The sequence below is a fragment of the Marmota monax genome, unplaced genomic scaffold (assembly GCF_021218885.2).
Source record: "Marmota monax isolate L192 unplaced genomic scaffold, Marmota_monax_Labrador192_F-V1.1 WCK01_AAM20220418_F8-fsc00127, whole genome shotgun sequence".
Lineage (NCBI taxonomy): Eukaryota > Metazoa > Chordata > Mammalia > Rodentia > Sciuridae > Marmota > Marmota monax.
Genome location: NW_026692894.1, coordinates 4,616,169 through 4,745,877, shown reverse-complemented (window position 1 = coordinate 4,745,877; position 129,709 = coordinate 4,616,169). Strand labels below are relative to the sequence as shown.

Genomic DNA, 129,709 nt, shown 5'->3' with positions numbered 1-129,709 from the left:
GGTCAGGTTTCAGGGGTCTGAGTATCTTCATGATGTCCACTGTCAGCAGGTTGATTGACACCTGGGTAGGCCACACCCAAGGGCACAGTAAGAGAAGGGGACACACACAAGGCACTTCCATGGAACATTCTATCCCAAACAGGGCAAGGGGTAATATCACAAAGGAACAGGTGAGCGTAGCTCGACCCACGGGGCTGCAGGAAGGCACGCCTGCGCGTGAAGACACACTCGCCTCAAGATCGGGGCTACAGTGTTCAGCAATTTAAGAGTAGCCGATCAGGAGAGGAAAATGGTGGTCACATGATGTGATGGCCTCCCACAAGTCTGTCCTGTTAAGTTGGAAAGGGATCTTCTGATGACTGAAGGGAAGGGGATGTGTTGGGCTGGGGGTTGGGACGAGGGGGAGAGGATGTGGGAGAGCTCCTGCAGAGACAGGGGAGATCTCTCTAGGGAAACCAAAGGTTTGGGCTGCGTTGTGTGGGGACACAGCAGTGAGGGGACACCGGCTTCTCTGGCAACGTAGGCACTGTAGTGGGGCTGCCCCTGCTAGCCCCTCAGTCTGGAGAAGACGAAGCTGGTTTGATCTAGGAACGGGATTTTGATAAAGAGATGCTGTGGTTTTGATGAGAGTTTGAAGGGGTAGAACTTGGATTCCAGACTTGTTATGGGAAATGAAGACAAGAGGAAGCTAAAAAGTAGAGAGGCTTGGGGATTAGAGGAGGAGATGGCTGCAGGGTCAAAATGCTGTGTGTGTGTGTGTGTGTGTGTGTGTGTGTGTGTGTGTGTGTGTGTGAATATACTTGCCCTTGTTAGCCTGCTTTCTGTTACTATAACAAATACCTGAGATAAATCAACTTACAAAGAGAAAAGTTTTGTTTTGGCTCACAGTCCTGGAGGTTGTCGTCTGTGACTGAGTGAACATACTGCTTGTAGGCCTCTGCTGGGGGAGCAGCGCATTATAGTGGGAGCACTTGGTGGAGCCAAGCCATTTACCTCGAAGTTAGGACATGTCCCCTTCAAGGACATGTTCCCAATGACCTAAAACCTTCTAGGCCTCACCTCTGAAAGGCTCCACTACCTCCCAATAGCACCCCACTAGGGACTAAGCACCACACACGGACCTTTAGGGGACATTCCAGATCCAAATTAGGACACTGCTGTTACAACTATATACATATATTTAATAAATATATTTATTAAAAGTATTATTAAGGAATATGTTCACAGGAAGGCTCCAACTACATTCTTATTATACCCCTTAATCTCCTGCCCTCCCCTTAATCTTCAGCTGCAACAGCAGGAACAAATTAATCATTCTTACAAAATACTGTTACAGAAATCTTTGGTTCCTGCTCTTTTCCTGCAACCGAATCACCCAGTCCTTCTGTTTGGCCCTCTAGCACCCATACTACTTTCTCACATTGAACTACTACCTTTCCATATGAAGCCTAGCCTCCCTCCCTCCCCCACAAAGAAGCCTGACACTTTCCCAGAATCCCTTGCAACTAGAGTTGTATACATGACAAGGATCCGTTAATTAGACACACTGAAGCTGCGAATTGGAAGCTTGTGGTGCAAAGAAACTGGGATCAGCAGAATTGTGGTTCTGTGGGGATGGTGGCTGATAAGCACAATTTCCAGAGGCTTTCATGGCTGTGGTCCCCACAGCATCGCCCAAGGTCAGGGCTCTTTGCCATGGAGCTTTGATGTGTGTGCTGAGGTGCCAGAGGCAGTGACTGCACCACACTGGTTTCTGTGAGTGATCTGAGACATTATTCCTGGTCACACAGCTGCCAAGCCTCTTTCACTCTCTCAAAGATATCTCCTTTTAATCCTTTCAATAGATTCCTTTTCTAATTAATGTGCTCAGAATCCATTGCCGTTGCTGACATGGCTTGGCCTCAATCCTGCAAGCTAGGCTTCATCCTTCCAAATCATTTTCTTTTGCTTCGAAGGAGCAGCTTCCAGGCTGCCTTGCTTGTGTAGGTGGCAAGTGTAGTGGTAAAAAAGAATACGAGCTTCAGGTCTACATTTTACTCACTCTGTGACCTTCAGCCAGTTACCCAACCTCTCTGAACCTCAGTTACCCAACCTCTCTGAACCTCAGTTACCTCCCCTAACAGATAAGAGGTCACTATCCAGTCTGATCCATCCTGGTTATGGAATTTGGGTGGCCCCTCATGGGTCGGTGCTGAGTGATAAGGGCCAGTTGGCCCTGCTTACTGATGGTCCTGTAACACTGGTCCACTTTATGCTTTGAACACAACCCTTGCTGCTCTGCCACTGCAACTGATTTTTAAAACTACACATTTCTTTCTCTTCCTCTCTCCCTGCTCCTTCCTAATCTCTCTCCCTTCCTAATCTCTTTGTTCCCCATCCTGGGCAGAATTATCTGTCCTTGAGTACACACCCACCATAGGAATGAAGTAATCCAGATTTTGGAGATGGCACCAGAAGATCTTAGAGATGACAATCCTTCAAATTACCAAGTGAATTACAACTCCAGAGAACCTGGAATATAGGCTTTGAGTCACCTCCTTAAAAGCCCCCTGTGCCAGGAAGCAGTTACACACGCCTGTAATTCCAGCAGCTCAGGAGGCTGAGACAGGAGGACTGGGGGTTCAAAGCCAGCCTCAAGAACAGCAAGGCGTTAAGCAACTCAGTGAGACCCTGTCTCTGAATACAATACAAAATAGGGCTGGGATGTGGCTCAGTGGCTGAGTGCCCCAGAGTTCAATCCACAATAACTCCCCCAGCCCTGCCAAAAAAAAAGCCCCCTGTTCCTGCTGATGGGCAGAATCACAGCCTCTGGGACAGGAGTCCCCTGTGTTTTTCGTTTGCTATCAAAGGAATAAAACTTCTTTTTCCTTTTTCTTAAAACTATGTCCTCATTATTGTACAAGGACAAGGAGACAAGGACTGAGCTTCTGATAACAGTGCCACCTCATTCCCCCGTCTACCTCTGCTGTCCCCTCCAACTCCATGGAACTTTCTTTTTTAAGTTTATGACATTTTAAAGCAAATGGTTTATCCGCTCTGCTCTTTCACCCATCTCCTCCCTTTACAAACTTTGGTGAGATCCCAGAGGCTAAAGATGCGAGAGAGGAGAGAAGGAGGGGAGTTTCTAAAAGCTCAGGGGGTGGGGAACAGGGGGTCAAACACGTCCTCCACCTCGGCCTCTGATGGAGGCCTGACTTGTGAGGAGCTTTTCAGAGCACACACATCGCATCCCAAAGTCAGCTCCTGGGTCAGAGAGTGCCAGGGCCTGGGCCTTCCTCCTCTGTTTGCAAGATCTTTCAACAGCCCTTTAAGAAAGCCCCTGGTCTTCGCTCTTTCCCTCTCCATTCCATTTTCCACACCTTATTCAGAGGCCACTTTCTAAAGTATATGTGAGATCGTATCTCGGTCACCTACGTCTCTGCTTGAGTTGTTTCCAAGCCTCAGTTTCCCCATCTGTAAAATGGGGATAATTACCTCAACCTCATGGGTTGTTGTAGAGATTAAATGAAATGGTGAGCGTATAGTGCCCGGTACATCACAAGAGTTCACGGATAGCAACTGCTATTTACCATTTTTGCTATTGCCCATTCTGAAAAACAACCATGTAGTCTAGTGGTCATGAGCACAGCTGGGGGCCAGACACACCTGGACTTGAACTCCTGATGCACCTTTACTATTCATAGAGTATTAACTAATCTATCTTTTGATTTCCTTTTCTATAAAATAAAGATAATCTTGTTCCTCCCAGGGATTTTGTGAGGGCCAGCCAATTTTAGTGTATGCATATTAGAATTAGGTCAGGCTTAAATATGGGGCCTTAAGAAAGCTGTCCCCCCAACACACCCACACACCAAGGAAGCTGGAGGGAAAGGCTACTTTTTACTAGAGACTCAGGCTCTCTGTCTTTCTCCATCACCGCCCTTAGTGATTGCCTAACAGCCTAGGACAACAACTATCTGTCTTTTTCTTTTCTTTCGGCAGAGCTGGGAATTGAACCCAGGGCCTCGCGCATGCAAGGCAAGCACTGTACCAACTGAGCTTTATCCCCAGCCCCCAAGTATCTGTCTTTTAAGAAGACTTCCCAGAAGTTCTACCCAACATCTTCTACATATAACTCCTTGGCTGAAACGTAGTAACATGGTCACGCTTAGCAGCAAGGGAGGCCGGGATTGGAGCTCTCAGCCAGACAAGCCAGAATGAGTAGGTTCAGTGAGGAAGGGAGGCATCTGCTAATAGATACCTGAATGAGCTTGGAAATGGGTCCCCCAGCCCAGCCAACACTTTAGATGGTAATAGTCCTAACATACAGTTTGATTTCAATGTCATGAGAGCCCCTGAGCCAGTGCTACCTGCTCCGTATTCCTTACTCTAAGAAACCATGTGAGAAAATAAGTGTTGTTTTAAGCTGCTAAATTCTTGGGCAATTTGTTATGCATCAATAAATAGCTACTATAGTACGCAATAAATACCAGTAATAGTAATAGTACTTGTGACTTTGTGTGCAATAGAAATAATCGCTATTTTTGTATATTAAAGTTGTAAGTACTTCAAAATATTATTTCTATCATTACTCCAGGACTACAGTATTATAGCTCTACCACAAGAAAACACATGGTTATAATATGTAAAAAAAACTTTCATCTATTTACATTTGTGTGATAAAGCCATTAGGCTACTCTGAATCTAGTAATGATATCACCACCAATGGTGAAGGGGTATTTCTCAAGTTGGAAAATCCAGACATCTTTGTTGCTTTTCAGCAATTTCTATCAATAATTGTTTATTAATCAAACAAGGGAGATGTGTTTTCATTGCTGATTTAAGTTTTATAAACCAGACAGTTCAAATGAGAATTTTTTTGGGGGGGTACCAGGGATTGAAACTCAGGGGCACTTGGCCACTGAGCCACATCCCCAGCCCTATTTTGTATTTTATTTAGAGACAGGGTCTCACTGAGTTGCTTAGTTCCTCACTTTTGCTGAGGCTGGCTTTGAACTCACAATCCTCCTACCTCAGCCTCCTGACTCGCTGGGATTACAGGCATGGGCCACCATGCCCGGCTCAAATGAGAATTCTTAAAACTATATGGCTGCTTGGCCTTTTGAATCATGGACAAGCGTACAGTCCATAAATGTGGGCCAGGCAATGTTAAACATATCTTATGATTGAAGTCACCGTTACGAGGTGTTATTTAAGGTAACCATTGCTAGCACATGAAATAGAGCTACAAGTTCTGCAATAGTAGGGATTATTTCTTTAACTTTTCCCTTTAGATTTCCTTTTGTACATTCTCTATTGTGTTAGTCAGCTGTTACTGTAACAAATATCCAAGATAAATCCACTTAAGATGAGGCAAGGTTTACTGGGCTCACAGGTTTGAGGTATCAGGCCATGATGATTGACCTTGCTTTGGGCCCGAGACAGCAGGATGATTTCTGGTAGGAGCACATGGCAGAGGAGGACTGCTCACCTGGTGACTAGGGATCAAAAGAGAAAAAATGGAACAGGCCAGGGTCCCACAGTTCCCTTTGAGGGCGTGCCCCAGTGACCTGAAACCCCCCATTAGGCCCAACACTTAGATTTCCACCACTTTTTAATAGCACCAGGAGCTAGACAAAGCCTTCAACACATGTGCTTTCGGGAACATTCCAGATTCAAACTGTAGCACCTTTGATTTGAAGTAAAGGCAGCAACAAATAGTATAGTCTGAGGAAGTATTTATATACTATTTTTCCTTGAAAAAATATTGAATATTAAAAAAAAAAACTGGTGTTGGATTTCTGGGTCTAGTCAAGTCGGACTTACTGTCTTGTGGGTTGTTAAGCATTCATCTAAACAGACATGGAGTAACCGAGAGAAAATCAGAAATAAAAATATGAATTAGGGGCTGGGATTGTGGCTCAGCGGTACAGCGTTCGCCTAGCACATGTGAGGCCCTGGGTTCCATCCTCAGCACCACATAAAAATAAATAAATAAAAGGTATTATGTCCAACTACAACTAAAAAATAAATATTAAAAAAATATATATGAAAAAAATATATATATATATGAATTAGAGGCTGGAGGCATAGCTCAGTGATAGAGCACTTGAACCTGTATATTAAAGTTGTATAAAGTTCAATCCTCTGCACACACACCCACTTGCACCTGCACATGTGCGCACGTACGTGTGCGCGCACGCTCGCACACACACACACACACACACACACAGATGCACAAGGAATTAAAAAGAACAGAATAGAGACATCAACAGCTACATACTACAGGAGAGAGAAATGGCTTTAGCCTGGACAAGTTACTAAGAAGAAGAACTACAAACAAACAAAAATAGGCAAACCCAACAATTTACAGGGGAAAAATTAGAATCCAGAGTTGCTATGAGGATCTAAAATGTTCAACTTTCAACAACAACAAAAATTAGAAGACAAATGGGGGCTCAGGCGTGGTGGTACAGGCCTATCATCCCAGTGGATTGGGAGGCTGAGGCAGGAGGATTGTGAGTTCAAAGCCAGCCTCAGCAATTTACTGAGGCTCTAAGCAACTTAGTGAGGCCCTGTATCAAAATAAAAAAAATTTTAAAAAAAGCAGGCTGAGGATGAGGCTCAATGTTTGATTGCCCCTGGATTCATTCCCTGGTACCAAAATATAATAAACAAATGAACAAAAAAACATCAAAACCAGTCAACTAATTTAAAACTGAGCAAAGGGCTGGGGGAATAGCTCAGCGGTAGAGCACGGTTTTGGCATGTGTGAAGCCATGTATTTAATAACCACTTACACACACACACACACAAAGGCAGAAAAATAAAAATGAAGAAAGGATTTGAATAGACATTTCTCCAAGGAAAATATTCTAATGGCTAATAAGCACATTAAAAAAAGTGCTCTACATCACTAATCATTAAGGGAATGCAAATGGAAACCATACTGAGGGGCTGGGCACCTGGCTCTTTGGTAGGGCACTTGCCTAGCAAGCACAATGCCCCAGATGCTGACTCCAGCACCATAAAAAGAAAAAAAAAATCCTACAGATGAGATGCCAGCTTCACACCCATTAAAATGGCTATTGATAAAACAAAAGCAAGCTGAGTAGGGTGTGCACACCTGTAATCCTAGCTACCTGGGAAGTTGAGGCAGGAGGATCAGAAGTTTCAGGCCATCCTGGGAAATTTAGCAACACCCTGTTACACATACACAACACACACACACACACACACACATACACAGTTATGGTTTGAATGTGAGGTGTCCCCCAAAGCTCACGTGTGAGACAATGCAAGAAGGTTTGGAAGAGAAATCATTATAAGGTTATAGCCTTAACCTAATCAGTGAGTTAATCCCTGATTAACTGAGTGGGGGTGGAGGCAGGTGGGTGTGGCTGGAGGAAGTGGTTCATGGGGGGCGTGGCTATGGGGTATATATTTTGTATCTGGAGAATGGAGTCTCTTTGGGTTTTCTAATCATCACGTGAGCTGATTGCTTACGCCCCACTCTGCCACCATGTTGTTCCGCTTTAGCTAAGACCTGAGGAATGGAGCCAGCTGATAATGGACTGAGACCTCTGAAACTACAAGCCCTCAATTAGAGTTTTCCTCTTCTAAAATTATTCTGGTCTAGTTCTTTTAGTCACAGAGCAAAAACAAGATGACTAAAACACACACACACACACACACACAAAGGCTGTGCATATAGCTCAATGGTAGAATACTTGTGTAGTATGTGGGAGGCCCTGGGTTCAATCCCCAGTACTGAAAAATCAAACAAGAAAATTAAAAAAAAAAATGTTGGTGAGGACATGTAGAGAGATTGGGACTGTTGTGTGTAGAAGCAATGTAAAATGGTATAGTCACTGTGGAAAACATTATGGTAGTTTCTCAAAGAATTAACATAGCTGGTCCACGCCTGTAATCCCAGTGACTCAGGAGGCTGAGGCAGGAGGATCAAAAGTTCAAAGCCAGCCTCAGCAATTTAGTGAGGCCCTAAGCAACTCAGCGAGACCCTGTCTCTAAGTAAAATTATAAAAAGGACTGGAGATGTGGCTCAGTGGTTAAGTGCCCTGGATTCACTCTCTGGTGCAAAACAAAACAAACAAACAAAAGGCATACATCCTCTGAATCTCTTTATATAAGTTTCCCAGAATATGCAAATTCACAGAGACAAAAAGGGCAATGGTGGTTGCCAGGGACTGAGGCTCCGCGGGGAGTTATTGTTTACTGCATACAGTTTCAGGATGGGAAGATAAAAAAATTCTGAAGATTGATGACAGCAACGATTGCACAGCTTCGGGCGTGCTTAACACCACTGAATTGTACAGTTAAAAATCATTAAAATGGTAAATTTTGGACTGGGAATATAGCTCAGTGGTAGAGTGCTTGCCTAGCATATGCAAGGCCCTGAGTTCAATCCCCAAACACACACACACACACACACACACACACGGTAAATTTTGTATGTTTTGTCACAAAAATTCCTATAACTTGCTGGGGGAGTAGTTCAGTGGTAGAGTGCGTGCTTATCATGTTCAAGAACCCTAGATCCCCAGTATGCGCGCACACACACACACACACACACACTACTATCGCTAAATGAGAAATTCATTAGAGGGACTTAGTAGCAGATTCTAGAATGCAGGAAAAACATTAGTGACCTTGAATATAGATCAATAGAAATTACTCAATACAAAGAACATAAAAGGAAAAAAATAAAATAAAACCTTGAAGAAAAACAATGCTCAGAGACCTGTAAGAAAGTATCAGGCTTACCAACTTATGTCCAATGGGAGTACCCAAAGGAGAGGAGAGAGAGAGAAAAGGGCAGTTTTGTTTTTTTAAAGGAAACAATGGTCAAAACCTTCCTAAGTGTGATGAAAACCTCAATCTATATATCCATAATGGTGAAAAACTTCAAGTAGGATTAATACAAAGAAATCCACACGTAGACACATCATAGTCCGTTAAAAGACAAAGATAAAAAAGAAAAAATTGTGGTGCTGGTGATGAAACCCAGGGCCTCGCACATGCTGGGCAAGTCCTCCCACCACTGAGCTACATCACCAGCCCTGCAGAGGGAAAGTCTTGAAAATAGCAGGAGTGAAATGACTCATCCCAAAGCACAGTACAAGCAGGATGTGCTGGACATCTCCCCAGAAACAACGGGGGCTGGAAAACAGTTGAACAACACACTTAATATGCTGAAGGAAAAATTCTATATCCGCCAAACTACTCTTCAAAAATAAAGGCAAAGACATTCCTAAATAAGGGTTGGCAGAATAGTTGCGAGATATGCTAAAGTAAGTCATTTAGACTGAAAGGAAATGACATCAGAAAATGACTTGAATCCACACACAAAAAATGAGGTGTGCTAGCAATGTTATCAGGGCAATATAAAAGACTTTGATTTTCTAATTTACCAACTACCTTAAGAACATAAATTGTAGCCAGGTGTGGTGGTGCACCTCTGTAATCCCAGGAACTCAGGAGGCTGAGGTAGGAGGATCACAAATTCAAGACCAGCCTCAGCAACTTAACAAGACCTTCAGAAATTCAGTGAGACCCTGTTTCAAAATGAACAAATAAGCTGGGTTCAGTGACTTACACCTGTAATCCCAGCTGAGGCAGGAGGATCATGAGTTCAAAGCCAGACTTAGCAATGGCGAGGCACTAAGCAACTCAGTGAAACCCTATCTCTAAATAACAAAATAGGGCTGGGGATATGGCTCAGTGGTCGGGCGTCCCTGAGTTCAATCCCTGGTACCCCCCCACCAAAAAAAAAGAAAAAAAGAAAAAAGGCTGGGGACGTAGCTCAGTGGTAAAGCACTCCTGGGTTCAATCTCTAATACCAGCCCCAAAAGAGATTGAATAAACTAATAATTAGAGCACTGATATTATGTGATATAATACATATGAAAATAAAACTCTCTGAATAATGTAACAAAACAAGAACTCTCATCTCTAGGAGGCAGCTTAACATCAGGGGCTACAATAGTCAGTTCTTAGACACAATTTTTTTTGACACAGTTTTTGTTGTTGTCATCTCTTTTAAGATATACATACGTGAGAGGCCTGGATTGTGGCTCAGTGGTAGAGCGCTGCCTAGCACGGGCGGGACCCGAGTTCGATCCTCAGCACCATATAAAAATAAAGCCATTGGGCTGGGGATGTGGCTCAAGTGGTAGCGCGCTCGCCTGGCATGCGTGTGGCCCGGGTTCGATCCTCAGCACCACATACAAACAAAGATGTTGTGTCCGCCAAAAAACTAAAAAATATTAAAATTCTCTCTCTCTAAAATAAATAAAGGCGTTGTGTCCATCTACACCTAATAAATAAATAAAATTAAAAAAATAAAAACATACATGAGAGTAGAGTATATTTTGACATAAATATATGGAGTATAACTTATTCTAATTAGGAAGGGACACGATTTTTTTTTTCTTTTTTCTTTTGGTACCAGGGGATTGAACCCAGAGGTGCTTAACCACTGAGCCACATCCCCAACCCTTCTTTGTATTTTATTTATAGACAGGGTCTCACTGAGTTGCTAAGTGCCTCACTAAGTTGTTGAGCTGACTTGAAACTCAAGATCCTCCTGCCTCAGCCTCCCAAATCGCTGGGATTACAGGTATGTGCCCTGCAACACCCGGCTAGGGACACAAGTCTTGAGCTTCTGCTGCTGTACAGTTCTCATAACCACATGTCATTAAAGGTAATAGTATCTCAGATAAAATATAAAACTTGCCTTGTTTTATAGCTCATTATACACGCTCCTTGTGTACCATTTTACCTCACATACGATGACAGTTGGCTCTGTGTCTACTGAGTTGGTATCACAGATTCAACCATCCACAGATGGAAAATAGTATTTTAAAATATTGTGTCTGTATTGCATGTGTAAAGACTTTTTCTTGCCATTATTCCTTAAACAATACAGTTTAACAATTATTTACATAGTATTTGCATTGTATTGTGTATCATAAGTAACATACAGATGACTTAAAGTATGTGCAGTAGGGGAGATGTGTGCAAATCATACGCAAATACGATGCCATTTTTTAAAATGAGGGATTTAAGCATTCTCAGATTTTGGTATCCTTGGGGTCTCTGGAGCCAATCCTCAATGGATACCAATGGACATCTATACTTATTTCTCATTAAGCCACGACAACAATTTACTTAAAAACCATATGAGGCATTGGGGTTGTAGCTCAGTGATAGAGACTTGCCTAGCATGTATGAGACAATGGGTTCAATTCTCAGCACCACATATAAATAAATAAAATAAAAGTCTATCAACAACTAAAAAAGTATTTAAAAAATGTAAAAGTTGTATTTCAAAATATCACCTAAAGCATTAAAATAAATAATAGTAGTAATTGATAATAACCTAGGACTATGCTAAGTGCATGCATTCATTAGGTAGAAAAAAATATTCTATTTACAATAGAATGCCAACCAATAAAGGTAGAAGGAATGATGGGGGTAGAAAGCTACCCTTCAGCAGATAGCACAATAAAAATAGTTTTAGTCAAGAGGATGCTAAAACTAGGTGGTGAAGATTTGACAGAAAAACTGTATAGTTTCAAAATATATATTTTTATTTTTTTTAGTTGTTGATGGACCTTATTTTATGTATTTTATGTATTTATTTATATGTGGTGCTGTGAATCAAACCCAGTGCCTCACATGCTAGGCAAGTAATCTACCACTGAGCTACAACCCCAGCCCTCAAAATATATTTTAATTGCAAAGAAGGAAATGGTAGCTTTAAGGTAGAGAAACTTGACAGACACCATTAGGTGTTTGACATTAACATTATATATATGTCATGCCCTTCCTGTTGGGGACACAGTGTCATTTCTAAGGTATTTTTTCCAAGAGCACAGGAGTACAATTTAATCATCAGGAAACATTAAACAAATTCAATTGAGTATTTGTTGTCAACAAAAACTTTTAAATAAAGTTTTTTTTTTCAGAGTCAAGTTTGTGAAACATTAAAAATAGACTCAGAAACTGTTCAGGATTGACTGATACTAAAGACTTTGCATACAATTTGGTATATGTTTCTGGATTGGTCCCTGGATCAGAAAAAAATTCTTTTCTTTTTTTTTTCATTTTTTAGTTCTCGGCGGACACAACATCTTTGTTTGTATGTGGTGCTGAGGATCGAACCTGGGCCGCACGCATGCCAGGCGAGCGCGCTACCGCTTGAGCCACATCCCCAGCCCCAGAAAAAATTATTTTCTACAAGGGAAATTATGAGACAAAACTGGTAAAATATAAATAAGATCTATAGGTTAGAGTATCAGATTAATGTTAACTTCCTCATTTTGATAACTATACTGTGGTTAAGTAAGAGAATATTATTGTTTTTATGACATAAACACTTTAGTATTTTGGGATAAAAGGCATTATGTCTGCAATTTACTTTCTTTTTAAAAAAAATTTTTAGTCGTAGATGGACCTAATACCTTTATTTTATTTATTTATTTTTATGCTGTGCTGAAGATCGAACCCAGTGCCTCACACATGCTAGGCAAGTGCTCTACCACTAAGCCACAACCCCAGCCCCTGAAATTTACTTTCAAATGGTTCATAAAATAATACAGAAATGAAAATATGTGTATATAAAAAGATAATAGAGAAAACTGTATATAAAGAGATGAATTTAACTTTATATATATACAAATGATAAAGTAAATGTGGCAAAATATTAGCGGTTGAGAAATCTAGGTCAAGGGTATATGAAAATTCTTTGTATTAGTCTTGCAACTTTTCTCTAAATGTGAAATTATTTCAAAATAAAAAAGTTAATATAAGCCAGGCATGGTGCTGCACGACTGTAACCCTAGCACCTCAGGAGGCTGAGGCAGGAGGATGGCAAGTTCAAAGCCAGTCTCAGCAACTTAGTGAGACCCTGTCTCAAAATAAAAAATAGGAAGGGATGGGCTGGGGTTGTAGCTCAGAGGGAGAGCACTTGCCTTGCAAGCGTGAGGCCCTGGGTTCAATCCTCAGCACCACATTCAAAAATAAATAAGTAAACAAAAATATGTGTCCATCTACAACGAAAAGAAAAGAGAAAGAAAAAAAGGGCTGAGAATTTGGCTGAGTGGTTAAGCATCTCTGAGTTCAAGTCCCAGTACAAAAAAATAATAATAATAATTAAATTAATTTAATGTCTTATTTAGCTTCATTTTGTATGTTTTTTTTACAAACTCTATTTAAAATGAAATGTCAAAGAAAAGGACGAATAATATAAATCTTGTATTGTATTGTTTCACTTCTATTATTAAATGTTATAGGACATAAAAGCCCATGTGGTGTGTGCCTATAAAAATTCATGGGAACTGAAGTATGATAACAAAACTGAATGGATATCTCACATCTGCCCAGCCTGAAAGAGCATCCTAATAAGTGTCTCCCAACAGGCATCTCTTCTTGTAGCCAATTGTGTTAGTCATCTTTTCATTGCTGTGACCAAAATACCCAATATAAATGACTTAGAGGGGGAAAAGTTTATTTTGGCTCATGGTTTCAGAGGTCTCAGTCCATGGTCAGCTGATTCCTTTGCTTTGGGTTTGAAGCGAGGAAGAACATCATGGTGGAAGGAAGCTGCTCAGCTCATGGCAGCTGGAAAATAGGGAAAAAAGAGAGAGAGAGAGAGAGAGAGAGAGAGAGAGAGAGAGAGAGATGTCTACAGTTACCACCCAGTAGTTAATCCATCAAGTGGATTAATCCACTGATGAGGTTTCAGCTCTCATAATCCAGTGTTTTCCCCTCTGAACATTGCAGCATTGCCTAACACATATGAACTTTTTTTTTTTGGTGGGGGTGCATTTCTATGACTAAACCATAATACCAACTCCCTCTTTTTGTTTCCTAAATATATGCTGATGCCATCAAAGAAGAATTCTTATTTTGTGAGTTCTTTTTTAAATGAACAAGACTCTGAACATTTTGGAAATGGTAAAAGGATTTTTTGCCAAATAAAACTTTGGAAAGGAAACTTCCTACTCTGCACAGATGGAGTTCCTGCAAGGCTTGGTGATGCATCTAGTTTTGCTACTTTAATGAGAAAGCAAACTTTTCACACAGGCTTCATTATTTGTTTTTAACACAGACATGTACTGACAACAAAGATTCTTCTAAGAAACCTGAAAAAGACATTTTGCCATAAATGTCATCAACAAGGCAGATCACTGAGTCAGATATTTAAATTTTTTTCATCAAGGTACGAGAACGAAATATGAATTGTTTTTCTACCACACAGAAGTTTGCTGGCCTTCATGAAGATATAGGCCTTGAAGCACTTTTTCACACTAAGGGCAGAAATGTTACTTTAACTGAAATCAAACAAAAACAAAAGAAAAGAAAATTCACTCCTGGGACGTTATGAGAAAAGGAATTTTATTGATGTGTTGGCTTAGCTGTCAGATATTTTAACCATGTGAATGAGTCTAACCTTTCAATCCGATGTTATAAAGTCAATATTATGGATGCTACTGAAAAAGTTTTAAAAATATTCCTGGCTTACGTGGTCGATAAGGAAGAAGCTGGAGGATATGCTTTTATAACAGGGAGTTAGAATATAAAATTCTGTTTCTTTCTTTGAAAAGAGAATTCTATAAATTTCTGGAACATCTCAGAAATCTTCCAAAAGCTGTTGTCATCTTGATGGCTTCTAAGTTGAATCCCAGATACGCAATCATTTCTTTTTTTATAAACTGAATCAAAGTTGTTAAGATGTTCACCTAACTGAAGATGAGTTCTTGATCTTAGGACAACAGAAAATACAATAGAGCCACACATGGAGGTGCATGTTTGTAATCGAAGCTACTCAGGGGGATCACAAGTTCACGGCCAATCTTGGTAACTTTCTGAGCTCCTGTCTCAGAATCAAAAATAAAAAGGCCTGGGATGTAGCTCAGAGGTAAAGTGCTACAGGTTCAATCTCCAGTACCACAAAAACAAACAAAAAATTAAGTTTAACTCCAAGACACTTGGGGAATTATTCCATGCCTTCATAAAGGATTATTCTTGTCTCCATTTAAAAAAAAATAGAGCTTTACCCAGCACCACACATATAAATAATAAACCAATAAATTAAATAAAATAAAACTCTAGAGACTTTCTTTTGCAATAGTAGCTATTTCAAAATGTATAAGTGGAGATTTGCAACACTTATGACCATTGAAACAAAAAATTTAAATGGATAGAATATCAGCAACACATCCATGGCGAAGACTATCTTACAATTTAATTTCTTAAATATGATACCAAAAATCATGATCCATAAAAGAATACATTGGTCAGTTGAAGTGCAACAAAATTGAAAACTATTGCTCTGTGGAAGACAGATAAGAAAGGAAGAGAAGCTACACACTGAGAGAAAAATATCTGCAAATCATTTATCCCAGAATATACAAAGAACTCTCAATATTTAACAGTGAGAAAAGAACCTGTCAAGACACACGACTAAACCAGTCAGGGTCACTTCAAGTGAATTTGGGGAATAAATAAAGGCACAGACACAGAATGTACCTTTTCTTTGGGTTTAGTGACTGCTCCTCAGCTGCAGCTCCCTCAAGGGGGGCAAGGCAGGCAAGAACCAGAGTGAGGAACACGTGCTGAACCCTTTTATTGGGGAGAAGTCATTCAAATGAGGCAAGGGGTCAGGTTTGAGGGGGTTGAGTCTAGCTTCCTGATGTCTTGCTGTCAGCAGGTTGACTGACATCTAGGAAGGCCACACCCATCTCATGTGCTGTGTGGGGATCAAGGCAGAGCAAGTGAAAAGACACAACATATGTCGCCTGCCCAAACAGAGGGGCAACGTGGGTTCAGTGCACCCTGTGCGCTCAATGCTCATAGTTCACACACACAGCCCATGGCTGGCTTGCCACATCTCCACACTCTCATCGCTCAAAGCTATGGCACTGGATTCCCATGTGGCAGCTCTCGACAACAACCCAATCCAGTTTCCCCTCCTTTACTGAGGATTGAACCCAGAGGTGTGCTCTACCTCTGAGCTATATCCCCAGCCCCCTTTTTTGTTTGAGGAGGGAGTACTGAGGACTGAACTCAGGGGCACTCCAGCACTGAGTCACATCCCCAGCCCTATTTTGCATTTTATTTATAGACAGGGTCTCACTGAGTTGCTTAGCATCTCTTCATTGCTGAGGCTGGCTTTGAACTTGAGATTCTCCTGTCTCAGCCTCCAGAGCTGCTGGGATTACAGGAATCCCACGCCCAGAATCCCCAGGCCTTTTAATTTTTTATTTTGAGACAGGGTTTTGCTAAGTTGATGAGGGTGGCTTCAATCTTTAAGATCCTCCTACCTCAGCCTCTGGAAGAAGCTGGGATTATAGGAGGGTGGCACCATGGTTGGCCTAAATTGTCTAAACAGACAAAGATTTGAACAGATCGTTCACCAAAGAAAATACATGGATGGCAAATAAACCCTTGAAAAGGTGTTCTACATCATTAGCCATTACAGGGTCATGAAGATTTTCTCTTGTTTTCTTCTAAAAGTTTATAGTTTTACAATTCAAGTTTATGTCTGTGTTCTGTTTTGGTTTAATTTTTGTGGAGTGTTTCAGTTTAGTTCAAGGTTTGTGTGTGTGTTCGAATTCATATGGATATTCAATTGGTGTTCCAACACCATTTGTTCAAAAGACAATTTCTCTTCACCAACATGCCTTTGAACTTTTGTCAAAAAGCAATTAGCAGTGTTTGTGTGGTCTATTTCTGGGTTTTATATTGTGTTGCACTGATTATGTCTATTATGTTACCAGTGCTACACTGCCTTGATTACTGCAGCTTTATAATAAGTTTTTTTGGTGTTGTTGTTATTTTGTTCTGGTACCAAGGAATGAACCCAGGGGCACTTAACCACTGAGCCACATCCCTAGCCTTTTTTCTTTTATATCTTGAGACAGGGTCTTGCAAAGTTGCTGAGGGTGGCTTTGAGTTTTCGATGCTCCTTCCTCAGCCTCCCAAGCCACTGGGATTACAGCTATGTACCATCATGTCTGGCCCAGATCTTTTAAAATTTATAATAGAAATGTTTGTAGCCATGATTTACCCTTTTAGCACTGTGTCACATAAATTTGGGTGTGTTGTAGTTTTGTTTTCATTTGTCTCTAAGTATTTTCTAATTTCCTTTCTAATGTATTTTTTGATCCATTGAATATTTTTAAGTATGTTGTATAATTGTTTGCAAATTTGTGGAATTTCTGATTTTACTTCTGTTATTGAGTTTTTTTTTTTGTTTGTTTTGTTTTGTTTTGTTTTGTGTGTGTATGCGTGTGTAGTGGTGGTTCTAGGGATTGAACCCAGGGCCTTGGGTATGTGAGGCAAGCACTGTATTAACTGAGCTATATCCCCAGCCCTGTTATTGAGTTTTTAAAATTTTTTTAGTTGTAAATGGACACAATACCTTTATTTTATTCATTTATTTTTATGCGGTGCTGGGGATCAAACCCAGTGCTTCACATGTGCAAGTCGAGTGCTCTACCACAAACCCAGCCTCTTGTTATTGAGTTTTAACTGTATCCTATAGTGGTTAGAGAAGATAATTTTGATTCCCTGATCTCTACCTTTTTATAGCTATTGGGACATTATTTGTGGCCTAAAATATGGTTTATCCTGGAAGATATCCCATTTGCACTTCAGAAAAACATGTATGCTGCTGTTGTTTGTGTTCTTTGTCTGACTGTTAGATCTAGTTGGCTTATTTTGATGTTGAAGTTCTGTTGTATTCTGTTCTCTGTTCTATTCTCTCTCTCTCCGTGTGTGTGTATGTGTGTGTGTTGCTGGGAATTGAACCTCTGGGCTCTACCACTGAACTACATCCCTAGTCCTTTTTTATTTTTATTTTTGAATTTGAGACAGGGTCTCTCTAAGTTGCTGAGGCTAGCCTTGAGTTGTGTCTCATCCTCTCCGGGAGCTGGGATTATAGGTGGATGACACCATGCCCAACTCGGTCTGTATTGAGGGTGGGGTACTGAGGTCTACATTACAGTCTATAGCTATTATTGTAGAACTGTCACCCCTATTCTCTTTGGGTTACTGTTTGATAGTATATCTTTTCTCATTCTTCCCCTTTCAATCTATTTGTGTTTTTGGGCCCAAAATGCATCTCTTATAGAAGCAGCTAGTTGGATCACATATTTTAATCCATTCTGCTAATCTTTATCTTTTGATTGGAGAGTTTAATTCATTTACATTTAAAATAATTACTGGGCTGAGGATGTGGCTCAAGCGGTAGCGCGCTTGCCTGGCATGCGCAGGGGCTGGGTTCCATCATCAGCACCACATAAAAATAAAACAAAGATGTTGTGACCACCGAAAACTAAAAAATAAATATTAATGAATTCTCTCTCTCAAAAAAAAATTACTCATAAGGAGAGATTTTGTCATTTTTGTATATGATTTATATATTCCTCATGGCTATTTCATACTTCACTTGCTGTACTAATATATTCTTTTTTGTTTTATTATTATTATTATTATTATTTGTATTGAAACTCCTTTCTCATTTGCTTTTGTGTATATTCTTTAACTATTTTTTGTGGTTACCATGTATATTATATTTAACATCCTAAAGTTAACACTCTAATTTGAATTTATACCAGCTTTACATCAATAACATACAAAAGGCTTTGTTCCCACACCTTCTGATTGTTCACCTCATAAAATTGCATTTTTGTACATTGTGTGCCCCAAAACATAAATTAATAATTCTTTCAATTGCATTAGTCTCTTAAATCATATTAAAAACAAAATGTAGAATTTTAAATAAAAAAATAGCAGCTTGTAGGCTAATTGTTTTTTTAAAAGCATTCTTTTTTAAGAATCTTAATTTTATTTATTTATTTATTTTTATGTGGTGATGAGGATCAAACCCAGGGCCGCACACATGCTAAGCAAGCACTCTACCACTGAGTCACAACCCCAGCCCAATAATGATTTATCTAAGGTATTTGTCTCTTAGATCATGTAGAAAACAAAAAGTGAAGTTACAAACTATTGTTGGAATTATACTAGCTTTTATAATTGTCCGTGTATTTGTCTTTTTTGGACACTGGTGATTTAACCTAGGGACAGTCTACCACTAAGCTACATTCCCAGTCCTTTTTCTTTTGAGACAGAGTCTTGCTGTGTTGCCCAGGCTGGTCGTGAACTTGAAATCCTCTTGCATCAGCTCCCAGAGTAGCTGGGATTACAGGTGCGTGCCACCATGCCTGGCTTCATGTATTCATCTTTATCAAGATCTTTCTTCTTCACATGGCTTCAAGTCACTCTCTAGTGTCCTTTGATTTTACCTTGCAGGACTCCCTTGAGCATGTCTTGAAGGGCGGATTTCCTCAGCTTTTACTCCTCTGGAAAGGTCTTCATTTATCTCTTACTGTTGCCCGGCAGTTTTCCCAGCTGAAAGATTCTTGATTGACACTATTTTTTTTTTCTTTTAGCATTTTAAATGTATTGGCCCACTGCTTTCTGGCATCCAAAGGTTCTGATGAGAAATCGGTCTTACTTATTGAGGTTCCTTTGTATGAGATGTGTCACTTCTTTCTTGCTGCTTTCAAGATCCTTTTGGGGGGGAAGGGGTTGTAGCTCCGTGGTAGAGTGCTTTCCTCGAATGCAGAAGGTCCTGGATTCAGCGCTTGGCACTGAAAACAAAAAGAGACAAGCATGGGAATGTAACCTGTCTTCCTGGCTTCTGGGGAGAATGAGCAGAGGATTACTTGAGGTGTAAGTAGTGAGACCCACCCCACCTTGTCTCAAAGATATTCTCTTTTTTGTCTTTTTAAAGTTTGATTGTAATGTGTCTCAGCATGCATCTTTTTGAGTTCGTGTTACTTGGGGTTTTCTTAAGTTTCTTGGATGTTTCTATTCATCAAATTAGGGAAGTTTCCAGCCACTGTTCCTTTTAATAGTCTCTCGCCCTCCTGGCACTCCTGCAGGTGCATAGCTCTGCTTAATGGTGTCCCATGGATCCCTTGGGCTCTATTCACTTTTCTTCAGTCTTTTTCTTTTTTGTTCCTAGGACTCAATAATTTCCATGGTCCTATCTTCAAGTTTATTGATTCTTCTTTCTGCCTGTTTAAATCTGTGCATGAACCCCTCTAGTAAATTTTTCATTTCAGTCACTATATTTTTAGCTCCAGAATTTCTTTCTTTCTTTTTTTTTTAAGATTTTCTATCTCATTATTGATATTTCCATTTCATTCATACATCATTTTCTTGATATTGTCTTCATCTTTCTTTAGTTCTTTTACTGTCTGTAAGGCAGTTGTTTAAAGTCTTTATCTAGAACATTGGTTATCAGATCTTTTTCAGGGACGATTTGTATTGATTTTTTTTTCCTTTGGATATTTTCCTGTTCCTTTGTTTGAATTTTTGTTGAAAATTTGACATTTGAACTCTGGAAAGCAGATCCTCCTTCTACCCCAGGGTCTGCTGTCATTTGGCAACTGTTCTTATTTGTTCTATTGTAGGCTCTCTCTGTGCTAATAATCATCCTGTGGTGTTATCAGTTTTTTTCTGAACCTTTCCCTGGGCATGCTTGGTTATGTTTAAATTTTTTCCATGTAAGCAATTGTTTGTTTTTAATTTCTTAGTCTTTATTTTTCTTATTTTTTGGTATGGGGAATCAAACTGAGGGACTCATACATGCCAGGCAAGAGTTCTACCACTGAGGTACATCCCCAACCTTTTTTATTTTATTTTGAGACAGGGTCTACAGTTGCTCAACTGGCCTTGAACTTGTGATCCTCCTGCCTCAGCCTCTGCAATAGCTGAGGATTATAGGCTTTTACTACCACTCCTATAGAATTCTGTAGTCTTTTTAAGTAGCTGGGGGTGCTTAACCACTGAGCTAAATCCCCAGTCCTTTTTTTATATTTTGTTAGAGACAGGGTCTTGCTGAGTTACTAAGTGCCTTGCTAAGTTGCTGAGGCTGACTTTGAACTCGTGATCCTCCTCCATCAGCCTCTTGAGCTGCTGGTATGACAGGCATGTACCACCACACCCAGCTAGAATTCCCTAGCCTTTAACGTTTGGTTCCCACACTAGGCAAAAATGGGAAAATAAAAAAGGCACTAGCCTTTTAAGTTCCCTGGAGGTCACTTCAGGCTGAGCGGAAGAGGCTTGGAACAAACAATAGCTGCTCCCCTCCTTGTCTGTCCCTTTGTTATCAGAAGTAGCAATCAGTGATGTTGGAAATATCAAGGTGCTTCAAGAAATCCTGTTCTCAAAAGCCATTTATCAAGGCAAACTGCTGCAGAAGGGTGTGTTACAAAAAAATCTGGCAAGCAAGCACACTGGGTGGGAAATCTGCCCACGTTTTTATCCCTAATACGGCACTGCCCCTTGCTTTGAAAAGAGGAGTTTGGGGTTACAATCTGCATAACTAATTTAAAATAGGGCATAAGGGAGAGCTGTAGTTACATTGATCAACTACCACTCTATAGGCATTATGATGGGAAGGCTGAGGACCAGGGGAGATAATGTTGGGGGGCTCAAAATGGCGACCACTTGGTTTTGTAAATTAAAAATAGCTCCACTTACTTACACACTATGAAATTTAGGTTCTAGATGACAGCAAACACATTTTTGTTACATATTAGGAAACTCAAAAAACTAAAGGTTTAACTTTTAAAAAAAATTTTACTTTATTTTACATTTTATTCTGTAAGAATACGAACCCGAGACCTACCCTCAACAGCTTTTAAGTGTTATACAGCAAATCTTTAGAGCGTATTCATCTTGCTCGACTGAAACTTCATCCCCATTGATTAGTGACTCCCTCTTGCCCTCTCTCCCCTGCCCTGTTCACCATTCCAGTCTTTGAGTCAGTGAACTTCACTTTTTTACATATCTCATGTAAGAGAAATTATACAATATTTTTCTTTCTGTGACTGACTTATTTAATTTAGTGTAATGTCCTGAAGATTCATTCGTGTTGTCACATACAGCATAGGTTTCTTATTTTTCAAAATTGTATAGTATTCCTTGAGTGTATTTACCATATTTTTTTAAAAAATTTTATTCAAATATGACAGCAGAATGCATTATAATTCTTATTACACATATAGAGCACAATTTTTCATCTCTCTGGTTGTATACAAAGTATATTCACACCAATTTGTGTCTTCATACCTGTACTTTGGATATTCATGTCCATCACTTTCCACCATCATTTCTAACCCCATGCCCCTCCCTTCCCCTCCAACCCCTCTGCCCTATCTAGAGTTCCTCTATTCCTCCCATGGTCCCTCTTCCTATCCCACTATGAATCAGCCTCCTTATATCAGAGAAAACATTTGGCATAAAAATATGGAATGCTTCATGAATTTGCATGTCATAGTTGTGCAGGGGCCATGATAATCTTCTCTGTATTGGTCCAATTTTAGTATATGTGCTGCCAAAGCGAGCACTAAAGGTTTAACTTTTGACAGAAAAGAGAACATTGATCTCACAATGATCAGAGTACAGATGCTCTGTATGTGGAGGATGGGTCCTTTTGGGCTACCCTGGGTCCTGCAAGCTGTTTGCAAGCTGCGCAGGAACATGTGCACAGCCGTCTGCCACTTGGCTGAGTGGTGGGGGATGGGTGGTTGCTAATGTGCTAAAGGGCCTACTCCTAGTTGTTGCAAGCCCTTGGTGGACTCCAGACTCCCATAATAGTTCCATCAGTAAGATCCTGGCAGTTCAATCGTTGTCCAGGTGGGGAGCTTCTACTGGGCTATCTTCCCAGAATCCTCTCCTCTGTTTTGATAGCTTTGCTAAGTATTTGCATTGCTTTTATGGAGGATTATATTTTCAGAGGTCCTAACTCTGCCATTCCCCAAATTGTTTTTGCTTTATTTGTTTCTTTTGCAATACTGAGGATGCAACCCAGGGCCAGTGCGCTAAGACTGAGGTGCATCCCCAGCCCCACCTCCCCACTTTTTAAACAATTTGAGGCAGGGCCTAGTTAAGTTGTCCAGACTGGCCTTGAATTTGCTATCGTCCTGCCTTAGACTCTTTAGTAACCGGGATTACAGGCACGTGCCACAATGCCCGGCTCCTAGATAGTGTTTTTAGTTGTAGTTGGACACAATACCTCTATTTTATTAATTTGTATTTATGTGGTGCTGAGGATCGAACCCAGCGACTCCCACATGCTAGGCCATCGCTCTACCACTGAGCCACAATCTTATCCCCTCCTGAATAGTTTTTAAGAGATTGTTCGGGAAATAATAATGTACATACTTAACTTTCCATATTGCATTTGGAATTAATAATTTTCACTTTCAGTGGAATGTAGCAACCTGACCACTTGGTGCATTTGCCTTTCCCCATCTCAGTTATGGTTGTCTTGTATATTATATTTGTATATTACTGAAAACCCCCTCGGACCATGTTTTGTTTTGCTTTCAACTCTCATGTGTGTTTTTAAGAACTTAAAAGAAAAATTCATTATATCTATACTTAGGTATATATATATATATATATATATATATATATATATATATATATATATATATATTTACTGTTTGTTCACTTTTCTTTCATTTGTGACATTTCTAGTTTTCTCTGTTATTGTTGCTTTTCAGCCTGGATAAATTTCTTTAGTCTTTATTTCACAAAATGTGTGCAAATGATGAATTCTCCTAGTTTTCCTTCCTCGGAGGATGTCTTTAGTTTTTCTCTCATTTCTGAAGGATATTTCCCCTGGATATAGAATTCCAGATTCAGTGTTCTTTTCTTTCGTGACTTTAAATTTTTGTTCCACTATCTTTTTGGCCTCCATGGTTTCTGATGTGAAATCCACAGTTCCTCCAACTGTTCTTTCTATATGTGATGCAGAGCTTTTCACTGGCTATTTCTCAGAATTTTTTCCCTTTAATTTTCAGCAGTTTGATTTTCATGCATTGGGGGTAGGTTTCTTTGTGTTTGCCATTTGGGGATCGGTGAGCTTCTTGAGTCTATACATTTATGTCTTTTGTTATTTGGGGGGATGTTTTCAGCCATTATTTTATCAGGTTTTTTGTTGTTGTTGTTTGTTTGTTTGGTTTACCTACACCAAATATTCATTTTTTCTTTCTCCCTGTCTTGTGGGGCTCTGATGACACGAGTGTTAGATCTTTTGGTATTATTCCCTGGGTTTCTGAGGTTCTATTTTTTTTCTCTCATATTTTTCTGTTTTTCAGGTGGTATAATGTAAATTTGACAAGTTTCACCTAACCTTGTGTCTGTACTGGGTCATAAAGTTTGGTGTAAGGCTGTTCCATACATAGAAAAGGAGAGAACTGTAGCCCATCCTTCCTATCCTGAGGTGTAAAGCACCTAACCAAACCCAAGAGTATGTTGTGGTAACTAAGCAACAGAATCTCAGCCAATCACAGGATGAAGGCTACCAACATGCCTGTAAGAGAAATTTGAAACTTTAACAGTTGTGTAACTTTGTAATGTCATTTTCTGTTTTTCATGTTAGTGGAAGCATTCTGAACCATCTTATGTCTGGAATACTCCCTCTTCGAGAAACTTTTATTGCTTACTTAAAACTTTGTTAAATGTAACTAATTTCAGTTTTTTTCAACAATACTTTTTTTTTAATTTTTAAAATGTTTTTTTAAAAAAATTTTTGATAGACCTTTATTTACTTATTTATATGTAGTGTTGAGAATCAAACCCAGTGCCTCACACATGCCAGGCAAGTGCACTACCACTGAGCCACAACCCCAGCCTGAGAATTGAACCCAGTGCCTTACCAGCTAGGCAAGTGCTCTAACACTGAGCCACAACCTCATGTCTCCTCCTTTCTTTCTTGTACTGGGGATTGAACCTGGGGGCATTCTATTACTGAGCCACATTCTCAGCCCTCATTATTTTCTCTCTCTTTTTTTAAAAAAAATTTTATTTGTTCTCTTTAGTTTTTTGGGATTGGCTTACTTCACTTAGTATGATATTCTCCAGCTACAACCACTTACCTGCAAATGCCATAATTTTATTCTCTTTTAATGCTGAGTAATATTCCATTGTATATGTACTACAATTTCTTTATCCATTCATCTATTTTTTAATAATATATTATGCTTACATCTTTTTAAATACCTTCATTTTATTTATTTTTTATGTGGTGCTGAGGATAGACCCAGGACCTCACACTTGCTAGGTGAGTGCTCTACAGCTGAGCCACAACTCCAACTTCCATTCATCTATTTTTTTTTAAGAGAGAGAGAGAATTTTTTAATATTTATTTTTTAGTTTTCGGTGGACACAACATCTTTATTTTATTTTTATGTGGTGTTGAGGATCGAACCCAGCGCCCTGCACATGCCAGGTGAGCGCGCTACCGCTTGAGCCACATCCCCAGCCCTCCATTCATCTATTGATGGGCACCTAGATTGGTTCCACAGTTTAGCTATTGTGAATTCAGCTGCGATAAGCATTGGTGTGGCTATGTTACTATAGTATGCTGAATTATTTTTTATCTTGAGCAAGGAAGGGTCTTGCTAAGTTGCTGAAGCTGTGCTTGCACTTGTGATCCTCCTTCCTGGACTTCCCAAATCGCTGGGATTACAGGCCGTGTACACTTTGCCTGGAGGCTGCTGCTGCTGCTACTCCTCCTCCTCCTCCCCCTCTTTTTTTTTTTTTTTGTGTGTGTGTGGTGCTGAGGATTGAAGCCATGGCCTTGTGCATGTGAGGCAAGCACTCTACCCAACTGAGCTATGTCCCCAGCCCTGGGTCATCCTCCTTTTTGGCTGAATAATACTCCATTGTTTATATGTACCGTATTTCCTTTATCTATTATCTCTTGATGGGCACCTGGCTGATTCTAAATCTTAGTTATTGTGACTAGTGCTGCAACAATCATGAGCATGCAATTATCTCTTTTGTATGCTGACTTCATTTCCTTTAGAAAAATACCCAGGTATTGGTGTAGCTGGATCACATGGTACTTCTATTTTTAGTTTTTTTTGAGGAAAACTTCATCCTATGTTATCATAGAAGCTGTATTAATTTACATTACTATGAATGTTGTATAAGGATTCTTTTTTCTCCACATCCTCACCAGTATTTATTTATTTTTTATTTTAATTTTTTTGATAATATCCATCTGACTGAGGTGAGAAAGAATATCAATGTAACTTTGATTTACATTTCTCTGATGGCTGATGATATTGAGCATTTCTCATATATTTATTGACCATCTATGTTTCTTTCTTTCTTTCTTTTTCTTTTTCTTTTCTTTCTTTTTTTTTTTTTTGAGAAATAATTGTCATATAATTTGCCCATTTTTTCTTTTCTTTTCTTTTTTGGTGGTGGTGAGGCTACCAAGGATTGAACCAAGGGATGCTTAACCACTGAGCCACAACCCTAGTCCTTTTAATTTTTTTATTTTGAGACAGAGCCTCACTAAGTTGCTGAATCTAGCTTTGAACATGTGATCCTCCTGTCTCAGCCTCCTGAGTTGCTGGGATTACAGGCGTGAGTCACCACAGCCAGATCATTTGCCAATTTTTGATTGAATGACTTATTCTTTTTTTTTTTTTGAGTTCTTTATGTATTCTGGATATCAATCCTCTGTCAGATGAATCGATTGCAAAGATTTTCTCCCATTCTGTGGGTTGTCTCTTCACCCTGTTGATTGTTTCCTTTGGTGTAGAGAGACTTTTTAATTTCATGTAATCCATTTGCCAATTCTAGCTTTTGTTTCCTATTCAGGAAATTGTTGCCTGTGCCAACGTCTTGGAGTGTTTCCCCCCAACTAGTTTGAAAGTGTCAAGTCTTAAGTAGGTCTTTGATCCACTTTGAGTTGATGTTTGCACAGGACGTGAAGAATCTAGTTTCAGTCTTCTCCATGTAGATTTCCAGTTTGCCCAGCACCATTTGTGGAAGAGGTGTCTTTTCTCCAGTGTACGTTTTTGTACCTTTGTTGAGAATCAGTGGGCTGTAAACCCTGTGAATTTCTTTCTTTTTTAAAATTTTTATTTTTAGTTTATTTTTTATTATTTATTTTTATGTGGTGCTGAGAATTGAACCCAGTACCTCACACATGCTAGGCAAGCGCTCTACCATGGAGCTATGACCCCACCCAGCCCCCTGTGAATTTATTTCTATTCTTTTGGTCTATGTGTCTCTTTTTATGCCAATGCCATGCTACTTTTGTTGTGATGGCTCTGTAGTACGTTTTGAAATCAGGTATTGTGATGCCCCTAGCATTTTATTTTTTGCTCAGGATTGATTTGGCTATTCAGGGTCTTTTGTTTTTCATAAGAATTTATAATCCCTGTCCCCCAGTTCTGTGAAGAAAGTCATTGGTATTTTGATAGGGACTGCACCAAATCTGTGCATTTCTTTGGGTAGTAGGGCCATTTTAGCAATATTATACTCCCAATCCATGAACATGGGAGGTCTTTCCACCTTATTTTTCATTTTCTTTCTTCAGTGGTTTGTAATTTTCGTTGTAGAGGTCCTGATAACCCCACTAATTAGGTTATTCCTAGGGGTGGTTGTTGTTGTTGAGGCTATTGTGAATGGAATTGCTTCTCTGTTATTAGTTTATAGCAGATCTGATGCTCATATGTTGATTTTACATGCTGATGCTTTATTGTTTTCTAGTTCTATGTTCAAAAGAACGACTTTTCATCTCTTCTGTAATTGTTTTTAGGGTTTTCTACATATAGAATCATATAAGTAAGCAGGGATAATTTGACTTCCTCCTTTCCTATTTGAATTCCTTTTATTTGTTTCTTTTGCCTAATTGCTCTGGGTAAAATTCCTAGTATTATTATTATTGGTACCAGGCTATGAATCCAATGATGCTTAACCACTGAGCCACATCTCTTTTTATTTTTTATTTATTTTTATTTTATTTTTTTGTTGTGCTGGTGATGGAACCCAGAGTCTTATGCATGCAAAGCAAGCACTTTACCAACTGAGACATATCCCCAGCCCCTTAATTTTTGAGACAGGGTCTTGCTAAGTTGCTTAGGACCTTGATAAGTTACTGAGACTGGCTTTGAACTTGTGATCCTCCTGTCTCAGGCTCCCAAGCTGCTGGGATTACAGGCATGCACCACTGCACAAGGCTCTATTATTATATTTAATAAGAATAGTAGGTATGGTCACCCTTGTCTTGTTTCTGATCTTAGAGGAAATGCTTTCAGTTTTTTCCTATTCACTATGATGTTGGCTATGGGTTTGCCATATGTTCATATGTAGCCTTTATTATGTTGAGGTATGATCCTTCTGTATTTAATTTATTCAGGTTTTTTTTGAGGGCCTGACAAATTGAATTATATCCCAGCCCTTTTAATTTTATTTCGACGTGGGGTCTCACTAAGTTGCTTGAACTACCCTCAAACTTGAGATCCTACTGTGTCCACCTCCTTCCTGAGTAGCTGGGATTATAGATGTGCACACCATCCCTGGTTTTATTCAGGGTTTTTATCTTGAAGGGATGTTGGATTTTATCAAAGGTTTTCTTTCTTTATCTTTCAAGATGATCATGTGATTTTTCCCTTGATTCTATTTATGTGCTATATTACATTTATTGATTTGTGTATGCTGAATCATCCTTGCCTCCCTTGAATTAAACCAACCTGATTATGGTGTGTTATTTTTTTAATGTGCTGTTGAATTCAATTTGCAAGTACTTTATTGAGGATTTTTGCATCTATGTTCTTCTGGAATATTGGCCTATGGTATTCTTTTTTTGTTGAGTCCTTATCTGGTTTGGTAAGGACTAATACTGGCTTCCTAAAATGAGTTTGAAAGGGCTACTTCCCATTCTATTTTTTTTTTTTGGAATAATTTGAGGGTTTTGTTTATTTGTTGTTTTGTTTTGGCACTGGGGATTCAACTCAGAGGCACTGAGCACTGAGTCACATCCTCAGCCCTATTTTGTATTTTATTTAGAGACAGGGTCTCACTGAGTTGCTTAACGCCTCTTTTTGCTGAGGCTGGCTTTGAACTCGTGATCCTCCTGCCTCAGCCTCCTGAGCTGCTGGGATGACAGGTGTGCACTATTGTGCCTGGCTTAGTTTGAGGTCTTTTGATGTTAGTTTTTTAAATATCTGGTAAAGTTCAGCATAAGTTCATCAACTCCTGTGCTTTTCTTTGTTGGGAGAGTTTTTATTTCTTCTTCAGTCTCATCACCTGTTATTGATCTATTTTGGTTTTAAAAAATATCTTGTTGGCTCAATTTAGATTAGTCATATCCATCCAGAAATTCATCTATTACTTCTCTAGATTTTCTATAGTTGTTCTTTTAATTGTTATAAAATGTATAAAATTTACCATTTTAAACTTTTTCCCCACTGGGTACTGGGGATCAAACCCAGGACTTTGCACATAGTGGGCAAAAGCTACACTCCAGCATAGTTTTAAATATACAGTTTAATGGTATGAATTATATTCACTTTGTTGTACAAAATATACACATCTTCAGCTGCCTTTCAGTACAGGATGAGAGAGAAACAGAATGGGGAACATTGGGAAATTCATCCTTGATTTGGTGATTTTCAACTTCTGATTTCCTTCCCCATACTCTTTCTGCCATTTACTTTTTAGAATCCTCAGATATTCCTTTCATTCTGTTTGAGGTTTTAAATTACATTCAGTGGGAGAAACAGGAGAGGATGTGCCTTCTTCATTTTGACAGGAATTGGAAACTTCTATAGAAGTTTCTTTTTATTTTTGGGTATTACATATATTTTTGGAAATAAGTTATTTGTCATATGTGACAAGTATTTGTTATATATGAATGCTTTTCTCTGTGGTTTGCTGTTTCAATTTCTTAACAATGCCTTTTGATGAGTAGAAGACTTTTATTTTATCAAAACCCATTTTATCATTTTTTCCCTTCTGATTTACACTCTCTAAGACCCATGTAAAAACAAAAACATAAAACAAACAAACAAACAAACAAACTTTGTCCTAGGCCTGCAAAGATACTTTCCTATGTTTTCTTTTATAAACTTTATTATTTTGAGTTTTTTTTTTTTTTTGTGTGTGTGTGTGTGTGTGATGCTAGGGATCAAACTCAGGGCTTTATGCATGCTTGGCAAGTTCTTTACCACTGAGATACATGCCCAGTCCCATTTTGGATTTTATGTTTTGGTCTATGATCCATCTTGATTTAATTTTGCATATGGAATAAGGTAAGAATAAAGGATCATGTTTCCCTATATGTTCATCTGGTTGTTCCAACACTATTTGGTTATAGTCATATATATTAAAAAATAAAGTGTCACTTACCTTGCCTATATTTTGATTGCATTCAATGCTATACAACCACATTCAAATAAATTACTAAATTTGTTAGGTATGTTAACTTTTTCAGTACAATTTTTCATTTCCTTTGTAATCCCTTTTACCTTATGCCCTTTGGATTAGTATTTTGAAGATGGGTCCATAGCAAGATTACCAGAGACATCCTTGCCATTAAATAGGTATTAAGAATTTTAGAGTGAGATGCAAAGACATTCAGCTTTAGAACCACAGAGACCTGTGTTAAACGATCACTTGTTTCCTATTTCCTAGCTCTATGACCTTGGGTACATCATTCATTTTCCAAACTCAGATTCAATAAATGTCTATTACACAGGCCACTGTGTTAACCCTTGAGGATTTATTATAGAAGGACATAACCTTTCCCTTGCAGTTTACAACAGAGTGGGAAAGGCAGAGGAGTCAACACTCTACTATATAACACTGTGATAAGTGCTTTGATGATGGAAGACAGAGCTCTATGGAAGCTGAAAGGTGGTGCTCCTGAAGTAGACTTGGGTCAGGAAAAGTTTCCAGAAATTAGGACACTAAGCTGAAACCTGAGGGATAAGTGGACATTAGCCTGTATCTGGATCACTACTTTAGGGGAAAAGTAGTGATCCAGACAGGGAAATGGACTCATAAGAAACATGACCTATTGAGACACTGAGAAAAGATCAGGATGGGACCAGGATGGAACAAAAAGACCAGAAGTACAACGTACAACTAACTGCAGACCCTTCTATTAAACCAGAGGTTCTTATAGGCCGTCTTCAGGATATCAGCTTCATCTTAATAAAAGTGGGGAGTCGTTGACAAGATTTAATCACTGTCATACATATTTGTGTATATGCATGTGTGTACAACTTTAGTTTTGTGGAGATTGCATTAAGAGGATCACAACTGGCATCAGACATGATGAACTGGAGTTTACTGTAAAAATTCTGCTGAGAGTGAACACATGAATTGTGGTGATAGAGGAGAGGGCAGATAAATGTGGGAGACAATTAGGAGGTAAACTCAATTAAATGTATTGTAGGCTCTAGGGAATGAGCAAGAGGGAGACTTTCTCAGATTTGTGGTTGAATGAACAGGATCGTAATGCCATTCACTGGGGGAAAAAAGCGGACATATGGGAAAAGAACATACGGTGAAATTTAAATTTACAAGATTTAGGATGATTGAGGTGACTGAGAATGTCCAACAGACTTTGGGTTACGTTAGTCTAAATGTGGGAAAAGTGGTTTTGGGATGAGAGCCATCTGTGTCCACATAGTAAGATGCTATAGACAGCATTCCTTCACTCCTCCTCCACCCCCACTTCGGTGCTGGGGATCAGACCAGGGCCTCACGAATGCTATGCAAGTACCCAAGTGGCCTACACCCCAGCCCACTGCCCTTCCTTCAACATCTGTTGAATGTGTCTCATACTCTGTTGGGGACACAGCAGAGAACAGGAACACTGGGTTCTTGCCCTCAACCACTCTACAGCTTCTGACTTTGCTCTTAATCTGTGAAGATGATAATGAGATTAGGGAAGATTAAGAAACGTGCAGGCCCCTCGGACACTCATTGGTTTCTCTCCCGGCCCTCCCCGGGCTGTTCTCCTGCGCAGGCGCCCTGCAACCAGGCTGGGGGCGGGGCGGGGCGGGCCAGAACCCGAGCGGCCTTTCGCAAGGCCAAGAAGGGACCTGTTGGGGGGCGGGGCCGGTTGTCCCGTGACGTCATTAAGCTGCGCGGCTCGCAGGGCGGGACCCGAGCGCGACCGCGCGGCCGGCGGACCAGGGCTGGCTTGTGGGGAAACGAAACTGAGGGAGGAGGTGGAGGCTCTGGCTGTGGCAGGTCCAGGCCCGGCGGCGGCGGCGATACGTCGGCCTGATCCCCGCTCTCCGCTCCCTGGCAGCTCGCCCTCTCCCCTCTGCGTGAGTGCGGACGCGCGGCCCGGGGGGAGCGAGCGGGCGGGCGCGCGGGCTCAGCATCCTTCTCCCTCCACTGCCGCCTCGGCCCCCACCCGCGCTTGTGACTCTCAGCCTTCTGGCCGCTTCTCTCTCCTCCCCCTTCCCCTCCTCCCCAGCAACCTCCTGGAGCCCGAGCTGCCACTGACACAAGTCTCTGCGCACATATTTACACACTCAACGTTATCTTCAAATGGAAGGACTGGCCTGGGGAGACGGGAGCTCAGCTCTTCCTCTGTGAATAGGGGTGGCAGTGCGAGACCGAGGCCCAGGGAGACAAGACCACAGCGGGGATTTGAAGCCCTAAGGTGGGGGAGGCCGCAGGTAGAAGCAAGTCTCCTGCATCCAGTTGGAAGTTCCTGTCCAGAGCACATTTTTCAAGTGTAGGTCACTTGAACTGGGCACTGGTTAGATATGTGGCCTTCTCCTTTTGGGCCTCAGTCTTTAACAGTGGAAAACCAAAGGGTTGGATTAGGTGACTTGGAAGGCCCAAATATAAGGTGGTGTGATTTGAGGAGTACCATCAGCCTCTGCCACCTTTCACACAGTTTCCTCTCTTTCCTGCACCTACCCCAACACAGCACACCCAGTTTCCCGTGCTTCCGAGTCTTTTTACCTTTGCTGCAGCTAGTAGCAGGCCCTGTGATGGGCTTTCCTGTAGCTCACCTTGTGGGCCTTTGTAGAAGGCTGAAAGAGTGGTTTAAAATGAAACGTGTCACAGCCTGGGCTTGCTTTCTGTTTGCTCGGGCTGCTGTTCTTGTTTCCCCAGGCTAGGCTCTTTCTATGCCAGTTAAAAGGCTGCCTCCTTAGGAAAGATGTGATTATGCATTGGGTTGATTGGCTTATCCTTGAGCTGAAGAGAAGGGAAACATATTATCCAGGGTTTAGTGAGGTTGCTGGGTGAAGTTGCTGGGTTCAGTGGCATTTGTGGCATTTCATTGCTTTCTTGCTGTGGTCTCTGTGACCCATGCTGTAAGTCCAGTCTTGTACCCCTGCAGCTTCCCTTTCCCAAAGATTGCAGCCCCACTGGTCATCTATCCGGTTTGTTTCTGTTTTGAGTTCTTTCTCATTTCCAAGTTCAACCAGTTAATTGTTTGTAACCCAGACTGTATCCGCTACTTTTCCTTAAGATATCGGGGGTTTCACAAGCACTTCATTCAATCCCATTTTCCCCCTCATGCTTACCTCTCATGTACCCATGGGCATGGAAGATGGTGACATGGAGCTTGCTTCTTTCCATACTTTTTTTTTTTTTTTTGTGGAGATGGGTTCCTATTTTTAAAGTTACAATTTTTGTATCTCACTCCAATGATATAGCTACCTCCAGTCTCATTATCTTTCCCACTCTTGTGTTTCCTCCATTGTAAGACAATCATTGTTCCCACTCCTTACTTTGGTTAAAATTTTTCCCAGTTTTTGCTGGGCACGTTGGCGCACGCTTGTAATCCCAGCAGCTTGGGAGGCTGAGACAGGAGGATCAAGAGTTTGAAGACAGCCTCAGCAACAGTGAGGCACCAAGCAACTCAAGTGAAACCTTGTCTCTAAATAAAATACAAAATAGGGCTGGGGATTGGCTTAGTGGTTGAGTGCCTCTGAGTTCAATCCCTGGTACCAAATAAATAAATAAATAAATAAAAAATAATAAAATAATAAAAAAATTTCCTAGTTCTTTCATTTTTTTTAAACATTATGAAATAAACCAAAACCCAGTATTTGTATCATGCTATATAATCATAATTATTTTGGTGAAATAATAATTATTATGAAATAATCATTCTGGGATGGTCCCTTCATCTTGGAATTTTGGTTAATATTTAGTTATAATTCATTTCCAGTGTACATAGCCAATGTTGTATCAGAAGTATAGAATAACAATTGCCCAAGGCCTTTTCCCCCCTGTGTCTTATGGAGTTTATTCATTTCTTTTTGGTATCTGACACCAGTGGTCCAGGGACCTATGCATCTGTGAGCACCACATTTTTCAGTAAAACTAATAGCTATTATTGAAAACCAGAGCTTGGCTAGCATCCTTCCTAGACTGCATTCTGAGGAAGAAGCTATTCAAGTGCTGGCACTGAAGGATATTTGAAGTTGCCAAATCTCATCTCATTGATGATTTATACTTTGGAATCCTTGCTCTGATCCCACTGGCTCTAACCCAAGGGCAGCTGACTGTCTGTATTTATGGTTGCAGTAACAATGAAGAGAACTCTCCCAGAATGCAATGCCCCCATCAAGAAACAGAAAAAAAGAGTTGCAGAGCTTGCCCTGAACCTCAGCTCTACATCAGACGATGAACCTCCCTCCTCTGTCAATCATGCAGCAAAAGGTATGCTTGCCTGTATGGTCTGAGGCCACTGGCCATCTGGTTATTTGAATCTCTGGTGCTTGGATTCAGCAGAATATAGTCCAACATCCTTTGGGGAAAAATAAGCAAATTCTACAGAAAGATGTTGGCCATGGAGACTTTTCCATTCTGCCATTCTTCTACTAAAAGAAGTTAAACTTGTTTTAAATTAAAAATTGGATTTTTTTCCCCAGAAGTTCCTTAGTTTTGATGCTGGTCCTTCAGTAGGTGGCACTCTTTTGCTTCTTTAAACCAGTTAGAAGTGGTGAGCAGATCCTGGGGTTCTTGTAGAGGAGGAGGGCTCTTTGGTGCTGTCGTCTGGTCTAATTCTCAGGCTTTTGCACATAGTTCTCAATTCCTTCAGCAGTTGCAGGCAGAGGCACCCAGTGATAGTGGAACATCAGCGTATTTGACATTAAGCTCAAAGGATTTCACAGGTCTGGTTGAAATTATCATTTTTTTTTTTTTTTTTGCCTGCTTTTAAGGGTTGTAGACATTAACAGTTTCCACAGATGCTGTCTGAGAAATTATAAAGTGTCTAGGAGTTTGCTTCAAATACTAGGCAATTAGAAGCAGCTAATTCACATTAATTTTGACTTGCCAGCTGTATTTGTTTTTTAAGACTGCTGTGACAAAGCATCACACACTAGGGTTGCTTAAAGAAACAAATTTATATTTTTCCCACATTTCTGGAAACTAGACATCAAATCAAACTAGGTGTCAACAGGGCCACAAGATCCCTTGGAAGGGTCTTGGGAAGACTCTTTTTCCATCTTGTTTTTGATGGTCGTTGGCAACCCTTGGTGTTTCTTAGCTTGGGTTGGGCAGCTTAATTCCAGTGTCTGCCTTTACCTTCCTTCTGTATCTGTGTACAAATTTCCCTCCTCCTCCTTCCTTTTTTTTTTTTTTTAAGGTACTAGGGATTGAACTCAAGGACACTCTTATCACTGAGCTATCTCCCCAACCCTTTTTTATTTTTTTGAGACAGGGTGTAAGTTGCTGAGTCTGGCCTCAAACTTTGACATAAAGCTCAAAGGATTTCACAGGTCTGGTTGAAATTATCATTTTCCTTTGCCTGCTTTTCAGGGTTGTAGACATTAACAGTGTCCACAGATGCTGTCTGAGAAATCATAAAGTGTCTAGGAATTTGCTTCAAATACCAGGTGTCCTGCCTTAGTCTCCTGGGTAGAGGGGAATATAGGTGTATGCTGTGCAGGCAAATTTCCCTCTTCTTCTTCTTCTCCTTCTCCTTTTCCTCCTCCTCCTCCTCCTTCTTTTTTTTTTTTTTTTTTAAATTTCCCTCTTCTTATAAATCAGTTATTGGATTAGGACCCACCCTCATCTAGAATTATTTCATCTTAACTTATTGCATCTGCAGAGGCCCTGTTTCCAAATAAGTCACATTCACAGGCTCCAGGTGACACAATTTTGGGGAAGGATACTCTGTTCAACCCAGTACACCAGCAGGCTTGCGTTTTTTATCCTTTGTTGGATCACTGACAAACTGGAATGAAACTTGGTAACAGACTGATGACTGAGAGGGTGGGAAATAGTTTATTCACAAGTGGTAAGCTCATTGAAGGGCAGTTACTTATCAGCTGTTACTGGGGAGCTAGTTCAGAGAAAGGCTTGACAGGTGGTACTGCTCATGGAACATTTGGTGCAGCTATGGTTCAGGTTGGATAAGAGACTCTTACAGGCCTTGAGTGTGGAGGTGCGTGTGCCTGTCCGAGGTTTTATTCACAGTGGAGCTGGATATTGTAGTGCATGTCTACTACATGGCTACTTTCAGAGGCTGAGGCAGAAGGATCACTTGAGCTTGTGATCTCAAAACCTATTTTAAAAAAAGAGGTAATGGTGGATTCCAAGCTGGGTGAGAAAATCTGTATGTAATTGGGGCTCCTAAGTGGGAAGACAAAAGCATATTGAGGACATTATTTTTAGGAACTATTAAGGAAAGGGGATTTTGCTTCCTATCTGGGATTTGAGCAGTTTCGTGAAGATAGGGCTCTGTGGAATTGGGAGAGAGCCCACAAGGGAAAAAGGGATAGCATGTCTGGGGAATAAGTGATATTCAGGTAGAGTAGGTGTCTAGTTCTAAGTGACTCTTGGGAGACATTTGCTCTCAAGTAACATCCTTGAATTAAGGAAAGAACTTTCAGGTAAAGTAAGGTGAGAATGTAATGTTAAAAATCCTTTAAGGCAACTTGTCTACAAGTCTGATTTAAATTTTAAGCCTGTAAGAAATGTGACTGTGAATTAAGAACTGCCCACCCTCACACCCCAGCCCCACCGTACACATACATATTCCCTTTAATTTTATCAAATAGCTTTAACCTTTTCTGGAATTAGCATCATGTGACTCAGTCAGGATTGCCTATTGCTTTTATGTGTTCAGAATGGAAATTCAGAGGTGGCCAGTTCATTGTATGTATCTGACCAAAGGCCACTTGGTCTTTTTCATTTGCAGAAAGTGAGACAGGAGGCAGAGGCAGATTTCCCCAGGTTAACTTTCATTAAGTAAGAGGAGCTCCACATTGACACAAAAACTTAGGACTAGGAAGGGAGGGAAAAAGGAGGTACTGGAGAATGAATTTAATCAAGTTATTGTATGTAAGAATCTGTCACAATGAATCCCACTATTCTGCACCAACAAGATGTGTGTGTGTATGTGTGTGTGTGTGTGTGTGTGTTTAGCACTAGAGTTAGCAAAATTGCTGTCTCTATGCCCTTCTCTGCCATGCCTGGCATAAAGTGAATGCTAAGTAAATATTTACTGAATATAATTGATAAAAGGTAAAAAGATTGGTTATTTTAAGCTTTTTCAAGAAGCTTAAAATTCTTCACATCTTTGATTTTGCCTATCTCTCCTCCAGTTTGCAGATCATTTCTCTAAGCGCTTTGCATTTATATCATCTGTGTTCTATATCAGCTCCTTCTAGGAGTCCTTGGGGAGTGTGCTGTCTCACCAGAAATTACCTATATGCTGAGATGCAGGTGTGGCTTTTCTATTCAAGTCATTGATTAAAGCAGGGGCATTTCCATTTCCTCCATCCAATTCTGCCTGCACACACTATTCAAATAGATGATCAAAAAATGTTCCTTAGGGAGGACAATTAGAAAAACAAAAAAACTAGTATTTACTATTTCTGTCCATCTGGGCCTTGTTTTTCCTTCCTTTGCTAGATCACTGTGATCATTAATCATTAATGATGAGTAGGTCTATTAGTTTAATCAATGTGTTTGTTTTTCATTATTCACAAGTTAGTTGTGTTACCAACTCAGGAACTTGACATTTGGCTAGTGTAAAGAAAAAGAAGGTTGATGTTGTCATGGGCACGGTGGCATAGAGTTCTTTTGAGTATTCTAAGAGGAGTTTGAAGGCATTTTCAAGTGTAAATAAATTGGAAATTTGCAGTCAAATAACCTTTGAAGTAAGGGGAGGCCAATGAGGCCATTGTGTTCTTTTTGTTTGTTTCTCACAAACTGGAGAAACTGTGGTCTTGAGTCCAAGAAAATTTCCTTCTGTCCTTAGCTGTGCATCTAGTGTGGGCTCCTAGTTCTTGTTTTTTTTAAAAAAAATAATTTTAGAGACAGCATCTCACTAAGTTGCTGAAGGTCTTGCTAAGTTGTTGAGGCTGGCTTTGAACTCTCAATCCTCCTGCCTCAGCTTCCCAAGCTGCTGGGCTCCCAGCGGGCTCCTGGTTCTCTTGCAGCAAGTTCTTATGGAAGTTGCAAATCTCCTTCACCAACACCACATTAAAAGTACCTTCCCCTCTGCCAGGTTTAATTCTTTCCTAAATAGGCTGTTTGCCCTGAGACACCATTCCTTTCCTGTCAGACCAGATTCATGACCTTAATCAAAAACTTCCTTTATTGGTATCTGTTTAAATTGCTCTAACGAGTTACCATTTATTTGGAATGAAGGAGAAATTGAGTCTTTAAACAGGAATGACGTAGGTATTCTTCAGCAATTGTTAGGCAGGGTGTTTATTAAAATTCATAATTTATTCTTCTATATCTGTATGCTGCTCACCTTGGCCACTAGTGGTTGGAGCTACATTGTCATTTTTAATCGTGGCATGTTTGCCCTACTCCTCTATCACCATGTGAACAATTGTGCCAACAGCTGGGAAACCTCTGGTTCCTCTGTAAAGTGAACATTTCTTCTCTAAAATGACTTAATGATTTCTATCAGGTAGAGAAGAAATCTTAAATGAAAACGCTAAATAATGTTTTGGGCTCTGGTAGGTTTTAGAAAGGGAACTCCTAGGGAGGTAAATGGAAATGTCACCCAGCTTTGGCAAGTTCTTAATGAAACTAATGATTTTAATAGACTGACCTTATTATTCCTTTTAATTTATGTCCTCATTACAAAATTGTCAGCTCAGTGCTGCTAAATTCTTTCCAATCTTGGGAAGGCAAACCTCTTGAATTCCTACTCCAGCTATGATAGTTGTTTCCTTTTCATCTGAAGAGAGTGGTCCCAAAAGCCCAGGGGTAAAAATAAATAGTGACTCTGGCAGTCTGTGGAAATTAGGGCTAATCTACAGACTTTCTCTTAAATCATGTCAACCTACTAACTGGATTTGTTGTTGTCACTTGTTTTGGTTTGCGGTACTGTAGATTGAACCCAGGGCCAACGTACGTGTTAGGTATACGCTCACCCACTGAGCTACATCCCCAGCCCTAAATGCTGGTTTTTATATGTCACGTGAATAAAAGAGAAATAAGGTTTATTTTCTTTTCCAGCACACTTCTTGATCTCACAGGGAATTACCTAGTAGGGGATGTTTTAGCTGTCTTCATCCTCACTCTGAGAACCTGGAAAGGACAGTGTACAATAACTAGCACCTTGGGAGGGGGAATGGTGTAGAAAGATCTTGTGCCAGAGTCTGATGCTGGAATTTTCCAACCAGAGTCACCACTGATTTGCCTAGTGAGCCTGTCATTCAAATTTGGTTCTGTGTTTTTTTTTTGCTCAAAGATTTATGAAGATAAAAGAAAATGAGATCTCTTTCAGAGATTCAAAAGTGGCAGAAATCTTTCGTACCCAGGGATGGAATTAAAACCGTTCCATTGTTCATTGTTGGCTCCTCAAGCAAATTTTAACAGCCTGGTGACTTCCTTGAGCTAGACCAAGGCATGCTGTCCATAGAGAAGGATACCAAGTTTTTCAGCCTTTTCATAGTTAGGTGTATGAATGTCTATATAGTTGGTGAAACGATAAGAACTGATTTAACATTGTAGCTTCTGATGAGTCAGGACCTTGGATCCCTGGGCTGCCCCAAAGCAACTTCAGGGCTGTACTCAGGGAGCTGTCCACATTGCTGGTACCATCTCTTTCTGTACTAAGCAGTGTAGGTTGAAGCCACAGAAGCAACTGAGAGAATTGAATCTGAACCTTTGGAAGCACAGTTCTTTAGCATGTGGGCACATTTTGCAGACTGCATCTCTCTCCTCACATGGGAGATAATGGATGACTGGAATAGGGATAGTCTTGAGCCCCTGATAGTCTCTGGCTTGAGCCTCCCCACCCCCACCCCACTGTCTGCTGCTCTCTGAAGATTTCTCTTGAGGGAAACTAATCTTTTCCTATAACTTGGAATAGTAATTCTTTGTAGGTTTATTTTTTTCCCTAATTTTTAAACTAACACACACACACAAACACACACACACACACACACACACACACACACACACACACACATATATATATATATAATATTTATATTTTTGGTTGTAACTGGACACAATATCTTTATTTTATTTATTTATTATTTTTATGTGGTGCTGAGGATCGAACCCAGGGCCTCCCATGTGCTAGGCGAGCACTCTACTGCTGAGCCACAATCCCAGCCCCAAACTAACATATTCTTGTTTCTCACAAATGCAGAAAAGTGCAAAACAGAAAATAAAAATCACCTCACCTCTCAGTTTCCATGGTTACTCATTGTTAATTTTCTGGGTCTTTCCTTCTGAGTGGCACTCTCTGACATATGCTACATTGGTCCATGTAAGCAAGACAGCTCCTTATTAAGAGAATTGGATCTAACTTAACAGGAAGGGGCAGATTTTGTGCCTCTTACGTAGGAACATTCTCAACCAAAATTCCAACTTGCTAACCAATTAGAAGCCAGAAGTTTGGTTTTGGATTTATTCTGATTCCCTTTCCCACATTCACCTGCCTTTTCTTTCTTTTGCAAAATGTTGTATTCTTTTTTTTTTTTTTTTTGGTGGGAAGTACTGGGGATTAAACCCAGGGGTGCTTAATCACTGGGCTTCATCTCTAGACCATAAAATGTTGTATTCTTTAAAAAAAAATGCATATTTATATTAGCTATTTGATTTTTTTAGGTTGTCTGATAGTTGTTACTTTTGCATAGTACTCTGTTGTGTATAGCATGGACATTTTATAGAATAGGTCTTAAACCAAAGTAATTGTTGGTGTATTAAACAGTATCAGTATTCTGAGCTCTGACATATTTCAGCCTTCTGGGACCTAAATCATTGCTCAAGAAGGGCTCTGTTTGCTGGTAGGATATAGATCCTCCATCCTCATTCTTAAACTTTTGAAGCCTGAACATTTGCACTAGTACAATGTACAATAAAATATCTTAAGGAATCATACACTCTGTAGGTCCTCAGGAAGGGTGACACCTGGCTGATAAGCCTTTAAATCCACTATGATAGACTTCTTATTAATTTCTATCAAATGAAAAGCCTCAGTCCAGATGTTGGGGTTATAAAGTTGATTTTGACAAAATTCCTGCTCTCTAGGAGTGACCCTGTTCAGTGGGGGTGGCATGTGGCAAATGATAACTGTCTCTAAGACAACATGTTGAGTGCTTTGATGATGGTGGGAGTATCAGTGTCACTGGGGCATAGTAGAAGGGAAAATCATTTAGGCTTGGGGCCCTGGGGAAGGCTTGTCATCCCTCAGCAAGTTTGTGTTCTAGCTGGGAAATAAATGGATCAGTACAAGTAGGCTTTAGAATCATGAAGTATTGATTAGGTGAGGAATACCTGAATAGTGACTATTTCAGTTCTATACAGAATTGTTTTAACCAATTAAAAAAACAGTTGTTTTACATGGCTTCCCTCTGCACCGTCCCTCAGAATCTTCCACAAGCAGCCAAGCTTTGAATCAGAATCTTTTCTCAGCAACTTCCCTTCTCCCTCAAAGGAATTGTGCCTCATTGCTCAGTTTTTTCTTATTCATTTTAAATTTTAATAGGTAATATATTCACATGGTTCATAATTCAAAAATATAAAAATATACCCAGTATAAACTCTTGGTGATATGATTGTAAATCAAATTTATTTTCTTTGCTTTCACTTGTTCTAAGTAATATTTTTTTTTATTCTGCCTCCGTGCCCTAACCCCTGCATGTGTGCATAATCACACTTTTATTGGTATTGTATCTCTTTCCTTCCAAAGCTCAATTATAATACAATTACAAGAAATATAAATATATAGTTGTATTTTCCCTCTGTATTACGCAAAAGTTCAGGAGGCCGTACTTGTGCATGTGGCTTTGCTCTTCTGTTATTTCTATAGCAGTGTGTCTTGGTGATCTGTTTCCCTGCATCAGCAGGTGTTCTCAGGCTTTCTTGTTTCTTGGCACTCTTAGTGTTGCACTTTTGTTTTTACCATGTCCCTAGGTCAAAATAAATACCTGTGAGGCATGGTGGCAAATGCCTGTAATCCTAGCAGCTCTGGAGGCTGAGGGAGGAGGATTGTGAGTTCAAGGCCAACCTCAGGAACCTAGCAAGGCACTTAGTAACTCAGGGAGACCCTTCCTCTAAATAAAATATGAAAAAGGACTGGGGATGTGCTTCAGTGGTTAAGTGCCCTGGATTCAATCTCTGGTACAAAAACAAAAACAAAAACAAACAAAAAAACAGCCTAACAATTCAGGTTATTAAATATTTATTGAACTCTAAGTAACAAGCCTTTATCTTATATTATATTTTGTTACTTGGGGATTGAACCCCAGGGTGTGCTACCACTGAGCTACATCCCAAACCCTTTTTATTTTTCACTTTGAGCCAGAATCTCCTTAGGTTGCTTAGGGCCTCAACTAAGTTGCTGAGGATGGCCTCAAATTTGTGATGCTCCTGCCTCAGCCTCTGGAGTTGATGGAATTCCAGGCATATGGCACCAAGCTTGGCTAGTAAAAAGACTTTATTTTCTAACAACAATAAAAACACTTGAAATTCACATAAATTGAAAAATATTTTCATTTTATCTTTAAATAACCACAATTACTTATTAATGAGATATAGGCATTGTACGACTTCTCTATCCCTGGATTCTGGTTGAATGTCACCACTTTCATTTCCTGTTCTGCGTTATCCCCTGGTTTGTAATTTATATCATTTTCAGTGGGGGGTTATATAGAAATTGTTGACCAAACTTTTAAGAAATAGTCTATTTCCAAATTCAGGCAGATTTGAGAGACTCCTTGAATAAAATTACATTGGGTTAATAGATTCATAGGTCTGCATAAGGGAGGGAAAGAGATAGTGGAGTTATTGTCCATATGGAGGTAGCTCAGCACTTCTTATAGCTGCAAAGGTGCTCCTTCCTTGAGGTTCTTTAACAAAGTTGTTGATGGTGAAGATGATGGTTTGACTCCCTCGGGCTGCTGGCTCCCTCCTGGAGCTGTGCCTCTGCTACTCTCTATCTAAGTTGGTGGTTCCACCAGAGCTTCTTTTCCTGTTTTTCTTTCCTTTCTCTTTTTCCTTCCTTCCTTTCCTCTTTTTCCCCTCACTTGTTGCTTCTGTTCTTGTTCTTCCCCGATTTCTCTCCCTGTGAGCCAGCTTTTCTCCAGAGCTGCAGTGTGGGCACCCCCTTTTTGAGATATATATATATATATATATATATATCTCATGTATATGTGTGTGTATATATATATGTATTTATTATCTGTAGGCAGACACAATACCTTTATTTTATTTATTTTTGTGTGGTGCTGAGGATGGAACCCAGTGCCTTACATGTGCTAGGTAAGCACTCTGCCACTGAGCAACAACCGCAGCCCGTGAACCCTCTCTCCTACCAATAAGTTTGAAGGACTGTGCAAGCAAGGAGAACTAGCAAGAAGATTAAACAATTAGAAACTGGTAGTCTGCTGATGGAATCTTTGGAAATGGAACCAGGCATCAGTCTTTGTAGAAATTGATGTTTAAATAAACAGTAGCAGTAGAAATAAAGTATCTTCAGCCAATATACTTTGTATTTGACAGTATGCTTTCACATGTTTTTTCATTTAATCTTTAAACAACCAGTGAGTTAGATGTTACCATCCCAGTTTTATAGTGGGGGAAATTTAAAGGGTGGGGAACTATTATTTTTGAGCTCCTATTGTGTCAAGTACCCTAGAAACTTTCAGTGACTTTCCCATGATTATAGAACTAGTGAGAGGTAGAAAACACATTGTCATTAAATGAACCTCTTGTATGCAGTGCATGTATGGAATACTTCTTGAATGAATGAAGTTTGGACTTGTAGAGGCTATTTTGTGACATAAACTTACCTCAACATTTCTCTTTTTCTTTTCCAGCATCTTCTACAAGCCTAAGTGAGTCTGACAGTGAGACAGAGGGGAAGCCGCGTAGCTCTGACTGTTTTGATGATGCATTCAAAGCAGACTCTCTGGTGGAGGGAACATCTTCTCGTTACTCCATGTATAACAGTGTCTCCCAGAAGCTTATGGTATGTCACTGCTTGGGTTGAAATTCTAAAGCTGCCCCAACAGAGTGAGAGAAGGGCAGTTTGTATTTGTATGACAAAAAGAAAAGCTAGGGCATGGATTTTTTTCCTCTCTTTTCCAGCTACTGAAATTTGACAAGAGTGTGGCCTCCTTTTCTATAGAAGTATCTGTCACATTGGGATAATCTATGGAAAGTGACTGCATAGGCCTATTTCCTCCTATTCTATCCAGAACTGGTTCACCTTTTGGTATCCTTACTAATGAATTCTTACTATAAGCATGTGTGAATATACTTGCCTAAAAATGATGTGTGTCAGTGGATAAAGACTTCATGCTAGGAATTTTTGTTCTATCGAGTAATCTCAGAAGAAATGACTAAACTCTTTTTTAGTCCCAAAATAAATGGGAGTAGTATGGTGTTTTTTTCCAAAGAAGGCCCAATTCCTTTTCCCAATTTTTATACCCATTGATATATCACAAGAAGAAAGGTGAATAGGGAGAGTGCTTACTTTCCTCACCAAAATTTAGTATATATGTTTAAAGGTTATAGAGTTCAAGTTTCCCATCTGACTAACTTCAGGAATATCACAGTTGACTCCTCCATTTCCTGTTGGATTCCCTTAAGAATGAGAAATGCCCCTGCCGAAGTCATAGGTCAGGATATTCGTTTGGGGGCCTTAAGCTTTGGGAGAGGGAAGATTAGGGAGACTTGTGACAGCCAGCTCTCTGAGGGGCGGGGGCGGGGAAGATTTGTGTCTACTGTAGGGATTCCATCCAGATCTTGAGCAGGTGCTTTCAACAAGAATGTAGATCTCCAGGGGGAATTTCTCTGGACCAGAGTTCTTTTATCAGGTAAGGGATTTGAGATTTGGGTTTTTTATCTTTGGGATGTGTTCCTAGACCCAGGAACTGTAGAGTATAGGGTAAACTTACAGACAGTTGTGACATTTGAAAAAGCATTTCTGTCCCAGGACCTTCCATACCAGAATTTCACCTGAAGTGAGTTTAATCTCTTGATTAAATGGGCTCCTACAAGAGCTCATTATTCTTGCAGAGTAAGACTGTTTGACTGGCTAAGGGTCAGGCAGAAGTTACTGCTCAGAGCTGTCCCATTTTAAATTATGTTCTCTTTATCAACTCTACTCTGGATCTTTTCACTTAATCAGACAAATTAGCTGGAAGGATAAGTTGTGCAAATGTCCAGTGAGATTCATTATGTACTCTTAGTGCTTTTAATTATAGCTATGTGGTCCCTTCTCATTTATCCAACTTCTAGTTGCCACAGACCTTTACCTTCAGAATAGACAGTCACTGGACCCATGGTTACTGCAGTTATTTATTTATGCTTCTTTTCTTCATTAGGCTAGAAGGCAGAATTTAGGCCTTAATCATCTGTATTTCTCAGGGCTTAACACAGTATCTGGCATATGATAGGGGCTAAATAAATGTCTGTTGTATTGAATTAATTGTGCTCTCTTTTCTTTTTCAGGCCAAAATGGGCTTCAAGGAAGGTGAAGGATTGGGAAAATACAGCCAAGGTCGGAAGGACATTGTTGAGGCTTCTAATCAGAAAGGTCGAAGAGGCTTGGGTCTGACCCTGAGGGGCTTTGATCAGGAGCTGAATGTGGACTGGCGAGACGAACCAGAGGTAACTAGTGAGAGATGGAGGAAACCTTGTGGTTTTGGATGTGTGGCTTTGTGAGACCATATTAACAAACAGAAATCTATAGTGGCAGTGTAAGCAGGGTGGTTAGAGGGGGTTAGTTTCTTACATGGGAGGGACTGGGGATGTCCAGAATGGAAAGTAGAAGACTGGGCAAGGATATTGATTTGTGTCTCGTTGTTTTCTAGGACTTCTAAGACTAGTAGGTAAAAGATGCTGGAAGGCAGTGTTTGGCTTCATAAAAACCTTTAGTGAATAGGTACAGCTCACCACTAGTGGAATAAGAAAGGCTGTGGACACCCTCTGTTGAAGGGATTCAAGTGGGCCAAATGAGCCTTTACTGTCCATTGTGTGACTGACTGGATTAGGTATCCTCTAAGATCCTTCCATCTCCACAAGTTAACAGGTGTTTGTTGGTGCCATATTGCTTTTCTACTGTGAGCTTAATCTGTTGTCTTAAGTACCAGTTTGTTGTGAGACAAAAAGAGACTCTTTTTTTTTTTTTAAATATTTATTTTTTAGTATTTGGCGGACACAACATCTTTGTCTGTACGTGGTGCTGAGGATCGAACCCGGGCCGCACGCATGCCAGGCGAGCGCGCTACCGCTTGAGCCACATCCCCAGCCCCCAAAAAAAGAGACTCTTATTATCTCTTTTCATGGTACAGATAACGTTGAGATTTTTTTATTTTCATTTATTGATGTCCTATTTTATTCCACAGAATACAAATGTCTAGCATTTCTACATAGTTGGTGTGATTGAGCTTTAGATGGGGCTCTGAACTAGCTGGATATTGCTATATCGTTTTGTCTCCCTGGATTTTTTTTTTTTTTTTTTTTTACATTTTAATTTTTAGTTGTAGTTGGCCATAATACCTTTATTTTATTTATTTACATGTAGTGCTGAGGATTGAACCCAGGGCCCCCACATGTACTAGGCAAGCGCTCTACCACTGAGCCACAACCCCAACCCTGTCTCTCTGATTTTTGTCTCCAGTTCAGGAAAGGATGTGAACCTGCTCATGATGAAAGCCTAATAAAGCTTCAGAGTGAAATTTTGACAAGCCAGGAACTAATAGGTTCTGGGGTGGTCTTTCTATGTTTCCTTGTAGTTATGATGCTGTGTAGCAGAATAGCAGAGGAGACAGTGCAGAATAGGTGGGAGGCGAGAATTCTACCACTGAATCACCAGTGCCTCCTTGAAAAAGTGCCTCCTTGAAAAAGACTATGATGGGTAGGTTACTAGATAGAGGCTTTTGCATGAGAAATACCTAGTGCTTTCCAAGTTTTTATTTGTGTGTAAACAAGTACACAGTTTTGATCCTTTCAGTGGCACAGAATTTAAGTGAACTTTGTTAAACTAGAAATCTGAAATTTGCTTGTAAGATCTCTGTTTTTAATTGAAATAAGCTATTGAAATTCCTTTTTGGGGTGAGACTTTCCCAGTTCTCATTTGCCATTATTCAGTTTTTGTCTTAGAAAACATGCCTGATAAATAAGTCAGAGTTTGGCTCAACCATCAGTTGCTATCCACTTCTTTTTTTTTTTTTAAAGAGAGAGAGAGAGAATTTTAATATTTATTTTTTAGTTTTCGGCGGACACTACGTCTTTGTTTGTATGTGGTGCTGAGGATCGAACCTGAGCTGCACGCATGCCAAGCGAGCGTGCTACCTCTTGAGCCACATCCCCAGCCCGCTATCCACTTCTTTAAGACAGATGAATTTGGGGGGCCTGAGGAAATGTCCAGACCTGGGATCACTATAAGGAGAATGCTCAGTGGCTACTACAGTCCAGGAGTGTAAACTCAAGGTTTGAGCCATTGGATAAAGTCCACTTTTCAGGTAACCTTAATGTATAGACTTTCATGGAGAGATTGAGTCTGCATTTGCTTGATAAAGGAGCATCCAAAATATATATGAACTTTTTTCCCTAAAGTTTATAATTTAAATTTATGCCTAAAGGTGATGGATTTGACCAGGAGGAGAAACCATGTTACACTGCCAGATTCATGGACAAAAGGTTTCAGTAATTTTTCTTTTCTACTTTTTCTGTTGATGGCAGTTTGCTTGCCCTCAAGACCTTGCATTGTGATACAATTTTATGGCTTTCAGAGCATGTAATATTACCTTTAATCACATTGCTTCAATTTGCAATGGTGAATCTTTTTTCCACACTTGCTTGGGAGGCAATCTGTGAAGCTGCCATGCAGGTTAGCCACCTGGTTAGGTTTTATAATCCATGTTTCTCGAGCCCAGTGGTACTTAGTTTTGGATGCACAGTAGAATCATCTGGGGACTTTTAAAAACATATATCCAGTCCCCATCTCAGATCAACAGAATCATGTAGTCTGAAGCTAGGGCCTGTACATCAGAAATTTTATTGAAAAGCCTTGCAGGAGATCCTAATGTACAGTTAGAGTGAGAACCACTGTCTTTGGCTGTTAGGGAAAGTCATTGAAAATTAAGAGGAAGCAGCCATCAGAGATGCCAGCTTCTGCTGTATTGGAATCATTGAGAGAGGAATAAATAACCAATTTCTGGGTATAATAAGCAGTTTTGGGGTTATTTTGTGAATAACACTGTGAAAGCATCAGGAGGTGAGACTCATTGCCACTGTCTTCTTGATGAAATTAACTCCATAAATATGTATGTGTGTGTGTGTGTGTGTATATAAATAAGTAAAGGCTGAGGCCTTTTCATAAATGTTTGTGTATGTGTATGTGTGTGTATGAAGGCTGAGGCAGGAGGATGACAAGTTCGAGAATAGTCTCAGCAATTTAGTGAGATCCTGTCTCAAAAAAAAAAAAAATGGATTATGGATGTGACTGAGTGGTTAAATGCTCCTGGGTTCAATCCTCAGTACAAAAAAAAAAAATGTATCTATGTCTATATATCACATATGTTACAAACACCTGTTGACTTCTCTGTCCTCACCACTCTAATTTTAAACTTCTTTGGTCAAGGGCCTGTCTTATTTAAGTCTGTATTCTGAGGAATACATAGTAGGTACTCATCAAATAATATTGGAACAAATTAAAGAAACCTTGAAGATTTGGGAAGTTTCTAGAGATTCAAAACAGAACCAGAGATGGCCTTCAGAAGTTGAACTTCAAAATTTTGGTTTTCCCTTCTCATGTCTGACCACTGCATTTGGCTTCAGCAACTTGGAGCCTTCTCAGTCTGAGTCCCTCTGGATTGTTTTGGGGAAGTCCTGGAGACTTGGGGTGGAGCCCCAAGGATCTGTCTTACCCGACTTATTTGCCTCTCTTTTGTTCATAGCCCAGTGCCTGTGAGCAGGTGTCATGGTTCCCAGAGTGCACCACTGAAATTCCTGATACTCAAGAAATGAGTGATTGGATGGTTGTGGGAAAGGTAGGATGTCAGTAAAATGTACCCTAATATCTTAGCCTCTCCTAACTTTTCTCCTTCTTGAGTCCTGTTATATGGATACTTATAGTTTTAAGAAAAATTTGACCATTATGGAAGGAATAAAACTGTTAAGAGGGTTTATCGAGGGCTTTATAAATCTGCACCTTGGAGATGTAGCAGACAGATTTTTTTTTTTTTTTTTTCTCCTAGTCATTGAACTTAACAGGCAGACAAAATGAGTAACCTCTATCTCTTCCTTACGGATGCCTTATGGAGTGATTTATTGTGTATTTGTATATTCTGGTCACTGCTGGGCACCATCCAGGTAAATGAAAAGATATTGTCCCTATCTTCAGAAAGTAATCATGGAATTGGTACAGGAGGAATTTGTTTAATCCTGTTCTAGAAAATCTTAAGAATAAAGTTGGCTACCAAATCAGTGTGCTTAGAGAGTAGTTCTTTAAGTGTGGAGGCCCCTGGGGATCTCTGAGACCCTTTCAGGGAGTTCACAAGGTCAAAATTATCTTCGTAATGATTTGAAAAGTTATTTGCCCCTTTACTCTCATAGATTCACAGGTGATCAGTGGAATTTTTCAGAAACTTTGACATGTGATGTTACAATTTATTGGTGAAAAAAATGATCAAAATACAAAATCAAGGAAGAGAACTTAGCCTTCTTCTAGTAAGCCAGATGTTGAAGAGATTTACAAAACTGAAAAATAAAACTATCCTCCTTGCTAAATTTTTTTGAAATATGGTTATTTTTCATAAAATAATTTCTGTTAACATAGTTTTCTTTTACATTGAATTAAGAAGCATCAAAAATCTTAGTTTTAATTTCTATTACTAAACATTGATATCTGCCTAATTCATATAAACAAAACTCTTTGGAATCCTCAATGAATTTTTTGTTTGTTTGTTTGTTTGTTTTGGTACTGGGGATTGAACTCAGGGGCACTCAACTACTGAGCCACATCCCCAGCCCTATTTTGTATTTTATTTAGAGATAGGGTCTCTCTGAGTTGCTTTGCGCCTCGCTTTTGCTGAGGCTGGCTTTGAACTTGGGGTCCTCCTTCCTCAGCCTCCCAAGCCACTGGGATTACAGGCGTGTGCCACCATGCCCAGCTTGGAGTCCTCAATTATTTTTTAAAAATGATTTTGGGATGCTGGGGATTGAACCCAGGACCTTGCACATGCTAGTAAGCACTGTACCCCTGAACTCCATCTGTAGCCCTGAGCCTTTATTTTCTCTAATGCTACTGGGCCAGGGGCCTGGGATCAAGCAGTTGTACTCATCTGAGAGCGAGAGGCTTCCTGGTTGAAGGACAGGCCTCTATCACTTGGGGCACTCCCCATCCTTTTACCTATGTGCTCCAGGGACAGGCAGCTTGCCTGTCTCCTTCCTGTTTGCTTTTCCTGGCCTCAGCATTCGTGAGTCTGGTGTCCATATGGTGCTCCACTCAGAGCTCCCAGGGGACTGCTTCATCTCACAGCCATCTGGAGGACAGCCAGAGGGATTTAGGATTGTGTCATTCTCACTCCTCAGGGATTGATATTTCTTGGCAGGGACTCAAGCCCCTTCTTGCTCTGCTCACTTGGAACCCTAATTTCTCCATTCACCCATCCCTCCCCCCTCAGTCACACTTGGTCATTATTTATTGTTTCTTCTCCCTGTAGAGAAAGATGATTATTGAAGACGAAACAGAGTTTTGTGGAGAAGAGCTGCTTCACAGTATGTTGCAGTGTAAGGTAAGACTTGTGGCTAGAGCCAAACATGAAAACCTTCTGTGAAGTGATTGGCCAGACTTGTCCAGTTTTCTTTTTGGTCATTTGTAGGGGGATTGAATTTAAGATTTTTCCTATAGATCAGATACGTAGCCTGGTATATATCTCCAAAATGTCTTTTTTTTTTTTTTTTTTTTTTCCTAGTGACTATCTTGCTGTCTCTGTGCTGTCTCTGTGGTCAGTAGTTAGGAAAGAATTCACTTGACCTTAATGGATCAGTTCATTGTAATCCTGAGGAGGCCTGGTATAGCAAAAAGCTTGGGATCATTTTTAGCATCAAATAAACCTGGATTCAAAGTTAATTGTACAACTCTTTTGCTTTGTGATATTGGGCCAGTTGCCTCAGCATCTTTTTTATTTCCTCATCTATAAACTGGGTAGAAAATACCTCTGTGGGTGCTTATGAGAGCTGGAGTTATGAAAACAGTGGATGTGAAGCACCCAGCTCAATGCTGGCCTCCTCTGGATGCTTTTTTGTCCTGATTGGGAATCAGGAAGCACATGTCTGGGGCAGAATGAGGCAGGGAAACTCCAGGGAGGAAATGGGTTGAAGAGGGACAGAGGCCACACAGAGCTTGTTTTTTGGCAGACATATAGTTGGGAATATCCCCATGAGGTGACTGAGCTGCAAGTGAAATAAGGATGTCAGTTTCCAGAGAGGAGACTGCAGAGGGGAACTAAAAGGGAGAAGGGATCTCTAGTTTTGAGGGTTTTTGCCCTCAAAAAACCCTGCTCTTGGTTTGTTTCCCTTCTAAGTGACCTCTAGTCACGTGAGCCTGAATATCAGCTCTTTTGGATTTGCCGTGGGGATTAGCAGTACCAAGAGGTGGTTCTACGTGTAGCCACACATACTATTTAACATGTGTCAGATGCCAGCTTCAATTTGTTTTTTTGCCCTTTACAGGTGAGGTAGTTGAGGGGTCAGAATAATTGAGCAACTTGTTTAGGGTCACACAATTCGTCATTTCAGAGCTAAGATACAATGGCAGCCTATCTCCTGGAAGGCCTGAGTCAGGCACCACCACTGTCCTGTCCCAGAGGGGCCAGGATGACACTTACCTGGAGGTTTTGATTCTCTTTGGGCAGAGTGTGTTTGATGTCCTGGATGGGGAGGAGATGCGGCGAGCTCGGACCCGGGCCAATCCCTACGAGATGATCCGAGGAGTCTTCTTCCTTAACAGGTTTGCTGACCTTTCCCCTACCTCCCCTGACAGGCCCTGCTCCACCTTTTATTTGAACCTCGGTTTTTCATACATTTGGAACTGAGTTGCACTTTTCTATCTTGCTTTGTTGCAGGGCAGCGATGAAGATGGCTAACATGGATTTTGTGTTTGATCACATGTTTACAAATCCCCGGGACTCTTATGGGGTGAGAATTCATGGTGCTGGGTCGACTTAAGCTTCAGTAACTCAAAAATTGCCATTTGTTCAGTGTTAGGAGAGTATTCCTGCTGTGTAATACAGTCATGTTTTGCTTTGAGCTCTCCAGATACAGTCCCATAGTGCTTCTATGGTCCCAGGAGTGCCCCAGTATACCAGAAGGCTCTTAAGATCTGTTCTAGCACCAAGCTCTGTAACAGGGCCACTTTCTGCCTCTCTGAACAAGCCCTTTTCAAGAAGTGGTAGAGGGCTGGGGATGTGGCTCAAGTGGTAGCGTGCCCGCCTGGCATGCGTGCTGCCCAGGTTCGATCCTCAGCACCACATACAAACAAAGATGTTGTGTCTGCCAAAAACTGAAAAATAAATATTGAAATTCTCAAAAAAAAAAAAAAAAAAAGAAGTGGTAGAGGGCTGGGGTTGTGATTCAATGGCAAAGCGCTTGCCTTGTACATGTGAGGCACTGGGTTTGAGCTTCAGCACCACATAAAAAATAAATAAACAAAATAAAGATATTGTGTCCATGTATAACTAAAAAAATTTTAAAAAAATAAGTGGTAGAGCAAAATGATTTTCTCCTCTGCTCCATGTCGTTTCTATGAATGTTGACATTCTATAATGATAGAGAAACAAAAAAGGAAACCTCATTCTAGAATTCTCTTCAGAGTTTCAAAGCATTTTCCCTCAGTCCTGGAAAGTTAGTTTTCTTTGACAGTGATAGGGCCAGGAGCCAGCTGCCCCCAAACCTGTTTCTGCTTCACTTACCCACGTTCTGCTAGACCCCCTTATTACCCATGGGCTAAAGAAACTTATTTCAAGTTCCTTAATGTTTCAGCTCTACCTGCCTAACTACTTCCATCATGCTGTCAAAACTGGCATGCAGACCCCTCTAGCCTTTACTCATTTTTTCTCCCAGGGCTCCCTCCCCATTTTCCAGGACCAGCAGGCAGCACAAATGGGCTCTTGGAATTAGCATCTTGAGAAAATTAGGTTGATATAATGTTGATTTAATTTTCTGAGCTCCCAATGATTTCCTTTAAACCCCTGCCTGGCAGAGGAACTCTGTTAAGCTGATGGGAAGTCACAGTGTCATTTTGGGCTTTTAAATGTAAACGCCTCCAGCAGCTGGTATCTGGTTATTGTCTTTTACTGTCATGAAAATGAAGTAGGCACCAGGATTGTACCATTGAGGTCGAGGGTGGAGATGGTAGTTATATAAGAAAGGGCAGCCGTGTTTGTAACGCTTTAGGCAGCTTCTTGACCCGAATTGATTGTTAGGGGCCATGGAGAATTGCCCTTTCAGAGATGTTTCTCTACACTCTACTATAGAAAGTGATTTTTTTTCTGAGCCCCTAGTATTTTCTTCTCTCTTTTCATCTCTGTTTTTCCCTGAGGACCCAGTGACAGCCAAGCCCAGCAGGCTTGGTTGTTTTTTAGGCAGCCAGAGACACCAGACCAGTCCCCAGCAGAGGTGGGAGTGGCAGGAGGCCCAGCACACACCCAGGCTTGCTAGGGGCTTGCTTTGTGGCTCTTGAATTAGACGATTACAGACTAAGAATCAGAGAACTTGACAGGGGAGTGTGGAGAGGGTGGGAGGCGGGGGCAGGAATCTGGGTTTTTAAATAGGTCTCTGGTGCTACAGGTTATGGTAAAGGGAGCAAAGGGACTAGAGGAGAAAAAAAAATTGTAAATAAGAATTGGAAGAGGGGCTGGGGCTGTGGCTCATTGGTAGAGCCACTCGCCTAGCATGCAAGAGCAACGGGTTCAATCCTCAGCACCACATAAAACAAAATAATGTGTCTGCCTAAAACTAAAGATACATAAATAAATAAATGTTTTAAAAAAAAAAGAATTGGAAGACACAAGGGAAAGAAGGGAATTTAGATCCTTGGTTGGAGTACATGGAAGCATGTTACAATCTACTGTATTATGTGAGGGATTCTTGTGCCAGGAGATGTTGCTGAGGTAAAACAAAACAAAACAAAACAAAAAACATTGTGAAGTGTGACAGAAGACAAAAACTGAATGTGGATCTTTACGTTTCAGTCCTGTCTTAGAGGAAATTAGAGTGCTGCACTTGGCATAGAAAAGAAAAAGGATAAGAGTTTTGACTCCAAAGAAGTTGATCCAGTTGAGTATAGTGTCATCTTTTATTTGTTGAATATTTTACAGTTTGAGAAAAGTCTTTGCAGTGATTTATTTAACCTACAACAGTCTTGGGAAATGCCTACATTAATCCTGATTTATAGTTGAGGAAGGTTTAAATTGTGTTTAAACCTTGAATTTAAAGGTTTAAATTGTGTGCTTGCTCCGACTGCACAGCCAATAAGTAGAGCTGAGACCCCCAGCTGTCCTTTCTATGCACAGACTCCTGGCCATGGTTGCGAGGGCCACTCATTTTGAAATCATAGAGTGAGGTCGTGTTTAGGACACCTTGTAAGAGTTGAGATGCTCTTATTGAGTCATTGCCCTTCTTGTCCCCAATCTTTGGCTCAGTAGTTCACCCAGAGAGGCCGGAGCCTGGGCTGAGGCACAGCCAGTGGTGAGGAACATTGTTTTCCATCTTTGCAGTGTGGGCAGGGCTTGAACTTATGACCTCTGCTTCATTAGCACTGTGCCGAATGAAGGTGCTACAGAATGTTCTTGGTAAATGCCATTAATTCTTTTTTTGAGTGTGCAAATGAATATAATCCAAAAATATGAATAATTAATGGCTCAGGAACAAAGAACACTGGGGAGGAGTAGTGAGGAATAGGGGAAAGGACTGATATGTCCCAGCATGCCCAAGGGGGCTTGTCACAGCATGACGAAGTTTATTTTTAGCTGAAGTCATTTCTCCAGAGACTTTTCCACTGTTTTGATAAAGCAAGGCCCTTGTCTTCTGGAAGTGACTGGATTCCGATCTTTATCTGGCAGTTGCAGAACTCTGGACAAGTGCTTGGCCCTGCCCAGTCTGTGGAAAAGGAAGGCTGAGGGCTCGAGGCCCCTTAAAAGCCAACCATAGCCCTCTCGGTCACCCATTCCAGAACTCACCCTCATGTCACCAGTGCAGATAGTCCATTTTCTGCTGAGAGGGTAGAATTCACCAACTAGGGCTCAAAGGTTGATGAGAGCATCCATGGCATTTGTGTAAAAAGAGAAATATAAACAACACAGTGTGGAGCAGTGGTGGATCCGGCATCAATTTGAGGTTAAGAGAGAAAGATACTTGAAGGGCCAAAAATGTAATCGAATAAAAATTCAAATGATGATTGTGGTTTAGTCAGGCGTGTGGTAGAGGGTGCTTTGGGCTGCGTGGGAAGCTGCCATTGCTGTGCCAACTGTCTTACCTTGCCAGCTTCCCATGGTGCTGTGCTTTCGGGTCCCCCACCTAGAACTGGGCAAAGGCAGGAGAAGGAAGGGAGTACAAAGCAGCAGACAAGTGTGATGTGGTGTCTTGTGTTGGATTGTGGAACAGAAAGAGGATGCTAGTGAACTCTGAATAAACTTTGGAGTTTACTTTTTTTAAATGTATTTTTAGTTGTTGATAGACCTTTATTTTATTCATTTATTTACATGTGGTGCTGAGAATCGAACCCAGCTCCTCATACATGTGAGGCAAGCACTCAACTACTGAGCCACAATCCCAACCCTAGTTTTTTTCCTTTGTGATGCTGGGGTGGAACCCAGGGCTTCAGATTTGAGAGACAATTGAACTATCATTGAACTAAATCCCTAGCCCTGAAGTTTATTTATTTTTTATTGTTTGGGGTACTGGGCATCGAACTCAGGGGTACTTGACCACTCAGCCACATCCCCAGCCCTATTTTGTATTTTATTTAGAGATAGGGTCTCACTGAGTTGCTTAGCATCTTGCTGTTGCTGAGGCTGGCTTTGAACCTGCGATCCTCCTGCCTCAGCCTCTGGGGCTACTGGGATTATAGGCATGCACCACTATGCCTGGCTTGGAGTTTATTTTTAATAGTAACATAGCAATGAGAGTTTCCTAGTTTTGACATATTTGTCATGGTTATGTATTAACGAAACTGGCAACTGGGTGAAATACAGGAACTCTGCACTAACTTGGCAGAATATTTCTATTCAGTAGAAATCATGAATGGCAGGGTATGGTTTGGATAAGCCCTGAGAAATAAAAATGCCATTCAGATATGTACAGAGATGTTTTTTTAGAATGTTTTATTATTGAACTAGCCCTAGTGTATGAAAGGCATTTGGGGTATTTTGGGAGTGGGCTGGGTCACTCCAGGTGGTGATAATCACAGAGGATCCACATCCTGGATGTTGTGGTTCTGGGGGAGGCTCTGGATTATACTTGCTAAAAGACTTACTTTATTCCCCTGTGTCCTTTTTCCTGTTCCTCAGTGAGCCATCTTTTTTCCCTTTCTCCCTGTGTTTTACTTCCCTTTGCAGAAGCCACTGGTGAAGGATCGGGAAGCTGAGCTTCTGTACTTTGCTGACGTCTGTGCAGGCCCAGGCGGCTTCTCAGAGTATGTGCTGTGGAGGAAGAAGTGGCATGCAAAGGGCTTTGGGATGACTCTGAAGGGCCCTAACGACTTCAAGCTGGAGGACTTCTACTCGGCCTCCAGTGAGCTCTTCGAGCCCTACTATGGTAGGGACACTGAGCAGGGAGGGTGAGAGGAGGTCTGAGGGGAAGCCCACATGCAGTGCTTCAGACCAGAAGCAGTTGTTATCTACACACAGTGTGTTCTTTCCTAGATCTCTTGGCCTGGGGTTCACAGTCCTTGTAATGAGGGTCTTGGTGCCCTTCGAACTGTCCCCAGCCTGCAAAACACAGGTTAAGCACTGTGCTAGGTAAACTCTCATCAAAGCCATATTAATTCCTCCTTGCAAGAGCACTGTTCTCTTGTGATGACAGGAAATAATGAAACTGCCTAAGACTGAAAACTGGCAGGGTTATTAACAAATACAAACTGCACACCCATCTTTGGCCCTGTGTTCCAGGTGTGGAGTGCGCAGCTCAGCAGCCCCACAGCAGTCCTTTATAAAAAGTTAGTATTGGTTTTGGGGCATGGATGCTTTAACTACAAGTTGGGGTATTGAAGAGGAAGGGCCTCTGTTTCATATGATGACTCTTGGCTGGACAGCTACTTTTGCACTCTGGTTAATTATAGCAGAGACTAGGTCTTCCTCCTGGTCCATCATTGTAAGGCAACTTTGCAGGATAGGCCCTGGGTCTCAAGACTCACCTGGTACCTGTGCTCACTGTCCCAGAGAGCTCATATCCCAGCTTGTAGAATGTCCCAGGGCAGATGAACTCATTGTGACTCTTGTGTCCTGCCAGGTGAGGGTGGGATTGATGGAGATGGAGATATCACCCGCCCAGAGAACATCAGTGCTTTTCGGAATTTTGTCCTGGATAACACAGATCGCAAGGGTGTGCACTTTCTGATGGCTGATGGGGTAGGTGGCCTTCTCTTCATAGAGTGATCCATTAAAGGTTTGTTAATTTAGAGACAGTTTGACAATTGTTGTTTTGTTTGGTCCTTAAGCTGCTGCCAGAGGTGGTAAGTGCTAGCTCGTTATCCAGATACGAGGGGTGTGCATTTTTATTTCTTCTGTATATATTGTCCATGATTTTGTGAAGATTGTTAATGTGGATATGTATACTTGGAGAAAGGTAGAACATCCCATCTCATTTTGTTTAGAAACCTTGATTGGCTGTGAGACCTGGTAAGAAAAAAATCAACTGAATGGGAAGCATGCTGCCATCCTTTGTCACCTTGGTGTTGCTCCTGGTGGAGGCTTCCTATATGTGGCCACTCCTGAGCCTCTCATAAGCTGATACCTGCTATCCTATCCTAAGACCATGGAGCTTCTTATTAGGACTCACAGAGCATTCCGTTTCCCATCTTGTGGTTAACCAGTGACTAGACATATAACTAAAGGCAGCCACTCAGAAGAATCCATGGAAGCTCTGTCAGTGGCTAGGCTAAAGTGAATATTCAAGGGGCTTTGTCAGTGGACATCTGCCTGATGGTGAGAGCACACCTTTCTTCAGCAGAAGTCTCACCCAGTGACCCAACACCAGATGTAGTTCTTTCTGGAGTGAGCCATCACTTACTCTGAGGAAGGATAGACACAGTGGCAGTTGCTCCAAAACATGGCTAGAGTTGATAAGAAGCTCTATAGCTCTTGGGGCGCCTCTCGAGCAGTACCTCTGCAGGAGGTGAGGTGGGAAATGAAGGAAGGAAGGCAGGGTGTCAGTAAGAGATCTGAAGATGCCTTGGCTCTCCAAAACATCATGCATAGCAGGGAATAGTGGATAGATGGGACTTGGGCTAGTAGGGTGGGGGGCATTTGTGGGGTCTGATAGTGCTCATGAGGCAACCATTGTGGTGTGATAACTGGAATTTTTTTTTAATTGACCCTATAAATAGGCCTGCCCCACCCCCTTTTGGTGGTGGTGCTAGGGATCAAACCCAGGGCCTTGCACTTGCTAGGTGAGCACCGTACCACTGAAGGATACCCCCAGCCCAACAGGAATGCATTTTGAGAAGCATCTATAAGACTAGATGACATTGCTAAACATTTTTTATTCTGATTCATTTAGCTGTTGCTTTTGTAGGACTGAGCCAGGGACACAACATCTGGTTGGAGCCAGCTTAATGGAGGCCAGCCTCTTTTTTGTTTTTTCTAATTGTAAAAAAACAGCTAAAATAAAATATGTCATTTAACCATTTTTAAGTCTACAGTTCAGTAGTATTAAGTATTTTCATACTGTTGTGCAACAGATATCCAGAACATTTTCATTTTGCAAAACCGAAACTCTGTACCCATTAAACAACTATCTTTTCCCCTCTCTCCCCATCCCTTGGCCTTTGTTACTTATAAGTGGGCTTGGGGTCTTGGCTCCCTACTCTGGAATCTCACAAGGAACTTTTTCTTTTTGAGAAAGTTTCCTTAGCCAGAGAGTGCTAGCTGGAGGGAAGAAGCTCCATGGTTTTAGGATAGGATAGCAGGTATTGTCAGCAAGTCCTTGGGGGAGAGGGAGAGAGAGAGAGAGAGAGAGAGAGAGAGGGAGGGAGAGAGAGAAAGAGAGAAAGAGTATCACTGTGACTAAGAATTATGCTAACCTTTATCCCTTTATCCTTTTACTAGACCAGGGTCTGTTCAATGGTCGGTACAGTAGCTCAATGAGCCCAAGCAGAGTATTCTGGTGATATTTACTCCCTGGATCTTATTAGGACTCACAGGGCATTCCGTTTCCCATCTTGTGGTTAACCATGACTAGCTAATATTTTGCCTCTGTTCTGCCTTACTCTTCCCTGGATTCCCATGTGGGTTTAGAAATTTTCCATTTCCTTGGGAAAACAGACTTGGTCCTGTCCTTTGGGAGTGATAGGGCAGGAAAGTGATACTGGTTCAGTAGTCAGGCCTGGGTCCCAGTACTCGGTGCCCTTGCCAGAAGAATTTAAATGCCGAGCTGTATCTTTATCAGTCAGATGGTGAAGATCAGTGAAAACACAGTCTCTGTGAAGATGAGGTAGGATGATGTTCTCAGTACTGGTTGTCTCTTCCCACCCTGATCCCTGTGCTTTCATTTCAGGGTTTCTCAGTGGAGGGGCAAGAGAACCTGCAGGAGATCCTCAGCAAGCAACTGCTGCTGTGTCAGTTCCTCATGGCGCTATCTGTTGTCCGGACAGGTGACTTATTCAGCTGTCTCCTCACCCCAGCACTCACTAAAGCATTTACAGGGTTTGGTTGGGAAGTTTAAAAAAAGAAAAAACATAACAGAAAACTTTTTTATCAGGTGACAGGTAGCTAAATGATGAATTTAGGGAAGAAAAGACAATAGAATTCTCAAAGTCCCCTCTAATACTGACTTTTCCATAAATTGCCTCTGACTTTTAGTGGTCCCAGGTACTTAGTCATCTGAGTCATTTCTTAGTCATCTTGATTGCCTGTAGCTACCTCACCTATCTCCTCAGAGAGACACATTGACTGCCACTGGTGTGTTCTTTCTGTTTTAGGAGGCCACTTCATTTGCAAAACCTTTGACCTCTTCACACCATTCAGTGTGGGACTCATTTACCTGCTCTACTGCTGCTTTGAACGAGTGTGTCTCTTCAAACCCATTACCAGCCGTCCTGCCAACTCAGAGCGGTGAGCCTTCTTCTGACTTGGCTAAAAGTCAGAACAGCAAATGCTGGTGCATCTCTCTGGCAGGACCCCTCAAGCTATGTTAAAACTTTGACTTTAGAGAAATGACTAGCACTATGAGGAGCCAGGATTCTTAGACCCAAGGAGTCCTGAGCTGTGCTAGTTCAGCCTCTGCCTCCTTCTCCACAAGTCTTATTCTCCATGCATATTTGAGAACTTCTTGGCTTGGTCTATGAGAGGGGACCAATACTAGGGACACTTGAAAAGGGATGTAAGCTGGGAAGAGGCAAGAGGCTGCCAACCGCAGGCTCTGCTGGCATCTCAGGTGGGACATAGTGCCCCCACATGAGGGAAAGCAAACACAGCCAGTCACAATAATGAGGTAACTTGTTGAAAATACACATTTCTAGGCCCTGTCCTTGGAGAGTCTCATTCATTAGGTCTGTAATTTGGCAGACTCTAGAGGTGATGGCCATGCATCCTGTCTGCTGCAGGGCAGTTGGGAATACCACCATAGAGATGGAAATACAGCCTTATACAAAAGGGAAGGATCTGAGGTGAACATTGGCACACAGAGTCTGTGCTGTTCTTTGATCATAGACTTAAGGTTGAACAGGGAAGCTGTTTAACTTTGTGACTCTCTGAGAGTTTTAGGGGAAAGGAATGTGTGGGAGGAAGCCCTTGCTCAGTGAAGTGACAGAGTGTCTTCTGCCAGGTATGTTGTGTGCAAGGGCCTGAAAGTGGGCATAGATGAAGTGCGGGATTACCTCTTCTCGGTGAATATTAAACTCAACCAGCTGCGGAACACTGATTCTGACGTCAACCTTGTGGTCCCTTTGACGGTGATCAAGGGAGACCATGAATTTACTGACTACATGATCCGGTCTAATGAGAGGTAAGCCAGCGGTTGTTTTTGCTACTAGCACTGGGGTCTTAAGGAACACCAGAGAATGAAGGGCTGATGACGTGCCCTTGGTAGCTCCTTGTCATCTGGGTCTGCTCTGCTGGGTACTGTAGGATTTTGATTACCTTGAGGATCCTTGTTCTCTTCCCAAGTCATGTCCCAAGGGTGGTGGGTGGGTACATGTCTGGTGTAGGCCTGCCTGCCGGAGCCTGCGCCTGGTAGAGAACCTAGCAGAAAGCAGCCTCTTTTATTAGTAAAAGACCATCATGTTTGCATTGAGAAGTTCCCTGCGTGGAGGCAGGAGCTGGGTGGAAAGCAGGTGTACAGAATGCTTTGGAAATGCCAGACTTTGTCCAGTTCATGAGTTCCATATGTGTGTGGTCTGAATTTTTTTTTAAACCTCCTTTAATTATCCTTAATTCTCCCTGCTTTCTGTCAGAGGTAATAATTTAAGATTGTGATAGTTGGCTCAGTTCTCTGAGTGGACAGGCCTTATAAAAAACTTTTTTGAGGTAGGTTGGAGGATTATATAATAGCAGCGATTCAGTAGAAAGTGCTCTCCTGGGGGACTAACAGGTGTTGGAAAGTGTCAGATCCCACGTCTCCCAGAGAAGATAGGTATAGACGGCCCTGGAGAGTCATAGAGGGAAGGAAGTCTTTATCCTGCTCTTTGTTATTTCTTGAGCATCACCCTGTATTTTAACTCTCCACAGTCCCACATAAGCCCTTTCATTTTGGTAGTAATGCTAGTCACCCCAGTAGAGTAGACACTCAACTTTAGGATGCGATAGATGAGGAAACAGACCCAGGAAGTCAGGGAAGTAGCGTTCTGTAATACTCTGGGGCTCTGTAACACTTTTTTCCCCCTAAATCATGTTGCCATCTGCTTCTAATAGTGTTTAAGCAACCCTGTAACCAACCACTTTTCTTTTTTTTAATTTGAGATATAATTTTATAATTGAAATGCAGATTTTAAGTGGACACTTCTATCAATTTTGAAAGATGCACACATGTAGTCTACATCCCTATTAAGATAATATTTCTGTTGCCTTCTGAGTTGAATCCAAACTCAACATCTCTTCTGATTTTTATCACCATAGGTTAGTTTTGTCTGTTCTACAACTTTGAATAAATTGAATCATAGAATATTCACTTGTGTCTGGTTTTTTTTTCCTCATCTTAATGTTTTTGAGATACATTCACATGTTAATTTCTTTTTATTGCTGAGTAATATTCTAATATGTGGATATACATAATTCATTCTTCTGTAGTTGGTTTACTTGAGATATTTCCAGTTGGGGGCCATTATGAATGTAGCTCTACAAACATTCTTATACAAGGCTTTTGAGGGACAAATGTTTTCATTTCTCTTGGATAAATGCCCAAGAGTAGAAATTCTGAGATTACAGGGTAGATTTTTAAATGCCATGTAGTTTTCTAATATGGCTGTACTGATTTATGCTCCTTCCAGCAATGTCTGAAGTTCTGTTTGTTCTGCAACCTTGTCAGTATTTGGTATTGTCAGCCTTTTTTATTTTAACCATTCTAGTGGGTGTTGTGTTATGTCATTGTGATGAATGAGGTTGAGTCCTTTTTCATGTGCCTTTTATGTGTATGTGCTGAGGATGGAACATAGGGCCCTGAGCATTCTAGGCAAGCACTGTGAGCTATACCCTAGCCCCTCTTTTCAACATTTTTAAAAATGGATGTCTTTAAGTTGTAGGATTAATTATGTATTTTGGGTACAGGTACTGTGTCAAATATGTGTGTGGTAAATATATTGCTTGCCCCCTTTTTGGTACCTGAGGTTGAACCCAGGGGCTCTACCCTGAGCCACACCCCATCTTATTTTATTTTTTTGACATCATCTTGCTGAATTGCCCAGTCTAGCCTCACACTTATTCCTCCTGCCTCAGCTCCCTTGTGCCTTTGTTCCTGGCTAGTTTGCCTATTAATTGTCTCTCTCTCTCTCTCTTTTTTCTTTGTGCTAGGGATTGAACCCAGAGTTGCTTTACCACTGAGCCATATCCCTAGCCCTTTTTATTTTTTATTTTGAGACAGTGTCTTGCTAAGTTACCCAGGCTGGCCTTGAATTTGCAATCCTCCTGCCTCATCCTCCCCAGTTCCTGGAATTATAGGCAGGTACCACACTGTGCCTGGATACTTATTCATTTTCTGAATGTTATCTTTTTAAAAGCAGATATTTAATTCTTTTTTAGTTTTCTGAGTATTTTTTTTATTGTGGAAAATATATATAACATAAAATGAAATTAAAATTGTGGTGCAGCCATCACCACTATACATTTCTAGAATATTTTCATCATCTTAAACAGCAGCTCTGTATCCATTAAATAAAAACCCCTATTTTTCCCTTCTTCCAGCCCCTGGTAACCACTATTACACTTCCTGTGTTTGCGAAGTTGCCTATTCTAGGTATCTCATTTAATAGATTCATACAATATTTATCCTTTTGTTTCTGATTTATTTTATTTTGCATAATGTTTTCAAGATTCATCATGTTGCAGAATTCACCATGTGGCAGAATTTTACTCCTTTTTATATGATATACATTTTCTCTATCCTTCTGTTGATAGACATTGGGGCTGTTACCACCTTTTAGCTGCTATGCATAATAGCACTATTCATTTATTTATATGCTGTGCTGAGAATCGAACCCAGTGCCTCACACATGCTAGGCAAGGCGCTCTACCACTGAGCACAACTGCAGCCCCATATTTTGCATAGTAGCACTATGCCAGTATCTATTTGAGTTGCTGCTTTCAGTTCTTTTGAGATTCACGTGTAAGTGGAATTGACCCCCTCTCTTTGGTGGATCATAAGGTGTTTGTTTGTTTGTTTGTTTTGAGGAACTGCCATACTCTTTTCTACGATGGCTACACCAATTTACATTTCCATTAGCAGTTTATGAAGGCTACAATTTCTTCATACCCTTACCAGTACTGTTATTTTCCATTTTTCTGATAATAGACTTCTTAATATATGTGCAGTGGTATCTAAGTGATTGATTTGCATTTTCCTAATAACTAGTGTTGTTTGAGTGTTTTTTTCATGTGTTATGGACCATTTGAGTATCTTTTTTAGAGAAATGTCTATTCACACCTTTCCCATTTTTAAAATTGGGTTTTTATTGTTCTTTATATATTCTGGATATTAATCTTTTATCATACTTTATTTGAAAATATTATCTCCCATTCTGTGGTTTATTTGTTCACTCTACTGCTTGTTTTTTGATACACAGAAGTTTTTAATACTAATGCTGCTCAGGTTGCCTATTTTTTTCTTTAATTACTATATACAGGAAATCATTGCTAAATTCAATGTCATGAAGCTTTTTGCCTCTGTTTTCTTGTCAGAGTTTTATAGTTTTAGCCCATTATAAACAAAGGTCTTTAGGCCATTTTTTATGTAGCATTAGATAAGTGTCCAGCTTCCTTCTTTTGAATGTGGATATCCAGTTTCCCCAGCACCATTTCTTGAAAACACTGTCCTTTCCCTATTTAATGGTCTTGTCAAAAATCTTTTAACTATATGTGTGAGAATTTATTTCTAGACCCTGTTCCAAGCATCTATCTTTATTCCAATATTATAATGTTTTAATGAGCTTTGTAGTAGTTTTAAAATCAGGACATGTGTATCCTCCAAATTTGCTTGTCATTTTCAAGATTTTTTTAGCTGCTTAGTGTCCCTTGAAATTATATATGATCTCCCCCCCCCCCCCCCCTTTTTTTTTTTTTTTTTAATGGTGCTGGGGACCAAACTCAGGGCCTCAAGTGTATGCTGGCTGGCAAGTGCTCTACCACTGCTACATTATCAGCACCTCCCCACCCTTTTTTGAGACGGAGTCTTCTTATGTTACTCAGGTTGGTTTCCCAACCCCTTGGCTCAAGAGGTCCTCTTCCTTCAGCTTCCTGAAGAGCTGGGATTGTAGGCACGTGTCGTTACTCCTGGTTCTATATGAATTTTAGGATGGGATATTCTTTTTCTGCAAAAACTGCCATTAGGATTTTAATAGGAATTGCATTGAATCTGTAGGTTATTTTTGGGTAGTATTGCCATCTTAATGGTAATACGTCTTCCAATCCATTAACATGGGATGTTTCCAATTATTTATGTCTTCTTTCTTTTGGCAGTGTTTTGTTGTTTTCAGTGAACAGGTCTTTACATCCTTAATTTATTCCTAAGTATTTTATTCTTTTTGATACTATTATATGTTGAATTGTTTTCTTAATTACCTTTTGGGATTATTCATTGTTAATATGTAGAAGTGACTGATTTTTGTGTGTTGATGTTGTATCTTGAAAGTTCCCTGAAATCACTTATTACTTATAACAGCTGTATGTGTATATGTGTGTAATCTTTAGAGTTTTCTATTTTAAGATCTTGTCATCTGTGAAGTAAGATAATTTTACTTCTTGTTTTCTAACGCGGATATCTAAAAGTTTAAAATCTTGAAGATGAAATATAATTTACCAATTTTTCTTTTGGTAATGATTTGTTTTCTCTCTAAAAATGTCTGCCTTCACAAGACACGAAAATAATATCCTATTTTCATGCAGACTTTTTTCTTTTATCCTTTATGTTTGTGGTATATCTAAAATTAATTTTTGTGTATTATATGATACAGGGGTCAAGTGTCTTTTTTTTTTCTTATAGATATACAGTTGTCCACTAATTGTTGAAAATACTTACTTTTTCCCATTTTTTAAAAATATTTTTTCCCTTGTTTGTTGATAGATCTTTATTTTGTTTATTTATATGGGGTGCTGAGAATCTAACCCATTGCCTCACACATGCAAGGCAAGTGCATTACTGCTGAGCCACAGTCCCAGCCCTCCCATTAATTTAAAAAAAAATTCTTATCTTCTTATAAATTTTATTCTTTTCATAAATTATTTGTATACATGTGACTTCAGGTCTCTCTGTTCCTTTCCATTAATTTATCCTTTTGTTAGTACCATACATACCTTGACAAAAGAAATCTCACAAATAGTATGTTTCCCAGCTTTGTTCTTTTTTTTTTCCCAAGATTATTTTGGCTATGTGTTTACATATAAGTTTTAGAATCAGCTTTTTAATTTATTCAAAAAGCCTTAGCAGTCTTTTTTAGTTTTCAATATAGAGGTTTTTACAAAATCTTTTGTTGTTTATTCCCAAGGATATTATTTTAAATGACTTTTTAAAAATTTTATCTTCCAATTATTTATTTATTTATTTAGAGAGAGTTTATTTTTCAGTTTTTTTCGGCAGACACAACATCTTTGTATGTGGTGCTGAGGATCGAACCAGGGCCGCACGCATGCCAGGCGAGCGCACTACTGCTTGAGCCACATCCCCAGCCCCTCATCTTCCAATTATTGATGCTAGTTTTTTTGTACATTAACTGCATCCTGTGAGAATCTACTTAATAGTGCTAGATATAGTTCTTAAGATATTTTTATTTACAAAATCATGTCTTCAGCCGGGCATGGTGGCGCACGTTTGTAATCCCAGTGGCTCAGGAGGCTGAGGAAGGAGGATTGTGAGTTCAAAGCCAGCCTCAGCAATGGTGAAGTGCTTAGCAACTCGTGAGACCCTGTCTCTAAATAAAATTCAAAATAGAGCTGGGGATGTGGCTCAGTGGTTGAGAGTGCCCCTGAGTTCAATCCCTAGTACTAAAAAAAAAAAAAAAGATATTTTTTTCTCCTTTCCAATTTGTATGCTTTTTATTTTTTTTCTTGTCTTATCTCACTAACTAGTTCCTCCAGTGTGATAAAGAATGGAAGTGGTAAGAGCACATTTTTCCTTGCTTTGGTCCAGAAAGTGTTTAACATCGTTCTGTATGATGTTAGCTGTATGTTTGTATAGATTCTGATGGTTATCAACAGACTGAACCTAATTAATCAGTGAACTTGAGGACAGACAGGTCAACAGAAACCCAAACTGAAACACAAAGAAAAAAGTAAGGAGGAAAAAAAGAAAAAAAAAAAAGGTCGTCATTAGGTTGACAAATTTTTCTTCTATTTCTAGTTTGCTGAGAGTTTTTCACCATGGGTGAATGTTTAATTTTGTCAAATACTTGTTCTTTATTTGAAGAAATTATTACAGGATATTTCTTATTTGTTCTGGTAATACATTTAATTACATTGAGTGACTTCAAAATGGTTAAAAAAGTCTTGCATTTTGGGATAAACTCTAGTTGATCGTGATGTATTACTACTTTTATATATTTCTATATTTGATATATTAATATTTTATTCATGAGAGAAAAATCCCTAATTCTGTATTCTTTTAAGTCCTTGCTTGTTTTTAGTGTCAGGGTTTTGTTAAGTCTTTTTTCCTCCCCCCACATTTTTTTATTGGTGCAGTATAGTTGTAAATAATGATGGGATTTGTTGTTACATATTCGTACATGCGCACAGTATGACAATATAATTTGGCCTATGTCACTCCCCAGCACTTCCCCCCTCTATGTTAGTTTTTTAACATGACTTTAGAAATGATTCCTCTTTTTGTATTTTCTGGAATAATTTATGTAACATTGGTTATTTCTTTTTTTTAAAAAAAAATCTATTGATAAGATTAACTTGTGGAGCTATTTGAGTTTGCTTTATGGGAAATTTCAAAACTCATTCTTTAATAGATATATGTTTTTTCAGATTCTTTGGGTTTTTTTAAGGGTTGTTTTTCCAATAAATTTGTTTTTAAATTTATTGTTCACTTCATTGAAGGTGTTGAATTTATTGGCATAGTTATTTATAATGTCACTTTATCCTTCAGTGTCTGTGGAACTCAGGGGTGCTTTACAATTGAGCTACATCCCTAGCCCTTTTTATTTTTTATTTTGAGACCAGGTCTCATTAAATTGCTGAGGCTGGCTTGGAACTTGTGATCCACTTGCCTCCACCTGCTGAGTAGCTTGTTTTATAGGCTTGTGCCCCTACCCCTGGCTACTCCCTGAAGTTTTGTCAGTGTTTACTTCAGTTGTTTAGGAGCTTTGTTATTAGGCACATGCATCGTGAAGATTGTCTTGTCCTCTTGATTAGTTGAATTTTTGTCATTATAAAGTATTTATCCTTAGTAATACTCTTTGAGTTATCTTTGCTATTAATGTAGCTTCATAAGCCTTTATAGCTTAGTGCTTGCATGGTGTTTTTCTGTCCTTCTGTTTTCTGTCTTTGTTTTCATGATTAAATGTATTTCTTGGGAAAAGCATATGTTTGGGTCTTACCTTTTTGTCCAGTCTGACCTGTATAAAAATCTCTGCCTTTTAATTGGAATAGTTAAACTTTTACATTGAGTGTAATTATTGATATGTTTGAGTTTAAATCCCCCATCTTGGTTGTTTGGTTTCTTTTTACCCTATTTGCTCTTGTTCCTCTGTTCTTTTCTTCTTTCCTTTTTGGGGAGAATAATTTAGTATTTTTAGTACTCCTTTTTATTTCTTTGATTTTTTTATATGCCTTTTTGTGTTATGTGTTAGTTGTTGCTCTAGAGATTATAATATGCATTTTTAATTTATCATAGCCTCCCTTCCAAAAATATTCTGCTGCAGTGTAAGAACTTTATAATAGTATATATGCAATTACTGTCCTGCCACCTTTGTGTTCTTGTTTTTATATAAACTCAATTTTATATCATTAGTTTTACTTTAAATTATTTGTGCTTTAAAGATATATGCACATACACATATTATTTCTTTTAATGTTCTTGGTATTTACTGACATATTTAGCCTCTCTGGTATTCTTCATGCCTTCTTGGAGAACCAGATTTATATTTCAAATAATTATCTTTGAGCCTATTTTTGTAGTTCAAGCCTGCTATAGACTAATTCTTTCAGCTTTTGTCTATTTAAAAATGTATTTTTTCCCTTTCATTTTGAAGGATATTTGCATTGGATATGGAATTTGAAGTTGATCATTTTTTTTTCTTTCAGCACTTTAAACATATTATTCCATTTTTTGTCCTCTGTGTTTCTGATGAGAAGTCAGCCATTATTCTCTGCATGTCATGTGTCTGTTTTCCTGTGGCTGCTTTCAAGAGTTTCCCTTTTTTAGCAGGTTGGCCCTGCTACATCCTTCTGTGATTTTCTTTGTATTTATTTGGAATTGAGTGACCTTGGATCTGTGGATTGATTTCATTCCATATGGAAATTTCTTGGTCATTATCTTGTCAGTATTTTTTTTATCCTTCTTTTTCCTCTGCTTCTGGGATTCCAGTTATATTTATGTTAATCAGAGTGTTATTGCCCTTAGACCTCAGATGGCCTGTTTTGTTTTTTTTTCTTCCAACTTTTTTCTTTGGGTTTCAGTTTGGTTTCTGTTGACCTATCTGTCCTCAAGTTCACTGATTAATTAGGTTTAGTCTTCTGATAACCATCAAAATAATTGTTCTTTTTTTTCATTTTTCAAAAATTTATTTGCCTTTGGGCTGGGGTTGTGGCTCAGTGTTAGAATGCTTGCCTAGCATATGTGAGGCACTGGCTTCGATTTGCAGCACCACATAAAAATGAATAAATAAAATAATGGTATTGTGTCCATCAACGACTAAAAAATTTTTTAAAAATTTATTTGCCTTTCCAATATATAGTTTCTATATCTTTGCTAAAATTCTCCATCCTCTCTATTAATGTTGTCTACCCTTCCACTAGATCTTTTAGTATGTTTATTAGTTAAAGACCCTTCCTGACAGTTCCAACATTCAGGCCACCCCTGGGTCTTGTTCTGTTGAACTGTTTTCCCTCTTATCAGTGGGTCACACTTCTTGCTTCATCATTTACCTGATGATTATTTATTAAATACCAGATATTGGCTGGGTATGGTGATGCATGCCTATAATCCCAGTGACTTCGGAGGTTGAGGAAGGAAGATCTTGAGTTCGAGGCCAGCCTCCGCAAGTTAGTGAGATCCTCAGCAACTTAGTGAGACCCTGTCTGAAAATAAAAAATGAAAAAAAAAAAAAAAAAAACTGGATGCAGCTCCGTGGTAAAGTGCTCCTGAGTTCAATCTCTAGTACAAGTAAATACCAGGTATTGTGTGTTAGGAACAGTGGAGTCTAAAGTAAAAAGGGTCACTGTCCGTGTAGATGGATTGTCAGTGTGGTCTGTAATTTAACTGGGTCTGGGCTTTGTTGTTGCTTTATTTAGAATAAGTTCACCACTACTTTCAAATTCTTCAAGGGTAGCATGAGGACCTTCCTTTTAGCAGGACTTGGGAGCTAAGTGTCTGGAGGATTTGACTAGTTCTGCTCTGCTCTCAGCTTCAGTGGGCCCATGTGACTGCACCTAGTGTGGGGGGTGGTTCTCTCAACTCTCTGATCCCTTTACAAAAACAGATGGCCACTGCTTTGGCTCAACTTCTCTGTGCATATGTCACTTGGCTGTCTTCTGGTGATCCTTCTGACATCAATTTTTTCCCCTCTCCTAGTCACTGTAGTCTGCAGATCAAAGCTCTGGCCAAAATCCATGCCTTCGTTCAAGACACGTGAGTGTTGCACACTTTTTAGAATTTACCTATTTCAAGGGAAGATTTTGCTTTGCTCCTCCCCCCATGCTGTTTGTTTATTTAATTTTAATAATCATTTAAAAACATATTTGTATCTCATATTCTGCCCTGGTCTCTAAAGGATGCCAGAGAAGCATAAGGTGTGAATTTTGTTCTCCCAGACTCAATGTGTGTTAGTATAAGGAAGTTAACCACACTGCCCCAGAGGCTGTGGAGGGCACGGCACAGAACACACAGTGTTTGGGTATAAGTGCAGAGAGTAAGACCACAAGGAGAGCGAGGGCTGGGCAGGGAAAACCTCTGGTGGAAGTAAATGTGGGTTAATTCAACTTTGTGGGATGTCAGCATAGTGACATTTGCCAGGATAGCATTCATGTGGCCTGTGTCAGGAGGGGAACCAGAATGTGCTGATAGGTGTTTGGAAGAAGGGTGTGTGGGGAACCCTGGCATCCAGGTGGTCATGAGGACAGTCTCCTTCCTTCCCTGGTGGTAGGAAGGGGAAGTGGTCCCGTTCTGGGAACCTGAGCTCCTGTCTTCAGGAGGAGAGTGAGGTGAGCGCACCCTGGACTAATGGAGTGTCCTCACTCGTGTACACCTCCCTCCTGGCAGTTTAGAGGTGCACAAGGGCTGCACTGCTGTGCCAAGGTTTTAATCACTTGCTGGCTTTGTTTCCCTAGGACCCTGAGTGAGCCTCGACAGGCAGAGATCCGAAAAGATTGCCTCCGACTCTGGGGGGTAAGCTTCTCCCCCAGCCCATTGTCACTTGGGGCGGGGACACTATAGAGGACAATGGGAACGTCACCTTTAGGGCCTCCCTTAACTGGAAAGTGTCTTCTACCCTCAGCATTCCATGGCTGGCCATCTTGGCACTGCTGGAAGTTGTTTACTAGGCCCTTTAACTTTAATTTGTCCCTACAGCTGGGACAGAGGAATGGGGTGCTGGTTGTGGTGGTACATGCCTGCAATCCCTGCGGCTCAGGAGTTTGAGGCAGGAGGATCGTGAGTTCAAAACCAGACACAGCAATTTAGTGAGGCTCTAAGCAACTTAGTGAGACCCTGTCTCAAAAAATGGAAAAATAAGACTGGCGCCATGGTGCATGCCTGTAATCCCAGCAGCTCGGGAGGCTGAGGCAGGACGATTGTGAGTTCAAAGCCAACCTCAGCAACAACGAGGCACTAAGCAACTCAGTGAGACCCTGTCTCTAAGTAACAAAAAGGGGCTGGGAATGTGCCCCAGTTGAGTAAGCCCTGCTGGGTTCAATCCCCGGTACAAAAAAAAAAATGTGTGTGTGTGTATACACACACACACACACACACACACAGGCTGGGCATATGGTTCAGTGGTTAAATACCCCTGGGTTCAATCCCTGGTACCCCTCCCCACCTCACCCCCCCAAAAGAAAAGAAAAATAAAGGATGGCACAGTGGGTAGACAGGTTTCATTTTGTGCCGGTAGCCCTGTGTAGCAACACTGACCAACAGAGCCCCAGAGAAGAGGAAGTGGCTTTCGGGTTGTGCCACTGCAGGTCTGAAGGAGAGCAGTGATTCTCCGCTTTGCCTCTTGCCCACTCTTTCCTTACACCAGGTTTCCTTCCCCCCCAACCGCTCTGTACCTGCCGCTGGCCTGTGCAGTCACACACGGCCTTGGTCAACATGACAACTTGAAAAATCAAAGCCTTTTGCTTTCTCACTTCAGATCCCTGACCAGGCTAGAGTTGCTCCGTCTTCCTCAGACCCGAAATCTAAGTTCTTCGAGCTAATCCAGGTAAATCTGGTTTCTGTGATAGAAATAAAAAGCTGGAGGCCTTACTCTAGGTGTGGAAGGTGTCACCAAGGCCTCCTCCCTGGCCTCCAGAAGGCCTATGCAAGCACCACTTCTGGGCCTGAGGGACTGGACTGAACCTGATGGTGCAGAGCCTTTGGTGTAGGGTGTGGAGTTCCCCAGGAACATAGCAGGACAGCAAATTTCCAGTCTTGAGATGTGCTTGTACCCGGCATTCCTGCCGCCCAAAAGGTGATGCTGCCTGTCATGTCCTGGCAAGTCCAAGGTCCTGTGGCCTTTGCCTATAGAGGAGACATCCCCTAGGTGGGATGACCTTAGGCAGGGGAGCTGGGCAGAAAGCCAAGGTAGCTGCCAGAGAAGCCCACAGGGCTGGCCTCACTCCGGCTTGCCTAACCTGGTTCTGGTGAGCTGATTCTCAGTGTTCTTCTCTCTGGTTTTCCTACCACCCAACCTCTGGCTTTTCCTGCAGACTTCATTTAAATCTGGCCCAGATTGTGGGCCATTGTGCTGGTTTTATGGGGGTCACAAACGGGAGAGTGAGTTCAAGATGGCCCCAGAAGAATTATGTGTACATTTTTCTGAATGGGGTAGAGGGATGACTTCACTGCTCTCAAACCAACTGTGGAGAATCCTTGCTTTGTGTTATTGAAGGGATGGCTTTTATATTCTGGTGACATTTCCTTATAGCTCTGGTAAATCGATCTGTACTTGGGGACTTGGTGTTCTTTCCTTTCCCAGCGTCTTCTAATAGGTCCTAAAGGAACACTCCAGGCAGATGGAAATAGATCCCATTTAGTGCATGGTTAGGTAGAGAAGAAGGAGCAGGGGAGCATTTTTCTGAGAGCAAGTGCTTCCTGTCCCTTGCCTCTCCTAGCTTGCTCTAGCCCGTATGGGCACCAGTACTGTCCGTGCCTTCTCCAGCCCAGCACTGTTTTCTTGGTCTACGGCTACAGGGCACTGAGATCGACATCTTCAGCTACAAGCCCACGCTGCTTACCTCCAAAACCCTGGAGAAAATCCGCCCTGTGCTCGACTACCGCTGCATGGTGTCTGGCAGCCAGCAGAAGTTCCTCCTCGGCCTGGGGGTAAGTCTGCAGCTGGCTTCCTACCAGCTTGGGGTGGCAGCAATGCCCTCTGTCTGTGGGAGTGTGGACAGCTGCCAGCTACACTTGGTGCATGTTCTCTTGGCACCAAGGAGGTGTGGCTTTGGTCCTAGAAAAAGTATTTCTTAAAACTTTATTTCCTTTCTTCTTCTGAGTTCACCAAGTGTGGTTCATTGATTTTTGTCAGTTTTTTATTTGTTTCTTCGGCTCTGCCTTGCTAAAGGGCACAGTGCTGTTTCTCTTGGGATCAGGGTTTTCCATGCTGGCAGCATGGGCTGCAGGTTTGAGCCCATGTAGCTGGTCCTTTGCAGTAGCACCCCATTCCATGCCATTTCCTATTTTGCAAAGATATCCCTTTCCTTCCCTGGGCCCTCTGAGGCGGTATGAGGGGAAGGAAAGCCTTAGTGAGTTTTGCACCTGACTTAACTGGCTGAAGTCTGTGCTTTTTCTTTCAGTTCTGTCTTCCATGTAATTTGTGGAATTATATTTCAAATGATCCACTCATTCTTTTGTGTTCTCTCACATTTTGTCTTTTTCTCCTTTTACTTTCTCTCCTTTTCCTCTCCCCGGACCCCTGCATCAACATGCATCCAGCTGTATTTTCTTGAGAGTCACTAATCATGGACTAAGGTCATTTGAAGGTGCCCTGAGGCCACCCATTCCCAACCAGCAGGACTAAGTCCTATCTCCACCTGTCTTCCGTGGAGGCACCGGAGAACAAATATAATAATAAACTTCATCTCTACTAGACATTTTCTGACATTTTCCCACCCCATCGGCTTGTAGCTGGCAAGTAAAAGCCCTTTTGAGAACTAAATCTCTCATTCCTCATCTCCACACCTACCCTTGCTCTCTACCTATAGAAGTCCCAGATCTACACGTGGGATGGCCGTCAGTCAGACCGCTGGGTCAAGCTGGACCTGAAGACAGAGCTACCCCGGGATACTCTGCTTTCTGTTGAAATTGTGCATGAGCTCAAAGGAGAGGTCAGATATGATTCTGCTCATGTGTTGCCCTAGTGGCTTGGGGACTAGAATACCAGAGCCTGGCTCTTTGCCTTGGTTTAATTCAGTTACCTTGTATGGTGATTGACAGGGACCAAGTCTGGGGAAAGGTTTGGTAATTATTCCTTCTCTGGGAGCAGTTGCCCTAGACCATGAGAGGTTCAGGTAGGAATAGTCCCCGCATGTCAGAGAGACCTGGATCATCATTGTGTGCCCAGGGCCCTGATGAGCCTTCTGGGTGTTTTGTTTTTAACAGCTAATTTAGCTCTTGACCAGAAATCCCTTGGGAAAGAAGAGACCTGTCATTTCCTGGGAGCTTTGAGTAGCACCACCATAGGGATGACATTCAGAACCATTAATGGGAACAGTGGGCAAAGGATGAGAAGCTGGCCCTGGACTGTGTTTAAAGTCCTCCCTCCCCCAGCATAGGTGGAAGGCCCAACCATGTCACAGTGGGCAGAGTGGGCAGTGTACTTGTCCTTCTAGGGGAAGGCCCAGCGGAAGATTAGTGCCATCCACATCCTTGATGTCCTTGTGCTGAACGGCAGTGATGTTCGGGAACAGCACTTCAATCAGCGGTCTGACCTGGGCCCCAGGGTAGGGAGGGTGAGGGTGGGCCTGGGAAGCTCTCTGGGCAGCAGCCTCCTGAGGCTTGGCCCCTCACCCTGGCCTCTGCTTATGGATGTCCTGAGAATTTCCCTCTCCCGCTCACTGGCTGTCCCAAGGGCAGGGTAAGAAATTGGTCTTGGCACTTCAGAGTTTGGGCCTTGGTTGTCATTAATACTAGTATACTCTTGCCACAGCTGCTCAGATTAGGATGATGTTTGTGTTAAGGTTGAGCAAGAGGGGTGACCTTATGAGAAGAGGGAGGGTCCCCTCTGAAAAACACGTCTAGTGCTTGGGTGGTCCTGTTTAGGCTTGTGTCCTTGGTGTGGGGTGACAGGGTAGACATACAATAAAGATGACACTTGAAGTTCTAGTGGAGATGACTGAACACAGCTGAAGGCTCACTTGAGGAAAGCCGGCCAGGATGTAGTGAAATTAGAGGTCAGAATCCAGGCGGGGAGGGTAGGAGTGAGGACGGCAGTGGAAAGGGCAGGGTGGGCTTCTGGGGTACACTGATGCTTCCTATTGGCAGTTTGTATAGATTGGTGCTGTGACGTCACCCAGGGGCAGGGGTGTTGGCAGGGGTGGTCTGACTTGTCTCTGAGTGACTGTTTGGATTGTAGAATCCAGCTTGCTGAGAAATTTGTGAAGGCAGTTTCCAAGCCCAGTCGGCCTGACATGAACCCCATCAGGTAAGCAAGTGCTCCCCGTCCTGTCTAATCCTTCTCGGTTGCTTCTTCTGGTCACTGCCTGCTTCTCCATCCATTGAGGGACAGGAGGGCTCAGTGGAGAGGGCCAGGCCAAGTTGGTGCTAGAGATAAAACTTACCTTGATGAGTGATTTGTTGGGGAGTGCTGGGTAGGTGGCTATCAGCCCAGAGTGTTCCTTGTCCTGCCTGGCAGTGAGCCAACCTCCACAGGTAGATTCATTCTAGGGGTTAAGGTATCTCACTTAAGACACACTTGCTTCTGGAAGCGCTAACGCTGGAGGATCATGAATATTCTTTCAGGTAAGAAATGGATACTAAGACAATGGGAATTTTGAATATGAAGAGGATGGCTTGAGGAAGCAGGCCAGAGTTAGCTGTCAGGGGCAGAGGAGGAAAAGAATAATCAGGGAGAAGATAAAGAAAGACTTCCCCAGGTCTGAGGTTACTACCTGTAGGGCACTGCTGAGCCCTGCTCCACGGAGCTCCATGTCACTAGAGCCTGAGGTATCTATACCAAAACCAGTTTTATTCATATGAATGTGAATTTAGTTATTTAAGTCCAGTTTTAAGAATGCCTTTTGTAGATATCTGTGCTTCGAAGGGTTTGCTTGAAGTCTGGTGGCTGGGTCTCTGGGTACCTTACACAGTAGCAGTTCGAAGGCATGTGATTCCTGGCCTCTGGAATGCTGGAAGAGAACTTTGCCCCTCCCATCCTCCAGTGCCATAGCTGCACCCCCAGTTGCCTGGGGCAGACCTGAGGAGTTGCTTGGCAGCTTTGAATCCTAGGGTGCCCCGGGCGGGGTATCCTCATTCATGGTGAACTGAGTGGTTGCAGGGAGGGCCAAGGCAGAAGGCTAGGGCAGGCACAGCCTGCTGCTTTCTGGATGAGTATGTCCCCAGGAAGCCTCATCCTCTCCCTACCCCTCTACCTGCAGAGTGAAGGAGGTATACAGGCTGGAGGAGATGGAGAAGATTTTCCTCAGGTGAGTGACTCAACCCAGTGCAGTTTGGGATTTAAGTCAAGTTGAGGATTCCTTTTTTTTTTTTGTAGAGACAGGTTGTGGGTAGGGTGCAGAGGTAGTGATGCTCCCACCCCCTCCTCAGGGCCTCTGTGTGGCTCTGCTGCAGCCTATAACCCCCCCCCCCCCCAGCTGACTCAGCACCCTGTCAGGAGGGGAGCAGGGCAGACATGTGTCAGGCAGAAATATGGGCTCATTGATGCTGTAATAGTTACGATTGTTCCTGCAAGGGGCAGAGCAGCAAGCTGCTGGGAACACTATAAATCCCAGCTCCTAGTGCTGAGAGAGACTGAGCCTGGAGGGGACCAAGGGGGCATAAACGCTTCCTCATATTCTTCACGGTGTGTGGGGTGCATGGCGCTTGCAGATCTGATTCTCAGTATGGGAGTGAGGCTGGCTCTCAGTGCTCTCTGGGAGGTGGTTACTGTTAACTCTCTAGTGGCCACAGTGATGACATGGGTGGAGGGCTGAAGACTCTGGCACCCACAGTCTCAGATCTCAGTCTTATTGCTATCACCATGGAGGTAACCACCCCTCAGTAGTGGTGGCCTGGCAGGGTCATTTGTCACTCCCGTGTTTCTGTTGCTTGAGATCTAAACCTAGCACTACCAATATCACTGTGTGCTTGGAGCAGTTCTTTTAAGGCGCCGTGCCTCAGTTTCTTTTTAGGTGGAAGCAGCATAGAATGCAATGAATGACTGATGTTAGCCAGAGACTAACGGTATGGCTTTCTGTCTCACACACTCACATCTGTTTGTACACTTATTTGGAATCAGGTTAGAAATGAAGATCATCAAGGGATCCAGTGGCACTCCAAAGCTCAGCTACACAGGGCGAGACGACAGGCACTTTGTGCCCACAGGCCTGTACATCGTCAGGACTGTGAATGGTGGGTGATGGCTCCCTGCCTCCACGCCACCTCCTTTCCACACTCTACCTGAGCCGGAGCTAGCTGACAGTGGGGTGGGGGCAGCCAGGCTGGCGCTTCCCTGAAGTGTATGTTAGAGGGCTGTGTGTCCACAGCCTTTTCTGTTCTTCAGTGGGCCTGGGGGGGTGGGTTGGGCGTGGGAAGAGGGCTAGCTTGTAATGCACACATGGCAAGTTTGGGCTCTGTGCACTTGTGCACTGTAGGGCGATGGTGGGTTGATAGGACACTTGTGTGTGTGTTGAGAAATAATCAGTAATCCTCCTGGAGCCTTCTAGGCTGCTGGTGGAGGTGGCATACTTAAGTTGTTCCCTGCCTGTTCTTGGAGGAAGGGAGGTGGGAAGGACAAACAAGAGGGAAGGAAGACACACCCCTGCAATGCCAGACCCACCCCTGCAATGCCAGACCCACCCCTGTGGGTACTGTGTCCTTTCTGAGCTCCTTCCCCTCTTTTTCCTGTAGAGCCGTGGACTATGGCATGCAGCAAAAACTTCAAGAGGAAATTCTTCTACAACAAGAAAACCAGGAACTCCACCTATGATCTTCCTGCAGATGCCATCGCCCCATTTCAGTGAGTAACCCCCTTTTGAGCTGCCTTCCCTAGCAGCTCCAAGTCCTCCTGCCAGGTGCAAGCCCTCCCAGGGCACACCCTGAGGCCTGAGACTGATCACTGCCACACAAGGGCTCCTGTGAGCCTGGGCCAGGTTCTTTCCCTGGGAACACCCAAGTGTGGCCGAGCCGGGCGGTGAGCTCAGTGAGCAGCAGTACCTGGACCTGCCATGATGGTGAGGTCCAAGGTCCTAGCTGTCCCTTATTAGGACCCAGCATCCATCTGCCAGATTGCTGGTCATAGGTTTTGACAGCAGCCCTGTTGCCTAAAACTAGCCACTAACACTTGTTTCTGTCTCCTCACTAACACTGTTCCATTAGAGAAGCACAGACAGACAATCCAGGAATATCAGTAGTTACAGTTCAGTTGGATGCGGTAAGCAGCAGCTGTCTGTTGGAAGAGTTGGTTCTGGGCAGCACAGAAGGAGCTGGTGCCTACTGGGTACCTTTAGGTTACCAGAGAGAAGACCCTCAACTGAGAGGGTCAATGTCACTGTTGCCAGGGGTGGGCTGGTGGGCTCTTGGTCCTGGGCCACCCAGGTATAGCCCTCTAACCTCTCCCCTCTCCTCCTTGCAGCATCTGCTACTATGGCCGACTCTTCTGGGAGTGGGGGGATGGCATCCGTGTGCATGACTCCCAGAAGCCCCAGGACCCAGACAAGCTATCCAAGGAGGACGTCCTTTCCTTCATCCAGATGCACAGCGCCTGAGGGCCTTGGGGTGTTCCACCCCTGCTGAATGCCCTGTCATTCCCCACAACGGGGCACTCTGCACTTGGGGCTCCCAGCACTGGTTCCTTCTGCCTCTTGAAAGGGGACTGGGGGGAGCTAAGCCTGGCCTTGGGAGCAAATAGCCGCCTCTCTCTGAGGAGCTCAGTCAGGGCCTTCAGAGGACACATGTTCCTTCTGGGACACCATCTGCCTGGGAATTGTTTCCCCTACCAGGACTCAGCCTGAAGGAAGCTGCTCCTGAGGCAGGTTTGTGGTCAGTGCCCAGGGCACGTGGGGCTGGTGGAGGACGTGTTAGAGAGTAGCAGGCTTTGGGTTCTGCCGTTCTCTCCAGAGTCCTGTAGACTCATTTTTCTGAGTTCCATGCACTGCCTCTGAGGGTGGCCAGGCCCCTGCTTTGCCCAACTTTTATTGGGCCAATCCTGGGTGGGTGACGCCCACTGTCACGAGCTGGCCAGGAGCAGCTGTTGTACAAATCAAAGTTTTGTTTCTTTGAACTTGCTCTGTTTTGATGCCAAGTTGGAAGACTTTTTCATCTCTTCCCCACACCCATCCTGGCATTCTTCCCAGCCTAGACCTCTGATAGTCCCGGCAGGCCGGGAAGGAAGAGAGTGGGTCCGACGTCACTGACACCATATTGAGATGCAGGCTGTGCTGTCTTTGGGACTGGTGTGACTGCCTCCTGGGGTTAGAGAGGCTTCCTGGGCCACTCGTTTTGATCCAAATGTTGGGCAGCTCAGAGGGCTGGAAGTAGCCTTGAAAACCTGCCTTTGCCTCTCCCCCAGTAGCAGTGGCCCCACCAGTAACAGGTACCTCTAGGGTCAGTACAGCACCAGCCCTCTGGCAGTCGCATACTGCCTGTGCCCTAGCCACCCTAGGGTGTTGGCAGAGTTCTGAGCTGGAGGTAGCCACCCTTTCCTTTGTTTTTCCTTTCCATCTGGAGGTACAGTCTGCTTTTGTCTGTCTCTCTGTGGTCACTCCATTTCCTCTATCTTGGCAGAGGGAGGAGGGGAAGCTGGGCAGCAGCTTTGGGTGGGGGAGGGCATCTGTGGTTGTTTTTTAATGGGAAATACCTCTCAGAGATGTTCATGCAGGCTCCCTAGGGCCCCATCCCAGTGCCAGGCTGGTTTCCATGGAGATAGGGCACTGAGGCTCCCGGCAGGTTGGAATTGACTCCACCATGGGGGTCCTTCAGCCAGCATCCAGCCTCCCACCCCCCAGGCTGGCGGCAGCACCACTGAGATGCTGTATTTCCACCCAATTCTGGGTATATCAGTGTGTCTTGCAGAATCTTGGATCATTAAAGATAAACATATTTTTAATGCCTGTGTGGCTCTGTGCTGGGGCTGTTGCTATTTGTCCTCAGTGCTTTGTGCTCTGGGACTGGCTTGGATGAGGCAGCCTGGGCAAGAGGTGAAGGGAGAGGAAGCTCTACTCAAAGAAGAGAGGAGAAAAGAAGGTTTGTTTATTCTGAGCCTGTCTAAGCTCCTGGGCCCCGCAGGGCGCGCAGGACTGCTGCTAGAGAAGGGAGCCCAGGAACCCAGGGAAATCACGCAGCTGCTGATAGAAGTAGGGATAGAGGACTGAATGAACCCACAGCCCAAGGAGGGCAGCAAGGCACCTTCCCCCTCTTACAGAAATCACATAGCTCACTCTGTGGTGGCACTGTGACAATCCAGGATCAGTCTGTGACTAAAATAATAGAGGCGTCAGACCAATTAGTGTCACTAGACCAAGGATTGAGAGGGAGAGAGAAATGGACTCACTGACCCTGGCCAGCCTCCCTCCCCAGGTGGCCAGGCTCCCCCCCCAGGTGGCCAGGCTCCCCCCCACCCCAGTGGGGGCTGCACTCCTGCTTTAGGGTAGAGGGTATGCAGAAACTGATGGCATCCCACTCCTTTGTCACATGGATACTGGATCCCCCTAATGCCTATACTTTCCTGGGCTCCTTTACCCTAATCTGGGGGTCCCACTGTGACATAGGGAGTTCACCTTAGTGCTCCCAGCCTGTCTCCCTCTGCTGGCTGCAGCACCCACCCTCTTTCTTCCTGGCCTCACTGTGGGAGTGGAGTTAGGGGTATGGTTGACCCCCACCACCTCTTACTGCCACTGTCACCATGAATCTTGTCTTTATCATGGCTCTTGCTGCACACTTGCTCTCTGGGCCTCCCAGTCCTGCCTGCCTCCTGAGGATGGATTAACTTCGCATTCCTCCACATTCCTCCGGGACCTCCCACCACTTCCAAGTCCAAATCACCCTTCACTGCACAGGCTGCATTTTTCTGCCATAATTGGAGGTGCTGGCACTGGCTGGAGGGCAGGTAATGTTTGATAGTGGGCAGCAGGTGGCACAATGTCTGCCCACCTTCCCAACTACCCCTTTACCTCTCCCTTCTGAATTCTACACCATGAACTTTTGAATGTCTCTCCTTCCTTGATTCCTGAGTGACTCTCCTGCTGCCCCTCAGCTACAGTCGGACCGTGACATTTACTCAGCAGACAGGAGCAGCCTGATGTTCTTTATTGCCTCTCCCTTGACTCGGGGGTGGGGGTGGGGAGAGGACACGTCAGGAGGCCTTACTCCAAGGCCTAGGTGGGGGAAGCACCCCGACACTGTAGTCCTCTTGAGACTTGAAGGGCCTGCTTGGTCCCAATTAAGGAGCCGAGGGGAAGCCTGCAGTGGCTGCGGGGCATTGCAGACTCACGTGGTCCAGTGGGCATAGACCAGGGCCAGGAGGATGAAGATGGCCACCGAGAGCAGCATGTTCTTCCGGTTCTCTTGCCGAAGCAATTTTAGTTCCTTCTCTGGGAGATAAAGGGGTAGTTGGTATGGGACAGGGAATGGAGGCCGTAAGTGTTCTTTCTCCCTTTCCAAAATGGATACACACACCACTGAAGTTGTGTCCCTCCTGTCTCTTACGCTTAAACATGACCTGTCCTTGATCTGCCCAGATCTTCATAACATTTTAGGTACAGATTTTGGCCTAAAAGTCCTAATAACAAGGCTGCTCAACCAGGTTGAGGATGGGATGTGAGGGGTCACCAAAGAAGCCACACCTGAGAGCCAAGCTAGGATACAGTGTAACATCAGGTGAGTCCTCACCTCTCAGTGGGCTCTACAGTGCTCGTCCTTCCAGGAGTCTCATCCAGCCAACCAGAAACTCAGTGGAGTTGGACAGTATCTTGAGCCAGATACTGGAGTGGCCAGGCAGGGCCACATTTGTTTCTTGAGATCCTGCCTTTTGCTGGGGGCCCAGCTCAGCAGAATCTAGGGTTGCTGACAGGAGGCAGCCATCCTCCATTCTAGAGGAAGCCAGTCCTGCTGTTCTGTAGCCACACCCATGGTTACACCCATATGGGTCCCTCCAAGTGACATGCAGGTGGTTGGTACACCATGAAGGCTAAACTAAGTGGCGATGCTGAGGTGAAAACTGCTGTGAAAACTGCTAAGCTGGAGGGGAACTGAGGCCCCACCCATCATGTGCAAGGGAGGGAGGGACTCACAGGGGGCTCTGGGTGGGCTAGACTGAGCCCAGGGTACCCCAGCCCAACTGTGTCGGGTCAGATTGTTCTTTCTGTATTGTTCCCTGGCCAGGCCTGGTCCCCCAGGGGAGAACCAAGAGGGGACAAACTGAAGAACCTGCTACAGATCTTTTTCCTCCAACTCTCAGGAAGCTGAGGCTATCAGCCAGCCACACTCCAGCTGCTTGCCCCGCCTGTACTCTACCTGGCCCTGCCCCCAGTGCCCAGAAGGTGGCAGTATTGCTCTACCCACAGGAGCCCTTCCTGCACTCAAGTTTGTGTGGGGGTGGGGGGGGTGGGGGGGTATCTGTCAGCCCTACTCCAAATGCAGGATGTTCCTGGCCAGGAGGGGAGTTGTGGTGGCAGTAGGGGAGGGGAGGGAGGGGACCTGGCTACAGCCACACCCCTTTATCCCAGAGGGAAGACAGAGCCCTAGGTCATCCTTCTTCCCTTGTAACAAAGAATAGACTAGCTCTCCTCCCACAAGGCAGGTTCCTTCAGCCTCCTGGGGCTGGCGCCCTCTCAAAGGACCACCTTGTGCCCAGCCACCTAGTTAGGTTCCCTGGGCTGCTGCCTGGCCCCTCCAAACTCTGGGTCCTGGAGGTCAAGGTGGGCATCTGAAGGGAACTCTCTTACCGTAGTTGGAGGCTCTGCTCATTAGGCTGTTTTTCTCCTTCTCCAGAGACCTCCTGTGGGGAAGGAATTTCATGGCTCAAGCCCTTTTCCTCTAGCCACCTGGGGGCAGCCAGCAAACAGGACAGTGTGAACAAAGGGGACCAGTGCCCAGGTCTCAGGAGTTGACCTCAGAAGCTAAGGACCCAAACCCTCTGCCTTAAGCTTAGTTCACTTTGGGGACTCAGGACAGACACAAGGGCAGGGAGGGGAGGGGGTGGCTGGTCAGGAACGTTACCTGTCCTCTGGGCTCAGCTCTGCCCTGTGGAGCCTGCAGTCCACAGCCTCCAGGTCTCTCCGACACTGGGACAACTTTTCCTCCAGCCCATCAATCTGAAACATAAGGCAAATGGAGAGAGGTTGCAGAGCTCTGCAGCTATAATGCCCTGGGATCAGGCAAGTCTCAAATCCACCCTGTCCCAGGCCATGTTCACTTCCACTGGGCAGGGCACCCAGGCACCGGTGCCCCAGAGTGTCTTTGCTGTCCTCCACCACTGCATGCTTCAGCTCTGGGCTCCAGCCCGAGTCCCCCTGAAAACAGGGCAGTGGGTGCTACGAGGGTCTCACAGCTGTCCTCACCTACTGGACTAAGCACGGGTTGGGGGGAGAGAGGAGCAGCCCCATGGTCAGCTCTATCTCCCCATATAAGGCCCAGAGAGCAGGAGCCAGAGCCCGGCAAGGGCAGGCCTGCAACACAAGGCTCGAGGCTCCAGGTGCTCCTCGGGCAGGTGGTTCAGTACCCGGGGCCACAACACAGAGGTTTTCCTCATCGACAGGCTTGTTTTCAGATCTTAGTCCAAGCTGTAAGAACAGACATTTCCTACAGGAATCAATAAAAATTAGCAGGGGGAAAAAAAAGTTACTCAAAACCACTTCTATTTCTGACTTGGTTCTCGTGCAAAAACAGTGCCCATCATCGAGGTAGCTGTAACTTGTGTGGCAAAACAGCTAAGCTCCTGAAAGGCCAGTTGCCAAAGATATCCTTTTCCATTTGTTTTGATTATGGTTCCAGAGGTGTGTTCTTGGGAAAATATTTGAGTTGTGGAAAAAATGTTCCGTGAACTACCAGCAGGTTGTGCAAGCCTGGGCTCAGGATCACGCACTGACAGCAAGCCCCTGCCCCCATCCATCTCTTGACTCCAGTCTTTTGCTCAGTCTCATCGGCTGCCTTTCTAGGCCTGGGCCTGCTCTGCTTCCTCGCCAGCCCTGCTAGCGAGAGCCTAGATTTTGGTGGCTTGGTTTCTGGGGCTGTGTCCTGCAGAGCAGCTGGCTGCACAGTGCTTAGAGTCCCACCGTATTCCATTTCCCATCTCTGACTTTGCTCATTCTCACCACATCCCCAGGAGGGATAGCAAGCACGACCTCTATTTCACAAATGGGAGAACCTGGCTCCCCAAAGGAAATGACTTTTCTGAGGAGTCGGAGTGGGGCCTCCCTTCTTATCAGTCTCAGCCAGCTCTGTGCACCATTCCTTTTTGGAGTTGCCTCCTGCAAGAAAGAATCCTGCCTCCCAGGTAGCTTGTCAGAGCCCTTGAGTCTCAGGCAGGCATTCCGGGACTGGGTGTCAGGACATCTGAGTTGAAATCTGTGGACCTCTGTGCCCTCCCTGGCCAGCACCCTTCTCAGACACTTTCCCTGTCTTGAGGCCTGGTCCAAATGATGCACCACCCACTACCTTCCCTGTAGCCCCCGGCACTGCCAACTTCAGCCCAGTTAAGCAGGGCCCTGTGGGAGGGAGCAACTGCAGAACCTCGAGTTAACTGCCTGGCTAATTGTGCTGTTTCTCAGCTAATGGGCACCCAAAGGGAGGACTGTCCTGGGAACAACCCCAGCTAGGAGACGGGGCCAGAGGCCTTCCTAGAGCCGCACAGCAGGGAAAGGAACAAGGCTTGGGAGTCAGGCTCAAAGAGCAACAGCTGATGTCAATGCTTCAGGCCACCAAGCAGTTCACCCCGACACAGGGCCCAGGTTCAGGGGACAACCATATGTGCACATAACCCCCTCACTATGAAGCTTTGCAGACTGCCCAGGCAGTCTCAGTTCCAGGTTAGAGCCCTTCCTGTGCCCTCTTTAGCCAGGACCTGGTTTGTAAGTCGTTATAGGGAAGGAGCAGATTGGGACTTTCCATCCCTAAACACCTCTGGAAGGCTACCAGGTGCCCAAACAAGTGCTAATTGTCCCAGAACAAGGCTAGGAATTCATGCTAGGCAAAATCTTAAAATTGAGGTTGGCAAACCCTAAGTAGCCAAGCCAATCTGTCATTATGCTCTGGACAGGGCCTGAGAAGCTGGCAGTTGGGGGCCTTTATCTGAACAAGCCCAATTTATTTGCAGTTCCACTGAATATCTCCACTTTCATTTGCCACTTTTTAATGAGGCTTAAGCGGGCAAACACAAATCAAGGTTTAGGGACTCAAGTTCTAACCTCCCTCTATGAATATTTATGTCCTGCTGACAGCTCTCTCTGATTTCCTTCTAAATAGTGAGATCCCCTTCTTCACAACCCAGCTGCCTGATGTGGGCTGAGGGAGGCAAGGCTGACTGTCAGAGACTCTTCAGCAGGCCACAGGCACATCCTTAGAAGGTGACCCTGCTGGGTCTCCATCTCTGGGCCTGGCTCAGAAAGCTGGCAACCAACCCCGCTGCAGCACTGTGGAACAGAAGCCAGCTCTCAGCAGCCGTAATAATGGGGAAAGAGACTCTGGGGGACCTGGCTGCATAGGGGGCAGGATGAGGGCATCAGGATATTTTTGGTTGTGACCACAATCGGGAATGGTGGCTACAGACTGACCAAGAAAGAAGGGTCCAAAAGGTGGGAGAGGACCGTCACCTCTCAACTACACACCTGTGAATCATGCACGTCACAGACTACAGGCAACACAGAACATGATGGCCAGGACTCCAAACAAGGGGGTTAGAACCAGAGAAAGGACAAGAATGTCAGGGGTATTCTAGAAGTGTAAAGGTCAGAGCTGGGCAGCAGTTGGGAGCCCAAGTGCCCAGAAGCTTGGAATCATGGTTCCAAGTTAAGTGTACTAGTAGGACTCGTGGCTGTGACCAGCGTTTTGGCAGTCATTAATTTCTGTGTGACTGGTGAGTTCCCTAGTTCCGTAGCTTGGTTGACTCGTAAAAATAAGATCATCATACTTCGCATCCCAGAGTGTGAGGACAACGTGATGCAGCACGGTGTCACAGCACAGCCTTGCACGGAGGGCTGCAGTACATGTTTGCTCTTAGCAGAGAGTGGTTTTCACCAGATCTTTGGGGAATAAAAACCAAGTTAACCGGTGGCAAGAGTAAGAGAAGGCATGAAGTGCAGCATGAGGAGAGGACTCCTCCTGGGTTGCTGGCAGCAGCAGAGGCAGGGAGGCCCTCTGGCTCAGATCTGACTACTTCTCAGAGTCTACCAAGGGCTTCACAACAAGAAACCTAGAGGGTGTACCATGGGGACAGCAGCACCTCCACTGGCCAGCCCCCAGCACGCTGGGAATCTCTGTGTTCTGCCTGGGGATGGAGTTGGGCTGGGCTCTGGAGCTAGGGCAGCTGTCCAGGCAGAACATACTCAGCAGAGGGCTGAGCATCGGAGGACCCAGGGAATGGCAGGAGAAGCCTGGCAGCCAGACTTGGGGTTCACTCACATCATGGCTCTAGGGACCTAGCAGTCAGCTAAACAGCAGACACGTGAGCCCAGAAACCATAGTAAGAAGATATATTAGACAAACTCCAGTGGGAAGGGAAGGTTACATGGTGAAGGCCATGAAGCCCCCAGGACTCCTGCCTGGCAGGCTGGACAGTGGCAGGAAGATCTGTGCCTGGGACTTGCCTGGAGCTCGAAGGGGCAGCAGTGGAGATCATGACTGTCACCGACAAAATGGAAACAGTGAAGGCGGGCACCTCACTCACAGTGAGGACAATAACACTAAGAAGCATCTGGGTTACGTTTACACTCAGAAAACCAAGGTCAGTTATTACAAAGGGGGGCGGGGCACCATGTCCAAGTCCTGCACCAAGCCAGCAGGTAGAGCAGAGCTGTAGTCTGCAGGTTGGCACAGGGACCCCAGGAAATCAAGGTGGTGGCAAGAGTTCCTTCTAAGTTAGCAAACGGTGCCCCTTGGCACCTCATGGACTAAGGACTTGGCAGGTCCTGTGCAAGCCGTTTGGTGGCAGTGAGACAGGTGGGTGGGCACGTGCAGAGTGTCCTGACAGGAGCGCTGTTCTTGACCTAGAGACCAGCAGTGGCTAACTCCTGCCTGCAGGACCTGCTGGAGAGTCAGCCAAGGGGGGAAGCATGGGGAGAAGGAAGAGAAAGGGAGGGAAAGAGGTAGACAGCAGGAGTGGGGTGGGGTGGAGAAGCACCCTTAAGTTTCTGAGGAGGGCCCTGTGGCTGGGGACTCAGTAAGTCTGCACTTCAACAGAAAAGCTCCAGGAGAGGCGGGCGCAGCAGGGTGAACATGGCTGCCTTTCCACACCCAAGCATGGATTTGACTCAGGAATTGAAACCCGGGGCTCAGTGTGAGGCCGAGGAGCCTCCACAGAGGAGGGAGGCTCCCTGCAGAAGAGCCCCTCTGCTGGTGGGGGCTGCAGTGGCCTGAGGGGTGCTGCGGACAGGGCCCCAGCCAAGCTGGGCCTTCACTCCTACAGGCAGGTGCCAGGGGAAGATTTCCTCCCTCCAGTCACCAGGGAAAAGGGCTTCCTGCAGCCTCCCCGAGAGCCCTGCCTGCGCAGCCCGGGCCATTTGCTCCGTGCCTCAGCTGGCAGTGCAGCAGCCCCAGGCCAGGAAAATACAATCCCCTCTGCTGCACAGACTTGGGGAATATCACCTCACTCCCAGAGCTCTAGGAAGTCTCCCTGGGGTCCTATACACCATAAAACCACTGTGTTAAGAGAAACTGTAAAATTCCTCTGAAATCCCCATGAGGCATCTTTTCAGGAGTGTGGAGCCTCCAGGAATCAAAGCCCAAATGAGGCCTCTTTGGAGGTAGGGACCTTGCTCTGCTGCACAGATAACTGCCTGAGCACACCGGTCAGGTCAGGCCCTGCGGGGCGCCAGCTCCAGGTACTGCTGCAGGGAGGGGTTACCTGCAGCTTTTATTCTGCCCACAAGCAGGAGTCAGCACAAGTCCCAGGCTGTCGTTTGCCCCATTTTCCTACTGAGGGTGGGCGGGGCTCTGAATGGTGCTCCCACAGAGCATTTAGATGGCCCTCTGCCAAATCCCTAATGAACCACTGTCCAAGGAAAAGGCAGAGGCACTCTCGGGGCTCAACTTTGGGCCATACAACTTATTGTGCTTTCTGTCTTAGAAAGTGGCTTCCGGTTTTGTTGAGTCTTGTTCCTGAGATCTCTGACCAGTGGGTGACACTGGATGCTGGGATCAGGTCTGCCTCCAGGCTCAGGCAGTGGCCATGGGCATACCCTGCATCTGCCTGGCCAGGTCTTGGCAGACAGTGAGATCTTCTAATAAGGGGCCTGGTGCCAGACACCTGAGCCAAGCTCAGGTCAAGCAGTCTCACATGTTTGGATGATACAGCATGAGTCACAGTGGTTTCTGGAAACCAAGAGTCCATGCAAAACTAACCCTCCACCACAACAGGAGCCACGATGCTTCTGTAGCATGTCCCAGACGCCACCTGCTGCTCCAGGCGCCTGCTTGTATTAAGTCACATTTGGCTTAAGGCAGAACGAGGGGTAAAGTCTTCGTATCTGCAATGCAGAGATGATGGGAATGAAGTAACTCGTGGGGGGGTCCCATAGGCAGTAAATGGGGAAGCAAAATGGCCCAAGTCTGTGCCCTTAACCATCACCCCATAACTAGAAAGCAGAGAAATACGGACTCTGGGCAACTCCTAGTGCCAGGCAATCTGTGGGCAGCTACATGGATGTTATCCCATGTTTGCGTCCACCCTGCAAGGAAGAGGCTGCGCCCACTGTACAAGGAACAAGCTCCCAGCACAGACCAGCAGCAATTCACCATGTATCTGGGAAGTGGAAGGACTGGGGTCTGAATTTGGGTTTCTCTGTTCTCAAGCTGGGGCTCTTCAAGCCGTCTCTCCAACATCTCATGGAAACATCCAAAGCAAAGGGTTCTGGGAATGGTCACTCCATGCCTCAGCTGAAGGCCATCTGAGCATGCTGACCTGGCTTCAGCAGCTCCTCCACCCTGAACAACCTTGGGCAGGGCCTTGCTTGGTCTCAGTCCACACAAAGGACGCACTGTGAGGGAAGGGCCTCACTGGAATCCAGGTGCTTTGCGATACAGGGGCCAGGACCCCCTCATGTGCTGTGCTGACTCCCCACTTCACAGACACCCCAGGCATCTGCCCTCAAATCACCCAATTGTCCATTCAAGCCCTAAAACCCACACAAAAGATCCAATTTCAAGAAGGAGGAGTTGGGCTAACTGGGCACAAGCCTTCCACCCCCAGGGCACCGAAGCCTTCCCCTCCTGAAGCCACAGCCTGGAGAAGGCATCAGCTGTTTCACCTCCAGCCTGGCAGCCGAGGGACTGAGTTTCTAGAAATCCACCTCTTCCCACGTCAGCAGGCCCCAGGATGTTTATTATGATGAGTAAAGGAGCCAGAGGACCTGCCCAGATGGTCCCTGGCAGGAGCCCCGGGGCTTTCCATCCAGGGCCTCTAGGCCACACAGCCCAGTCATATGAGGGTCACAGGCCTCAATTTTCCAGGTGACCAGCCATAAACCCCAAAGAGCCAACTCCCCCAGCACACTTAAGGGATGCTTTTCTGTGAAGGAGGCTCGCAGGGCTCTTTGAGGACAGAAAACAAACCCATGGCTTCCCAGTCAAGAGGCCCCAGAAGCAGCTTCTCTCCCAGGTGAGCAGGTGAAGACAGCGAGCTGCCCCAGATTTTAATCAAGGATCCATTTTCAGGAAGAAGAGGGTGAGCCAACGGGCTTGCCGCTTCTCTGGACACTCACGCGACCCCAGGGCACGAAGGCGAGCGGCCCTGCTGCCGTCCACCAGAGCTCTGAGGCTGGGGTGCTGAGATGGAGGCTGAGCGGCCTTGGAAAGGAGCCTCGGGTCAGTCCTAGCCTCAAGCCTTCAGCTGTCCCTGAGCCAAAATGGTGTTTGGGGTTTGTTTTCTCTTCTCTCCCCCAATATATATTTTTGATAAATTAGCAAAAGCTTCTTCATCACTGAAGGCTCAAAGCACTTTTCAAGAGCTGGCATCCGCCCCGCGCCTTATGAATTCATTAATTAAGATGCTGGCAAACAGCCACTCCACACATGCTGACATCCAGCCGCGTTAGGTAATGAGGTTTTAGTCTCCTGACCCCCGTCAAGTGGAGCGGAGCCAGACGCAGGCTGCTGAGAGAAATCACCTGCCCAATGGCGACCTGTCGCTTTTGCCTGGCAGCAGGTGAGGCTCATTTAGTGGTCAGTGGGCCCTGAACATTCTTGGCATGCTGCAAGAGCCTCTCCCCCAGCTACTGGCTGGTGGCTCCCCAGGAAGGTGGCTCTAACTGCGGGCTCTGTGGCAGCCTCCTAACCTCTGCCCACTGAACCACTCTGCTAAGCCCAGATGTCAGGGTGGCAGGTTCAAGTGCCTCCTCCTATCACTCAAACCAATTCAGCAAATATTTACTGATGGTCCACTAAGCTGCTTCTATAACACTGCCTTGTGCTCTGCTGTCCCAGAACAGCTGAGACCATCTTCACTGACACTGCTTCTGCCCCTGCCTGCCCTCATGGAGCTTACAGCAGGAGAAGGCATCAAACAAATCATCACAGTGTCAAACTTCTTTCCTCCTGGTAGAAAGTTAAAGGCTCCACTAACTTTTATTTCTTACAGAAGATACTGTTAGTTGGCCAGTCCAGCAGGGACTCCCAACCCCACTCCTTTGCTCATCTCTACTACAGAAGTTGGAAAAGTGCAACAGATACTTTCCCAGCCTCACTGTCATTGGGACTGGTCATGATGATATATTCCAGAAATCATTTGGGAGAATCCTAGGAGAGCTTATATTTTGCCAATAAAAGGGACAAATAGTGTTGCTATTCCTTTCTCCTTCCTGACTTAAAGTTGAACATGACTGGAGCCATGGCAGCTATTTTATGACCATGAAGAAATAGCTAAGGGAATGAAGAAATACTACCTCTGACATAACTGAGCTTTTGAACCAATGTCAGTAGCCACCTATCCACATATTTCTATGGGGGAAAAAAAACAGTAGACTCCTATTTGCTTAAGTTATTGAGGTCAATTTTCTGTAATTTGTAGCCAAAAGTCTTCCAGATTTCTGTAATAGGGATCAGATCCAATCAAATGATCCCCTTTAAAATGTTAGCCAAGACATCATACATCTGTTAAGATCAATTGTTCAATGAAACTAGGTTGAACAGTCTGGCTGCAAAAGAAAAGTACGATGACCAAGTAATAGCTCATTACTATCAGAGACTGAAAAACATAAATAAGTTTGACATCAGCCAAAATCTTCCTGTAAGTTTAGACTGATAAGAAACCTTTCTCTCCTCCCACACATTAAAATCAGTACCAGGCTGGCAATTTCTCATTTGAACTATAATTTTCTCGTTATTCAGAATAAACTCTCAGAAGCTAAAACTCACAGCCAGTTCCCCACCCCCAACTCTGAGATCTCACAAAGTGGCAAATGAGTCAGATAAAAAGACCTCGCAAGGAACCACGAGTGACGGAGGCTAGAAGGTGCCTTGGTTGTCCTAGGAGGTGACTGCCCAGTATAGCTGGCCTGCACCCGCCCTGAGGGTGAAGCTGCCTGCTTGGTAATTGCTTCATTACAACAAGTGGCGACTGTTTGCAGGTGCTGAGATCACTCACTTGTGGGGGTTTTATTGCACTCGTCAGATTAACAAACATTTTTGATTAAATCACCACTTCATTGGCTCCAAGCACAGGACTTTTAATAAGAGGACAATATCTACTGCTACTGAGCATCGATGCACATTCAATGCTCAGACCCGCTGGGGGCAACCGAGGAGCAAGGATGGGAGGCGGCCAGATGCTGGGCTTTTTCCAAGGCACAGAGTTACAATTTTCAAACTCTTGACTATCCAAGCAAAAAGTGACTGAGATACCAGTATGACAAATACCTGCATATTTATGTAGATCTTGATCTATCTATCTATATATATATGCCTATTTTGAAATATCTATATAAATTGTGTGTATATTGAGACACAGAGGGTAACAAAAAGAAGAGTGAATCTGCCTCAGTAAAAGGCCCTAGAATAAATGACCTATCAAAACACTTGTGTCAAAACTCAAAACTCAAAAGCCAAACCAGACATCATGATCTTTATTTGGACATAATTAATTTATAACTCCTGGTGAAATGCAAATCTTTTGTTATAGATGAGGAAACTAAACCCCAAACAGGGGTTGACCCAGCCACGGTAAAAGGATGCAAAAGAACTGCAAAGGGTGAGAATAAGAAAGAGCTGCTATTTATCAATTACCCACCCTGTGCCAGGCACATGCCAAGCACTTTACACATATTGTCTCATTTAATCCTCAAATCACACCATGAGGTGAGGTGCCGACTGCAGTGCAGCCTGTCTGCTAAAACACACTATCTCCTCCTTTCACAGTAATGGAGCTATAGCTGGGCACATGGCCCCCTGGCTGGTGAGCACATTTCTAAGCCTCCATTACAGACAGGTAAGGCCACAAATCTTGGTTCCTGCCAATGGAAAATGCAGAGTTCAGGCCCAGGATCCTTAAGACAGTGGGTGCTTCTTCTACTTTCTCTTTCCCTGGCAGTGGAAACATCAATGGAGTGTGCCCTGGTTTCATTGATAAGATGATAACAAGACTCAGGGAGACGGCAGACCACCACCTTCTTTAGACTGTGGGTGGACAAATGATGCTGAGAGCCAAAGACTGTCTACTTCCTGTTTTTGTTGGAGGGAAAAAAGTTTTACTGGCATAATGCTATACTTGCTCACTTACAAATAGCCTGTGGCTGCTTTTGTGTTATGACAGGTACTACTTCTTATTCGTAGTAGTTATTTTCTATAAAATACCACCAAGGGCTGGGATGGGCTCAGTGGTGGAGCACTTGTCTAGCATGTATGAAGGTCTGGGTTCAACTTCAAGTACTGTCCAAACAACAACAACAAAAGTAAGTCAAGCACGGTGATACATGCCTATAATCCCAGCTCAGGGGGGCCAAGGCAGGAGGATGGCAACTTTGAAGCCAGCGGTATCGCGCTTGCCTGGCATGTGTGAGGCACTGGGTACGATTCTCAGCACCACATATAAATAAATAAAAATAATAAAGGTCTTTCAACAACTAAAAATAAAAAATAAATTAAAAAGGATGGGGATGTAACTCAGTGGTAGAGTGCTCCTGGGTTCAATCCCCAGCACTGCAAAACTATATATTTAAAAATTAAAATTAAATTGAATTAGCAAATACTGAACCAGGTTCCTGCAAGCCTCTGGCCACAATGTTTTTATCAACTGATTCACACAAAACTTGACTTATATGTTTCTGTTTAAATACATCGTATTCAATATATAGGTGATTCATTAACATTGTACTCATGACCAACAGCACCTTACAATGCAGAGTTACAACACATTTGAAAAAAAAGTTTATCTAACAAGCCCATTTTGCACCAGAAGGCACACACAACCTTCAAACACCAGGCAGCACTCTACCATTGGGGGTCATCTGAAACAGCTAAATCACCAATAAAAAGCACAAAAATACAAAAAACACAACACTAAATACACCAAGAGAAAGGACATTTGTGTGTAGTACAGTAATGCAAACAAAGGCAGAATGTTCTTTTTTTTTTTTTTTTTTTTTTTACCTTAACTGGAAATGTGGATCTCTCAGGAGACTCAAACATTTTTTTCCTCTTTTATTTGCTTGTGAATGATGCAAAAGAGTATTGATTTGGGGGCTACGAATACATTTAGTCAGTAGGCAAATATGCAAATATGCAATCTGTGAATAATAAGGATCAACTGTAGTGACCCCAGAGACCATATAGTCTGCAAAGCCTAAATATTTTCTGTCTGATACTTTCCAGACCAGGTCTGTTGACCCCTGCTCCAGCCTGTTAGAGAAAATGACAGACTTTCTTGTTCCTGAAGCCACTAAGTTTTGGGATTTCTCTTGCATTCTCCATGAATCCTCACTACATGCCTGTGAGAGTGTACAGATGAAGTTCCAGGTGAAACCTGTTACAGCAGCCTGTTGCACTTTCTCAAAGACCACTCGTGCTTGATTCTTGGCTCCATCACCTCTACATCCGGGTTCCACCTGAAACTTCATCTGCACGACTCTCACAGGGGCGAAAGCAGCACACAGTAGGTGCTCTAGGCATTAGCTGGTTTTCTTCCCACATGCGGTCAATCCATTTTGAAGACTTTGGATAACGTCACCACTTCTAGAATTCTCTTGACAAACTCCCAAATACTCTCCAAGCTCCAGGCTTTGGTACTCTGGCGGAAAGTTCTCCCACCTCAGGCGATATTTAAGCCATTAATAATACACTGACAGCTCTTGTTTGGGTCCTAGCCCTTGGGGATTCCCCTCAACTACAGGCCTTCCAGCCTGTGGCGTCAACTGTCCCTTTGGGTTCCTCTTCACTTACACGTCTTCCTCGGGTCCTCCTTAATCCCATGTCCTTCCCCTTTAAGTCCCCTCGTTTCTCCCCACCTACTCTGGGGTCCCTTCACTTCCAGATCTCTTGCCCTCTGGAGGTCCCCGTCCCCGTCCCTTCCTAAGGTGCCCGCGGCGTGCCCCCTTACCTCTGGGTCCCCTCACCTCCAGACTGCGTCGGGCCCTCTCATCCCTCTCCCAAACCTGCGCTGCCCTCGCTTCCTCCCTTTGGCCCACTCTAACCTTGCCACCAGACCGACCCATTCCCCTGCAGCCAGGAGAAGGCAACTAACGATGTTGCCCCAACCCTCACTTCTCCCCTCACCTCGAGAGCGACGCCCAGATTCTCCCGCTTCTTTTTAGTCATGTTGCTTGCAGGGATCCCCCACTCATCACTGGACACGCCCGCTCGGGTGCACCGCGCATGCGTACGTCCGCGTGCTTCTCTTTCATTGGTCACCGGGGCAGCGGGAGGTGGGGCTACTGCGGTCGCCATCTTGTTGAGGGGCGCGTCACCCTTGGCGCAGCCATGTTTTTGAGGGGCAGCGTCCCGTTTGAAACTTCAATTTAGGGATAGGAAGCGGATAAGGCCTAGGGAGGGGCAGTGGCCGGTCACTGGGTGAAAGCCGCTTTACATCACTGAGAGCTTTTTAAATTTTTTTTCTTTGGTATTAGAGATTGAACCAGGGGCGCTTTACCTCCTGGTACATAAGCTACATACCACCTTTTAAAAATCTTATTTATTTATTTATTTATTTTGGGAGTACCCGGGATTGAACTCAGGGGCACACAACCACTGAGCCACGTCCCCAGCTCCTTTTTTTGGTATTCTATTTAGAGACAGGATCTCACTGAGTTGCTTAGTGCCTCATTTTTGCTGAGGCTGGCTTTGAACTCACGATCTTCCTGCCTCAGCTTCCTGAGCGCTGGGATTACAGGTGTGGGTTACGGTTCCCTGCTCCCCCTTTTTATCTTTTATTTTGAGACAGGGTCACAGCTAGGTTGCCCAGGCTGGTCTCCAACTTGCAGTCCTCCTACCTCAGCCACCCAGGTTGCTGGGATTACAGGCATGGCCACTGCGCCAGGCTGAGAGCCGCTGTTTCTAACCCCATCTCCTGTACCCCTCATCCTTGAGCTACAACCCTACCCAGTTTTAGGCCAACCTTTCCCTCTTCCACTCAAATTAAGGCCCAGGGTCTGGGGATGTGGGTCGAGTGGTGGCGTGCTCACCTAGCATGTGTGAGGCACTGGGTTCCATCCTCAGCACCACATAAAAATAAAGAAAAAAAAATTAAGGCCTAACCTGTAGCACTTTTCCTACAGGAAGACCCCCTTGAGCCCTCTGCACTTTGGGATCTGATGATGAGCTTCTAATGCTAGCCTTCCTTTTTGTCTTGTATTCTTACTCATTTCTCTCTCTCTCTTTTATTGTAGGACAAGAACAGTTTACAAAAAGTCAAAGAAAACTTGTAAATGAGAAGCAGCAGCCTTTATTGTGCCAATCTAACCAACTCCTACCTTTGTTTTAGTGTGTTCCCTTCCAAGCCAGGACTCACATATAGGGTTTTATACTCTTGGTTAGTACATTCTAGACCCATGGCCCTTGAAATGTTTCAACTGTGACCCCACAATAAAAAAAAAATATTTTAAATCATGGCCCAGTTACTTGAATAACAGAAACCAAATTTTATCGATAAGTATATTTACCATCTGTGATGCACTATAATATTTTCTACTGTAGTCTGTTTAATTAAAAAAAATTAGTAGCAGGAGACTTAACAAATTGGTATCCACTAATGGAGGACAAAGTACAAATTGAAAAACAGCATTATAGACATTTTCTCACATCTTCAGAATTATCATTTTGATGATGCCACCAGGTGAATACACCCCCCCTTCCTTTTTTTTCCCCCCACCAGTACTGGGGATTGAACCCAGCACTGCACATATGCTAGGCAAGTATTCTACCCCTGAGCGACACCTCAGCCCCATTGCCTTCCTGTATTGGACATTATTATTATAGGACAGAACCTCCAAATAGCATTTAAGCAAACATCTTTGTACCCAGAGCTCTGTCCTTCTGTATTCTTTAAGAGAAATTCACAAAAGTGGAATTAGTGGGTCAAAGATTAAGAGGCCAGAATCGGAGAACCTTCTTTCCTGACCAGTTCTCTCTCTGCTGGAGTCTGTGTTACTGTGTGAATTATAACCTCAACTCATTGTTTGGGGGAAGAAATGTTTTCAGATCTGTGTTGTCCCCTTGGTAGAGCTGTGGAGTGATGGAGCTGGAAGGACCTGAGATAGCATCTCACTTGGCCCCCCGACTGCAGCCCACAGAGGGAAAGTGCAGTAAACTCTGTCCGGACAGGACGCCGGCTGTTGAGCAGTTGTTGAGTGTGGTTCTCAGCCTAACGCTCGGCACAGGCAAAACGCACTCAGGAACACTGTCCATCAGCTGTCAATCAACAACATTATTGTCAGAACACTCTTCACAGCGTTGGTTCCAGTCCCAGAAAAACCAGACTCTGTGCTTCCCAATTATCACAGGCACCGGCCCAGGGGAGGTGAGAAGAGGAGGAAAAACACTGTGTTCTTTTAGAAGTGGCTCCTTCTGCGTTTGTTTGGCACCAAGAAAAAGCCACGGAGATCCGGGTGTGCCTCCTGCCAGGCCCGGCTCTTTCTCCAGTTCCCTAAGGGGCAAGCTGTTCTCCCGCTAGAGCCTTGCATTGTCCCAACCAAGTCTTGTCACCCGGGTCTGAGGATGGGACAAAACACTTGACGTGGAGCTAGAACGGGAGTCTCTGTGGGTTGTAGTGGATAGTGGGGGTGGGGAGAGATTTTTGAGAGACCAACCTGAATTCTGATCCCAGTTCTGCCACTTAGCAGCTATGAGGGGTGGTGCAAGATAGTCCAGCTTGCTCAGCCTCAGTTTCTACACCTTTTTTTTTTTTGGTACCAAGGATTGAACCCAATGGTGCTTAACCCCTGAGCCACATCCCCAGCCCTTTTTAATATTTTATTTAGAGACTGGGTCTCTCTGAGTGGCTTAGGGCCTTGCTAAGTTGCTGAGGCTGGCCTCAAACTTGCGATCCTCCTGCCTCAGCCTCTAGAGCTGCGGGGATTATAGGTGTGCACCACTGCGCCGGCCTCCATACCTATCCAATGAACTCACCATGGCAGGGGTTGCAGGGTCACTGTGAAATGACTGAGAAGTCAGAGCTGCCGCTTGGGAGAGACGGGCAGAGAGAACAGGACTGATGAGGCTTAGCTTCTCATTGCAGGGTTTTGCTGAGTGTTGCTGTTGATGTTTTTTGGTGTTTGGATTCTGGTTTCTCTTGGCTTTAACGTTACCGTAGAGTATTTGTTATGCGTTTGGGGCAAGTACATGTATGGTTTTCTGCTCTCACGTAGTTCACTGCAGATGGTGGCCCAGCCTGCACAGGGGGCAAGGCCTCACCCCCTCCCTTACTGCCCATCAATCAGTTTCATGTGTCCAGCCAGGACCCACAGTGGGGACCTCCAGGGTGTGGGGGAGGCTGCAGGCACCTCAGGGAGCCCACCAAGGTCCTTTCATCCCCCTGGCACTTACCAAGGCCCAGTGTGATTCCCACAGGGCTGTTGGCGGGGTCTTCCTCAGCTTGGCCGGCTCTGTGCTGACACTTCTGCCCACTAGCAGATGTACTGCTGTGGGCCGGCTGTCTGTGTGTCTGTCTTTGTTCCCCAGTGAGCTGTGGTTCTAAAAGACCTAATTTGTAGGTTTTTAGAGCTAAGTGTTTAGGGGAAATAGAGCCCTGCCCTGGCAGGCAGGAGCCCTGGGGCTGTTCCTGCCAAGTTCTTGTTCTGTGACCTTGGACAGATCCGGGCTCCTCTTTGGTTTTAAATTTCCTTGTCTGCAAAATGGGCACAGCAAGGATAAACTAGGCATCTTAGACACTCCAGGGCTCTGTTTTTTATGATCCTGTTATTTTTAAGAGGCCCAGACATAAGGTACACTTGTTAGCTGTAAGGTAGACATATAAAATAAGAACTAATCACTATCCTCAAGATATCTTTAATCTAGTTAGAGAGACAGACTGACAGCATGAAATACGGAATGCCAGACATCATATAATTAAATGCCAGCTGTCTGGTGCTTACTGTTGATGCATTTGAAACTCAGAAGAGAATGCTGTGCACCATGTACAACCAGAGAATGGCAAGTCATTTGCCTTATATGTACAATATGTCAAAATACATTCTGCTGTCACGTGCAACTAACAAGAACAAATAAAAAGAAGGAGAAAAAAGAGAAGAAAATGCTGTTGGGGGGGTGGAGGCTCTGGGTCTCAGAGGACAGAGGAGACAGTGTGGGCAGAGGGAAAGGGGCATCCCGGGTAGGAACCCAGGGGACTTCTTCCTGCCAAAGGCACGCCCTTTTCAACTTGGCACAAAAGCACTGTATAGGCGAGTCCCTGCCCGATCCTATTTATCCTGGAGGCCGTTTCTTCTGTCTGTTATCACATCCTGTGCTTTCCTGAACCAGGATCCAGACTCGGGTCCCCATCACTGCCCCAAGGGAGCCTTTTCAGAACAGGGGTGAGGGAGAGTGGCATCGTTCACCAACAGAAGCATTTCAGGCAGGAAATGAAGAATTTCCTAGGTGGTTAAAAATACAGTGGAAGCTGATTTATGTTTGAATTTTGTTCCAGGGCAGCAGATTATAGCCCAAGTTCTGAGGCAAAAGCAGCAGTGTCTTTATGGTCTGCTTGGATCAGTTTTATGTCTTAGTGATTTTTATGTTTCAGCTAAGCCAGGATGCGAGAACTTTTTTGCCCATGTACTTTGCTAGGGAAAACTCATATATACATTGCACCCAGCCTCACTTTACCATATAAACAAATGAAAACAAGACAGAAGAAATGAATGCTCTTACTTGCTATTCTGTGTCCAGTTTTTAGTTAAAAGAAATCAAATAAACAAGATCCAGATGAGACTGTGAAGTAGGTGTCAGGTGATATGATAAAAACAGATCCAAATATTGTTGACAAGGCAGACACTGGATCCCACAGAATCCTCTTAATCAGAAAAAAATTTCTTGCGGACATTGGCCCCGAGGTAAGCCTTGTGGCCTTTCCTGACGTGCTAATATGCTCTTCTCTTGGGGCCACCTTTCATAACTGATCACATTCCCCACTCTCCTTTGTTCCTGACGAAGCTCTGCTCTGAACCTGTTCAGGGATTTGGAGCCTAAGTTTCCATGTAGGAGCATTTTCCTGGCTTTATTTCATTTTCCCACCCTTGTTGTTCCTTGGGCTGGATCACTTGTATCTATTTTTATCCTACTGTACTGTGTGCATTTTTGTAAGCTACCTCAAATCCTTTTTTTTGGAACACAAAGGAACATAAATAAATCGATAAATACATCCTGTGTTTGTAAATATGGCACTTTGTTCTTTCTAAAGTGATTTCTGTATCCATTAGCTCTGTGGGCCTCCACAGGCCTCTGTGAGTAGGCTCCGTGGTCCCCATTTGGCAGTCAAGGAAGTTGAAATACCTCCACGAGTAAACTGGCTTGCAAAAAAATGACAGACCCCACTCCCCCTTCTAATTTGAAGACCACGCAGACCCCTCTGAAGAAAAGAATGTGAAAGGAACAACCTGTTAGGGGACTTGGTGTTGGTGGAGGAAGGAGGAAAGCAGGTTTGGTATTGCCAGTTGGAGAGGGTACAAATTGGGGTGACTGTGGCTTCGGGTCAAGGTCCACATGCACATTGATTCCTCCTCCCCCTGCTTTTCTGATAACAGACCCACCCCAATGGTCACATGGGTGACATGTGACACAAGCTGGGCAGCCAATCACAGAACCACACGCTCCAGGCCATGGTGATTGGTTCAGAGGGAGGACACAGGACCTGGACCAATGAGAGTCCTTCCCTGAGATTTTTCCATCTGTAGTTGGGAAAGGAAACCCTACCTCTGCTGACATGGGATCCGGGAACTGCTGGCAGCTGGGCTTCCATCCATGACAAAGCTCGAGAGAAGACAGGCAGCGTGCCCAGGGCAGCAGCTATGTCAAGAGATGAGAGAGGGTGCCCCAGTGATATTTGAAACTTGGGCTCCAGTGCCCAAGTCTCACCATTGCCCCTCCTAGAATGCAGGCCAATAAATTCCCTTGTTTGAGTAAGTTAACTTGAGTTCTCTCTCATTTTTTGCAGCCCAGAGACTTCTTGATTAGTGCAGATTTTAGACTGAAGGGGGTTTTTATGTTTTGTTTTTCAGAAGGAAGAAACACAGAAATTATGCTTCTCTGGAATCCAAGTGTTGGTCTCTGAGCTCCATGAGCCTGGACCTTTAGTCCTCAGTTTATCCAAGATGGCTTAGGCTTTGGAAACGAATAATGACAATGGGTCTGTCTAGGACTGGACTGTGCATAGGGTAGCAGAGCCCAGAGGTTCAGAGTGTGGCATCTGACTCTATTTGGCAAGTTATTTAAACACTGAGCCTCGGTCTCCTCATCTGTAAAATGGGAGTAATAATAGTAGTTACTTCATAAGGTTCCCGTTAGGATTATACAAAATAATTTATTTCAGCACATAGCATTGCACCTGGCACCTGGTTAGTATACCACACGTGTAGTTCAATTATTTTTTTTCCTGAGCTGCTCAGAGGTAGTTCAATTATCTTGAATAATTGTAGGTGCAGTACCCCTTAAACACTCCTATGAATGAGGCAGAACAAATGTTCTTTTTTTAATATATATATTTATTTCTTAGGTGTAGATGGACACAACACAATGCCTTTATTTTTATGTGGTGCTAAGGATCGAACCCGGGTCCCGCCCGCGCAAGGCGAGCGCTTTACCACTGAGCCACAATCCCAGCCCAGAACAAATGTTCTCATCTCTATCTGACCAAAGAAAACTGTGATGTTCGGCAGGGCCAAGTGACCCACCCAAATCACATAATAAGTGAAAGAGCCTAGATTTGGGACATTGGAATCAAATCCAGGGTCTTCTCCTGTGGACTATATTTCCCAAATGACACTGGCTGGCTTTTGTTAGGAAGCCAATTTAACAGCTTACCGAGGGCACTATTCCTCTAGGGACAGAGTCCATTAGAGAAGCCAAATTCTGGCCAGAAGGCTGCTTGGTGAAGACAGCGGAGGAGCACTGGAAAGATGCCCAGAGCAAAGACTGCCTAAGTGACATCCTGGGCACCCTCCTCCAGTGTCTAGCCTCCCTCCTTCTTTTCTTCCAACTCCCAGAACTCACACGTCTCACCTAGAAGAATTCTAGAAAACAGGCTGCCAGAACCAGAATATAGAGTTCACTCTAGTCTACTCATCCATCCAACACGCATTTATTAAACACCTATCATGCACCAGGATAGTAAATGTAATGGCTAAACAGACACAGGTCAAATCTCTCATTTTACAACAGCAAGTCCCAGGAAGGAACATGGCCTCCCTGAACGCCATGGTGAACTGGTGACTTCTAGAGAGCATTGGTCTCTTGAAATGGCTTCCCTTTCTTCAGGCATATGTGATCTCGCCTTCCTGGCAACAGCTCATTGGACTAGAGGGAAGCATCTGGCTGAAGCTGGGCCAATCAGAGTTCACATGCCGGGAATCTGAACCTGGAAGGAGATGCTGGTTTTAGCCCAGAGAGGGAGGAGACAGAGTGACTGCCTAGTTCCACTGATGATCCCTTGTTGGTTGCAGCCCTTGGGTGTCCCTCCAGCACCACCCATGCCTTACAATTCATCTCTCCTCTTCATTTTGGAGGTTTTGAAGTTATCAGGTTTTTTTGTTTTGTTTTGTTTTTAACATGCAACAAAAATAATCTAAATTAAGACTGTGATCGGGCTTCTGTTAAAACCCAGTCCCCAGGCTCCAAGACTCATGTTTCCCCACCATGCTGACTGGCAGCAAAGATGGCCTCCCCAGGATCTCTTAGAACTCTGACTCTTGGTTACAACCTTGGGTGCACCATGTCATCTGAAGGGGTTCTTGACACTTCAAGGAAGAGATCTCTGGGAGGTGCCAACTTCCTTGGCCTCCAAACCAATCGTTTCAAGGATGTGTGTGATGGTTTCTAGAAAAACCCAAGATGGTGGCTAAAAGTACAGGCCCTGCTGCCAGGTTGCCCGAGCTCCGTCGTTCCAGGCCCTCCACTCCCCAGCCGTGTGCCCCGGGCTTCCTAGATGGACGAAGTACCTGGAACAGTGTGAGACAGATGCTGTTTGCCGTGTGAGTAACCTGCTTTTTGTGAAGATGCAATTTGCCAGCAAAAGGCCCTCGGGGTTTAGCTCTCCCTCACATTTCTCTAGCTACTCCAAGTCCCCTGAGAATCTCCTTGGACTGATCACATTTTTAGCATAAAAACAAGTCGTTCAGTCTGTGTGGAGCAGTCACATGAAAAGCTGTGTCTCTGCCCTTTGACAAACCTTGATCTGTGTGTTGTGCCTGTGATAGGCGTTGTCTCAGCCCCCATGCTCCTCTAGAGTGGGTTGGCCAGCCCCACTGAAGTTTCTGATCACACCTTCATTCAGCAACTACTTACTAAGTGTGTACTATGTGCTGAGCTCTGTACTGGGGCTGGGAGACAGGGACAATTTCACAGATCAATGCTATGCTATGTTTTTGTGAGAGAGGAAACACAGGAGCAAGGGTGCAGTGAGTATTAGACCTAGTTCAGGTTGGGGCCCTGGGGAAGGAAGCCCAGAGGGAGAGACACGTAAGTGAGAGTCAGATGGGCAATGTAATTTCACACCCATCAGATCACAGACATCTGACAAAGCCAAGTGTTGACAAGGATGTGGAACACTGAAAAAATCTGAGACATTGCTGGTGGAGTGTAAATTGGTAAAAAAAAATTTGGAAAATAAGTTGCATTAAAATGTTGAAGATGTGCTTGGACATCAGTTGACATGTACAAACATATTTCTGGGTCTTTGTTATTGCAACAAAGTACAGCAAAATGTCTGTTGTATTAGTTAGTTACTGCTACAATAATGCTGTGTAACAAATAATCCTAAAAAATTTCAGTGATTTACAACACCATCTACTTCTTGCTCACCAGACTGCAAGTGAACTGGGATATTTCTGCTCATTGGCTTCCTGCAACTCTCATTTAAGAACTCAGATGACGGAAGCATGTGTGTCTCATAGCAAATGAGAGGACAGCAAGAGGCCAAGCTAAAACATACAAATGCATTTAAAACTATGTTTGTGTCCCATTCTTTAGCATTTGGCTGGTTTAATTCCTTTGGGCCAAACATAAATTAATGGGGCAGGGATGTATTCTCCAAGTACTCCAAATGTCAAAGGGTAGGGAAATGTATAGAGTCTCAGATTATAGATGGGAATGATGTTGGGCATGGTGGCACACACCTGTAATCCTCCAACTCTAGAGGCTGAGGTAGGAGGATCACAAGTTCAAAGCCAGCCTCAGCAACTTAGCCAGGCCCTAAGTAACTTAGTGAGACCCTGTCTTAAAATAAAATATAAAAAGGGCAGGGGATGTGGCTCGGTGCTTAAGCACTCCTGGGTTCAATCCCCAGTAAGGAAGGAAGGAAGGAAGGAAGGAAGGAAGAAAAAGAAAAGAAATAGTTGTGAATGAAATTCAATCAACCATAGCAGCAATAAAGAATAGATCAATAAGTTATGGCACAGTTATACAATGAAATATTGCACAGCAATGAAACCGAATGGTCTAGATCAGCACGCCAGGGCCTGTGGGCCAAGTTTGTAAACAAGGTTGCACCGGTACACAGCCACACTCCCTCATTTTGTACTCTGTCTACTCTTGCAGTAAACTGGCAGGGTGGAGCACTTCAACAGACTGTTGGGCCTACTAAGCTTCAAATATTTCAAATATTGACTCCCCGTCTCTTGCAGAACTTTTGGACTTCCCATCTACACCTAGCAACAGGGATACATTTCACAAACATAACGTTGCATGAAAATCAAGCTGTAGAGGAATGTAAACCAGATGACAACATTTACCTAAAGTTTGAAGACATTCACAATACTCAAAACGACATCAGAAACTGCTGCGCTAATCCAACATAGGTTGCGGGAGTGGTACACACGAAAAACAGGACCATGTGGATGTCAGTAACTGGGGGGGCGGGGGGATGTGACTGGGTTGGGCACCCAGTAGCTTCTGCTGCATTGGTAAGATTTTAATTCTTGGGCTGGGAGGATGGTGCTAGTCCACGGGTGTTGATTTCACTGCAATTCATACCTTTTAGGCAGCTCCTAAATATTTCATAATAGAAAAATAATAAAAGCTAGGGGCAAGGAGGGGGGGACAGGTGTCCCCATATATGGATAGAGGCCCGGGCAGGACGAAGCCTTTGTGGACTAGAATGGCAGAGGCGTGAGATGTGGGTGGAGGGAGAAACGAGAAGTGGAGGCCGGGGAGACAGGTGGGGTGTGCGGAACATTCTAAGGAGTTCGGTTCATACGAAGGCGGCCCCCGGGGAGTGGGGAGCCCCTGGAAGGCCTGAGCTTGAGCGGCCAGATTTGCGGTTAGATTTGAGCTTCAGAAGGGCCACACTCGGGCAGCAGGTGGGACCGTGGGGAGCAGGGCGGGAACAAGAGCCCTGGAGAGGGCGCCTCCTTAAACCTGGCCCTGGGGGTTACCCTCCTCCCAGCCCTGGTTGGAAAGCAGGTGGACCCGGGGCAGGGACCTGGGCAGGGACCTGGTTAAGAGCCTGCGGTGTGGGTCCAGGGCTGGAGCTCAGCAGTCACAGTGGGCGTGGAAAGGAGGCGTGGCTTCCAGAGGGGCGGAGGGGCGGAGTCGGGTCTAGAAAGGGGCGGGGTCTAGAAAGCCCCATGGGTGGGGCTGCCATCGCCCGCACCCGGGTCAGCTTCAGGCCTGGGAAGCCACAGGGCGGGGTTCTCGGGAGGCAGTGGTAGCTGGGGTCAGGCGCTGCGGACTTCCAGGGAGTCAGGGCCATACCAGACTCGGGCTCCTGACCACAGGAGGACTGCGGTGGGGGCAGGACCAGCCACAGAGGGGAGGGAGCCAGTGGGGGCGGGGAGGTTGGAAAAGAAATTCGGGTTGCAAGCACGGACCACTTGTTCCAGAAGCCTGGCTCTGAGAGGAATGGAAGCGAGAAGACCGTGGCTCAGGGGCACATAGGAGTCTGCGAGGGGCTCCAGGTGGGGAGGGTCGGAGAGAGCAGGGAGGTTCACTTGGCTTCCTGTTGAGGGGGAGATGGTGAGAGAGACTGAGACGTGGGCGGCTGAGGAGAGCCAGTTGCATTTTTTATTTTATTTTTGAGAATGGCTGCAAGAGTATCTCCCACCCCACCTTTGCTTCCAATGTGATGTCGCCTCTTCCCTGCGGAGAGGAGGGCCTGAGTCCCCTCCCCGCCTCTTTGGACAGGGGTTTTGACCCACTTGTCATCGATGGAATGTGACAGAAGTGAGGCCTTTCTGCTTGGCTGGAAAGAACCATCTGGCTTTCGCCTGGATCCCTGGGGACCCTCCGCCAGGTGCTTGGTCTCAGGGCACTTCCTGGAGAGCCGATGCCAGGCTGGGAGACACGCAAGTCAGTGGACAGGCCAGGAGGGGGCACTTGGCTGCCAGTCCCAGTGAGCAGGCCTCTGAGACATCCCTGCCCAGACACCTGAGTGGGAAGGAGGACCCTCCAGCAGATTCAGGGCCGGACTGTTTGAGTCACTTCCAGAGCGTCAAGTCTTTTGGACCCTGGCATCGTGGGGCAGAGAAAAGCCATCCTTGCTGGAACCTGCTAGACTCTCTCTGTGAGCAGACAACATGGCTGCTGCTTTGCGCCAAACAAGGGTGGTCAGTGATGCTGCAGAAGGCGATCCAAACAAGAGCTGTGTTGGAGGGTGCCCCAGGGCTCCAGCTGCACCTGGACCCATCAGAGTCGGGTGGGAAGGTAGGTGGGTGGGGACAAAGTTTATGGAGCTCTGTCCTGAAGGTACAGCCCCAAGATGAATCACTGGTACAAGTCAATTATACTAATCCATTCCCTCTGCCTGGCTTAGGAGTCAACATGTGTCCCCCTTCTGGCCAATGATATAGAAAAGATAGTCTGCTAGGTCTTATGGGAAAGTCTTTTCTTCTGTGAGATAGTTATGAGAAATTCTTGCGATTTCCTTACTCTGCACATACATTTTTTTTTTCTCCCCGATCCCTTCATTTCTACTTGTGAAGAAGTTGGGAAGGGGTATAAAGCTTGGTTGGAGCTGCAGCAACCATGTTGTCACCATGAGGAGACACATTGAAGATGGAACTGAAAGACAGGATAAACTGGGCATGGTGGTGCACTCTTGTAATCCCAGTGTCTAGGGAGACTGAGGAGGAGGATCGTGAGTTCAAAGCCAGCCTCAGCAAAAGCAAGATGCTAAACAACTCAGTGAGACCCTGCTCTAAATAAAATACAAAATAGGCTGGGGATGTGGCTCAGTGGTCAAGTGCCCCTGACTGAGTTCAATCCGTTGTACCCCCCCACCCCCCAAAAAAAGGAGACAGGAAGAGCCTAGGTCCCTGATGATATTGGTGACCTGTTAAACTTATTCTGAGACCCACTACATTTGGACACTTGTCCAATACATAATATATGTTCTTTTGGTTTAGGCTACCACTAATCGGTTTTTCTGTTGTAGCCAAAAGCACTCTAATGATTTGAAATTTGAAATAATTAAAACGTGGCTTGAAAGAAACCAAATGCAGTGTTGGGGCCCAGTTGAGGAAGAGAACTTTCGGTGGCCAATGAGGCCCTCCACAACGAGGTCCCCCTCGGTCCCCCTGCCTCCTCTCTGATGTCCCCCTCTATGGCCCTCCCTTGCTCACTCCACCAGCTAAACTGACCTCGGGCTGCTGCTCAGACTGCCAAGCTCACTCCCACTTGGGGCCTCTGCACCTGGTGTCCCCATCTCCTCTCACCTGGAATGCTGTCCCTCTCTCATCCCCTGTACTTCAAAGCTGCCTTCCTCAGAGCTGCTCTCTCTGTAAATGGAACCCCCTGAACTTCCCTTATCCTCCTTCCTTCTCCTCAACAGCTTTTACGATATATTTTGCTTATTTGTTTATTGTCTCCCTAGAATGTAGCTCCCCTGCGTTCACTGATGCATCCCCGGGGCCTAGCAGAGCGGATGGTAATAGTGGATGTTCACTAGGTATTTGTTGAATGAGTGAGTGAATCCGTAGGCACATCGGGCTCAACAGGAAAGTCGCTGACCCCAGTGGCCTAGAGAAGAAGAGCAGATGGCCAGGCTCACTTGGGCACGGGGTTGTGCTCCCAGCAGGTAAAAGAGAGTCCACTAGAGGGGCAAGGCTTCAAGGGGCTGCTGGGGGTCTGGTCTCCATGTCCACGTTTAGCAGGGCACACCATGGTGTTTACGGGCTTGGCTCTGCTGGGCATGGTGCTGGGCACACGCTTGTAATCCCAGTGGCTCGGGAGGCTGAGACAAGAGGATCATGAGTTCAAAACCAGCCTCAGCTACTTCGTAGGGCCCTAAGCAACTCAGCAAGACCCTGTCTCTAAGTAAAATACAAAAACAAACAAACAAACAAAAAACCCGGCTAGGGGTGTGGCTCAGTGGTTAAGTACCAAAAAAAGAGAGCAGGGCTCCAGGATCCAAGCCAGCCCTTCCCACAAGCTCTCCTGGCACAGAGAACCTGGCCCCCTCCCAGGTGGGGTTCCTATCCCAGGTCCCCCTTTTGTCTGAGTCACCCCGTGTTTTACTCAGCTTTTTCATTGCTGTCACCAAAACACCTGGCTCCATTCCTCTGGGCCCCAGGTGAGGCAGAACTTCTCCTTGGCCCAGAGTCATGGCGGAAGGGTGTGTCTGAGGAAAGTGCTCAGGGTTTGGTAGTCAGGAAGGAGAGAGAGAGAGAGAGAGAGAGAGAGAGAGAGAGAGCTCTCCAATCACCGGAATAAAATATAAACCTCAAAGGCGAGCCTCCAGCCACCGCCTCCTCCAGCAGCACCCACCTGCCCGCAGGTACCACCCAGGTCACCCCGATGGGGGCCTAGTGCTCTCATAGGTCAAGGCCCTCACTCCCCGATCATTGATCATTTCCCCCCTAAACTTTCTTGTGGAATTCTCACCTTCCAGCCTGTCCTCCTGGCAGCCACACGCCCTGCCTCTGGGCCCACATTCCCGTGTCCCCTTCTGGGAATGTGGCACTGTTCCCTGCAGCCTGAGGATGAGGGCTGCCTGTGGTGGCCTCACACCCTCCCTTGTCCTGTCGGCAGCCACCTGTCTGCCTGCCAGCGGCACATGAGGCAGAGGCCCGGGGAGGTCCAGGGCTCCCCTCAGGAGGCCCTGACGGGGGCGGAAGTCCTTGTCATTTCCACCAGACACTTTTCAAGACAAGTTTTCCTCTTGGGTTTCCGGGAAAGTGGCACTCGCCGACCACCCTCTGTTTCCTCGGGTGAAAGACATCTGCTCTCACACTGCTGTCGCGCTCAGTCCTCCTAGAGCCCTGGGAGGTGGGCCTTTACTGCCATTTTCCAGACGAGGACACAGTGGTGGCCCAGAGAAACGCGGGAAGCCTCCTGGAGCCCAGGGCTGGAAGCTGCAGAGCCAGCCACAGCCGGTTCTGAGGCTGAGGAGCAGGTCCCGCCTCCACCAGCACCTCCTCCCCAGGTTCCAGCCTGGGCCACCACCACTGGGCCCTGGAGGGGAGCGGGGCCTCAGAGCGGCCTGTGGCAGGGACCAGAGGCTCAGGGGGCTGGTGTTTGTGGCCGCCTGTCCCGTCCTCCTGTTCCCGTCTCTGAGCTTGGTAAGGAACAGCAGCGAGGGAAGGCAGGAGGGGGGTGAGCGCTCTCCTCCTGCTCCTCTCCAACCTGCCTGGCCTCCTGGGGTCTGGGTGGCAGGCTCAGCCGGGCTGCAGCCAGACCCCTGCTCCGCCTGGAGACTCAGCCCCCTTCCTCGGAGGTTGGAAGCAGTTTTGTAGGACCCCAGCCCCCTACTCCAGCCCCCCTTTCTCACCAGCACTCCCTGCCACCACTGTCCTGCAGGGCCGTGCGGAGGAGGGACGTGGTCAGCTGTGAGGGCCCGAGGGACGAGGAGCAAGCCCTGTGGGTAGGGGCCAGTCATTGCTTGCTGTGCAGGAAGCCTTTCCTTTCTGATCCCCGCCCGCCTTTTATCACCCTGCTCCCTGGCCTGGAAGGCCACCCTCTCTGGTTGGCAGAGAAGGGTTCCCTTGCCCTCTGGCTTCTAGCTGGGTTTGGAGGGCGGTTTGGTAAGCATAGGGAATTTATTACTCCAGTTTCTTCCCTGCAGTGTCACCAGGGGTTGGCTGTGTCACTTGGCCCACAGTCACAGGATACTGTCAGGCAGCCATCTGCGGGCAGAGGGGTGGCATGGGGCTCCCCACTCTGGGTAGCCCTAGGATGCTACTGTTATGGTGAGATTGCAGTAAATCACCAAGTCGATCTTTCATTTATTTATTTATTTATTTGGGTGCCAGGGATTGAACTCAGGGGCACTCGAGCATTGAGCCACATCCCCAGCCCTATTTTGTATTTTATTTAGAGACAGGGGCTCACTGAGTTGCTTAGCGTCTAGCTATTGCTGAGGCTGGCTTTGAACTTGCCATCTTCCTATCTCAGCCTTCCAAGCCGCTGGGATTATAGGTGTGCTCCACAGCGCTTGGCACCCCGTTGATCTTAAAGCAGGAGACAGAAACTTTATTCACCAGTTGGTGATCTGGATCCACCAGCTCGTGGGCCAAGGGGTGGGCTGCAAGTCTACACCCTTCGACCCCCTCCTGGGGTTTGAGTCCACCTTTTAAAGTCCAAAACCACATTCATCATAAGTGACTGTTGCTATGACTCAAAACCATAAACAAATGTCATGAGATCTAAAATTATAAGCAGAAGGGGGAGTGGGTCAAAAGGTCCCTAGTTGAGTAAATAAAGAATAGTCACTAACCTCTAGACAATCAATCTCTGACAGGGTACAGTTTCCAGGAAAAATGGGAACCAAAGAGAGAAAAATTTTGCATTGTATAAGAATTTGTATAGTTGCCATTCTGTGTTGCCCAACAAGCTATGCTAACTACGGTGGGTGGTGGCTTTCCCAAGGGAGAAGCAGTTCTTACATAAGGTGGAGGAGTCTCAGGGCAAATGGAGTCTGTCTGGTCATTGTCCATAGAGCCCGAATCCTGCCTCCCCTTTGGTGAAAACCACTTTTTAAACCCTCCCATGCCACCCAGGGTGAGGCTCATCTGCTATCAAGACCCTGCATGAACCACCGTCTGCCACTTGAAAAAGAGCTGAGTTCCCGGGGCAGGAAACAGGACCAAGACACAGGCCTGCAGGGAGGGGCTACCATCGCCAGGCCCCGCATCATCTCCAGGAATGGAAAGTCACAGGAGGCTCATCAACCCCAGGGACTGTCTGGCTGCCCGGCTGAGGGAGCCAGACCCCGAGAAGCGCTCCTTCATTCCTCCCTGGGCAGGGGGGCCACGCACACCAAGTCAAGGTTCCACGGCACCCACTACACCCACCTCCACAGGGTGCCACCCAGGGCAATGACAGCCCTCTCCACTGGGTGATTTTGCTCACATACCCGGTGGTTAGAATGTTTGTGAGGATGTCACTTTGAGGACCTGTCAGGCTCTCAGCAGGAAACAGATGCCACATTTAAAGTGGGGCAATGCCAGAGTTATTTACAAGGGACTCTGTACAGGAGTGGGGGTCAGGGAACCACCAGGGGCAGTGACTAGGCAGGGGTTGTCCAAAGGGAGTGGAGGGAGTGCTTATCACCCTTGGAAAGAGAGAGATGGCCAGCAAGGAGTCTCCCAGGCAAGGGGCGCCCCAGGTGGTCCCCAGGGACAGGGACAGACTGCACTGTCCACCTGTCCTTTGATCTCCTCCCAGTGCCTCCCATAGTCCAAATCCTCCCTGAGTCCTGCTGAGCCAACAGGGAGAGGAGGCAGGGAGGTCTGCCGGGCAGGCAAGGGGTCCTCAGAGTGGTTTGCACGGCCATGAGCAAGTTCTAGACGTGCACGACTAATACATCACGCACGTTGAGAAGCCGACACAGAGAGGGGCCTTGAGAAGGAGGAGATAACAGAGAAGCGGAAGCCCTATTAAGTTTGTCTGGCACCTAATCGGTTCTCTCGTGCCCCCTTGGGTATGTTTTCTCTGCCTCAATGAACACTGTCAAAAGGCCATTGCCCCTCAAGAATCACTCAGGGTGGCTATAGGAATGCACACACATGTAAAAATTGACCAAGCTGAGCACTTAAGATCACGCTGTCGGCTCAGGAGGCTGAGGCAGGAGGACCATAAGTTCAAAGCCAGCCTCAGCAATTTAGCGAGACCCCAAGCAACTCAGCGAGACCCCGTCTCTAAATAAAACATAAAAAGGCCTGGGGATAGAGTTCAGTGGTTGAGAATCCCTGGGTTTAATCCCTGCTACCCCTCCCCCCAAAAAAAGATCAACGCCTGTAGGTAAATCACACACATGCACACACACCCACACGGACACACGGACACACAGGGCAGGGGGTGGGGTTCCCTCTTTACTTCCACTGCTATCTAGGAATCTGGAGCAGCCCGGCACTCTAGGGCTGCCCCTCTCACTTCTCCCACCTCTGCACCGCTGGAGGGGTGAGGCTCAGGTACCTCCATGGCAACAGGGAGGCTCAGCCCCTTGACCTCTTGGGGTCATCACGAGTCTCTTTATTTAGCTCTTACACTGGGAGCAGCTTTAGACACTAAGTGTGTATTAATTCACTCGATCCCCATGACGCCCCACGAACAGCATCATTTTTACCTTCATTTCCACACTAGGAAACTGAGGCTCAGGGAGGGGAATGCTCACCAGGTCCTGCAGCCAGTCAGGGCAGGGCTGAGGCTTGGCCCCTGGGGCTGTGCTCTGACCCACAGCCAGGCAGCTCCACGGGCCGTCCCTGTGGACAGCGAGCGATGAAACTGCGTTTGGGAACTCGTCTCTGTCCAAGCCAGTTGCTTTTTTTCTCTTATTTTACCCAAATCCCATGTCTTTTCCTCTCTGTGGCTACTGGGTAATAAGCAGCACCCTAGAGAAGGTGGCCAGGGAGGCAGGAGCAGCGCCAGCCTGGAAGAGGGACAGTAGTACTGACGGGGCATCCTTCTGCTGGTTTGTCTCCTCCTCTCTCTGCTTGGCTGACCGACCTCTGCTGACCTTGGCCCTTGGCGTCCATCTTCCTTCCTCCCCCTGCAGTGGGCTCGGGCTCTTGCCCAGACACTTCCTGGTCTTCCAAGCTAGTGAATTCCACTGTCCCTCAAAGAGTGTCCTGCCCTCTCTGTCCAACTTCTAAATCTGGGAGGTGCCTCCCCGTCCCCCCAGCAAGCTCAGGCAGGGCAGGAGCCTCACCTGTTTCCCTTCTGTCCCCACCCACCTTCCCCAGTGGTGCTCTGGGATGTAGCAGGTATCAGTCAACGTCAGACTCAAAGAGGGAAAAGCTGGATATTCACAAGGGTTTTGATATCCTGTGTTCCGTGGGCCAAGTGGGGGTCACAGACCGAGTGCTTCCTGATCAAACGTCTCCAGGTGTCCCCAGGTGTTGGGGCTGGCATCTTCCCTCTTTTTCAGAAAGTTCTTAGCAGCCTGACTTCTCCGCTCCCCGCTGGCTGGGAAAGAAGGGTGGGCCCTGGCTCATTAGCAACCTGAGGACTAGGGCAGCCAGACAGGGCAGTGCGCACAAGGCCAGCTGCCAGGCATCATTAGTGCCCACCTGGTGGGGGACAGCCGGCAGGCACGGGCCTGGCAACAGACAGCCTCGTGTCAGAAGGCCCCGTGAGGCTGGAACTCTGTCCCCTCACAAGACAGGTCACCTCCCTCCCTGCTTCCGGGCCTTCAGGAGCTGTGTTCTTGTTGCTGACTCCGTGGGTAGTGAAGTCTGGGCGCCTGACAGCCCTGGCACACAGCCCGGAGGCCAGCGCCCGGGGCACACTCTGGGCCTTGTTATTCAGCTCCGGCGGCCTCCCGTGATTGGGTGGCATTTGTGAGCACAAAAGAGACTCCGCGGCCATTCAGCGAGGCCCTTTCAGAGAAGGGCGCCGCAGGCCTCCTGGCTGGAGATCCTCCGGGGTCGGAGGGAGTCTATTTTGGGCAGCCAGGGCATTTCTGTTGGCATGCTGACCCCGGCCTCCCGGGCCTGCGGGGGAGTCCCTGCAGGGGGGTGGCTGTCGCCTGTGGTTTCTGCCAGGACCTCCCCACACGCAAGGCCTGATGCCAGCCGCCCAGCGCCCAGCAGTGGCCTTGCCAGGCCCCGCCCCCGCCCCCATTCACCTGCTCGCTCACAAATGGGGCATCAGTCCCCTGCCTCAGCCACCTGTGTCCCCGGCCTCCCTCCCCCTGCCCTGGCAGCCCTACTGACAAGTGCACAGATGCGGTGGCCCCGTGGCTGGGAGTCTGTAACAAACCACCAGCTCCTTTAATTAGTGCCTCTTGTGATTTGGGTTCCTTTGTCACCGCGTCATCGTGGGTGAGATGGGGATCAAAGGTCCTGCCAGTTGCGCACCAGGCCCTGTCTTGGCAGGAGACAGCCGGCTGGAACCAGGGAGGATAAAAGACAGCCCAGGACAGCAGCCTTGTCCCCTGCGGCTCCCGCCCACCCCGCCTGGGAGGCCCCCCACCAACTTTGTCGCTAGTCCTGGGAACAGCTGGGGCTTTGAACATCCCACCCAGAAACTGCCCGGCCTCCCAGCCTGCCCCGCGGCCCTCTGTTGTTGATTTTGTCTGTTCGCCTGGGAGCCCCAGCCCGGCTCAGCAGACAGCACTATTTGCTTATTAATTTGTTTATTGATTTACTGGGCTGTATTTGGGGCTTCTCCCGGGAAGGACTCCAGGCGAGTGGGCCGCCCAGCTTGCAGCCGTCAGTCACGCTCAGCCTGGGTTTGAGATGCCACAAGGCCAGGGTCCCAAAGGATGGCCTGGCTGGGCCATGTGGCTGGAGCTGAGGGGCTGCGGGCAGTCGGTGGGGAAGGTGGCTGGTGGCGCCCTCCAGGGACACCCTGCATGCGGTGGGAACAGTGTGCCACCTGCACTCCTGACCTGGGGGTCCCCAGCAGGGAGCACACACCTCCTCACCCAGCTCTGGAGGGCCCTTCTCTGCCCAGCCGGGTCCAGCCTGCCTGCAGGAGGCCCTCCTCAGAGCAGGGGCCAAGGTCTTGGGAGCCTGAAGGCACTCAGACTCCTGTTTTAGGTTGGTTCCTGCCAGGATCAAGTAAGGCAAGGGGTGTTTCTAGCAAGAGTTTACTCAGCTTTTGCACGATAATACTACATTTCTAAAAACCTCTGAGGACATCTGTGGCTTGGTCGCCTCTTTGAGGCATATGTTGACTACAGATTGCGGCAGCTGGGTGGGAGGTGGGGAGGGACGGGGAGACGGCCGCAGCTTCTGAGCAGAATTCTATCCTGGATATGGCAAGATCCCTGCCCTCCCAGGCCGCCTGTGCCTGTCGCCTTGCCTGCCTACGCTCTGAGGTTCTCATGATGGGTCGGTACTAGTTATGACTTGCATGGGCTGCAGGTAACGAGTAGCAAGCCCCCAAAGATTGCCCTTTGCAATTTAGAACTTTTCTTTCATTTTCTTTTGTAAGTCTACAGTCCAGGGCTGATATTAGGCTCTGTTTCCTCTGGTCCTCTGAGACCCAGCCTCTCACTAGCTTATTGCTGTGATGAGTGATTTCCATGTCCAACATCCCCTGATAGTCCAGCATGGTTGCTTCAGTGCCAGCCATTTCATCCACTTTCCAATCACCTGGGGGAAGAGTAAGAGCCAACCATCTCTTAAGCAGAGTCTCAGAAGCCAGCATTTGACAATTCCCTTCATACTGCCTTGGTCAGAATTTAATTATAGGACTATGTCTAGCTGAACGGGAGGGTAAGAAATAGTCTTTATTCTGCATGGCCACGGGGCTGGCCCAAATTCCATGACTAGAGAGTGGGGAGTGGAATGGGGACAACTGACAGTCTCTGCAATCTCTCTGCGCTGTGCCCCTGCCATCCCTGCACCTAGCTGGGCATCTAGCAAGTTCTCCATCTTTGTGAGGAGAAAGGCACAGCTGGCGGTGTGGGCCCCTGACCAGAGCGGGTGACCCCCGCCCCCTCCCCTCATTCACTCACTCAACAAATGTCTGTGTGTCCTGTGTGCTGGACGTCCTTCTGTTTAGGGATACAGCAGAGGAGGCAGAGACGGAGGTCTGTGTCCTCTGGGCCCTGTCCCAGGCTTCTACATGATGAGCTGCAATGTGGGTTCAGCAGAGCCTCAGAAATGTTCTAGGGGCTTCTGGGGACCAACATCCACCGTCGCTGTTTTGCAGAGGAAGCTGAGGTACAGAAGAAAGGTCCAGCACCTTGCTGACATCACACAGCTACTGAGAGGCAGAGTGGCCCAAGCTCCACAGCACCTCTCTGGGGTGACATCGGGAGCTCTTCCTGCACATGCAGGTGCTCCTGCCCCACCTGCCACCTCCCTTTCTCACCTCTTCCCCAGCCCCCTGCCGTGTCTCAGAGGAGCAGGGCCAAAGCCCTGCCTGCCACCAGTTCCTACCAAGAGCACTGCATGTGACGGAGGGGCTCCAGGAGGGCTGGATCCTGGCTCCCTGCAGCAACAGGGTAGAGAGAGACTGAGGTTCTGCCCCTATGAATGGGCAGAGAGCAACTGCCCATTTTGCCGATGGACACATCAAGGCCTGGACATTTAATTAAGGGACTCCTACCATCAGGGCACGGGTTGCACTCTCAGACCAGCGTGGGGCCTTCGGACTCGCTGTCCCTCCCGGGAATCTCAAGGCACAGGGTGGAACCCCTAGAGGGCATCGAGCTCAGCAAATTCCTGTGGCCACAGGTTCCCAGCCAGTACTGCGGGAAGTGCTGCAGGGGGGCAAAGGAGAGGAAGAGGTGCGTCCTCTCCTTTGCCCCCCTGCAGCACTTTCCGTGGTGCTGGGGATAGGACTCAGAGGTGCACGAGTTGGAGCAGTTGAGGGAGCTCCATGGAAGGGGAGGGTCTGAGCTGGACCTTAAGAGGTAGTAGGGAGTTGGGCACAGTGGCACACGCCTGTCGACTTGAGAGGCTGAGGGAGGAGGATCACAAGTTTGAGGCCAGCCTCAGCAACTTAGTGAGGCACTCAAACAACTTACCAAGACCCTGTCTCTAAATAAAATATAAAAAAGGACTGGGGATGTTGTCCGGGGTTCGATTAAGTGCCCCTGGGCTCAATTCCTGGTACCAAAAAACCAAAACTAAACCAAACCAAGCAACAAAGAACCCAAAACAAAGAAGTAGGAATTAACTCCAACAGGCAGGAGGAGATGTAGCAGGAGGGGAGGAAAGCACAGTTGGTCCAGGTGGCCTTTTGTGGGGGAGTGGGTAATGACACTGGGTAAGAAATGAGGGCTGGACGGTGGAGAGTTGGTGGAGCAGCAGAGGCATTTGGACTTGGTTCTGCAACGCAGGGAGGACATATAATCCATGTGGGTGCCTCCACCCTCCCCTCCTTCGTCTGAGGCTCTGCTGAACCCACACAGCTTTGAGAGAGGTTTTCAACTCAGCCCTCAGCAGCCCCTGCCTATGGTTTGCAGTTGAGAGGGAACTTAGTTGCTCTGGGTAATTGGGAGCCACTGCAGGTTCTTGAGCAAGAGAATGACAGAAAGGTTTTTGTATTTCTGAAGCCCGGATGGACTCCTTGCCCTGATCCCATTGGAGCTGAGCTACAGGATGATGGTAGTTCCCTCTAAGGACCGTGGGGCAGCAGGGCCTCTGCCTTCCCCCTATAAACCCACAGAATCCAGGCTTGTCCCCCAGGGTGAGAGCCCAGCTTCCCTCATCACAGAAACTGGGTACAGACCGAGAAGCAGCCACGCCTCTGAGGAGAGATGGAATTCTGAGCAAGGACCTGGTGGGCTGCGCCCTGCGGAGGCAGAGAGGGGACCCAGGGCTGGGGAGGCACTGCCACGGAGCCAGATTCTCATTCAGCGAGTTTCAATGCACCTTTAAAATGCATAAAGGCCCCAAGAAAACTCATCTGTCATGGTTTTCAGGGTGAGCGGGATCCATCCATCCACCGCAGACGTCTACGTGTCTATTTGTGTCTATTTTGTTTTAAATATCTATTTTTTTCTTTCCCAAAAGTGAGTATCGATTCTCAGTGACGGTGAGCATCATAGAATGTCATGAGAATGCTGTCAAGCATCCCACCCTCGGTTGACAGCCCTGCAGACGGGACTCTGAGACGACCTCCCTCCTGTGGTCTGGGTCCGTTAGTCACGGCTGGTGTACGTGTGCGTGTGTGTGTGCGTGTGTGTGCGTGTGCGTGTGTGTGCGTGTGCGTGTGTGTGCGTGTGCGTGTGGGGGCGGGTAATGAGGGTCCCACTCCTACTCCACCGCCTGGGAGCTGCTGTGGACACCACGTGGACGCGTGTGTCAGCCGTGGGTCCCGCAGGCTGGCGGTGGGGAGTGGGGAGCCGCGGGCCCCCTGCTTTGCCCCCACCCCTCCTGCAGGCTGCCAGGCAGGGCCTGCTGCCAACCAGCTCCCTGGTGAGCGCCGGGTCCGTGAGCAGCCGAGAGGTATGTTGATTTCCTTTTAATGTTGTTCAGGGTTCAATTTACCCAGTGGCACGCTAGTAAATAAATAAGAAAACCGAACCTTTGACAAGGGAAAATATGGAGTTTTCCTCCTATATTCCTGAGTAATATCTCAAAACTTTTGTGACTCACGAGGGCCTGCAGTGTTTGGCTAACAAAGAAAAGGAAAAAAAAAAAAAAGAGGAGGAAAGAAAACCATCTTGTTTCACATATATTTGTCAACAGCTTTATAGCAAGTGGAGAATATTCCACAGAATGGGGCCCTGCGCTCCACCTGCACCAACTGGGACCCCCGAGATCTGTGTCCGAGCCCCGGGAAGTGTAACCTGTGTCATTATATCCCTGTAAGGGGGACCGTTTCCGATGGCTGGTCCCATTATCCACCAAATCTCCTGACACTGATCTCCTGGGCCGCCAGGGTCTGGAGTGGGAGTGGGGAATTATTGCACCACAATGGCCCCCCTGCTCCGGCTCAGAGATGGCAGCAGGTAAGAGGGTGGGGTGAGGTGAGGGAGAACCCGCTATAGGAGAATGAGGCAGTAGAAGCAAAGGACCAACGAGGTGGAATGACAACTAGCATTCAGTTATCCGTGCACCAGGAGGAATGTGCTGAGACCCCACCATATGTCAGGGACTGGCAGGGCACAAGGAGAGGGGGTTGAAACAGCGGTGACAGAGAGCCAGTCATGATGGTATTAATAATCAACTGGCTGTAGTGAGCACCTACTAGAGGCTGGGTAGGGTCTCAGGCTGGAGCAGCTGAGTCCCTTGCTTTGGGGGGTTTTACAATCTGGTGGGAGAGAGAGGTTCAAGCTCAGCTTCCCACTGAAAAATCCTGGTCTTGCAGGATAGCTGCGGGAACCCCAAATTGGAGGATTTTTAAAAAATCAGTTTTAAAATCCAGGTTCTAGTTCATCTTAGAAACGTCAGCCCTGTCTCTTCAGGGAACTCAGACCTGACGTGACCAGGAACTGTGGTAAGTTCGTTTTTTTCTGGGAGAACTTGTCAAATTTGGCACAGATGGGATGAGCAAGGTGTGGGGGAGGGGGAACAGGGGGGAGGGCTGGGAATGTGACAGGGAGAGAAGGGGACAGGAGGAGGATAGGCAAGATATCTGACCACTTGCATGTGACGTGAATTAGGCCTGTGGAGAGAGCTGGCATTGGTTCCAGGTCCCCAAGGTCAGGACACAGCTTGGGGAAAGGGACAGATGGGGGCTGTCGGCTGGCCAGGGGCCAGATGTAGTGGTAACTGAAGTCTTCTGCATCCTGAAGGGAATCAATGAGGGCAACTGAGAGTGAAATTGCTCTTTCAGTTGTGGGCAGTTTGGGGAGGAGAAGGCAAGTGGGGGGGGGTGAGTGGAAGTCAAGGGAGGGGCTGGGGAGAGATGGCATGGAAATGCTGTCCCAGGAGGCTGACCCAGGCAGGGGTGGTGCATAATAACAGAAGGGAGCCAGGGAGCTGTCCAGCCCCAGGTGCTGAGATCGACTATGGGAGACAGCTCTTTCTGGTCCTCGGCAGCTGGCAGTCTTCCTACCCAGTGGTTCTCAAAGTGTGGTCCCTGGACCAGCAATATCATCACTACCTAGACATTTGCTAAAAATGCAAATTCCTGGGCCCCACCTAGATTTACAGAGGCAGAATCTGTGTGGGAAGGGGGTGCACAACAGCAATTTGTTTTTAACAAGCCCTCTGAGGGATCCTGATGTCCCTCAATTTGGAGAACCACTGTTTTCAATAGCTTGTTCAATAGCTATTGTTCAATAGCTCCCAGTTCCAGGCCCTATCCTTCCCTCTAGTACACGGCCTGCACGCAGCTCTGGGACCGCACCCACCTCCTGTTTCTGAAAGCACTAGACATTTGTTTCTCATCAGTGCTGAGATCCATGAGGGAGGGCAATGCCCTGCTCAACCATGCCTGGCACAGACCCTGGCACACAGTAGGCACACAGCAAATTTGTGTAATGAGCAGATGCAGAGATGGGTGGATGAATGCTAGAGAGGCAGCCAAAGTGTCTTTTCAAGACCCCCAAACAAGGGCTGGGGATACAGCTCAGTTGGTAGAGCGCTTGCCTGGCATGCATGAGGCCCTGGGTTCAATCCCCAACACTACCCCCCCAAAAAAAAGACCCAAACAAGGGGCTAAAGTGTAGCTTAGTGGTAGAGCCTTCTTCAAGTATGTGAGAGGTGCAAAACAAAAGGAACTAACAACAACAAAAAATACCCCAAACCCACAAATGTGGTCAGGTATTTTCTTGCTTAAAACCCTCCCACGGTCACCAGTGTATTTAGGATGAAGTCCAGTTCTTCACTGTAGGCCGTGGCCTTCAAGGCACTTGGGTTTAGACCTCGTGGCCTCACCACCCTGATTCATCCCGTGGTCCGCCTCAGCCGCGGCTCCACACACCCCAAGCTCATTCCCACCTCAAGCCTTGGTGGGCTTCTTCCCGTCACTCAGGGCCTGGCTGTAATGGTGCCTCCTGGGAGGGACTCGCTCTGGCTCCCCGGGCACATCCCCTTCCACCTTGTGCCATTACCTTGCTGGTTGGCATTTGATTTTCCCCTCCTGGCACTAGTACATATCCAAAGATGAATTGGGAAGGATGCCCCTCCCATTTCCATACATCTCTCCATATAAACAAAAAATAACCCTTCATATAGCCTATTGACATTGCCTCAAATTTTAAAAAGCTTCCTGTATGAATATAGGTTTTAAATAAGAATACTCTGTGTAATTCGCAAATCCAGCTTTAGGATGAGTTCCCCTCTACCCATCCTATTGCCCAAGTCCTTTGGATGGAACTTCTGGAACAGCCATGGACCAAGCCCTTTAATCCCAATTCGTAGGGCAAGGTGGGCTCTGTAGCCTGGAGTGTTCCACTGAGCAGGAATAAAAATGGACCATGCAGGGAGGAAGCAGAGATTCAGACCCAAGACTCTAGCACATCCAGAGAAATGAGGGAGAGATGGGTGCTTTGGGATTGGGGTACAAGTTACATTTTGGTTCATCGGTGAGGACACTTGTGTTGGAACTGGAAAAATTATAAAGGGACGAAATCTTCTAAGAAAACTGTACATTGTTCTGCAAAGTGCTCACTCCACACCAAGCACTGTTCTAAAAGCTTTGCTCATATTCATTAGATTCTTATCAGAGCCTATGAGGTGCTGTCCATGGTGGTGCAGGCCTGTACTCCCAGTTACTCAGGAGGCTGAGGCGGGAGGATCTCAGGTTCAAAGCCAGCCTCAGCAACTTAGTAAGGCACTAAGCAACTCAGCAAGACCCTGTCTCTAAAGAAAAGGGGCTGATGATGTGGCTCAGTGGTTAAGTACCTTTGGGTTGAATCCTGGGAACTAAAATAAATAAATAAAAAGAAGCTGTGAGCTGAGGGCTATTATCACCCCCATTTCACGGAATGAAAACTGAGACTTGGGGCGGTGCAGTAACTTCTCTAAGGCTCCCGGCAAGTAAGAGGTTGGGGCAGAATCCACTCCCAGGAAATCTGGCTGGAATCTAAACTGGCCCTCTTTACTACCTCTGCAATAATGAGGTCAGTCGTGTCCTGTTTCTTTCTTTTTAAACATGTTTTTAGTTGGAGGTGGACACAATGCCTTTATTTCATTTTTATGCGGTGCTGAGGATGGAGCCCGCTGCCTCACTCGTGCTAAGCTCTCTACCGCTGAGCCCCTCTTTCCATAGTTCTTTAGTCGCCCGGGTCCGTGTCTTATTCTAGCTAGTTCCGAGGCCCATGGAGTGGCCCGTGCAGGTGTCCACGTCTGTTTCTAGGCGAGGTGCTGAAGTGGGCGAGGCTCCGAGAGAGAGGGAAAGTTAGGGCTCCACGCCCTGCCATCAAGCCTGGCGCCCGCTTACAAGAAAACCTTCGGGGTCTTTGTCCTTCAACCGAGCGGTGCACACGGAGGGCAGGCCCAGCCCGCGCACCCAGGGTCGCAACCGGCAGTGACACGCCGCCAGCCCCCGCCCCCCCAGCCGAGGCTATATATAGCGCCGCGGGCCCCGGTCGGCAGCCCCTCCGCAGATCCACCACGGAGCCGCGCTCGGTGCAGATTTGCAAACAGCTTGAGATTACTGCATTAATTAGAATAAAATTAATCAAAACACCCACTACAAAGGAGCCTGAGCATGTGGAGTGTGACGGGGTGAGGAAGAAGGCGCAACCGGGAGAGCGCCCCACGGCGGCCTGGCTCCCGGCCGAGCCCTGGGAGGGTCAGCGCCAGAGGGGGGTCTCGGGGCCCTGCGCACCCCACCCCTGCCCAGCCCCGCTTCTGCACGACTCCAGAGCACACGGTCCCCCCTGTCCAGGACGCGCCTTCTGTGGGGACCGAGGCTGGGGTCCTGATGGAGTGTTGGGCTGAGCCATCTAGGAGGTGATGAATGGGAGGGGAAGGAGGACGGAGAGGGACAAAGTGGCAGACCCGGTCTGGACCTCTGGGCCTCTACATCATTGCTTCCCAGGGAGGGTGGTTCTGACTTTACTCACCCCTTTCAGTCCTAGTAAGTTATATCGAATGCAGAGCACAGATCCTGGGCCAGACCTTCCATCACACCCAGCTGTGTGATCTCTCTGTGCCTTAGTTTCCTCCTCTGTCAAATGGGGATAATAAATAGCACATCCTTATGGAGGCGGGTCTAAGGTAGGTACTGTGTAAGAATAAGCTGTTATTAGGGTCTCTAGCAGTCAAGAGGTCCTGCCCATCTTGGCCTTCAGTTTCCTTCTTCTTCCTCTTCCATACCTTCATTGCTCCATCGATCCATTCCTCCATCTATTCCACAAATGATTGCTGAACACCCACATATGTGTCTCACCCTAGATCAGAGCTTGGGGATGTAAATATGAGGCCCAGCCCCTGCCTCCCGGATTGATAGAGGGGCATGGATGCACCTGCTCAAGATCCCAGGGTGAGAGCGAAAGCTTCGCATAGAGATCTGAGTGGCAGTTCTCCGGGTGCACAAGCCTGGGAAAGTCATTCCAGGCAAGGGGACAGTAGGTGCAAAGCACTGGGACCAGAATTAGTTTCCTGAAACACAAATTTGACCAAGTCATGCCAATTGTGTTTTGGCGCAAGAACCTGTAACAGCCCTGTGAGCTCACTATGGTTCATGTTGCACACGATTTAAAGTCCTTCTGCTTGAGTTTCAGTTTCTTCCCAATCTGTGGCCACTTACTTACTCCAGATTCACCAACTCAAGCCCCACCTGCAGCTAGGTACTTGGAGTGAAGCCCTCTCCTCTTCTGCAAAAGGATAGGATCATCAGTGGAACTTACAAGACGATGCATGTTGCTGTGTGGGAGCTGGAGTGTCCCTCAAAGGCTCCTGTGTTGAAGGCTTGGTCTCCAGTACAGCAACATCCAGAGGTTTTGGGGGGATTTGGGGAAGTGATCAGATCATGAGGGCTGCAACTTCATCAGTGGATGAGTCCATCATAATGGGATGACTCTGTAGGAGGTAGGACTTGATTGAAGGGAGCGTGCCCTTGGGACTATATCTTGTGTCCAGCTGACCATGAGCCTTCAATTTTATTTTCTTTCTTCCTTAAAGTTTATTTTCTCAGGCATTTTGTCACAGCAACAAAAAAGCTGGCTGACACACAAATAGCCAGGTGCTTAATGAAGGAGCACCTCCGCCCTGCCGACACACTCAAGGCTGCTCAGTCTGGTTCTCTTTGTTTCAAGCGTGTGGAGGAAGCAACTGCCAGGCAGAGTTCAGGGCGTGGTCTGGGAGTCAGCAGAGCTGTGTCTAGTCCTGGCTTGCACTCCAAGACGCTTTCTATGGGAACCTTCCCCAAAGAGCTCCTCCCTCTATTTCCTCATCGGCAAAATGAAATGGTTCTGGAGTTTCTCGGCAGGGGGCGCTATGGGCCTTTGGGGAGAAACAACTCTGTTGAAAGAGACCGTCCAAGCATTTGAGAACCCCAGCAGCTAGCACCGCCTCCCCTTTCCCCCCAGCATACTTAGAGGCAAGCAGAACCGCCCCTTCAGGTTTCCAGTCCCTCCCTCCATGCCTCAGGGTAGGAGTGTGATTTGAAAAGCATTTTCCTGATCCTTTCCAGCTCTGATCTACCAATCTCTGACTCCTTAGTTATGTCTAATACATCAAGGAGACTCTGCTTTGTACATTTCCCCACAGTTGCTACAGAAGTTTGGGGTGCATACAGGCAGCAAACTATAAGTCACTGGGGAGCAGGTGTGTCCCAGGTTCTGTAGCTACACTGAGAAATTTCACACCTGGCTGTGCCACACATCATCTGTGTGATGCCAGGAAAGCTACTTAATTTCTCAGAGCTCCAAAACTTGGTTCATTTGTAAAATGGGCAACAGTGATGAGTGTGGATCTGAACCAGGATCTGAACCCAAGCAACTCTGAACAGTTCATAGAGTTATTGTGAAGGTTAAATAAGAATAAATGTGCCATGCACAGTGTCGCTCACTGGTAATCCCAGTGGTTCGGGAAGCTGAGGCAGGAGGATTATGAGTTCAAAGCCAGCCTCAGCAACTTCGCAAGATTCTATCTCAAAATTTTTAAAAAATAAATAAATAAAGAGGGCTGGAGATGTGGCTCAGTGGTTAAGTGCTGCTGGGTTCAATCCCCAGTATCTTCTCCCCCTCCCAAAAAAGGATAAACGTAAAGCACACAGCACGGAGCTTGGCTTGTAATGACATATTCAATACAAGATTTGCTGGGTCATCTGGGTAAAGATTAAATCTCAATTTTCTCACTAAATAAGAATAAAAGTGCTCAGGGATGTTGTGAGGCCAAAGCCAGCATGCAGTTGTCCCTCAGTGTGCTACATGATGGGGGGGACTATAAATGAATCACTGCCAGTTTAGCAGTATCTTTCAAAATTACAAGAGCACATGCCCCTGTCCCAGCAATTCTGTCTTTGGCTAATTTTCCTATAAATACAGGTGTGCAAATAACTTATTTACAAGACTTGAATTAGCAGAAAGAAAAGAAAAGAAAGAAATCTAATTATCTGTCCAATTGTGGTCAGTTATATCAATGGTGGGGCATAGATACATTAGAATACTATACAACTATAGAAAGGAACAAGGGAGTTTTCATGTACCCCATGAAAAGATCTCTAAGACAGACTGGACCAGAGAAAAAGGAGGTTCTGTCTGGAATGGCAGTGTCCATGGGCAGTACTGCCCCAGAAGGCTCTGGAAGGATTCACAGGGATCAGCAACAGTGGCTGCTACCTTCAGGGAGGGTACAGGGAAGAGAAGAAGGCTTGTGGGAATTTGGAACCAAATGGATATAAAAGCTATTGGTATGTATAAAACCCAGCATCTCACCCAGAGCAGTACTGAGCGCAAGTCTGAAGCGAGATCTCCGTGCCGGGGATGGCATGGGGCCTGGCTCCCCGCATCTCTGGCAGATGGCCCATCGCTATCATCATCAGCACACACTGCCAGGATCCAAGGCGGGGTTGGCCGGGGCCCAGGGGTGCTGTGCCCCCTCAGGGCAGGCAGCCGCTCAGGCCATCCCCAGCACCTTGGGAGGCCACTTTCTTCCCAAGAGGCCCCCACAGTTTGGAGGCTGTGGTGCCAAATGCCTGATTGCTCTGCCCGGGAGCATGCCCCTTAAGGGTTCTGAGGTGTCTGTGTGATTGGAAAAGGAGAACATTTCACAGATGGCCCTAACCCTGAGCCCCTTCTTCCTGCCTAGAGCAAAGAAGCTGTGGCTGTAGCACGGGATGAAGCAGGTCTGAGGAGAGAGGTGTCCATGCTGGAGCCTCCCAGGGAAGAGGGAGGTGGGTGGGGGTGCAGAGCCCATGGGTCAGACATGCTTGGGTTCAGTTCCTGGCTGGGCCACTCACTGCCCTGGGGTCCTGGGCAAAGCATTTAAGCTCCGTAGTCCCTGGTTTCCACATCTGTGAGATGGGAACAATCACACATCCACTTCACAGGTTATTGTGAAGAGCAGGTCATGTTTGCAAAGTGCATTAGCACAAAGTAATAACTGAGGGAAGGGGCCGGGGTAGCTCCGCAGAGCACTTGCCTAGCACGCTCAAGGACTTGGGTTCCATCCTCAGCACGACCAAACAGTAATAGTGATAACAAAGGCAATGACTTGGGGGTGCAAGTGATATATTTGGAGAGTGATCTAGGGCAGCAATGAATGAGGGGGCAGGGCCCGGAGGGAAACAAATACAAGGTGTATTAATGAGCAGTTGCCGTGCTAGGTTCAGTGCTCAATCCTCCAGTACCCCTGGCAGACTATGCAGAACACACCTCAGAGTTAACTGAACAGAGGGACATTGATACACCAACTCCCTACCGTCATCAGGGAGGGCTACCCTAACCACTTGCCTTGCCCACAAGTGGGAAGCAAGCAGGCTTGGAGTGATGGGGATCATCAAAGAATCCCATCAGAAGTCAGGGGTGGTGGCCTATAACCCCAGCAGCTCAGGAGGCCGAGGCAGGAGGATCGCGAATTCAAGCCAGCCTCAGCAATTTAGTGAGGCCCTAAGGAACTCAGTGAGACCCTGTCTCTAAATAAAATATAAATATAAAAAGGACTGGGGATGTGGCTCAGTGGTTAAGTGACCCTGGGTTCAATCTCTGGTACAAAGAAAAGAATCCATCAGGCAGAGAACCACAGGTGCCATGCAGGAGACCTGCAAGTGCTGAGGGCCCATGAGTGCAGCACCAATATCTGTCACAAGTGTTTTAAGGTGTGCCGGGTGCCATTTATGAGCCATTTACAAATATTAACTCGTGCATTGTGTTCCGCTAACCACAATGAGTAAATGAAGACTCAGGGGCGTGGAGGGGGGAGTAACTTGCTCAAGTTCATCCTGTTAGGAGGAGAGCCAGGATTCTAACAGGGCAAGTCTGGCTTGTTAGGTCTGAAGGGCCTTAGACACCACCCAGGCCAACCCTTCACTGATGGATCGGGAAACTGAAGACCAGAGAAGGAGAGCAATGTAAGGTCCCCCTGCAAGCTGTGGCAGGACCAGGAACCGGACTCCCTCCCTCTCTGGCCGGCCCCTGCCCTGCCTTTTCTGCTCCCGGTTACCAGACACAGGTGGTGGCTTTCTGCAGCGGCTGGGAGCTGCAGTGCGGAAGCCACAGGGCCATTAATCGGCTGGGAAGGCGGGCAAGACACAATCAGATTATGATCTTAAGATGCATGCTTCGAATCTCAACATCAGCAAAGGAATCAGGACCCAGAGGACGCCTGTGTCGCCTGTCCCTGCTTTTTAACCCCAGGCTGTCATCAAAGAGGAAAAGAGGAGCTGAGTTCACTAGGGTGTGAAATTTCCTTTTTGTCTCCTGGGGTGGGGAGGGAGAGATGAGAAATTGCGATGCACCCTGTGTATAATTAAAGGCTCCAGAATTTCTGGAGGATTATGTTGCTTAGAGACTCCGTAGGCTATGGGTGGCAGAGCTGGGTGCTGCCTGTCATGCCCCTCAGTGGTCTAAGGGAGGCTAAGGGGGGGTGGGTGTGCGCATGTGTGTGTGTGTGTGTGTGTGTGTGCGCGCCCGTGCGCGTGTGCTGGCTCACACTCACGCTTGAACTGAGGAGAAAGTACAACTGAAAAAGATGTAAATTAACTTTGGAAGCTTCATACTTCACAGAAAATCCAGAGCAGGGGATGGTTATCGTTACCCGGAGGCAACATTCTAGAATCTTCATCCTCAAGTTGCCAAGAGCTCATGTCTTGGCCAAAGCCTCCGTGGTCTGTTGCAGACATGTCTGGCAAGAGAGCTTACCTGCTTACCCGGCTTCACCTGGTTCTATCCTAGTTTTGGCACTGAACATCCACATCCTGGGAACCCTGGACAAAAATCAAGACGGTTGGTTATCCTAGAAGAGACCCTTCCTTCCCCACAATGGCTAACCCCAGACGGGAGAGGTCAGCTGTTTCAGGGTCAGTTGGGACCTGGACGAGGTCAGGGTTGTGACAAGAGCAGTCTATCTGTCTCTGTTTCTAAATTTGTTTCCAGCTCTTGTTTTTGGATATCACCCTTATCTGACTGCTTCCTCGAATCAAGTCACACTTCTGTCAGGGACCTTTCCTGCTCTGGGAAGGGGTGTCTGGGATTCCCTGTGGGCCTGGTTGGTCTGGCTGGTCAGGCCATGTGCCTGGTGTGGGGCTGATGCAGGACCAGGGCTGAGGCTAGGATATGAATGCTGTGCAATTTAGGAAAGTCTTTCCCCTGCCCCCCCCTCTCTGGGCCTTATGTAGAGATTGGACTGGGAGATTTTATTTTTATTTTTTAAAGGGAGATTTTTTTAAAAGAGAGAGTTATGTTTAAATTATGAAAATAAATGTGATTATTTGTTGAAAGAAATTTAACAGTACAATAATTTACGAGTGAGAGGTGAGAGTCCCCCTCTCTTCCCATGGGACAACCATTGTTAACAGCCTCTATTTTTTTTTATCTTCCCAGAAAATTTCCTATGCATATGCAAGCTGTGGGAGTATATATAGCCTTTATTTAAAATGTAACACAAATGAGATTGTACTTTACACGCTATTCTGCAACTTGCCTTTTCTGTTGAACAATATATCCCGGACATCTTTCCATGTCCACACACGCATAAATCTTTCCCATTCTGGTTGCTGCAGAATGTTCTGCCTTAAGGATGCACCTTCGCTTGTTTACTCAATGCTGCCTGTTTCTAAGCCCCCCCCCCCCCCCCCCCCCGCGCTAGCTCTCAAGCCTACCGTCCAGGCAAAGAGAAAGGGCTGGAGGGGGGAGGGGGAGGGGAAGGGAGGGAGGGGTTGGGGCTGGGGAATATCAGCTCCTCGTCGACCCAGGAAAGCTTGGTGTCTGTCGAATCTCTTCATAGAGAGCCATAAAATGATTTGGAGAAGCGTAAGGAGGATACAGGAACTT

The 129,709-nt window shown here is 45.4% G+C and overlaps 2 protein-coding genes and 1 non-coding gene across 4 annotated transcripts; 1 reads left to right on the top strand and 2 right to left on the bottom strand.

The window, feature by feature from the left end:
- Window positions 1-22,326: 22,326 nt before the first annotated feature.
- Window positions 22,327-22,433, bottom strand: LOC124096791 (U6 spliceosomal RNA). Its single transcript, XR_006853015.1, has one exon. It is a non-coding gene; the product is annotated as a U6 spliceosomal RNA (small nuclear RNA).
- A 9,577-nt stretch (window positions 22,434-32,010) lies between these two features.
- Window positions 32,011-80,806, top strand: Cmtr1 (cap methyltransferase 1). Of its 2 annotated transcripts, none has more exons than XM_046450637.2 (24): window positions 32,011-32,180; window positions 34,408-34,542; window positions 44,130-44,281; window positions 45,769-45,927; window positions 49,221-49,313; window positions 50,988-51,059; window positions 52,182-52,276; window positions 52,392-52,464; window positions 56,883-57,057; window positions 57,775-57,893; window positions 60,040-60,136; window positions 60,464-60,596; window positions 61,309-61,488; window positions 70,921-70,977; window positions 71,676-71,733; window positions 72,695-72,763; window positions 73,735-73,866; window positions 74,748-74,870; window positions 75,375-75,466; window positions 76,118-76,186; window positions 77,139-77,186; window positions 77,999-78,111; window positions 78,610-78,718; window positions 79,334-80,806. In XM_046450637.2, the coding sequence occupies exons 2-24, from the start codon at window positions 34,413-34,415 to the stop codon at window positions 79,464-79,466; spliced, it is 2,481 nt and encodes an 826-aa protein (XP_046306593.1). In that variant the 5' UTR covers window positions 32,011-32,180; window positions 34,408-34,412; the 3' UTR covers window positions 79,467-80,806. The 2 variants fall into 2 exon arrangements, with proteins under 2 accessions (XP_046306593.1, XP_046306592.1); XM_046450636.2 differs by having other exon boundaries at window positions 56,883-57,081.
- A 1,183-nt stretch (window positions 80,807-81,989) lies between these two features.
- Ccdc167 (coiled-coil domain containing 167) lies at window positions 81,990-95,709 on the bottom strand. The gene is made up of 4 exons (XM_046450638.1): window positions 95,614-95,709; window positions 83,917-84,011; window positions 83,643-83,695; window positions 81,990-82,289 (listed from the first exon to the last, which is right to left on the bottom strand). The coding sequence occupies exons 1-4, from the start codon at window positions 95,653-95,655 to the stop codon at window positions 82,186-82,188; spliced, it is 294 nt and encodes a 97-aa protein (XP_046306594.1). The 5' UTR covers window positions 95,656-95,709; the 3' UTR covers window positions 81,990-82,185.
- Window positions 95,710-129,709: the final 34,000 nt, after the last annotated feature.

Coding starts and splice junctions, on each gene's coding strand:
- Cmtr1 (XM_046450636.2), top strand. CDS start 34,413: ATGAAGAGAACTCTCCCAGAATGCAATGCCCCCATCAAGAAACAGAAA. Junction 52,465..56,882: donor ATCCCCGGGACTCTTATGGG/GTGAGAATTCAT, acceptor TTCCCTTTGCAG/AAGCCACTGGTGAAGGATCG. Junction 61,489..70,920: donor ATGATCCGGTCTAATGAGAG/GTAAGCCAGCGG, acceptor CCCCTCTCCTAG/TCACTGTAGTCTGCAGATCA.
- Ccdc167 (XM_046450638.1), bottom strand. CDS start 95,655: ATGACTAAAAAGAAGCGGGAGAATCTGGGCGTCGCTCTCGAG. Junction 84,012..95,613: donor ATCTGGGCGTCGCTCTCGAG/GTGAGGGGAGAA, acceptor CTTATGTTTCAG/ATTGATGGGCTGGAGGAAAA. Junction 83,696..83,916: donor GAGCTGAGCCCAGAGGACAG/GTAACGTTCCTG, acceptor CCTTCCCCACAG/GAGGTCTCTGGAGAAGGAGA.